Source organism: Sturnira hondurensis, unplaced genomic scaffold (genome assembly GCF_014824575.4).
Source record: "Sturnira hondurensis isolate 20B ecotype Veracruz unplaced genomic scaffold, ASM1482457v3 Scaffold0024152, whole genome shotgun sequence".
NCBI lineage: Eukaryota > Metazoa > Chordata > Mammalia > Chiroptera > Phyllostomidae > Sturnira > Sturnira hondurensis.
In genome coordinates this window covers 1655350-1799528 of record NW_028096783.1, presented here as the reverse complement: position 1 = coordinate 1799528, position 144179 = coordinate 1655350, and the positions used below count along the sequence as shown (strand labels likewise).

Genomic DNA, 144179 nt, shown 5'->3' with positions numbered 1-144179 from the left:
TATTAACTATTAATAAAGTAAAGAAGTTATTCATATTGTGAGTGTGTGTGTCTGTGAAATTTTTGATGTGTGTAGATTTAAGTAACTATCACTTCAATATTTGTTTTTTTAATTAAATTTAAAGATTTCTTTGAAATTTATTTTGTTCCTCATTTCCAGCTATTTTCTTCAACATTTTAATTACAGTTTTTTAAAATTCTTGTTTGATAAGACCAGTTATTTGAATATTGGAATTATATTCCAATACAATCTTGGACTCCCCAGCCTCCAGGAATATGAGAAATAAATTTCTGTTATTTAAAAGCCATCCCACATATGGTAGTCTGTTTTAACAGCACAAATTTCCTAAGATACTTATTGAACAAAAGCTTTTAGTATCCCTATTTTACAGATGAAAACATCTTAATCTTTGGAGCTCCATTGTTCACTCCTCAGCAGTCAGACCTGGCTGGGGAAAATTCAGGTAACTCGATGTCAGGAAAGGGCCACTAAACCTGACCCATAACCACCAGAGATCACACACCTCAGTACAAAGGGCCCCACTAAGCCAAATCAGAAAAGAAAAAAAGGCTTCCAAGACTTTTCCATTACACACATTTAGTGCCCGCTAGGAAGAATAGTCCCTGGAGGCCACTTCGGTAAATGAGGGAGCCATCCGTTCTGAAGCCTGCTCAGCTGCCATAGCTCATGCTTCTCCCTAATTCAGATGGCTGGGGAAGCTGGACCCTGGAAACCAGCTTTCCCCACCACTGCACTTTGCTCAGCTCTCCGCCTTACATTATTTCCAAAGCATTAAGCAGCCTGCAACTTGAGAATCCTGCCACTGGGTGACATCTGTAACATCTGACATCATTTAGAAGACACTGCAAGGGTAAAAGAGCACTTTTTTGAACAGAGACATAAATAATTCTAAGGAAGAAATTAAGTTAAAAGGCTTTTCTTTCCTGAATGAATTGCAGAATTTGGCTTCCCGGCCAGGCTGTTGTGAGGTCTATTTCAGGGAGCTCAAGAGGCAACTGAGCAGTTGACACTGAGGCATGAGGTGTTATACAGAAAAGGAGCAAAAAGAGAACTCCCAGCTGTAAGGGTGCATGTGAACATCCAGAGAACAGGAGATTCAGGGTATAGCATAATTATATTTCTGGGTACCTTTAGTGTCAACAGCAAATGGAAAGGGGACAGATTCTGGGTGTCTGTTCAGGATGGAAAGCCTCTTAATCTCCATAGATGTTTACAAGATCTTGGGAAGCTGCACATAATCATCTCTTGCCAAAACATTCCCAGACATTCTTCTCCTTATCATCCCCACCTGGCAGGATTAGGAGAGACTGAGCTTGTCTTCCCAAAGTCAGCATCCATGCTAGGAAAAGTTAAAAAGAAGTAAGAGTCTCAGCTTTTTCCTAAAAGTTACAGAAACTGCTACCAGACCTTTGGCAATAACAAGAATTCCCATTTCTTCTCAACTCTGGCTCTTAGCACAGAGTGGTGCTGAAAGAAAGCATTCCATGGAAACCTTCCAAGGATTGTCAGGTCTACCATCTGAGGCTGCCCGGATTTGGGGTGTAAGAGGGACTGCATGTGAGCAACAGAACCCAACCTCTTACCTCCCACCACAAGCCAGTCTCAGCCATGTGCATTGAGCAGAGGCCTCAGCCCAGAGTAGGCATTAGGAAGGAACAACAAGACATCCCAACACCCTCCATTCCATAATCTCCACACAAGAAGAGTGTGTAGTAGGCTGAGTTAGAATTCTAAAATGCTGGTACTGAAAGGGCCCTTATGCTTTAAGTATCAACCAAAGATTATTTACTTCACAGATGAGGACGCTGTTTCTTCAGACTGCATAGCTACTTAATAACAGGGATATAAATTCTGTAAAGACATAGAGCAAAAGATTTAATCATCACAGTACCTACAACGCCTAACAAGTACCAGCACAGAGTAGGTGTCTACTATGGTCCAGACCTGTATTAAGTTGCGGGAGGTACACAGAGATGTATACAATACAGGCCCAGCCAATGAGGAACACACTACCTAGTGGGAAACATAGGCACATAACATAAAATTATAAAGCAATGTTTTGTTCATGCTTCCATAAACATGTAAATAAGGTACCCAGTGTGGAATCCAGGGGAAATAAACATTGTTGCTTATAACTTTCCAATAACTAAGCATCTAATATTCCAGAATAGGCATTGAGAATAAAATAATGGTGCATAGTCCCTGCCCTAAAAGAGCTTACTATGTAGTTCACACCAACAGAAGTAATTCCAATACATTGTAGTAAATGGAGACACGAGTAAGTACAGGGCACCTTGGGAACACACAGAAAGAGCATATTCCCAGGCTAAGGGGAGGCAGGAAAAGATTTCTGATGAACATGGTATGTAAGTTGAAATCAACAGTGAGTGGAATTTAGCCAAGTGAGCGTAAGGGAGGATGCAGATGAGCCAAAAGACATCCTAGGAAGTAGTAGGTACATGGTTAAAGCTTGACATATATATGATAAAGCACAAACTTTGAAAGAAAAGAGAAGTACAATATTTTTAAGGAAAAGGGGACTTTGACTGCAAGCCACACTTTATCCATTAGATGTTAAGCAGTTTGTCCAGTCTTGGGCAAAGTTGGAACCTACAGAAATTTTTTTTTTAAGTTAATAAGAAGATTGGGCTTTTGTTTAGATCCTCTAGGCATGGATTAAGGAAGTGCAAATAGGACAACACTGCAGGCAAGACTTCCTATTAAAGGGTTGCTGAAATGATTCAGGTGAAATTTGTGATAATATATATGAACATCATAACAATCACCTGAATTGGTAAGTTGGTAATTCTACAATTAAAAATTTTTCCTGAATAACATTGCTCTGAAATAGTTTTATAGGAATAGAGGTAAAAAAAACAGTAAGGGGTATTAAGTGGATATGGTTGGCAGAACTTAGTAATTAATTAAATGTAGGAATGAGGAATAGAAAGGAGCCAAAGTTGATCCCTGGTTTCTGGGTTGAGCAGCTGAGTCGTGCCATTTACTGTTTCTAAAGAAGAAAAAAGGGAACAAAGTGGGAGGAGTCCTGAGGAGAAATTACCAGAAGACAGCAGTGGGGCTGAGTGTAGAAGTTACATTGTGGTTTTTCAGAAAAAGAAGAAAATAGCTTTAAAACCATGTTTCATATAAGTCTGTTATAATACAATGGCTAAAATATCTTATTCTCCTTTGACACACACTGAAGAAAGTTAAAGAGAAGAGAGAGAGGACAATTAAGTTCATTACTGCAGAAACCACCCTGGGAAATGTCTGGCAACTATTTCTTTAGAATTCAGTTCTCCTTGTTCTACTGAAGACACATTATATGATGGAGGTAGAGAATGTGTTGCGGTTGGACAACAATCATTTAAAAAGGCACACACACACAGAGGACATTCCCACTGTTATAACTGTACTAGGAGGGTCTTTCTGCAGGTGCGTTCCCAGCTGCCTTCAATGTAAAGAAAGAAAGAGAAAAAGGAGAGTTGGAAAATCCAATAAAGATGGATGGAAGGGATTGAGACAAAGGCACCTGCCAGTGTTGTGTCAGCTCCAACTTGCCAGCTCAGAAACAAACTCATTAATTATCTGCCAGCTTGGACTGAAATAACCCCAGCGTAAACACTCCCACACACCCAGCTCCCAGTGAGACAAACAGCCCTAGGGTGCACACTCCAAGGGCTCTTGCAGCCAATGGAATACATGCATAAACATCTCTGCTGTGGCCCAGAACGATTCTCCCCAAAGGACAGGCGGCTGACAGCTCAACTTCATCCAGGACCCTCACCATTTCACATTTTGTGTAGGATGGTCAGACAAAGCAGATCCTCGGCTTCCTTTCAAGCACTGAAACCAGTCTCTGCATTTTCTATCCAAAGTCTTCAAGCAGAACAAAAACATTAACTTTCATTACTTATAGATACAGATATACACACACACACACACACACACACACACACACACTTGGCCCATCTTGTTGATGCTCTGCAATACTTTTAGATTATGAGTTCACACAGGATGTAGGCCAACTTTGCCTACAATCAGAGAGTAAACTCATCATTTTACCCCAATCTAGTCATCTCCCAGTGGACCTGACCTCAGAGCATGGCCCTAATTTCCTTCTGGTTGCTCATAATACATACTCTTACTCATCCTCTGCTCTCACCCACCAGGCCTCAGCTCCCCTGTCCAAACAATCACTATGTCCTCAGTATTCTAGATCTTACCACCTCTGTGATCACATTTCCTCCATCCCTGGCGATCCAGCTCTAGTGCCAGCCCGTGCCAAGTCTCTCCCAGATTTCCACAGCAGGCTTCTCACAGCCAGCCTGCCTGTCTTGGACACATTCTCTACCCTAAAGTCATAAACGTCATTCTAAAATGCAAAGATAAAAACATCAATGTGTTCAGAATTTTTCAGTGTATTCCCATTGACTCTAAGTAGAAATTCTTTAACAGGACCTACACAACCCTTAATACTCTTGTTTTCTTATATTTTCAACTCGATTCACCCTCACACCCACTTTGTGCTACATTCCACTTGGTTCCCCAAATTCACCTGCTCTCTCTTCCTTTGAGGCCTCCATAGATCTTCTTAATTCCCTCATCTGAGCTCATTCTCTCCCCATGAGTTCACCTGGGAACTTTTACACATCCTTCCACTTTGAGTATATGTTTCACTTCTTCCAGGACACTTTCTCTGATAAAATTCTTGAAAGTATCACACTTTCCATGAAGTGCACTTGAATCCTTGCTGTAACAAATTGTTTTTTACTGCCTGCTTCTCTCCTCTATTTCACACCAGAGTGTAAGGCTTTTGAGAGCAGGGATGTTGTCTGCCATGGTCACTGTGTAGAGTTAGTCCTAGTCATTGTACCTGGGACAGAGTTGACCGTTAACAAATATTTACTGGGAAAAACCAATGACCAGGGGATGGTAACTAAGAAGAAATTCAGTGAAGCTAATTTGAGTGCAAGCAAGGAAACCCAAATCTAGCCAATTTAACCATAAGGGAATACTAGGGAAGGATTGTGGGTACTCAGGTGGGAAATGTACAAAAACCGAGGCATCCCTACATGTCAAAAAAGCAAGAAAGTAGTAGTCATGTGACAGAAACATTTGGTCAAATGAATGAGCACAGACATTTTAATCTCTTTTTTAACCCAGCTTAAGATTCAAATGTATGAGAGGGTATAAAGGATAAACCTTTATGTCCTGTGCCTGAACTTGCTTAGAGGATGGCAGAGAACCTGGTTAACAGCTCTTGTGGGCTATTTGTGATGGGGAAGAAGGAAATTGCCATATCGCAAGGAAAGAGGCTGGGGGTTAGAGGCCAATGCTGACAAATGCCCATAAACTGGCAATTCTGACTTCTCATTAATAATATTTTAGAGACCACATTTATTGGTTCTTAAATTCAGGCTTGAAGGTTTGGTGGGGAAGGGAGAGAGAAAAGGCCAATATGATACTAGGAATGATTTATGAGAATGGAGAACTCATTTCTCCCATAAGACGTAATACTGATTCTCTGCACAAAGGTCAAAGAGTTAAGAGGCATCAGTAGGAGTTTAGAAACACCAATAACTGACAATTCACCAAAAGATGGATTATAGAATGATTCGTTAACCATCTAAAAAGTCTTAAGAAGTGACTTAGTAACTCTCTTCATTAAAGATTAATATTACACAGATAATTTTACCTTTTCCTTTTTTTCTAAGATTTAAAGAGTTAGTAGGTCTAAATGAAGTGTGAAGAATTAAGATTTTATCCAGAATGTGTGCATTGAAAATGGGTCTGTGCCGTATGCTTTTAGACACATTCTTGTGTCTTGTGCTGCATGCAGTGCGGAGCAGCAAGCAGAAGCATGCACTTTAGATTCAGAGAAATCAAGGCTTTGCCACACATGACCATGTGACATGGAACATGTAATTGCTCTAAGCCTCCGTTTCTTTTCCTACACCAAGTCTAGTAGTGTTTCATTCTTTTGTTGTTCAGCTTTCACAGGACCCTCTATGTAAAACACTGAGAAGAGTTGCTGATGAGTAGTAAGTTCTCAATGAATGAAAACTAAGATTTAGTAAATATTTCTTAGTTATGATAACAATTTTCTTAATGCAAAAGTTACTAAGCAATAAAATCTTTTTTTCATGAGCATATTCCAGAAACTTGCCTTTTCCTGATATTTAAAAAAGAATAAAAGAAGTCAGCCCTTCCTGGTGTGATTTAATTGAGGTTCCCCTGGAGGACAGGAGCAGGAACTGAAAGGCATCTTGCATTCTTGCCCCTTCTCTCACGGCTACCACCCATCCTCAGGAAACCAGCTGCCTGCCTGCGGCCTGAAGCGTGTCTCATCCTTTTTAGAGGGAAAATCAGTCACCTCAGCACATTCAGAAGCTGCTTCAGATAGCAGGCTTTTGCCAGATCCCACCGTCTTCTGTCTGACCTGCTGTGGTCCCCAAATATAGGCTGGCTGTTTTTCAGGTTCATGTATCTACTGGGAAGAATAAAATAAACATACATGAACTGTGAAAAGAGAAGGAAATTGAAGCAAGAGGTAAGCAAGGAGGCAATGGACAGAGATCAAAATTCCTGAACGTCCCACACTGTCTGACAGAATCCAGCATCTGCTGACTTAGCAAGAGGTTTGTCTGACATTTTAGACTCAATTTTCTCGAAACTCAGAGAGCTTCCAGATAAGCAACTACAGCACTGTTTGCAAACCTGCTCTTCAGCATACTGTGAGCCCCTGAGCACACCCCGCCACATTTTCAAGGAGTGCCTCAAATCTTGACTTTGATTATAACTTTTACCATCATTATCCTCACCCAGAAATTTCACCTTGTCAGTCAGGCTCCCCCATTAGGTCCTTGCCCTCAGCAACCCCCCCTTCATCTTCCTCAATTACTGACATCCTTCAGAGAAGTTAATAACTTTACTGTCTGAAAAAATAATAAGTCAGTGTCAAAGGTGATTTAGGTATTTGTGCAGAGTGAGAAGAGGACGAAGAGAGAGTGAGAGCCAGGTAGATGTTGTCTACAAACACACAAATACAAGGCCCGAGAAACACCGATTAAATGAGTCAAGGAAAAAGATCCTCAGGAGCAAGGAGCTAGAGAGGGGAGGGAACTTCAGGGAGACAAACAAATCATAAACCACTCGGCCAGAGGAAGAGGAGCAACTGATGCTCCTTGGAGAAACAGACAATTTACCACAAATGCCACAAGTGGCATTTTGGGTAAATTATGTCTGAACATGAAAGACAAAGAGATTGATCACACAGGTATTTTGAGAAATATTAGTTTCAGGTTTCTAAAAATATTCACTAACTCCATGAGGAGATATAATCATGTCATTTTATACTAAAATGACTATATAACCAGCTGTTTTATCTACTGCAATGTATTCCATTTTTGGTGAACTTCTCCTCAGTCATCAGGAGCCAGCCTAAATTTTGACTTCTCTGTGAGCCTCTCAAAGAATTTTATAGACAACTGAAAACTACTCACCTTTGTAATTTTTGTTTACACCTCTGAATTACTGTCTCTTCTACTCTACATTACTTGCCCCAGGCTCATCACACCTCCACTAAACTGTGATTTTTTTGAAAACAGATGTAGCTCTTACTTATGGTCAGAGTTCTATCACATACCATATGGTCTATCTCAATAAATGTTTATTGAGTGGAATAATAAATAGAAAGACAGGTCACATTACAACAGTCCTGAATCAAAGTTACTTAAATTGTGTATTTGGGAAAAATACACAAAGTACCAGGAAAGAGTACACCCCACTTCCCTCCCTCAGGGCCAAATGGATTTCCAGCTCTCCCCACAGAAGACACTTCCCACTTTGATGTCCCTTTCTTGAATCAGTTATTTTCTATGTTTAATAATAACACTAGGAAATATAAACTTTGGAGTCAATTCAAATCCTGTACTCCTCTGGGACTTGATGGGCCAGAAACACCACCAAGTTCCTGGTTTTGCATCTACTTTCCTCAAGGGAAAATGTCTTCATTAAGCAACTGTAATTCCAGCAGTAGATTTAAACAAAACATCCAGGAAACCCTATTTTTTAAGGGAAAGTCCACCAGCAATAGAATCAAGGGAGATATTTATAAACAAGAGTTTTGGTTCCCACCCCAGAGTTAACAAGAATCTCTGAGGTAAAGCCCAAGACTCTCTTATCAAGTTTCTCAAGAGGTCCCAGTGAACACCAGCTTTGAGGATCACTGCCGTAAGGAAATGAGACCAAGAAAGGAGGAAAGAAGGCAGGAGAGAAAGGGGTGGGTGGGGGGAATGTAGTGAAAAGGAGAAAAAGGAGGTTTTGTTGTATGCTAGGTACTGCACAAGAAAATGCAAAACATTTAAAATGTATTTTTAAAACATGCTGAAACTTTGAAAATTAAAGTGTGAAAAAGTATATTAACCAAAATATTCATTGGCCAAAATGTAACAAAAAACATTTTGTTAGTATAATAATATAAAAATAGAATTTATGACAAAAAACCATTAAGATTATGAACTTCTTAAGGGCGAGGATTGCTGATTTTCATGAGAGTAACTATACAAGATTCTGAATAAATAAAGAATAGAAGGAAAAAAAGAAGGAGGGAAGAAGATGGCCAAGCCTGAATCAAATCAAACTAAATGTTTTGGCTGCAAAGTCTGTCCTCATTCAACGACTAAACCAAATATCCTCTTCGAATCTAACATTCTATGATGGTCAGTAATCAGAGCAACATGGAACATGAAATCCAAAGACCTAGGTCTAGGTTCTGGCTATACCCGCAAGCTGAATTACCTTAGACAAGTCACTAAAGGCCCTGGACCCCAGATTTCACATGAATCTGTTTAAACTATGAAAGAACCACACAGATATAATCAAGCACTATTTTCACAATTAGTGCCCTTTCTGTGTTCTATTGTGTGAACAAATATGAGCAGAAGCTCTTAATATTACATATGTTTATCTGTTTTACAATGTATGGATGTAAAATATTGTAAGGATAAAACAGCGAATATTTATTGAATGATAATTGTGTTGACTAACTACATAAAATGTTTTAAATGTATATATCTGTCACTGTTACAGCAATCCTACAAGGGAGATTTTTGTCACTATCTTTACTTTATAAACAAAAACCCTGAAGCACAGAAGTATTAAATATATATATTATAATATACACTATATATATACTATATTATATTCTATATATACCCTGTCCCAGGCTCACACAACTCAGTAATGGAACTGGAATTTAAAATAAGGCCATTTGACTCTAGAGCCTATCCTCTCAATCACAACACCACAGGAAATGTATTTCACAATCAGAAACTCTCCTTCATGTATGTATCAGGAAACTGTTTTTAACTAGTGGCAACTTCAGCATTTTTTTCTTGATCCACTTGGAGTAGCTTCTTTCTGAAGCCAATCATCACACTGCTTGACCAGGCAGTGACGCGGGTTTTACTGTCATTCTCTCACCCAAGACTCGATATCACAAAAGTGGGATCTGCACTATGTGATGAGGGAGCAGTTGATTCCCTCAGCCTCCCACGCCATTCTAGCTACCAACTCATCTCTATTCTTGGCTCCATATATCTTCATAGCCATATCCTTATCCCCTAAAGATTACCTGTGGTCTCCACAACTTTCAAATTCAGTGGGTGTTTGTGCAGCATCTGGTACTATTAGGGACTCCATCTCTAAAATTCTATCATAGCCTGACTGTTATCGCCTTATTTCCCACCTTTTTTTCTCAAGTGCCTGGGCCTTAGTATGCTCCTCCTCATCTGCCCATCTATTAAATACCCATGTTCTATAGCATCTCCCCAACTAACGTGATCCTCCTGGAATGTCTCACCTGTTCTTAGCAGATCTCTCTCTGGGCTCCAGATCAATTAAACCAACTGTTTCATGGACATCTTCACTTTGATGGTGCCCAGGCTCCTCAAAAAACAATTTCCCAACTTATGTTCCTCCTGTGTTCACCATCCCAGGACCCTGGAAATCATTCTTTCTCTCCCGTCTAATCTCCTGCATCAATCCCATCCTCTGGTCTTGTCAGTTCTGCTTTCTTAATCCATCTGAAACTGGCCCCCTTTCCCTACTTGCCCAGCTACTGTTTCATCAAACCTAAATGTTCTTGCCATATTCCAATTCATTCTAAATGATTTTTTCTAAAATGTAAATAAATTAAGGTCTCTACTACTTAAAATCTTTTCATGGCACTCAATTTTCTTTGGATAATTTTTAACCTCCTACTTGGTACAGCCTTCTAGGCTAGAAAGTTTGTAATTAGGTCCCTACCTTTCTCTCCCAGCCTAATCTCTCACCACCTCCTTCTGTCACACAGACCACAGCCAATAAAATAAAATTATTTGCAATGCCTTATTCCCTTTCAGAGCCTTTATGCTCACTCAGCTTAAATTGTGCTGACCACCCTCATGTCTCCATTTTTCTCATTTCTGTTTCTTATTTCAATTACTAACTCAAACTTTACCTCTTCCAGTAATTTTTTTCTAAATCCTTTCTTTCTCCACCCCAGAGGAAGTTCTAAGTCCCCTTTTTATCTCATATGTTTTCTTCTCTCTACAATAGTCTGTTTATGACCTTTGTTCCTCACTAGACTGTGAGGTCTGTGAAAGATCAGTTCAGAAATGTTTTCCCTCTATATCCCCAGGAATTAGCATAGTGCCTGGCACATAGAAGATATTTACTATGGATTTACCAAATTAATGAATGAAATAATGAATGAATGAAAGAATGACATAACAAAGAGAAAGATTTGGGTACAGTTCCCAAAGCTGGAAATTGTGTGCCTGGCACCCTGGTTTCTACATCATCTACAGTTGCTAGTATAGCACAAAGCAGAGCTATTTACTTTCTCCTAAAAATATAAACTCTCTCCAAAGCTGTGTTTGTGCAAAGGCTGCAATGAAAGAAGCTCTTGTTTAAATAGAAAGGTCTCTGGCAATTAGCAAACATGGGACAAATCCAAGATCCACTAACTTTCCTGGGGCTTTTATGTTTGCAGTTAGATGTATAGAAAAGCTTGTGCAAAATGAGATTCCTTCTTTGCAGAAAAGAAAACATGTTGTTTAAATAGTAGTGTCTCCAGAAATCAGAATTTGGATTTATCTTAAAAAAATAATCCGAGGGTGCTGGTTCAAGAGTGGGGCAAGTTGGATTTCCATTCATTCTTAAAAGTAAGCATTATTTATTGTTTTGTTTTGTTTTTCCAAAAGGAACAAGAGCCAAACATCCAGGTTTGCAGGAAGCTATTTCAGGATCTAGTTGCTCTTCCTGACATAGCAGAGAGACAAAAAAAAAAAGTAACATGAACAGCGCATGTTGGCTTTGGGGCTGGCATGCCTTCACTCTTGTTTGTGAATGAAGTTGTTTGTATGAAAATGCACACACCTCAGTCTCTTCCCCCTGGGGAGTCTCTTCCCCACTGGCTGAAAGAATGTGGGCTGTGGGTACCCTCACTTCCTGACACCTCACTGCAACATATGGGTCAGGGTGTGTGCCTGCTGCCTGGGCCTCCACTTATCTCTGTAATGCCTGGAGTTAGCTCAAGTCTCTTTCAAGGACTATTTCAGTTCTAACTCTGGGTGACCCTAAAACTTAGTTATTTTAATACTTTATCTTCATGCCAAAGAGTACAAAGGTAAATTATAGGATAGTAGTTACTATAGTGAAAACTTAAAAGCATATCTTTGCAATGAGGGGATTGGATTCAAATCTGATCTTTACTCTTCACTTGCCTAATGATCTTTGGATAATTGCTTAACTTTCCTGAGTTTCCAGTCTTAAAGCAAAGTTAAGCTTACCTGCTTCAAAGATGGTTTTGTGAAGATCAAGTTATGGCCCCAGAGCAGTGTCTTATTCATCCATCTCTATAGTGTCAAAGTGACTGAATGAGTGAATTAAGGAGGTCTTTAAAATCAAACCCATCTTTACTTTGGCTGGGGTAAATAACAGCCAACAGATCGAGATGGAAATGGGCCTACATGGCAATCATGCATCCTTCAGAGTGCTACGTAGAAATCACTTCCATTGCGGTCAACTCTCTGTGGAGGAAATTACCAGCATTGCCATCTGTGTGTCTTTGCATCTGGGACAGTCAGTGGATGTCTCTTTCTGAGGCAAAACCCCTGGACCAGCCCTTGAACCTCCAGGCCTCCTCGGGCAGCAGGGGAGCAGGGAGGTAGAATTTGCAGAAGACAGAGAACACCTGTGAGAGGTGGGCATGGGGAGCCAGGACAGGGAGGAGGTCATCGATTACCTTCCCAGATGGACAGAGCTCCTGTTTGTTCTCATCTACCACCCTCCAAGAGCTAGAAATCTGCCAGGTGCCAGCTTCATTTGTAGGTGAAGGTCATCAATCTGGACTAATAGCACTGCACAGCTCTTGGCTTTGTTTTTGCTTTGTTTTCTTCCTGTAGATGCTGCAGACTTCTTTGTGGCCTGGTCCTATGAGTGGGAAGACACTGTGAACAAGTATCTAATTAGCCAGGAAAACAGAATCTGCCTGGAATCTTGCCCCAGCCAGAAGGCCCTCTTCTTCTAAAGCCCAAAGACCACATTCCATACAATCTGGCTGTTCTTGTTCAGTTCACCCCGCTGGGGGCACTCTTGTTATCCCCTGACCTCCTAACCGTGTAATAACATTCCCTCCTCCCTAGGGATAGATTCTCCCACCCATCCCAAGTTTCTGTAGACATATCAAAAAATACCCAGTGAAGAGGGATACCGAATAGTGAGGATTAAAGGTAATTTATGCAAAACTCCTGGCTTAGTGTCAGGCCCGTGGTAGATATTCTATAAATGTGAGCACATTCCTCAGGAATGGATATGACATGTCTTGTTCTTCTTGCTCTGTGGAGCTGTATTATAAGTTTGGGAGCAAAAATATGGTCAAGAACAACAGCAAAGTCAACATCCTAAGGATTTTCCACAAAAGCAACACCTCAGCAGTCCTGCTGAGCCAGGCACAGACCTTGGAGACTGAAGAAGTCTCTGAGCTTAGTCAGTAGAATCACCCAGTATGCACAGTCAGTTCTTCCCACCCCCAAACCTCTCTCATCCCAGGGGTGGTTATGGTCCTTGTGCCTACCCTTCCTGCCAGGTATTTACAATCAAGGCATTCCTTTCACCGGCTGATGAAGAGAGAAGGCCCAAAGAGCTGGTCTACAACAACCACTCTTAGGCACAGGGGCCCCCACAAGAAAACTTATCCCATTCTGACCATAATACCGGGCTACCATTCAGAAGTGTGGCTTTCATACATGACAGGGGCTTGCAAGAGCTTTTATTGACACTTTTCATAACAAATGGAAGCAGTTATAGACAACTAATCTAAATCCACTGGCATCAGGGGAAGCTTGTCTGCCTGGCTTGCTGTGGTTTAAGTTCATGAAGCTGCAGAGGTTGTTGTCAGACAGATTCTGAGTCTGAATCCATGGGCTAGGGGGATGTCCACCAGGAAGATAACTAAAGGAGGAACAGATTTTTGGAGGGTCCCTTATCAGGACTCTTGGCTCTACAGAGCATCAACCTTCTAAAAAGACAAGCACTTCCTATCACTTTGATGAAGCACAGAAAGCTCTCAGGCATCTGCAGTGGAAAGAGACCTCCACAGGGATCCTAGGACATCAATAATTCAAGTATGTCCTTCTACAACCAACTCTCAATGCCAGTGCATCTGCTGCAACATATGAAAGGGGTTGCCAACCTGTGAAAGCCCATTGTGATTTACTGACAAATCTCTCCGAATGCCTCCAGATTCCTCTCTTGTCTACCACCCCTGCCCTCCTGTCCCCTCCTCACCACCCCCACCAAACTGCAAAAAGACCAAGAATGGTGATTCCAGAGCCAACTGGGAGAAAATCACTTGGAGCAGGTGGCACCACCTGTCCTCATCTAGGTCTAGCCAAAACAATCCAGTCTCCATTATTCTAGACTTTGGAGAGTATTTAACCAGTTCAGCATGATCTGGGCCTCATCCAAGGAAGTGGAGAAGAAGAGGAAAGGCTTTGGCTTCCCCCATGAGCCAGCTGGGAAGGATAGTTGTCAGCAACATGGTTCACCTATCTCCCACCTTTGCCACTGGGATCAGGGGGTCAGGGATCCTCCTAGCAACTTACTGAGTCTCCAAATGCCAGCTGAGTGCCTATGTGCCTACACTGCCTATTGCACAGGTGTCTGGTTACAAGATCTGCCACCTGCCTAACTGCCTCTCATAGCAATGGCTGGAGGAGCAACACACTTGAAATATGCAACTCTATGCTTGACTTCCCAATCCACTTTCTTCCTCAGAAATTACCATTTTCTGTCTTCATTACAATGACCCTAAACTTCTCACCCTGATTTTTAAAAAATCTGAAGCAAGATCTTCCACCCTCCGCACTCCCAAATTAATTTCTTCCTTTATATCATTTGTTCCATAGCTCGCCGAGTCACAGTACTTTCTATGTAATGAGCCTCTAATATTTCAAACTTTCCAGGACACCAATCCGACCACTTATCAGCACTAATTTGCCTCCTGCTCCAGATCCCATTTCTCACTAGTCCCTGTGGAATCTTCTGCACTACAACTAAGGAAGATAAATGCCTTCCTTCTGTAGAAGAAGAAAACTTGAAGTAGTCATGTAAGCTAAATAACTAGAATCATTGTAACTGTATTAAGATGATCCTAAAGCAGCTGAGGTCTATATGGTAAAAGAATTGGTTCAATCTATCTAGCTCTCTATCTATCTGTCTATCTCCTGTAAGTTCAAATACCATGGCTTTCTTCCAAATGCCAATTATGTACTGGCTCCCCTGGGTCCACATATGAGATACATTTGTCCTCTAAAAATTCTGGGCACATGTCCTCATTTTCCAGAAAGGATCAATAACAGCAGTAAGTTGCTTTCATAAGTGCATGCCAATCACATCCCTGAAGTTTGAGCTTGGGGTCTGCGATGTAGGTGTGAGCTTTTAAAAACTGTTAAGCTGCCGAGAAGTCTTGACAGTGTTGTCTGTCACTCAAGTGACAAGAAAGAGTGTCATGAGCTATATTTGGCATAGACATGGCCCTTATTAGAGTTTTGTGCTCAGTGTGGGGATTCTAATTTTCCAAAAGGCACAGAAAAATTAGAAAGGGTACAAGATAGAGCACTGAAAAATGAGTAAAGGGGTGGAGAGAGGAACATGAGAAAAAAGTTAAATGAATGTGGATGATTTATCTAACACAAAGGAAAATGAGGGTGATCAAATATCTTGAATTAAAGGAGACATTATTTTAAGAAAACAAAGGCTATTTTTCCCTGTATGAAGATACATTTAAAAAATGGTCTGTGATGGTGTTTTGAGTATTAGGAGTATTACTGTCTATTCAATGTTTATTAACTTTTGAAATCACTAAAGTCAGATAATAAATAATGAAAAAAATAATAAAATCACTACATCCAAAGCAATTTTTAAAAAATCAGAAAAATGTGGTGTCATGGAAGAGAACAGAGGATTAAGAAAGGATTGAGCAATAGTAGCAATAGCTACAAAGAGATGATACCTTATAAGGTAAGGAGTGAAAAATATTTGTTGGATTTGACAATAAAAAGGTCGTTGGTGATTTTGCTATAGTAATTTCAATAGAGCAGAATACCGTTAGTATTTCAATAGAAAATTAAGATCCTATTGGTAGATAAATACCTACAATGTGAGGAAGTAGAGATATAAAGTTTAGAACATTCCTTTGAAATGTCTAAATAAAAATGAAAAAGAAAAATGCCAAAGTAACTACAGTGAAATTCAGCATCAACAGAAACTTATTTGATGTATTTATTGTTTTTGAATTGGAGAGACTTAAATATATAGAGATAGTAAGGATCTGAGACCATTAGAAAGAAAAGGGAAAAAAACCTGGAAAGAACAGTAAGTAGAAATGTGGGATGTAAAGCCAGATCCAGAAAAACATGGAAGGGAATAAATGGGGTACCACAGGTAGAGAGTCTGACCTTGAATAACAGAAGATGCACTTCCTCCTCTCGAATTGAAAGAAAATAAGTGAGGATGGATGTGGGTATATATGGTTTAGAATGATATGCAAGGCATCGCTTTAACAGTGAAGCAAGATACAAGCTCATCTTCTGAAACTACATATGATTGAGGTTGACCAGGCAATAAGAGCTAAGCCCCTAACAATAACTGCTAAAATTATGGAATACTGATTTATAAATATTAAGTAATTCAGCTCTATGAGAAATATTTATGAGGAAGAAATAGTATTTATTATTATTACTGCCATTTTCAAAAGTGAGGAGTCTCAGGCAAAAAGAAGTTGAATCAAGTAAATTATCCAAGTCAAACAGCTAGTAAGTGAGAGCAGTGTTTACATCCGAGAAGCTATGTCCTTGAGTACTATTGTACTCTACATATACATGTTAAATTCAATCCAGATTTTTGGTTTTGGATGCAGGCTGTAAGCTTGAGCAAAAGCTGTATGAGTTTATAAAAGCAAGCATGGGTGATGAAATAGAGTTGGAGTGCATCGCCAACTATCTCACTGGAGTTGTGCTGTTTCTATTCACCACAGCCTATTGATCTCTGCTGGAGAAGTCACTGAAACCTGGCCCAGCATGCCACCCCTCCATCAGGTAAAATTTATAAGCATGTTGAGAGAGGCTGTGAGACTGATGAACCCAGCCAGCTGGTGGAGCAGGTCTCGTGATTGATTTACTCTCCATTCTCCTGCTCAGCCATTTCACCCTGATCAGGCCACGTTGCCTCACTCGCCATATTCATCCATCACCCAGTAAACACCATCAACACTGTAAACCACAGGCACCGTCTCTTGCATTTTGTTTTCTTTTCACATGCAATCCTTGACATGTGGTATATCACCACCCCTCCCAGCCTTGCCAACTCACCTCAGACATGCCTGGGAAACACCAGTGGATGAGAGACACAGGTGGAATCTTCTATGTAAGTGAAGGGAGGGAAGGATTCAGAATTCAGCCTCAGGTGAGCCTTTCTCATTAGACATGGGTGTCACAGGTGTCATGTATCTGCTAACATCCGCAATGCAGGCAGCACTGCATTTTTAAACTTCTTCCTCTGGGGGAAGAACTTTAGGAAATGTTCTGTGCATGCCCTCAAATACAGTGGCATATCTTTTTGTTTTCCTTGGAACAGGCTTTATGTGTCACTTATACACAGCTACAAAACACACTGGCAAAAAGCCAATGGAGGCCTTGGGGGAGTGAACCTTGCACATTGTCACAGAATTGTACACAAAACTTGCAAAAAGAGTGAAAAGGGAAAGGGTAAAAAAAAAAGAAAGCATGATGTTTCACCCATAAATAATTGTCATATTGGTGTTTCAGTGTTCCTGACTCTTAAAGCCAGAAGTTAATCTCATCCCATGTCATAGTTCACAAACAAAATAATATCTGGTCCAGAGAGAAACTGGATGGGAATCTTACCTGTCCATATTCCTGGCACACAGACCAGACTCTCCACCCCCACCTCTCTGGAGATAAAAGAGGTCCCTCCCCAGAATGTTGCCCACTGTGTCTCCTCCCCTCTTCCCCAGATTTTCACCCCAACAAATGAAGCTGCTTAGCTGAGGAAATGGTATGGAAATGCAAAGACCTGGCTCCTTTGCTTCAATCAGGGAAAAATCTGAAGGGCCATTCCAGCTCCTGGAATGTTCCATGGGATAAGCTGTAGCCATTATTGTGACTAAAGCGCAGGTCAACCTCTCCCATTGCCAAGCCCTAATTCTCTTACTCCCTTACACGTGCTGTGCCCAGGAGCACTCCCACATTCAATGCCTGCTCTCAAATTCCTGCTTCACCAGGAACGGGGCCCCTGACACCTAGGAAATGAAATCTACAGAGTTGAAAGTTGAATGTGTTAGTAAATGTATCAGGACTAATTACAATAATAGAAATAATAGGCTGTTTTCTAAATCCATCTAAGAAAAAAATAAAAAAACTATTTAAAATGAAACAAAAAATGGTTTAAACAAAGAACAATAAATTCTAAATAGAATGTATTAACCATTGCAAGCATGGGCAAAGGTTTGTAAAGTAACCCTCCCTAAGTGTTTGCCATCTGAGAAGGTTTAAAAGAAGGGCCACTGACTCTTGTTCTCCTTATTTTTACCACATCTCACAAGTGGCTCTGGTAACTATCTATGCCTAAACATGCCTATAGAACAAAAACACAAAAGAGAAAGAAGAAAACAAAGGAATAAGAGGATATTTGGGGGAGGAGAACAGGAAAAAAGAAAGAGTAGATGGGCGATAGAGGAAAACATTTGGTGAGCAGAAGGGCATAAAAGACATTCATTTGATGTGAAGTCTCTCAGAAAAACATACAACCCCCTCTTTTCCTTGAAGTTAAGTTGCCTCTACAACTTGGAGGTGCATTTGCTTAGAAGCACATGACCACTGAGATTACAAATTAGCTGTCCTTGAAACAAGTTATGGCTCTCTGCATGTTTTGGAGCCATTTGGTTTTGCCTATAAACACACTGTAAAAGTAATTCAAAATGCACAGATATAAAACACGGTCCTCGTCAGAGCCACTAAGCACTAATCAGTGGAATTTATCTCACTTGTTTAGGTGAAAGCCCTGCTTCTTTAGGCCTGTGCATTTGCCACACCTTTTTGGTTGACATTTGATAGCTCTTTCTAAATACTGAATTTCCTATCTTTTCCAGCAGATGCCATATTGACTCAATTCTTCTGATCGGCTCAACAGTACAAGAAATAGAAGGAAGTGTTAAAAAGCATGTTTAACATAATAACTTTCTCCTGAGAAGGTAGTGCTTTGTTATAAATCAAAGTGGTAAGAATGGAGAAAGTAAAATAAATCAGTTCATGCTCTTAAAAGAATACAAGGAAGCAGAAGGCAACTGGAGATGGCCAAAATTATTGGAATTCTGCTTAGCATATATGCATTTAAGAGCAAATGACTAAGAATTTCTGTGTTCTCTTAGAAAATCTCAATTATCAAGAGTTTGCTCTTCCCAGGTTGGTGTTGATGAAGCCCTTGTGGTAAGCTGCAAAAACAATTCCACCTTTTTCCCTCGTGTTTCCAACAGCTCTTAGGAGCCAATGCTGTCTGGACAAATAAGAAAACTAGTCATCTCCAATCAGCCCTCACACAGGGTTTCAGTTTCTTTGGTGTCTTCCTCCCCAGCTAGGCCCTGCTTTACATTTGAACCAGGGTAAGGTTGCTGGAGGTAGGACTTGGGGTAAGAAATCCTTGCCCCTTCGCTTTAACATGAAATTGACTGCCTGTGCTATGTGTTCTGCAGGCTAAAATTCCTGTCTTCTGCATTGCTTAGTCTTCGATGTTTACAAACTGTGGGGCGACTTTGCCCTCAAGTCCCTGCCTCCGCCACAGATAAAAGTAAACACTGCCAAGACATGATCTACTTGGGGAGGAGAAGTGGCCAATCAATCCCTCAGAAGAAAAGGGCCTTGAGCCCCTTCCTCCAGGGCTTTTTATTAGATTGTAATGCACAGGAATACAGGGCAGCAAGGATCAAACAGTAGATAACATTTCAAAGAAATCTGAGGGCTTAGTTTGAGTCAGTCTGTCAGGAAGGGGGTTTTGCAGAAACTTTAGGGTTTCCTGCTTGGACCCTTAACATATGAATGAACGCACTCTTACCAGAGCAGGTTTCACAGGTTTTTGAGGAATTCTTTGTGATGCCAGATTTTTCCCCAGATCTGCTCTGGCGAGGCAAGGACCTGCACTCCTCCCCATCAGGTATTCAGGCTTAAGTGGATTAGAGCCAGGAAGCACTTCTCCCAGAGGACATGGGGACTTGGCTATGTCACATAGCTGGGGGGGCAAGGGTCCATTGCTCCCTCTTTGTCGCAGGCCCCCGAGTCCTTCTATCATGGCCTCCCAAGTAATCATGTCTGTCTTAAGTTTCTCCTCACTGTGAGGAGACTTATCCATCATCAACACAGACCATGCTTATCCATCATCAACACAGACCATCCTCTCCCTGACCATGTGGGCAGGGAGAGGAAACTGAGGCAGCATTTGCTATTAGAGACAAGCATTGTCTCCTGTGGCTCGCACTCTGGAGGTCACTCACTCATCCTTAGCCACAGAGGGTAGAGTTACAATTTCTGAAACCAGGCAGAGTTGCCCACAACAACAAACATGTTGTGCATAGCGTTCTCCTCCATTAAAAAGAAAGCTTATTGTGTCATTTAAAAGTGAATTCTAACCCCTGACTGGTGTAGCTCAGTGGATTGAGCGCGGGCTGCGAACCAGACAATCGTGGTTCGATTCCCAGTCAGGGCACATGCCTGGGTTGCAGGCCAGTTCCTGGCAGGGGCCAGTTCCCAGCAGGGGATGCACCAAAAGCAACCATACATTGATGTTTCTCTTCCTCTCTCCTTCCCTTCCCCTCTAAAGATAAATAAATATTTAAAAAAAAAAAAAAAAAAAAAGTGAATTCTATTCTATTTCTCAACGTACATGCCTTCTCAATTTAACTTTAAAAATGCACCTGATAGTTGACCTACTATCCAGTAAAGGTGAAGAAGGTGGGATCTAGAATAAATATGCTAAAAAAATCACAAAATTGTGTTTATCATCCCCTTCCCAATCTCTTAGTCTCAGGCACTTCCTCAATCATGGTCATAAAATGCCCAGCAAAGTATTCAGAATTACCTACCAAAAATCAGAGATAAATAATGCAGAATCCACCAAGCCAGCAGAGCTCCCTAGTGAGTTCCTACTTGGAGTTGCATACTGTTTTGCCAGTACTGTACTAGTATGCCTTATTTGTTCACATGCCTTCTAGGTACCTCAGTTTCTCCAAGGGTCAAATGGAGCTAATAAAAAGCAAGTCAATTAAATAATATTGGAATAGTGCCTGAACACTTAAGAGAAAAGGTACAATTGCTGAAAAATGCGATGCTTACTGCTAATTATTATTTCTGAGATTAATATGTTCTTAATATATTACATTAAAATATTGATTCCCTGACCCACCCCAGCTATTTCTTGGGAATTCTTAAAACTTTAATTTTTATATAAATATTGCAGCTGCCTAATACAGGGAAGGAAACAATATGTTTCTGAAAGGAGATTGGACATGACTTTAGCAAGGGGGATACAACACAGCTAAGATGATCGATTGCAGGCAGAAGAGAAAATTTAGGGAACAAAATAAGGTAGGTACACAGTGACATCACAGACCTTGAGGTAACCTGTGGCAACAAAGAAGCAACCAAGACCCTAGCTGTGCACCAGAGGGGCAGGCAGCAGTTCAGGGCCACTGTGCACCAAGAGTACATTAATGCAAGGGAAAGGGGAGAGCAGTAAAGCCAGCTCCTTGCACCTGCAGGTCAGACCTACCTGGCTGGAAGTGGCTTTGCCCCTCCTGACTAGAAACTCTGCTCTCTTGAGAGGCCTTGCCCCTTGGAGTCCTTGCAGGGAGGAGGCCAGGAGCAATACTATCTTGTTGCTGAAATCAAACTGTCTGGGTTACATGGCAGGCATCAGGAAATCTCTTCCAGGCTGCATGACTTCCCTAAGATGGGTGTCAGTGGGGGCACCCAGATTACAACTGAGTTGACTTGGCTGTTCCCCAATCGCCACATCTATTTCAGTGCTCTCACCAGTCTCCCTTCTGATTTCTTTCTTCTGGGCCTTGGTTCTGCTGATGTGTCTGCTAAATGGAACAGTTAATTCAAGAGACCCCACTTCATTATCATTTCTTTCCTCAAATCATTCTGCTGGCTGGGATCTTTATCTATTATGGCTGCATTCCTTTTGTTATTAGAATCACTATTATTAGCATTAATCATACCACTAATAATGCTCTGTCTCGTAGCAGAAAGCATCACTGCTATCAACTCACTGAAAAGCCACCTTATCACAATGTTTCATGTCTCCAGACATCAAATCCTGGCAGGAAACCATTAAAAGAACAGAGAAAGGTTATTGTGTTACTCGTCACCCTCTGGACTTAATTTGTCAGGAAACAGCATTTATTGGGAGACTCTGAGGTACAGAGCAGTGTGACAAGGACAGAGAATATTTAGGACTTGCTCCCAAGATGCTGTCAGACTCCAGCCCGCTCCCATGTGGCTCCAACAGGAAAGTCAAGTTGCTTAGCAGTTGAGCAGCTGCTAAGCAAAGCCAAGGAACTCAGCAAAGCCAAGCTGCCAACAGGTGTTTCTCCACCAAAAAACTGAAAAAGAAAGAGCAAAAAATAAAAAATAAAGATATTCAGCCTATCAAAAGAATGTCATATTTAACTGAATTTCCAGAGCTCTGGAAGAAGTTTAGGGTGGAAATAACTGTCTTGCACCACAGGAGGTTTGTGAAGGATAACAGGTACAAAACTTTCAGAAAGTTCAGGTATGACCAGGAAGTCCAGAGCCACTGGGATTGAAGAGGTTGGAGGACAGTGGGTGGCAGGTGACCAGGGAGCATGGAATCCCTTTTGCAGAAAAAACTAAACATGTGTTGGGATCTGCTACAGTGAGCAGGTAGTGGGGAGGGAGGCTCCATTTAGTAGCTTTAATTGCCACTTGAGTAAGTTCCCCATGTCACCCATCATTCCTTATTCTGTGGGAAGTTGTCAGTTCAAGTCTTCAATGGGCAGGTTTGTTATCAGCAAGTGGTTTACAGCCCCTGGGCTGTGCATTAATTAAACCCGCTTTGTGCAGAGCTGTATTCATTAGCACGCTGCTTCTTTAATCACTGCCTCTTCAGCCACCAGGACAATCTATAAATCTCCTCGAATATGAAATAATGAAGTGGAATGGTTCAATTTAATACAATGTAATAAGTCAGTATAATGTGGGGGTGGACAGGGCAGCACTAAAGCACGTTTCCTGCCCAGAGTATTCCCTCCTCATTACCGGAGACACCCAGGACTGGCCGTAGCAGACAGAACCCGGCTCAGTCACCATGCCACCTAAACACCCCGTGCCCTTTGTGTTTCTCACCCAGACAAGCATGGGCATGGAGGAGGGGCTGGGCAGAGAGGTCCAGACACAGGCCCAAAGGGAGCTGCAGAGCTAAAAGTCCACTCCACGTGGAGATGGAGGAGGGCACCCACACCATTACTTCTTCCAGAGGACCTGTGAAGGACAGGGCAGGGACAACACCACTTCATCCCATGATGTCCTGAGGGGTGGCACATAGAAGTTCCTCACCCCAGGGTATACAGTGAGTGAGAAGGGGTCCCACCCCATCTCTCTGGCACAGAAGCCTCACCCCTGAGTGCACATGAGAATCGCCTGCCAAGTTTCAAAACAGGAGCAGCTGTCCTCCAGCCCCAACCCAGGCGAATTACAGCTGACTCTCAGGGGTGAGGCCTGAGCATCAGCAATCCTTACATGCTCCTGGGTTCATTCTGATGTGCAGCATTGCAGAGAACCACCTGCTCCATCCCAGAGGAACCATGGGAGTGCTGGTCAAAGACAGAATGCCCACATCTGTCCCCAGAGGTCCTGACAGGTTATTTCAGGGGCATGAGGCCCAAGAATCAGTATTTGTATCAAGTTCTTCAAAGGATTCTTACAAAAAGATGTATTTGAAAAACACCAGGCTGCCTCTGAGAAAGTAAGCCCTTTCCACTCCATCCCTCCTCCTAAGTCAACGATTCTCAACTTTTTTCCCCACTATAGTGCATTTGGTCAGTGTCAGTTGTAGACCCGACACACTCCTACCAGGGGAGCCAGAAATTTCTCAAAGTCTGCACTAAGTACAATGAACGATATGATTTTGTGACTTTCTGTATGCTAACTATAAACCCTTCCTTATTTCACTCACTGATTCTTAACGACCCCATGTCTCCATAGCTCTGCCTTATGTGACACTGTGACTTCTGAAGATGGGATTTTTGTGCTGCCCACTGGGATGCCCTGTGACCAGTCATTAGAAGCATAACCCACCTCTTAGTTGAAACCACTGAGATGCTTCAGACTAGAGTCCTGATACTCTAGTCTGAAGTCCTGGTACTCTAGAGTCCAGACTAGAGTACCAGGTAGACTCAGAGGATATTTGTGTATTCATTCTCTTAAGAAGCTCTTCCACAATGTCTAGGAATGAAACCCCTGGTTTTATATTTCCATCCAGATATTGCCCAAAGACGGCACACATGAGAAGAGGAAAGAGCTGATCCACTGCAGTTGCCCAGATGGAGACCTTTGCTGACTGGACTGCTGAGCAGTTTCACTCTGGGGCTCCCGGGCTACCCAACAGCTGGCAGACATCGTGTTCCTGAACCCTGGCTTTCTGCCACCTCCTTTGGAAAGGGAAGGGGCACTTCTGCACTTCCCCATCTAGGTATGGTCTGCACTGCCTCTCCAGTTTAGGCCTGCCCCTTCCTCCTAGAAGAAGAAGGGAGTTTAGCAGAGTCCTCCATGGTGGCGGCATAGATCTCATGGTGGAAAGAGAGCACAGTTCATGAGACTCCTTGGTGACTTTTCCTGACCTGCAGCAACCTCTCAGAGTTGGTGAATGGGGACTGTGTGCTTGGCTATAGTCCTTTGGGATCCAAATGCCACTCCAGTCAGGAAAATGCTGGAAACTCACTCTATAGCATTGCTGCCTGCCAACAAGGACTATTAGCTCACTCCATATACTCTGCCTGTCTCTCCACTCCCTACCCCCACTTTTTTTACTCTATAGCACTTAGTATCTGGTAACCTACTATTACATGTATATATTTACTGTGTTTATTTATTTTTTATTATCTATCTCCTCCTCCTGGTGGATAGTTTTCACAAGGGCAGAGATCAGTTGGATTTGTTTACTGATGTATCCCAATCGCCTGCACTGTACCTGTACTTGGTAGGCACTTGGCAAGCACTTGGTGAGTGAAGGCCAGCACAGGAGAGTCTGAGATGGTGGGAATGTGATTTACCCATCCCCTTTTTGCCCCCTGGGGAGGGAGACACATGAGAGATGGAAAGCATGTACACTTTTCATGACTGCCCATCCTAGATATGCAGGAGGCTTCAGACTGTCTTCGAAATCTACCAACAAACTAAGAAAGCCAAGGTCAGCTGCCATTGATCTCTAGGCTGGCCTCCTTCCACTCTCTGCAGGGGAGGTTCTGTCACTTCCATCTTACATGGATTAAAGACACTGAGAAATCAGATCCTCCAAAGAAATATTGGCTGTTCTTACTTAACCAGGTGACAAATAACATGCTTAATAAATTATAAATGATAAAATGTTGCAAAAAACTAATATCAATTTTAATACTTTAAAATGATTTATTAATCTGCTTTTACACAGTTTTCAGTGTCTTATTTCTCATGTTCCCATGACACACTGGGAATAAGAAGAAGAATTTGACAAGGTGAGTAAGGGAAACAGGAAAAATGGCTTGATGGATGTGATGAGTGAGGTCAGAAAAACTAAATCAATAAAGAATCAAAAGACCGACCACCTCTCTGTGTCACAGAGAATTTATAAATATTAATGAATCTCTTTGCCATCTCCCTTTTCTAGAAGATGCCAGATTATGTATTTTATAAAGGCTTTTCTAACAACTACTTCTTTTTCTTCTTCAAAAAAGAGAATTTGGTTGACCTTTTGTATCAAGTACCTACCTCTAATATAGACACAGAATAGTCAGTTCATTTTGTTGGATGGATGGAGGGGAAAATGGAAGGACAGATGGAGATCTGCAAGAGTAGATGGATGAAGGAAGGAAGGATTTGCTGGTTTTCAGGGCTCTTTCCCTCATTCAGCCACCCTATTTACCTGTGGCCCTGCTCTCTAGCACAGGGACCAGGGCAATGCTCAGAAGGGTGTGAGGCCCAGAACAACGCATCTGAGTGTGGCAGTGGTCAGCCACTTAAAAGGACACCTCACTCTTGGCAGATTTCATTGAAAGACAGGAATGTTGAAATCAAAGCTTAAAGATGTTCAGAAAAGGGTTGTGGGCAGCCATCCAGCCCAAACATGGTGTTGCTAGTTGTTTCTCTATACAGAGGTGAGTGTTTAAAAGACTAAAATCTTGTAGGTGCTTAATACATGTTTGTTGAGTGAATTCACACAGCTGTAGCTACTCTCTCTAGAACTAAGAGAAATGGAGGGGGTAAGGCATAGCCTTTTAGGGGCATAGACTCTGGGAGCAGACAGCCTGGTCCCAAAGCCCCTGCACCCCCACATCTTGACTAGACCACGTGACTCAGGCAAGGTAAAGAACTCCTTGTGCCTCAGTTTCTCCAGCTGTAAAGTGCAGTATAGTGCTGGTCTCTCCTGCACAGGGAGGGTGTGAAGGTTGGATGGTTTCACAGGTGCAGTGTGTTCAGGAGGATGCCAAGCACAGCCAGCCCCTGCCAGCAGCCTCACAGACATTGCCTATGTATGGAGTCAGGGGGTGCTCCGTTCAAGTCCTGTTCAGCCATTTCACCAGCTCTGCCCAAGGCTCAGGCCAGCAAAGTAATCCAGGCTCACTATCTGGGAAATGGGAATAGTTGCATCCATAACTCAAAGCAGCTGAGATTGCAAATGACAGATGTACACAAAATTCTGGTCTTGCATGTTGTTAGTGCTCAAAAATAGTACAAATACTAATTATTATTTATACTAATCATTGAAACAAATCACCATTAATATATCTGGTGGAAAATTCAGTTTTAAAGGCAGGTTGGCTCTTCATATTCCACCCAAACGCCCAGCTGCCACTTCCTCACAGAACAAAAGGTATGCCCAAGACCTGGATTCCTGGGCCAAGCAAAATTCAGTCAGCTGGGTCTTATATTTCTCTTAATTAAACACAAGGGCTCTTTGTTTCTTCCATCTCCTGGTTCCAAAACACAACCAACTAAAGATAACATTTGGGTAAAATTCCTTGGTCAAAGAAAATAATAATAATAATAAGACAATTTAAACATACTGAGAAACAAGGGAAAGAGGCAGAGACAGGTGCAAAGACATGACAGGGATTAGAAAGAGGGAGACAGGAGCAGCAGGCAGGAACGGCACCATGTGCAAGCAGTGCGCTCAGCTTCAGCTTTCCTAGGAGACTGCAGGTTTGAGGGCTTGCTGCCTGAATACAGGTGCAAATGGCATCACCCTGAGCACAAAGCAAGCTGCCTGCTCACAAACCTATTAGGTGGTAAACAGCGATGTTCTGTAATTCCAGCTATTAAAAACAGCTTAAAGAGAAATCAAATCTCATTTAGTATGGATTGTAGGGGTCTTCTTGGACTATTTTAAAGTTTCATATTTATCCAAGGAAACAGGCTCTAATTTATTCTTTAATGTTGGAAGCATTGCCATTTCCAAACTTATTAAACATCCATTTAAAGGGACAAGGAAGGCTTGTGAATGTTCCCCTCCAGACAGCCTTGGGCCTGTGACTGATTCTCCAAGTCAAGGGAAACCACAGGGACAGGTGGCACACCTCCTGCAATTTGCATATGAAACAAGGTTATCACGGCTTTGCTCCCAGTGAAAGGAAGTGATCATAATTAGAGGGAAGGTCTGTACATATCCTCAGTTCATGAGGTCAAGTTTATATGCTGTCACAAAAACAGGAGACCTTGCATTTGCTTGAGCATTTGTGGCAGCATTCTGTGAGAGCATGCATCAGTTGTCTAGACAGTGGCCATGTGCTCTCTCAGGGACCCCCAAAACTCTCCGACCACAGTCACCAGTCTGAGGGCAGGAATGCTGAGTTGTTTTACAAGCTATCAATCATGTTTCCATGGTAAATTTTAGGTATCAGTATTCAAAAAAGCCAGATAACATTTGCTTACTTGATTATTAATATTGTCTGTTCAGCAGCTAAGAGTTATNGTGGCAGCATTCTGTGAGAGCATGCATCAGTTGTCTAGACAGTGGCCATGTGCTCTCTCAGGGACCCCCAAAACTCTCCGACCACAGTCACCAGTCTGAGGGCAGGAATGCTGAGTTGTTTTACAAGCTATCAATCATGTTTCCATGGTAAATTTTAGGTATCAGCATTCAAAAAAGCCAGATAACGTTTGCTTACTTGATTATTAATATTGTCTGTTCAGCAGCTAAGAGTTATATAAGCCTAACAACAAAAAGATGACAATGCACATCAGTCAGCTGGCAGATGAGACTAGGACCAGGTCTCCATGCTCCAGAACTTATGGTCCCACAACCAGATAAAGCTGCTTCCCTTCTTTCCCTTCAAAGTAAAATTATTCATCTCAAAATCCTTTCAGCCTCAGACTTCTCAGGTAAGTCCCCTGCACATGGTAGGCAGGCTGTGGCCTAATAATCTTCTGAAACCAAACTTGTTTTATTAGATTCTTTCATGAATGCTTCTGTTTGATTCCTTCCAAAATTAGAGTGTTTGCATCCATATTCCCAAGCTATTTGAGAAGTGCAGTGCTGATGGGACCCTGGAAAGGCAATGGGTCATTCTCTAGGCATGTGGCAGACTCACTACACCCAAGAAAAAAGTCCCTAATCCCCTTTAATTACCATTCACTTCCTGTATGCCTCCTTTTTCATCACTGCTGATTACAGATATATCCATGTCTGAATAATATCTTTCCACTTTATAATCAGACAACTACCACTTACTCTGATAACCTGAGACACTCTAAGTATGATTTTGCCTGCAGAATACTCAGTCTGCATTTGGACTCTTTTTTTTCTGGAGTAGGAGATAGGAAAATTACCATATGCTCTGAGGCAAAAAGCTGACCAGAACAACTCACTACAAAGACATGGGTTGCTTCAGCCTAATGCCACCTGCCCAAAGTTGAGGCTTAGAGGTTAGGTCTAAATACCCAATGCTCCAAGGTCCCAGCTCCAGATGCTGCTGTGGAGGAGAATGCTGCATACATGGACCTCAAACTCCCAAGTGTCTCACCAAGACTTCCAAGTCCTACCTACTCTAAGAGATCTATTTTCATAGCAGAAATTATTATTTCTTAATTTTATAATCTCTATTACCCTCTGTGACTTAAGTTGCTCTAATTTTATAGTTTCTAATATTCTCTTTAAAAGGTTCTATAGGAGTCCATCTAATTGGCATGTGAGAGACTCAGCTGGATTCATATGGAACCTATGCAAAGAAAGAATATTAGCATATCTAGTCTACATGGGAGGAAAGAGAGACCAGAAGGTACCTCTCTGGCCTGGAAATTGATGCCTGTACTAAGTTGATGCATTACTTGCTCTGGGGTTATATTGAAGAGACAATAGCACAACTGAAGAGTCCTAGTACATGTCAGAGACTCGGATTCTGGCCTTGTTTCCACCACCTTTAAGTCACCATGGGTATAGAATCTAAATTTTTTATGGCTAGTGCAGGGTTCTCAACTTGGCTGCAAATTGGAGTTGTGTGGGGAGCTTTGGAAAAACCGGTCTGAGCCTACCCTCAGTATCCTGATGTAATTGGCCTGGGTAGCAGGAATTCTTACCAGTTTCCCTAGTGATACTCCTCCAAAGCCTCGGTAACTCCACCATAAAAGGAGAGTGATAATCTATAACTCATAAAATTATATTTCTATTAAGAAAATACATGGATAGTCTGTGTTTGAAAATAACTGTGGCTGAAAATAATCTACACATTTGAAGTGCATCCAGAAAAATACAGAAATGTTTCAAAATCAAACTAGGTCACCCCCCCCAAAATGGTTTTCTTCTTTAATAATTTGCCTGCAATGATCTAGGAACCCTGGAAGGGTCTTAGATTCTGACCCAACACCAACCCACAGAGAAACTTTGAATAGAAAACTTTCCTCTAATTTTCCTGGCAGAAAATTTGACATAAAGACCAGTTTCCAGACATTGCTATATGAATGAGACTCTTTCCAGGTTATATGCTTGCTCACTCACACTGTTGACTCAACTCTGTGCTGGGCGTTATGCTAGGTAACAGTGGACAAAAAGATGAGGCCTGCCTTTGCCCTCATGGAGTCCAAAGCCTGCTTACATGATCATCGGCCAATGCTCCCAATAGCCAGTGTGGTTATCAGGCAGTGACTAACAAATCTTCAGGGGAGCTCAAAATGGAGAGATGCTCAATCCCTAAAAAATTATGACTTTATGGTTGAGGGGACATTTTGCCCAAGTCTTGAAGGAAGGGTACAAGTTTGCCGGCGAGAGATAGATTTGTGTGAAAAGGTATAGTGTGTTCAGAGACGAGTCAATCCAGTAGCACATGGAAAGAAAGTTACAGGCACAAGGTGAGGAACTGTGACTTCTCTGCTAAAGCATCTCTCTCAACTTAGTAGGCACATTTTGTCAGTAAGAAAATTGGAGCCCAGAGTATTTAAGTAACACACTCAAGACCAATGGGCAATGGAGAGTCAAGGTTAGATTTTTCCTTAGAAAGCGAATTCAGTGAGCAGTTTAAAGAACGGATTGCCCAGTTGTGCAGGAGCACTGAGAGAGAAGATAAGACTTGCACTACGGTGTTAGCAGCAAGGGTGAAGGAGACGGGTTAATAGAGACATTCCTGACACGTGTATGTGGCTGGTGGTTGTGGGAGAGAGGGGAGCCAGGCTGTCGCATAGGAACAGTCAGAGTCACTTCACTCGAGTCCATCCTCTCTGCAGACCCACTTTCTGCTGGCTGATGGCTTTTCACTTACTTGTTCTGCTTACCTACTACTGCTCCCTAATCTTGAAGATCTACACAAGCTGGTAATTACTTGAAAATTTTCAATTAAATGTAAAAAAGAAAAAAAACAAGTACATCTATTCTCTCTTGTGACTGCTCTATTGATTAAAATGAATGTCTGTGCTGGGTCCGCTGAACCATGAAAAGCAATCTGTCTTAGATGGGTAACAGATCGTTAGGAAATCATTGGGTTGAAGGAAAGAGTCAAGAAAAAAATCTTGCACAGACCCATGTGTGGGAGCGTCGGTGTGTCTATCTGCAGCTACAGAGCTGTGTGTGGATATGTGCCTTTCTATATATAGAGGACATATGCCACATTCTTCAATCAGCAATCACGAGCCAAAGGCATAGGCAGGATTCCTGACAGAGTCACACCAGCCACGACTTAGCAGACTCTAAGCCATGCTGCAGGGTACATGCAGTGGGGACAGGGGAGCAAGGGGCTATTCGTGTAATAAATTCAAATACATTCAGCTCTCAAGCAGACCCTGTCTGACATGCGAGTTTGACAGAACCTACAACATATACTTTAAGACCATTCTCTGGGAAATTTGGAAAAACAAGTGGCATTAATATGTATGCCTCTAATTTCATCAAAATGTTAGTTTATGAGAGCTATTCTACATACAAGAAACCCTTCGCTTAAGAAAATAGAAGAAAAATAAGAAATAACTCTGTCAGCTACCGCTCTCCACCCACATCTGCCCCAATAAGATATTGCCAATTCTGCCTGCTACAAACTAGAGTTTAAAACAAAAACAACCTGTCTTTAGAAGATTCAGAAGCAAAGTGTTTGCCCTTTATAAAACCCCCTTGACCAGGACAAGCACTGGACGAAACTGGGGAGCAAAGTTCTTTCACTAAGACAGACAAGAAAAAGTGAAGAGTCAGTGGCACTCCTCCCCTGCTAAGACAGCTCACTCTGTCACACATTCATTAGCCAAATTATTCCAATTAGCACTGGCATTTCCCCTGTGACTTTTTGTTAATGGCTCCCGACACTTCCCTTTTTAGTGACTTCATCAGTGTTGATCTGTCTGTTCTCCATCCCCACCCTTATTCCTTCCCCAATTCACCCCCTTCCTCTCCCACCAAATATAGACATCCTGGTTTCAGGAGACTCTGTGGTTCATTCATTTGCTGGAGCAATGGATCCTCACTGGAATCTTCAGTGACATCATCTCAGACCACAAGGAGAGAGACCAAGAGTGGGAACAGGCTTGTTTTTCCATAGATAACAGGGTCTTGCCTGAATGGAATACCACTCTACCTCTTGACCTCTTAGACCAGGTCAAGTCTACAGGAATGGCAACTGATTTGAAAACTATTTGAGTCAGGTCTCATGACAGGATTCATGTCTTCTCTCCTTGCTGGCCATGCAGCCTTGAACATGTTACTTAACCTCTCTAGGCTTCAGTTTTCTCATCTGTAAATGGTCATAATAAATGCTGTCGACATTACTTGCAAATTGATTTATCCTTTGATGAAGTTAAAGATTTTCTGAAAATTTGGAAGCAGTTTTTGACTTGTTTAGCATCTGAGAGCTGGGAGCTGGGTGTCTTTCCATCTCCTCAGAGGAATGTGGTAAGGCCAACATGAATAAACCATGGAACATTCTTAGAACAGTGCCTGGCACTGAGTAAACATCACATTCACTCCCTTTATTCTGATGCTGAGAAGCAATAATAAAGTACTACATTTTCTCACAAAGAGTAAGAAATATCATGACAGCACCTATGTTCTTAAATATTGAGTCAAGAACTTGTGACAGAGATATGAGTATTGAGGGGAAAGACCTCCCTAAAAAGTCTTGAGGAGGAAAGTGAACAATGTCCCAACTGGAACTGGAACTGGGGGCCAACTGACCATCTGTAGCTTCCTTTCAACCAGAGGTCCATGTGTGTCCTATTTCTGATTGGAGAAATGAGTTTGGACATAGACCCTGTCATGGACAAGCAGGCCATGAGCGTAACACCAACCTCCGGCCATCCTGGCCTATGACTGGCATTTGCTATTTGACGAGTGAAAGAATAGATCTCAGGATGAATGTATCAATTACAAAATTATAAAAATCACAGGTACAAAACACTGGCATAGAAAACACTTTTAAGAAAAACTCTGCTAATATGAAAGTCCATTCACCTTTTGAGCTCAATTAACCTTTTATTTTAATTCATATAAATAATTATTTAATGCTTGTTAGTATGAGTTCCATAGAGGACACAATAAATATACAGTGTTTCCTAATGCAGGTAGAATATTCTAGATTCCAGAAAGTTTTAATGCATCTCAGACTGGAGAGTGATTTATTCCCTTTCTGGTTTCTGCCTCCTTTTTTGGTCAAGTTTTTTTTCTTTCTTTTTTAATTTTTCTAAATTAGAGTAGACATACAATATTATAGTATTTCAGGTGTACAATGTAGCGATTAGACATTTATGTACCTCATGAAGTGACTGCCCCAATAAGTCTAGTGCCCATCTCCCACCACACACAGTTACTACAACATTATCAACTCTAACCCTGTGCTGAACTTTACATCCTTGTGCCTGTTCCTATATCTGGCAATTTGTACATTATAATCCCTTCCAGGTTAGGGTTTTTTAATAGGTAAAATTTGATTTGAAATCTAGTGACCTCTATTAATTACATTCCTGGAACGTATGATAAAAACCTTAAAAGTCTGTGAAAATAGGTTAAATGATATGTGCACAAAGGGTTAATCTACTGTTTCTTTTAATTTGTTCTTCCTGATCAGCATGTCCCATCCTCCCCCTTAAATAGCTGTCAGTAGCACCTGCAAATTGATTTACTCCTTGATGGAGTTAAAGACTTTCTGAAAATCTGGAAACAGTCTTTGAAACCCTGCTGTTGTTGTTAGCATCTGAGGCATGCGAGTTGTTTTTCCCACTATATTTTATCTTAGTATTCTAGCATCTGCATAAATTTTGGAAACAGCTCACCTTTCCTTAGATATATGAATACAGAAAATGCAACAGAAGTTGCTTATTATGCTCTCAGTTTGGGTGAAGCTTTATCATAATGAAGCTAAGTGAAATTCCCAAATACTGATGGTAGAGGAGAATGTCTTGGATATTCCACTTGCAGAAAAGTGGCTCTATGCCAAAAATAAAGTTGCATCAACCTCAGTGCAAGAGAAATCAAAGTCTATGCTTGCAAAAGCCAGTGAATCTTTAACAGAGGCTTGCTGCTTGTTGCACATAAAGTAGTCTTTTTTAAAAGATTTTATTTATTTATTTTTAGAGAGAGGGGAGGGAGGGAGAGAAAGAGGGAGAGGAACATTAATGTGTGAGAGAAACATCAACGGGTTGCCTCTTGCACACCCCCTACTGGGGATCTGGACCACAACCCAGGATGTGTCCTGACTGGGAATCAAACCAGCAATCTTTCCAGTGGCTGATTCTCAACCCACTGGACCACACCAGCCAGAGCTAAAGCACTTTTGCTGAATGGTCCTTAATGGGGACTTAGTGAGGCTAGTTCCTAAACTTCTTGATTATTAATTCCTAGTTCATGTGTGTGTGTGTTGATCCCAGGTGCCCAGAACTGAGTTAATCATATGCCTTACTTATGTATACACTATACCACTGGGTCATACACAATCCCTTTGTATGTTAATCTTTGCTCCTATTTTTCTCTCTCCCACAGGCAACCATTTGAATATCGTTGAGACATATAGATGATAAACAAAAGGAGAGAGGTTTACACACATATATATATACTCATATATATATGCTATTTACTATTTATACATTTATTTTACTTGACATATGTTGTATAATGCTATAGACCTCATTTGGCTTTTTTTCTACATTGAATACTGTAGTTTTTTTTTAAATATATGTTTAAGGTTTTATTTATTTATTTATTTTTAGCAAGAGGGAAAGGGAGGGAGAAAGAGAGGGAGAGAAACATCAGTGTGTGATCGCCTCCCACGTGGCCCCCACTGGGAACCCGGCCCTCAACCCAGGTATGTGCCCTGACTGGGAATTACCGCAAACCAGTGACCTTTCAGTTGGCAGGAGGACGCTCAATCCACTGAGCCACACCAGCCAGGACTGAGTACTGTAGTGTTAAGATTCAGCCATACTGTACTGGGTAGAGCCTTTCTGTTATGTCTAAATGGGTCACTGTCATTCACAATATGATTCCATAATGCTTTACGCATCTATTCCTGGGGTAACATACACTCAGTTTGCCTCCCTCCTCTACCATGAATGATACTATAATGAGCGCCCTTGTACATGTGCTCAGATTGGCCTGGAAAAACTTTTCTGAGATGTACACCCAGGAGGGAACGGCTTGGCTTCAGGGGATATGTATATTTAATTTAAGCAAGTGCTGCCAGATCGCTGTTCCAAACAGAGCCTCAGCCTGTGCGCCCTCCACGAGCGTTCCTGCACCCCATCCCCACACTCATCCTACTCGGCGCTCTACTGACAGCGACACGAAAAGTTTAGTTTTCACTTCTTCCATTTCACATGATTTACAGCCTCTCTTCGTCTGTTTGTTTGGCCTCACTTTCCTTTCACCCCGTTCGTACCTTACTTTTCTGTTGGAGGTCTGATACTCTCTCAGTGAGGTGCGAGTGTTGCTGGGTATTAACCTCTAGCAGGTTCGCTGGCACGTGTGCGTGCGTCACCTCTCAGTCTGTTGCTGCCAAGTGTGTCTGTCCGCTCCTTTGCTGAACAGAAATCTTTAATCCACTTTTGCCTTTGTGTACTTGTATGTATTTTATATATTTCTGGTGTTTTTAAAAGTACTTCCCAGCCCCGGGTCACAAAGATTTCTCTAATGTTACTTTCTATTGACTTGAGTGCTTTGCCTTTCTCATACAGGCTTTTAGGTAACCTGAAGTCCACTGATAGTTTCGGCTAGGAATCCAGTTTAATGTTTTACATTTTCCCCATTTAGGAGGCCCGTTTTCCCCACCACATTAGTCCAAGAGACAGTCCTTCCTAGCTGCTTTTCAGTACCACCTATAAAACATGTTAAATGAATCTGGGTCTATTTGGGGGATCTTGGTTTTGCCCCATTGCCTTGCCTATTCTCATACAAGTGCCCACATACTTTAATTACATGGCATTATGGCACATGTTACTACATGAGAGACCAATACTTTTCTTTTACAAAGCTGACTTAGCTATACATGTGCTTTTTAAAAATATTTTATATAAATTTTAAAATAAGTTTATTGAGTTTTTTTACAATCCAGCAAACACTGATTGAAAAAAATATTTAATGTATAGATCAATTTGGGAATATTGCCATATTTGTTGAAATAAATTATCATATGGTGATAATTAACAGCATGAAATGATTCACCATATGTTTGGATTATATCTCTCTATCCATGAATAGATTTTTGCATTTCTCCAAAAATATATAGTATATTCTTTGCTAATTACTATGTATTTTACCTTTTTTCTAGTTAGTTACTAAGAGTTTTCATAAATGCATTTGATCTTTTAAAGTTCATCCTGTGTCTGAAAACTTGACTGACCTTTATTTTTAGTTATAATGGTTTAATTCTGTTAGTTTTTCTTCAATTATGATCATATTACCTGCAAATGATAGGTTTGTATTTTGCAGCTATTCTACCTTTGATTTATTATTTGATTTATTATTTGCAGATTCATTTTCTAAAATCATTTTAAAACACCGATTTTAACCTGGATTGCTTTGGGGTCAGTTTAACTCCAAACTGAGTGGTCCCAGAGACTTGCATGGTGTGTTTTCTCTTGGGGACATCTCAACATTCCCATTCACTTTGGAGAATACTGTAGAGTTCCCAGCAATTTGACCAAAACACCTACCCCAGTGTGTGAATGGAGAAATAAAAGCAATTTTAAGAAAATACGGAATGAATACTGAAACTCTGCTTTCTAAATCAAAGGGTAGAAATGAATGTAGATGTACACTTAAAATTATGTCCTGAATGCTGTCAAGACTAGTTGACACAATCAGCACTGTCCAGATGTAGGTAAATAACTACATAGACTCATACTGTTTCTTTAATGTGCCACATCCTCTTCTGACCGTTTGCTGTACATTATCTCACCTAGCAGACCTTTGGGGTGGGTACTGCTATTTCCCCATTTTACTGATGAGAAGACTAAAGCAGGAAGAGGTCAAATACTTTGCCAAAGGTCACACAGCTAGTAAGAACCAGCACCAGGATTCAGACCAAAGCAGTCTGGCCCCAGGTCCCACCCCCAGCCCCAGGCTCTGGCCTCTGAGTCCCAGGGCGTGCAGCCATCCCAGAAGGAGAGGGCTGGGCCGACATCTCTGTCAGCAGCTGGTGGTCGGCTTCACCTCAGCACTTTTATCACGGTGCTATTTTAAAGTCCTTTTGGCACAGCTAAATAAAATAGAAGATGCTCCTTCTTCACTGTCATTACTTTGGTCTCTACCTCTTTTCCTCCCTGCAGCCCAGCTGGCAGGCCCTCGGAACCAAAATAGAAAGAAAGTTCGACCATGAAACAAGGGAGAAAAGAATGGCAAAGCAGGTCTCCGCAGGCTGCAGCTTTCCATCAGATGCAGCCATGATGCTGTCCGTCCACAGAGAGAAGGGCACAGCAGCACAAGGGGGAGATCTGGGCAAGAAAAACAATGTTCTAGTTTCTCCGATCGGGCTTCCTAAGAGAAGCACTGTTCTTTTGTTTTGAGGACTGAAAATACCCAAATTAGACACATCTATACTGAAATGTGAGTACCCCTCCTTTCCAACACTGCCCCCAAATCCAAATACAAAACACAAAAACTAACCTTCTGGTTTAGAGATGATCTCGTTACAGACAAAATTGGTTCTTCCTGTTTAAAGATGGGTAGGTAATAGTCAAGTTGTAATGAGGTATATTTAGTGGGACAAGAATAAGCTGGAAGTTTACAGCCAATTTGGGTTCTGACTTGGATGTGTCGGTGTTAAAGGCCCCTCTAAAGGAAGAGGCTAAATCAGTGCACCTACAGACCTGCTGATGTGAAAACACACTAGTCTCAGACCAGAGTGTGACACGTGCATTTCTTCCAACGCAAAGCACCCTCCTCACTGGTGGGTGGTAGGTGGTCGCTTCCCCAGGGAATCAATGAGTCCAGGCTCCCATGAAGTCCTCAGATGCCAGAGCTTCAGTTTTCAAACTGTACTGCACTCACCTCTGCCGGAAACAAGTCCCCCCAGCAAACTCTAATGGGGGCCATTGTGTGGTGCATAACATTGATTTATGCTTACAATCAAACTCTATTTCCCTGGATAACTTATGCTCAACAATTTAACATAATTATTTGTGTTATAATTTTAACATTTCTGCCTTCCTGACAATCAGCTCAGGAACAGAAACACACACACATACACAAAACAGAAAACACACTATCCTTCAGAGACAGATTTTTTTTTAAAAAATCAATGTTATAGCAGCCTCTTTTATATTTTGTTGTGACAAGACTGCATTTAAATAGTCTAGGAAGTCAAAACAAAGGAGAAATATCGATACATATGAAGTTAATCAAGGGGCTCTGCTCTGCCATCCTTGTCTACACTGGAATTACGCTTCCACAGTAAGTCCACCTCGTTATTGGCATCTTGTAACTTCTGCACAAATATTTGCAGTCTTCAGCAGTCATCCAAAGTGAAGGATGGCTACAGGCTTCCAGACATCTTCTTCGCATCTGTATAAGATTTTGTCACAACTGTTTCAAGACAATCACTCCCCAGGCAAGCTCTGAGTCACTTATTTGAATTCACAATCTTAGAACGCCTTTTATCCAGCAAAGGCTTTTCTGAATGTTCCCCAATGGCATCTCATAGAAACTCCATCCTCTGTTGCTCTGCAAAAATCTCTTTGAAAAGAAAACTTTGTAAAAGATCCATTAACCCAAATAAATGCACAGTGTACTGGCCCCATCAAATCCTGGGTTCGCCACACAAGACTTGGAAACAAGTGTCTGACTAAGGCAGGAGGAGTCAGAACAATGAGACAAGCATACCAAGTGGAAGGAACAAATATACTTGACCTTTTAAATGAACACTCAGTTGCTATTCATTCATGCCAGCATGTTCCATTCTTTCTCTCCAAAAAGGTAATTGGAAGAGACACTCCAGTGGTCTCATTAAGCACACAAAATACTCATTTTATTATATATGAAGATGACTCTGCTGTCTCATGAATACTCGAGGATGTTTCCAGAGCAATGCCAAGTGAGTGTTCAGCCATTCCCACTCTCTCCCATTCCCAGCCCCTGGCTGGGGACCCAGTGCCCTCACCTGCCACAGGTCCCAAGGGGCAGTTCTACTCATGAAAACAAAAAATCTCCAGCCCCACGTCAGCAACACCGATGCTTAAAACAGGCTGCATAATGTGCAGGCCTATATGAGAAATGAACATGTGGGGTCTCTGGTTCACAATCAACAAGGATTTGAGTCAGCAGCAGCCGAGCATCACACCCGCCAGAAGAATCTCCTGAAAGCCAGGCCTCGGGAGATCACACCAGTCTCAGGCCAAGGAAGCCAGGCTGCGGATACTTTACTCTGTTACTTGGAGATCCTCAGACAGAAGGCGACTCTGCCACATTACCAGTGAGGACTCGAATGGGCGACTGTCAGCAGGGAGCCCTCGTGCAGCCCAAGGGGCTGGTTCTGGGGAGGTTCCTCTGCCCTCGCTGGCCTGGAAGGTGGTCCAAACCCCCACCCCTCCTGCTAGGGTGGAAGCGCCCCCACAGGAGCAGGCCTTCCAGAAGGAGATGAATGCCTTTAAATTCCTAAGTGCCTAGACTCCCTAAAATTTCCCCTTTTTTAGAAAAAAACAGCTTAGGGTTCCTGGGAAGACACAGGAATTGACACCTTGTCTTTCTATGTCCTCTCACTGCACTTACTTTCCAGAAGAAAAAAGGCATCCACACTGATTTCTAAAGCAGTCCTGTGAAACTACCCAAACTTATGTAATCTCCACAGAAATACAAATTTTAGAACAGCCAGCTCTTGGCAACGATCACCCTTTACAATGATTCAAAATGAGGAAAGTGTGTTTACATTTGTCTAAATCCCAGAACACACGTGACCCAATCCTATGAGAGTGATTTTTGGCTAAGTATTTTTGCTTTTACCAAATACATGAGAGAACCAAATTGACCTTTGGTCAATTTTCTATTGACTTTCCTATTGACCTTCCCTCCCAACAATTTCAAGTTGCCATACCCAGCATAGGGTATAGACAATGATGTTGTAATGACTGTGTATGATGTCAGCTGGTACTAGACTTACCAGGGGGGACACTTTGTTTAATTATATAAGTGTCTAATTACTGTGTAATACACCTGAAACTAATATAATGTTAAATGTCAACTGTAATTGAAAAATATTTTTAAAAATACAAATAAATTTTAAAATAAAGTTTCCATATCATGGGGTGATAGGGATTCTCATCTTTGTGAAAAATTCAGCTTCATCTTTTCCACGGACTATGCATATCAGAAGTTCACTCTAAAGAACTTGTTATAATTAGGGTAAAAATATTACCTACAGATTGCTATTTAAGTTATTCTATTAACAAAACTCTAAAACTCCACATCAACCAAAGTTTTAAAATATTTCTGTTATTTTGACATATATATATATATATATTCCTTCAAAAATTCTTTTTTTAAAAGGTTTTATTTATTTATTTCTAGAGAGAAGGGAAGGGAAGGAGAAAGAGAGGGAGAGAAACATCAATGTGTGGTTGCCTCTCATGTGCCCCCTACTGGGGATCTGACCTGCACAACCCAGGCATGTGCCCTGACTGGGAATCGAACCAGCAATCTTTTAGTTCCCAGCCCACGCTCAATTCACTGAGCTACACCAGCCAGGGCACTCCTTCAATAATTCTTTATTGAGTTTCTATTGGCCTTAATAGCATTAAATACTTTTGGGTATGTAGGATATAGAAAAGCAAATATTGGACAACCATAATGTACGCTCACGGTACTTACAACCTAATAAAGGAGTGAACATGGAGATAACTGACTACAATATGGGGGTCTTAAAAAAACACAAATGAATGGCATCAGAGGACCATAGAATTGGTGTTGTGGGAGTTTATACAGGAAGATAATACATCCCCATGGAAAGATCTTCAGAGATTTCACATGAAAAAAACTACTAACTAAATTATTTCTTAAACTATAAATAAGAATGTGGAGCAGTTATGGAAGCAGGACTTCTAAAAAAAATGAAACAGTATCAGCTAAACCATAACCATTTGCACAACCTAATGACCCTCCAGGTAATCACCGTCTGGTCTGCCTCTTTCCCTTTTCTGTGCTTTTCCAGGGAAATCTGCACTCACCAAACCCCCTTCTTCCTTTTCCTAACCTTCAGTAATCTAACTTACGTTCCCACCCTCAACTGAATATATTCTCAGAAAAAAAAAATGCCCCTTAGAAGATCCCAAATGTCAAATGTCATGGCATTTTAAAATCTTAATCTGATTGGGTCCCTTTGCTGAGTGTGATGTAACTAATTGCCCCTCCCCTCTTGAGACTTCCATGACATCACGTTCTCTGGATCCCCTTGTACCTTGGATGGTTCCTTCTCCGGCCCCTTCATGGGCTTGTCTTCTTCCATCTGCTCTGCAACGGCTGCCATTTCACAGGGCTCTGTCCTCCACCCACTCTTTTTCTCACTCCACATGCTCCCCGAGTAATGACAGCCACTCTCATGATTTCCATTACCATGTATGTGCAAATGACTAGACTCTGTTTCCAGCCCTGCCTGGTCCCCTGAGCTGCAGACTCACACATCAAAGTTCCACCTCAGTATACTACCGGAAACTAAAACTCAACATGTTGAAAATAAGAATCATTCGTTTTTTTCTAAAATGTTACCTCCTTTTGTATTTCTTTTGCTTCAGTTGAAGTTTACCGATTTTACTATAGATTTCTCAGATCTGTCCCCTCCTTCCTGTCATTCCTACCAAGCTTCTAGCTCAATACCTCATCAACCTTGCCTAGAGCACTTTCAAAGCTTCCAATTCCAGCCTTTTCCCCTAAAATCCTTTCCTAAACATCTGCCAGAAAGAATTTAGCATTGTTACACACACATGTATGCATGCACACACACCCTCACACACACACACCCTTGAAGTCTTTGTCACTAATACATTTCTTGGGAATAAGATCCAAGTTCCTTAAGATGAAATATAAGGGCCTTAATGATCTGTCCACTGTAGAAGAGAGGACAGGTTATGAAACAGCCACTTGACACCTAATGATGAACATATAAAACACTCCTGGGCAGCACAAAAGGCCCAAATGAATGGAAATAACACGGTTTTTACAGAAGCCTTTGCCTGGCTAAATGTGTTCAGCGTTACACAAAGGATAAGTATAGGAGCAGAGAAGGCAGACAGAAGGATTGATTTAGAATTAGTGTGGTGGAATAACAGAGTGTTTAGGATATTATCCAGAGAGCCATTGAAATTTAAAGAAATAGTCCATAGGGTCCAGGTTGATAGAGAGGGAGTAGGAAGGGGGAAGACAAACAGGTTGGCAGGAAAAATATAATAGGAATAAAAGACTGGCAGTTTCAAAGAAATTTAAGAGTAATGGAGTGAAGATCACAGCAAAGGGAAATTATACTTGGGAAGTAGTGTGCTCACAGGTAAATTGTGAAGATGGAACTGCTCTAGGTAAACATGTGATTCTGGCTGGGGGCTGCTCAACTATGTGGCTGATGCGAAGACAAAGTGAGGAACACTGAAATCTGAAGGAGCTGTGGACCTTTCAAGCTAGATTGTAGGGTACAAAATTCATCATTGTATTTATTACTTTGGATTATAAGTATCTGTTTATACATCTGTCCTTACTAGACAAAGAGATACTGGGGGTCTAGAGCATATATTTTTTTCTCAAGTTCATATCTCTAAGGATCTGGCTCAATGCCTGGGATAGAATAATGCTTAGCAAAGTATCTAATGAATGATAAAGTGAAAAATTCTGGGATGTATCCCAGGACCAATATAATTTGGCTGATTCAGATGCACAAAAATAAATAGTGAGGGGTAACACTGGGGCAGATAATGCGTGCCCTGAAATAGCAGGCTCTGATATTGTAGATATTTGGCCTTCATCCTCATTTCTGGCACAGAACTCCTAAAACCCTTGGATTTTGGATTTTGTAAATGAGGTGACTTTTGGAAAGCACCTAGTGATGGGATGGTTGCCAGGGGAACTTTCAGTGTTACCCACTGACATCTGGGGAGGGCAAGGGGCTGCAGGTTGAATCAGTCCAATAGCAAGTGATTAACCAATTATGCTTATAAAATAAACCCTTCATGAAAACTCCAAAGGGATGAGGTTTGGTGTGTCTCTAGGTTGGTGAGCCAGATAATTCCACATACCACCGTGCCAGGCCCAAACTCCAGGAGGACAGGACCTCCTTTGTTCTGGACATCATCTTATGTATTTCATTTGGCTGTTGATTTGCATCCCTAAATAGCCTTTTCTCGAGTTCTGTGAGCCATTCTAGAAAATTATTTGAACCCAAAGAGAGAGTTGTGGGAACCTCTGATTTATAGTCATTTAGTCAGAAGCACAAATAAAACCTAAACTTGGAATTGGCATCTGAAATGGAGGACAGTCTTATGGGACTAAGCTCTTAACCTGCAGGATCTGATGCTCTCTGGGTGGGTAATACTGGAATTGAGTGGAATTGTAAGACATCCAGTTGATGTTGGAGCACTGCTTGGTGCTCTAGGGAAGCCATCCCCTGCATACATATTGGAATGGGGTGCAGAACTGTTAGAGGCCAAGAAAATTTGACTTCCATTTTGTAGCCAGTCACTACAAATCATTATAAGTTTGGGGCTTCTAAGATATGGAATGTTATCAGCACCATATTCATAACTATGATTAATATTTATGACTCTAAAGGATGACACAATGCTACCTTCTGAATTATCAAAGAATTATGTTGGGCTCACCATCACAGTTCTGTCCCGCTAAGTATATTGTTTTCTATTGTCATTCTTGAGAACTAGTAATCTACCCTTTCTATTCAGACGATGGCAAGTCATCAAATGGTTATTGAAGACCATCTATGTACTAAGCCTTAGGCTAGGCACTTTCACAAATGCTATTTTACTCCAGTCAAAAGATCAATTGGATAAACCAGATTTCCAAACTATGTTAAACAATGAATATAATATTTTCATGTCATAGGATCTCTTAGAACCAAAGACCTCAAAGTCACATATAGGATTATGCAGAGTTTATAGTCTTTGTTGTTTTTTTTAAAATGAAATGTTTTCTATTCAAAACCTTGGGATATACAACATGGGGGAACAGGAATTCATCTTCCATAAAATGGAGAAAATGAGACTCAGGAAGATTTAGCAACGTATAAAGTCCACAAAGAAAGAAGATGACAAAGTCAAAGGTGGAACTGGCTGTAGCTCGGGCACGGGGGTTCTACTGGCTCTATGATTTAGATGTAAATGCTACCCGTTCTGGAATGTGATCACTGCACAACAGACAAGTGGAAAATTGGCCACTCAGTGAAACACGGTGGAAGGGAAGCAGGCTGCTCGGTTAGTCCCATCATTTATTACCACGCTGGTCCTAAATTTTCACACCTAATTAATCAAGCTTGCTCTGTAATCACTTTTGTATGTGTGCTGTTGGTGAATTTTACAGCTGCAATTTTAATGAGCTGCTGTTTCTTTTGACATTTGGAAATCTAATCTAGAAAAATGATTCAATGACTTGTAAAGACCTTTCATTTTATATGTTTAGCCATGTACCTTTCCAGGGTCCTTGGAGCAAACAAGGGGCAGCCACACTTCCCATATAGCTGATGTCTGTGCCAGTACATGGCAGGCCAGTTCCTATGGAGTCACTGAACAGATGTGGCTAGCAGCCCAGAGAGCTAATGAAAATTAATAATAGTGATTGAAAAAAACTAGAAAATAAAATGGAAATTTGCAACTTGACTTATGAGAACAAAATATATTTGAAAACCCAAATGCTCATGTAAAATGCTAAAAATTTGGGAAAACAGAAAGTTTTAAAGGTGGCTAGAGAAAATACATTCACTACAAATAGGAACAACTATCAAATTATAGAAATATGTCAGCTACCAAGAGAGAAAAACAGCATGAGAAGCAACATTTCTGCTTACAAGGAATGCTAATTAATATTCTATAGCCTATGTAATTCTGGTAATTACTTCTCTAAAATTGAGGTGTTTAGCTGAGAAAAGAGATCCTAGAGGAAATACATATGTCAAAATACATTCTTCCTGAGTACGTGGCACATATGCACGATGCTAAATTGGCCTTCATATTCCCATCACAACCCCCACAGGAGCCCTGGGATTCAAAATGGGCACCACTTGCTCCATCAAGCTGTTCTCTCTCAAGGATCTGTGATTCTCAAACTGGAGGATGCAACATGGAAAAAGACATCATCTATGAATTTCACCACTCCACCCCAGGATACTGAATGAGGTTAGTAAACACTGTTTCCTTGGAATCTCACAGTATTTGTAAATGGGTTTTGTCATGTGGCTCTCCCCAGCAAGTGTGATGATTTGCTATTTCCTGGATTATACCCCTTCTCCTCTTGTATCTTGAACTGTTTACTCATCAAATTAACTAGTGCCTATTTTCATAGCCACCTTGGCTTGCTTTGTTCTTTGTGGTCTCCCTCAGTTCATCACCAAGTACAAATTTCAGAGCTATAAAACCAATCAGTTTTGATTTCTAGGAGAGATAAACGGAAGCTGAGGACCAAGCTAATACCATTTCAAGCTCTGAGCTCATAAGTATTCCAAGGTGCAAGGCCACTTTACAAATATTCTGAAAACAAACTGAACCAAAGACCAGGCTCTGTGATGGATAGTATTTCAAAATGGCATCAACACACATGCATCCATAGCAAATGCATGAATTGTCTCTGGAAGGGAACACATGGAACTAATAACAGTATCTGCCTCCACGGAGAGGAACAGACTTGGTAGATGAGGGGAAGATTAAGATTTACTTGGCATTCTACATATCCTTTTGTCCCTTTTAAATTTTGTTACATGCACATATATGGCTTGTCAAAAATAAAAACGTATTTTTAAATACCAGTTCTTTCACCAATAGCTAAGCTGTCTAGTTCTCAGTCCCAGGTCTGAGATTGAGGAATGCTTTCCTTTGCTGGCGATGCCCACAATCTATTTTCATTTTTCACACAGTTCATACTCCAGACCATCTCCATTCCTAAGGTTCTCTTTAGGGAAACCTTGGAGAGTATCCAGGCCATGGATCTCAAATATCAGATCAAGAAATGGCTCAGAGAAATACAAATGGTCTTCCTAGGATCTCCTCGATTTCTAAAAACATGCTTAAAATTTAAAATAGCTCTTATGTTAAGACCTAGGGTGTATTTTGCTAAATGAAATAAGTCAGACAAAGACAAACACTCTTATTTCAGTTATTTTTAAGTCTAGAAAACAAAATAGATGATCAAAAAAACAGAAACAAACAGGTACAGAGAACAAACTGNTCCTTTGCTGGCGATGCCCACAATCTATTTTCATTTTTCACACAGTTCATACTCCAGACCATCTCCATTCCTAAGGTTCTCTTTAGGGAAACCTTGGAGAGTATCCAGGCCATGGATCTCAAATATCAGATCAAGAAATGGCTCAGAGAAATACAAATGGTCTTCCTAGGATCTCCTCGATTTCTAAAAACATGGTTAAAATTTAAAATAGCTCTTATGTTAAGACCTAGGGTGTATTTTGCTAAATGAAATAAGTCAGACAAAGACGAACACTCTTATTTCAGTTATTTTTAAATCTAGAAAACAAAATAGGTGATCAAAAAAACAGAAACAAACAGGTACAGAGAACAAACTGATGGTTGCCAGATGAGATAAGGGTTAGGAGCCTGGGTCACAAAGGTGAAGGGATTAAGAAGTACCAACTGTCAGTTATAAAAATAGTCATGGGGCTGTAAGTACAGCACAGGTAAGTATAGTCAATGATATTGTAATGATTATACATGGTGGCAGATGGATACTAGACTTATTGGAGTGATTACCTCAGAAGGTATGTAAATGTCTAATCACTATGTTGTACATCTGAAACAATAAAATATTGCATGTCAACTCCAATTGAAAAATAAATATAAAAAATAGAAATAAATACAAGTATATTTTGTAAGAAGACATCTCATGCATTTCTAAGTTTTCTTACCCAAAATAAGGCAACCACAAAGAGTTGGTCTGAAAACATTTCTTCAAGGGTAGGTCTTCCATATCTGCTAGAAGGGAATTGATCCTTTTTTTTCCTCCAGCCCCCTTCATCCGACTACCACCACCACTGTGCTCCACTAATCATCATACCATTCCCAGGAACTCCCTCCCCAACACAATTAAGGAGAGAAAATCAAACATTCTGTTGGTCTGGGGCTCACCAGGCTCATCTGCCCCAGGAGAAATTAATCTCCCAAGAGGAGCACCATGGAGAACCCAGAGCAGATGTGCCTCATGAAGCTGGTAGCAGCCACCACAGTGTGCAGTGATCCACGGGGATTTTCGAGTCTCCCCAACAGCCCAGAAATTTTATTAACTAACCTCATTGTAACCAAACCATACAATGCAAATTTAAAATTCATCAACAAAGACCTAGTAGAGTCAAATGTAGCTTAACCTAATCTACAGTCTCTCCATTGTCACCTAAGCCATGGGCCTAGAAAGAAAAGCTATCCACCTGGAAAGCACCCATCCCTGGCTCTCAGACCCAGATGTGGGCAGGGAGCATCCAGTCAACAGCCCCATCCATACAACATAAGGGAGGCTTTCTTCCCTGGATCAGAAATAGGGTGGAGAATATAACTATCAGTATAGAATCTGTCCAGGCTTTTCCCTTCTCTAGTCTTGTGATTGCGGAAGCCTCCTAGCTAGTCCTCAAGTCTCTCTTCCCTTCATTCTGATCATATCACTCTCCAGATTTGAGAATCCTGTTCAAAGTTAGCTATCTTCAAGATAAATTCCACACTCCTTCTCATGGTACATCATGTCTTCTATAATCAGGGTGCCTACTGATCAGCTTTGTGAACCCCAAATCCCCACATCCATCAGCCACAGTGGGCTTCAGGCCTTTTCTGTTGGCCCCACAGCCTGGGCTGCCGTGGCTCCACTGCACCCCTGCCTTAACCATCCTGCTGCCCTCAGGGTCCCACTATACCATTGCTTTATCACCACACAACCATGTATCCAACTAAGAGCAATTCATCTCGTAACATTTAAACCAGTATCACCTCCCCAGGAAGTCTTTTATGATTTCAATGCCCATATCCAGTACTTCCTATCTTATATTGGAAGTACTGGTTCTGTGTCTTCTTCCTAAACTATGTATTCTTGGATGGCACAGCCTTATTCTGCCTAGACTTTCAAGAACCCAGCATGGCCCCTGCTAAGTAATTGGCACTAAATAACTATTCACTGAAATTGAGTGTGATGGTTAATAGTTCTAGTCAGATCTCTTAAGTACAATCATCATTTCTTCCACTTACCAAGCACCCTTGGGCAAGTTACTTAACATCTGAGCCTCATTTTCCTCATCTCTAAAACAGTGAAAAGGGGCTTCCAGTCAAGATGATAGTGTAGGTAAACATGGTTCACCTCTTCACACAACCACATCAAAATTACAACTAAAATAGAGAACAGCCATCACTCAGAAATGTCAGAAATAAAGTTGAATTAAAGTCTGACAACTACAGAATTAAAGAAACCACATCCATCAAGACTGGTAGGTAGGGCAGAGATGTGGAACAAGCTGGTCCTTCATACCTGTATGGTGGATAAAAATTTGGGAGTGGTATCTTGGAAGCAAGGGGCCCCAACCCCACACCAGGACCTCCAGCCCAGGATTACAGTGCCAGGAAAATAAGTCCCCATAACTTCCAAAACCAGCGGGGATTGAGTTCGTGGAAGAAAGTTCTAGAGACCCAAGTGGTTCCTCTTAAAAAAAACCCACATACAGACTCACCTACTCAGATTCACTCTTTCTGATCTCCAGCACCAGGATGTCAGCTTGAAGGGCACCGGTGGTAGAGTGGAAGAGGCTGCAGTGTCTGGCATCAGAGGACAAGCAGAGTCCATTGTCCCTTTACTGAGCCCCCCCCCCCACCCCCGGCAGAGCCACAGAGTTAGAAAACTGGTGCCGTATTTGGATTCCGTCAACTTGGACAACACTGTATGGCCTGCCTTGGAGATCCCCAGAGACTCCACCACAATCAGCTTTCAAGCCCAACCAAGCTGCTTTTCATATGAATTACTGGTCTTGGCTCCTGCTTCACAACTTCCTAGATTCTATCAAACAAGCAACAGCTGGTGTCAGTGAGCCCCAGGCCAGGCACTAGGAGCAGCCAGATTAGTCTCACAGCTTGGTTTCACCTGGGAATCTCCAAGCTTAGCACAAGTCGCAGCCTTCTCGGATTGCTTTGTTTTTCAGGATGGTGGCCCAGGCAAAACAAAGAGGCTTACCTTGGCCTGTACTACCAAGGAAATCCTAGGGCCAGGGCACCCACTGGACAACTACAGACCACATCAGAGCACCTCTACCCTGCCCCTGCACAGCTGATCCTCCGTGGAGGGCAAAGGTTTGTGGTAAGTAGTAACAGCCAATCCTTGCAGCTGGCTAGACTGGGTAAATCCCTCCCATTGCTCTTCCAACAGCAACTAAGTCTCAACAACAAGAGCGGAGTGTACTCAGCCCACACAAAGGGCACACCTTAAGTACCCAGCTTTGGTGATAGGGGAGGCTGTGCCTCTGGACCCTATAGGACACCTACTACATTAGGCTACACTACCACGATACAAGGTTGAAGCAGCCCTATCTAATACATAGTAACAACTACAGGGAGCACAAAATGAGGAGACAGAGAAACATGGCCCAAATGAAAGAACAGATCAAAATTCCAGAAAAGGAGTTAAACAAAATGGAGATAAGCAATCCATCAGATGCAGAGTTCAAAATACTGGTTATGAGGATGCTCAAGGAAAGTATCAAGGACATCAGCAGCATGAAAAAGATCTAGTCAGAAACAAAGGATTCACTAAGTGAAATAAAGAAGAATTTACAAAGAAATAACAGTAAAGTAGATGAAGCCAAGAATCAAGTCAATGATTTGGAACCTTAGGAAGCAAAAAACAACCAATCAGAACAAGAAAAAAAGAATCCCCCCCAAAAATGAGGGTTGTGTAAGTAGCATCTGGGACAATTTCAAGAGGAGTCCAACATTCACATCATATAGGGTACCAGAAGGAGAAGAGAAAGAGCAAGAAATTGGAAATCTATTTGAAAAAAATAATGAAAGAAAACTTGTCTAATTTGGTGAAGGAAATAGACATGCTAGTCCAGGAAGCACAGAGAGTCCCAATCAAGTTGGACCCAAAGAGGACCACACCAAGACACATCATAATTAAAATGCCAAGGTTTAAAGATAAAGAGAATCTTACAAGCAGCAAAAGAGTAAGCTACAAAAGAGTTCCCATAAGATTATCAGCTGATTTCTCAAAAGAAACCTTACAGGCAAGAATGGGCTGGCAAGAAGTATTCAAAGTGATGAAAAACAAAGACTTACAACCAAGACTACTCTATCCAGAAAAGCTATCATTTAGAATGGAAGGGCAGGTAAAGTGTTTCCCAGACAAGGTAAAGCTAAAGGAACTCATCATCATCAATCCTCTATTACATGAAATGTTAAAGGGGCTTTTCTTAAGAAAAAAAAAGATCAAAACTATGAACATTAAACTGACAACAAAGTTCCATCTATCAACAACTGAATCTAAAAAAATTAAAACAAAAGCAAAAACAAACTAATCAAACAACCAGAACAGGAACAGGATCATAGGTATGGGGATAATTTGGAGGATTATCATAGGAGGAGGTGGGGAGAAAGGGGAGAATGGTGTAGGGACCAAGAAGCATAATTGGCAGGGACAAAACGGACAGGGGGAGGTTAAGAATAGTATAGTAAAGGAGAAGCCAAAGAACTTATATGTATGACCCATAGACATGAACTAAAGGGAAGAGGATTGCTGGAGGGAAGTGGGGCTTCAGGTGGAGGAGGGGCCAGAGGGAAGAAAATTGGGACAACTGTAATAGCATAATCAGTGAAATGCACTTTAAAATAAAATAAAACAGTGATTATACTACCTATTTCACAGGTTGTTGTAAGGATGAGCTAATATAGGTAACTATATGCTTAGCAGATAGAAACTACTCATCAAATATTATCTACATTACCACGTTCAGCTACACACTGATTGAGAAATCTTGGCCAAGTGTCTTATCCTCTCTAAAACTCAGTTTTCTTATCTCTAAAATAAGGATAGTAATAGCTTTCAACAAATTAGATTATTGTGTGAATCAAATGTCATAATCCTTGAAAAGTACCTAGCAAAGCATCTGCCACATAGTAAGAATTTTTAGTTAACATGTTGAAGAACTCCAAAAGGACCTAGAAGCCTCCACATTCATAGCTTGTTTGTTGAAGCTGATTCATGCCTTACAAAGAAAGAATTAAAGGAATAAATAAGAGCCAAACTGGAAAGGGAATTTCTTTCAGACTGTCATATCAGCTGTGAGGAGCATTTGCTACTTGTACCCACTGCCCCACCACCACCACCACCACCCACACACACAAACCGACCTATTCTCTTCCCCTAGTCAAGGATGTTTAAATTCAGATCAAGTGGCTAGTTGCTTGCAAGAGAAAAGAAATAAAATAGCTGGTAGGCATCACCCAGAAAGTTAGAATGTGAGCAGAGAGGACCTTGGGCCACCACTTTTTATTGGCCATAGCTGTGTTCTGAGTCCAAAACATCTCCTTCATAGTCTTGAATGCACCCATTCCCTCTCTTGGGAGAGGTGAGAAGAGCTTCTCATTAAGCTAATGGGCCACTAATTCATTTCCAGGTAAAGAGATACCCACAGAGCTGCCTCATTTGCCTTGTCTACACAGTCATTAAAATGAAGGGTGGCAGACTCTTTGGACACAGCCAGTTGTGACAGCTTGACAGCTGCCGGCTGGTGGGAGGGTAGGGAGAGTTGGCAGAGGCAGACAGTTTCTAAGAGAGAGAGGGAGAGAGACAGAGACAGAGAGACACAGAAAGATAGAGACCGAGACAGACAGACAGACTGAGAGAGAGAAACTGATGGTGTGGAATTTTCACTTACATGATGCAAATGTTGACCAGACTCGGGCATAGCACACACCAAGAACTTCATGGCAGGAATAGAAAGTGCTCACACTGCAGCCTGCAAATAACCTTGACAGCTACATATTTAAGCAAATGTCCCTCTAGGGAGTCATGAGCAAGATTGGCTTATTTCCAGAATCTTTCAGAGGAGCATCTTTATTACTATTGGTACTTCAATAAGCTCTTCCCTTTCATTCCTCTTACCAGTATTCTTTCTGGAGATTTTCAGGAATGTAATATGCTTACTGCTTTTATTCACATATTATGGTATCATGGGCATTTTTCTGTCACTAATAGTCTCCAGAAATACATTGATAAAACAATATGCCATTATATGTCTGTGTTATGAATGATACCTCACTTCTTACTTGATTTATTCCATTTTTTCACTATTTGTACTTTATGCCATAAACATAAAGTTTGCACAAGCCTTATTTGTTTAGGATACATCCTCAGAAGTAGAATCAAAAATATGTAATTTTAGAAATTTTTAATTCCCATTTTTGCTTTAAAAACTTAAGTGGCCACAGCAATTATAGCATTGCAAACATACCAGCATGCAGAAAACCCAGCCCCTCATTGCATATTGCACCACATGTTCATCCTTAAGCAACTTTATTACCTTCTACACTGTTTAGTTTCCTTCCCTGTAAAATGGGAATATCAAAACTGCCTTGCTGTTTATAGGAAAATTAAACTATAAGAGAAAACACACACAATCACCATCACTACAACATACGCAAAGAAAAAAATTGGCAAGAAACTTGATACCCATTCTTGACTTTTAAAAAAGGAAACCTATTTGAAAATTAGGAATAGAAGAAAAACTTCTTACTCTTGACTCAATAAGATATAATTACCACAAAATGAAAGCCAATTTAGTACTAAATGGTGATACATCAGAAGACTTCTTATGAAAGTAAAGAAACTTTCAACACTTCAGCACTTGCAACATCACTAAACAGTGTTGTAATGGGACCCTGCCCTCCATAGCTCAATTACAGAAAATACTAAAGAAAAGAAAACTTATTACTTGTTAAATATACAATGTCTGCCTAAAAAGTCTACACGGTAAAATTTTTAAATATTTTATTTATTTATTTTTAGAGAGAGGGGAAGGGAAGGAGAAAGAGTGGGAGAGAAACATCAATGTGTGGTTGCCTCTCATGTGTCCCCTACTGGGGAGCTGGCCTGCAACCCAGCATGTGCCCTGACTGGGAATCAAACCAGAGACCCTCTGCTTCGCAGGCCCATGCTCAATCCACTGAACTACACCAGCCAGGGCAGAAAATTTAAACGATTACAATTAATTAATAACAGTTCACCAAGGTGATAAGATCTCATCAAAAGCATTTGAATATCCAACAATATTAAATTAGAGAATTGTATTAATAATAGCCATATTAGTGATAGGAAGAATCTCCTAAACAGTGAAATAGTTAGGACTAACCCTAATATAAAATTATCAGACGTCTATGAACTACACTGTACAGTTTCGTTGGAGAAAACAGAGACCTGGTTAAGCAGAGAGGTCTATCATGTTCCTGGACAGGAAGGTTCATCATCATAAACACGCCTGATAGATTAATCTCTAGACTCAATAAACTCAACCACCTCAGAAATCCCCATGATTTATGAAACTTATAAGCACATTCAAAAATTAATCTGGATGATGAAAGTGTATAAATAGCTGATAAAATACTAAAAATAACAAAAGTTATTAGTAGATTTTTTTAAAAAATTAAATATTTGTATGAGTAGTAAATTTTGTATTTATACAAGTACTTTATAATATTTTATTAGGCTAAACAATATTTTATAAAGCTAGACAATTACTAGAATGGCTGCAGCAGACTAGTAGACTAAACTTACTGGCAAGGCATGTCTTTTGCCATATCCTTACATCCTTGACAACAATCAATATTTTAGTAGTTAAAGTCGTATAAAAATTATATCAAAAAGTCCAAATGAATCAGTGGAACCCATAGCCATGTGAGAATTTAATATTATGACAGAAGTTACATATCAAGATAGTGAAGAAGGCATTTAATTTCTAACTGTTAAAATCATCGACTATTAATAAGAAGGTATGTAAGTTACATATCTAATTGAAAATACATAAAAAAATAAATTCCAGTAGATAAAAAAGCTAAATCTAGAAAGCAAATTACATAAATGTTACAAGTGATTTTAGGATAATATGTTAGTAATTATGTGATAAATAAGACCCCTCTTCCCTTTAGAACCTGAAGGCAGGAAATGATGTTTGCCCAAGTCCCCAGTGATATAGGCTTGTTATCATTGATCTACACAAGATTTCTTCTTGTTAGGTTTTCCCTGCTTTTATGCCTGATCACCATTCCAATCCTTCACTCCTCACCAGCACCCACTCTAGTGAACTTACATTTGTTTACATTAATGGCATAAATGTGCACAGGCAGTACCGAGCTATAAATCTATTTCTGTCTTTCATTCCGCTCTCCACTCTGTGTTGTTGTGTAGAGCTCCTTAACACATGTCACATCTGGTCTATCCACTTATTTAGAGATGAATACTTAGGTTGCCTGTAACTACAGAGAAGGCTGCAATGGGTGCTCCAGAATATGCACTTTTATAGGCTCATGCAGGAGTTTCTCTAGGGTCCACACCAAGGAGTGGGACCACCAAGTCCTAGACAGTTACAAGAATGGCTGCAGCAAACTAGTAGACTAGTTCTAATGGCAATGCGTGAATTTTCCCATTTCCATACCTGCTTGACAACATTAACTTTTTGCTAATCTAATAGGTATACATTTGTGGTGTATTGCTGTTTTCATTTGCATTTCCTAACTCCGATAAGATTGGGCATTTCTTTATTCAGATTGCTAATGATTTGGGTTCCTACTTCTGGGAATATTGCTATTAATATCCTTTGCTCCTTTTTCTATTAGGTTTCTCAATATTTTTTTCTGATTGACTTACAAAAATTTTATTATGTATTAATACTGTTTAATAATATCTCTTTTTAATACTGTTAATTTGCAAATATTTGCTAGCAATCTTTTACCCATCTGTTAAAGTTATCTATACTTTCCTTCATTGATTGGAAATTCCTAATCATTATGGTCAAAGGTCTACTTCTTTATCCTAAATACAAAAAGAAATGGTCAAAGAAGAAAATAATCAATATAGCTGCAAATTTCTGTGCAATTAAAGACATTAACAAAGTTGTAGACAGGAATATACATATATCTAATAAACATGCAAAAAAAGGCAAATTAAATCAAGGAGATGCCATTTTGTGGTCATCTGACTAACAAAAAAAAAGGCAAAATTGTAGGATAATATGCATACTTGTACACTACTGGGTAGAGCTGTTAACTGTTCATTCTTCCTGGAAGGCAGTTAGATGGTATTTATTAAAATTTATGTGACAGCCCTCTGCCCAGACATCTCCCCATGTGTGTGCTAATGTTCACTACAACACTGTTTGTTACAGAGAAAAGTTAGAAACCATTAAAATGATCATGGACAGAGAAAATATAAACAGAGCATGACACATACAAACTATCCACTAGTCAGGAATTAAAATAGGGATTTTCCATGTACTGCTGTGGATTGCTCTCTATGATGTATTTTTTTAAAGTAACAAAAAGCAAGTTGTGGAATATATGTACATGTTACGACATGAGTAAGCAAACAAAAAAGAAAAGCCCCCAAACACAACTATGTGTATAGATGTTTTATAAATATACAACAAATGATTTGGAAGAATTAACACCAAACTCAAAACAGTTTTCTTTGGTGAGAACAACAGATTTTTCTGTGTTTGATTTTCTGAAATCATAAGAATACATCCATGTTCAGCTTACATGAGCAAAATAAATTTTGAGTGATTATTTTAAACATATTTTATTGATTATGTCATTACAGTTGTTCTATTCCCCCCCTTCATTCCCCTCCACCCTACACACCCCCTCCCCCACCATTCCCCCCCTTTAGTTTATGACCATATGTCTCAAGTTCTTTAGATTCTATATTTCCCCTACTATTCTTGCTCTCCCCCCTATCTATTTTCTACCTACCATCTATGCTACTTATTCTCTGTACCTTCTCCCCCCTTCTCCTCCTCCCACTCCCCTGTTGCTAACCTTCCATGTGATCTCCATTTCTATGGTTCCACTCCTAATCTAGCTGTCCTCTTAGTTTGCTTTTGTTTTAGGTGTGGTTGTTAATAACTGTGAGTTTGCTGTCCTTTCACTGTTCATGTTTTTTATCTTCTTTTTCTTAGGTAAGCCCCTTTAACATTTCATATAATAAGGGCTTGGTGATGATGAACTCCTTGAACTTGCCCTTATCTGAGAAGCACTTTATCTGTCCTTCCATTCTAAATGAAAGCTTTGCTGGATAGAGCAATCTGGGATGTAGGTGTTTGGATTTCATGACTTGGAATACTTCTTTCCAACTCCTTCTTGCCTGTAAGGTCTCTTTGGAGAAATCCGCTGATAGTCTGATGGGAACTCCTTTGTAGGTGACTGTCCCCTTATCTCTTGCTGCTTCTAGGATTCTCTCCTTCATTTTAATCTTGGCTACTGTAATTATGACGTGCCTTGGTGTGTTCCTTCTTGGGTCCAACTTCTTTAGGACTCTCTGAGCTTCCTGGATTTCCTGGAAGTCTATTTCCTTTGCCAGACTGGAGAAGTTCTCCTTTATTATTTGTTCAAATAAGTTTTCCACTGGTGGCTGTTCCTCTTCCCCTTCTGGTACCCCTATAATTTGGATGTTGGAACGTTTAAAGATGTCCTGGAGGTTCCTAAGCCTCTCCTCATATTTTTGAATTCTTGTTACTTCATATTTTTCTGTTTGGTCATTTTTTTATTCCTTCTGGTCGACTCCCTTGATTTGAGTCCCAGTTTCCTTTCCATCACTATTGGTTTCCTGTGCATTTCCATTCATTTCAATTAGTTTAGCCTTCATTTGTTCCTCTAATTTGTGACTAAAATCAACCAGTTCTGTGAGCATCCTGATCACCAGTATTTTGAACTGTGCATCTGATAAGTTGGCTATCTCTTGGTTGCTTAGAATTATAGGCTCTGGGGCTTTGAGCTGCTCTTTTTGAGCCATAATGTTTTGGTCTGTTCGCCCCTGTTATGTATGGGGGCGGAGCCTTAGGTGTTCACCATGGAGGGGCTAACCAGTTGCTGGGTTGTGATGCTATATGTAGGGGTGGGGTCAAAGAGGGGCAATGGTGGTCCCCTCTGCGGCTCCCGCCACTGGGGCCTGTGCGGTCTGTCTCACTACTCACTCCTTCACTGGTTTATCTGCGCATGAATGTGTGACTGCGGTCTTATGCCCTGCCGCCTTATGCCCTCACTGGGTGCACCCGTTGCTACCTCACACTTGAGATCTGCCCATGGCTGCCTGCACACCTGGGTCGGGGGATCTTTCCTGCCCAACCTTGCTCTGCTGCTGGCTCTGCCCCTCTTACTGGTCTGGCTGAATGGTTTGTTGTTGTCGGACTTCCATATAGTTCCATTTTCTGTGTTTTGCCTGTGTTTTTGTTCACTAAAACTTTGTTGTCTTTAAACTTGGTTGTGGGAAAAGGCACAGTGTTTCCACCTACATCTCCATCTTGGCGGAAGTCAAATTTTGAGTGATTTTTTAATAAAATTAAATGAGATAATTATGTGTAAGCCCTTTGTGAGATGAAAAATATCACACAATGGCTAGGCATAATTAAGGGAAAATGTAATAAAGAATAAGATTTAATATGGTTACAAGTACCTTCTGACATTAAAATTCAATTATTGCAGTTGCTGCCTAACTTACATCTGAGTTCTATAGTCAAGGCCCAAGTAGAAAACTAAAAAATGATGTTCATTCAGCTTGGATTCTAGGATCCAGTTTCTAGACTACCCAGTTCAGGGCTCAACAAACCACAGTCCACATGCCAAATCATGTTTTGGTCTCTACACACACACACACACACACACACACACACAAAGAGGTTAAGAATGGCTTTTACATTTTTAAAGAATTAAAAAGAAGTCAAAAGATTAAAATAATTTGTGATGTGTGCAAAATATATAAATTTCCAACTTTATTGTTTAAAAAGTTTAACTAGAACACAGCCATATTTACCCATTTACATAATGTCTATGGCTCCTTTCATGCTATAGCAGCAAGTAGTTGTTGTGACACTGTACAGCGAACAAAGCCTAAAATATTTCTTTTCTGTTTCTTTAAAGGAAAACCTTTCTAATCCCCTGCTACATGTCATTTTCTGTTTTAACATCTTACATTTTGGACTATATCAATCTTGGCACAAAAACTTGCCATTCATATTTGTTCCCCATATTGAAGATATCAAACACTCAATAACCATTGATAACTTATAAATATCATAAATATTCCTCAGTGTTCATATTTCTTTCTCACTGTATCCTGGTCAGTTCATCCATTCTCTGTCTCTTAAGAGAGAAAGAAATTATCTGCTGAAGGGAAGCATAGCTTGTTACCATGAGTTGTATTTCTACTCTTCCTCAGGTATTTACACCTTTGGTTGAGTCTCGTGGCTCTGAGTAACTAAACCCAAGGCACCACACTATGCACTGGAGGTGGTAACCAGCCACCTGAAACAAGCCGGCTGGCAGTCAGCCAGCGTTAGCAACAGTCCTTCATTACTGAGTGTCAGGAGATCTCAGAGAACCTGGTAAAAACCTGTAAGAATAAAAGCTGCTCAGAATAATGCAAGTATGTGCATGCAAAATTTGGGCTGACATTTTAGGAAGTTCATCAACACGCTATAGCTCTGCCCGCAGATTTCCAGTTATCTGTATATCTCAGGTTTTAAAAGCCTGATTTACAGGGCCTGCCTACAAAAAGATGGCGATAGTCCCTTTGCCTTTCTCTAACTCCATAAACCTGAGACTCCTGCTTTGAGCCCAAAGGAAAAGGCACACAGGTGACAAGGTGAGAGGAGAGTGAAGATCCTCTCAGTTCCACCTCCTACAGTGCCCTCTCCTGGCTTCTGCCTCGATGGATTGGATAACACTTACTACCTACGTGAAAGAGGAGAGAGAGACAAATCTTGGGACTTGTGATCATTGGGTAAACATAAAACTGTCTAATGACAAACTGATTTAAAAATTGGAAGAGCTATGTTTAAGAAAAATTTTATTAAGAGTGTGTATGCCATAAAACCACAAGACCAAGTAAAGGTTGTGAATCTACAGAAGCACCCAGTGTGTCCAAACCTACATGTGCCTTAGCATTGCGGTTTTTCCTAAAATGCATATTTATGGTCCCATCCCAGACGGACTGAATAAAGAAATCCCTAAGAAAGAAACAGGGTGTGTGTGTGTGTGCATGTGTGTGTACACATACATACATGGGTAGACAGACATTTTAAAACAAGATTTCCAGAGTGATATTCGGACTAGGACAAGCCTGTAGACATGCACAAAGAAACCACTGAATAACAATATGCAGATGTAGACAGCTTAGTTAAAAAAATTATAAACAGAAAGTCAAATACTTTAAGTTCTAACTCTGCCCCTTCCATTAATTTTCTGTGTAACCTGGGATAGATCAATTCACTTCTCTGGCCCACCTTCTTCATCCAAGAAGAAAAAGAAAAAAAGAAGAGAATAGACTAAATAACATTAAAAGGCTTTTTAATTTTCAAAATTTTATGAGCTCTTATCCAGTATAATTTGTAAGTACCACTTAATGGAAAGAGTGAATCAATTACAAGCAAATTCTAGAATAAAATAAGTCACAAAAGCTTTGGATGGATGCTCAGGTACAACCTGACTACACTAAGTCCAAAGAAAGTAAGTTAAGAAAAAGAAGTATAGCATGAGAGACAAACTTACCAGGCCGAAGAAGGGGAGCTTTAAAGTGCAACATAAAACAACACTGTGGTGCACCTAACCAAGAGTCTAAACACGCATGAAACAACAATGGACAGACCTGAAGAGAGAAACAGACAATTCAACAACGAAATTTGGGGCTCTGATAACTTCATTTTGAATAATTTATAGAACAACTCGGCAAAAATCAATGAAGAAATACAGGATTTGAGCAACACTATAAACCAACAAGGACACCAGACATCTATAAATGATTTCACCCAACAACAGCAGAATGTATATTTTTGTTCAGTACACAAGGAGCATTCTCCAGGATAGACAATATGTTAGGTCATTAAGCAACAAATGTTAACTAGAATTGACATTGTGCAAAGTAGGTTCTCAGATCACAATGGAATGAAATTAGAAATAAATATCCAAAGGCAATTTGGGAGGTCTATAAATATGTTTAAATTAAACAATACAATCTTAAATAACCAGTGACCCAAAGAATAAATCACAGAGAAATTGAAAAATACTTTGAGGTGAATGAAAATGAGGCCACAACATCCCCAAACTTAAAGAATATGGCAAAAGCAGGGCTTAGAGAGACAATTATGGTTGCAAATGTGTTTATTTGAAGAGAGCTCTCAAATCAATTACCAAATCTTATACCATAAAAAAAAACAAACAGAAAAAAAGAGCAAATGAATAGGGAAAAAAGAGCAAAGCAAGGAAAAGGGAGGAAATAATGAAGACCAAAGTAGAAATAAATGAAATAATTTTTAAAAAAAAAACAACAAAAGAAAAAAATTAATTCTTTGAAAAGAGCAACAGAATTGACCACTTTGAGCAAAAATGACAAATAAAATAGAGATAAGTTTAAATTATTAAAATCAGGAATGAAAGAAAGGACATCATTATCAAATTTACAAAAATAAAAAGGACTCTATGAGCAGAGACCCAAAGACCCCAGAATTCATTTATAAAAAAATTGTGTATTTATTCTTAACATGTTTAAACTTTAGTCACCTTCAAAGTACTCTTCATTTTATGCAACACACCTATCAAGACATTTTTTTCCACTGTTCAAAACAGTTTTTGAACTTGTCAATTTTGATGCCTTTTACTGCTTCTTCCATTGTTAGTTTCACCTCTTCCACATGAACAAAATATTTCCCTTTGAGGACTTTTTTTTTCATCCAGGAAAACAAACAAAAAATGTTGCTCAGGGTGGCATCGGGTGAACAGGGAAGGTGGGCATGGAGGTCATGCTGTTTTTGATCAAAAACTGCTGAACACCTACCACAGTGTGGGCAGGTGTGCTAATAAATCACCCATCATAAAATGGGCAAACACGTTGAAAGAGTCTCCATAAAATTTCACTGAAGCATCTCACAACAATGCCAGCTGGTACACTGATACAGACGTGTTCCTAAAAGTCTTACCTAGCAGGGGAAGCCCCTCATAAGTAGGATTTTATAAGTAATTGAACATCAGCAATAAGATAAACTACATGACATGGATGAATTCCTAGAAGTGCTCAAACTACCAATAATGACTCAAGAAGAAATACATAATCTGATACTCTGAATAGACTTATAACATGTANAAGACTACAAACTAGTATCTTTACAGAGATGTAAAAATCCTCAACAAAGTTCTAGCAAACTAAATACAGTAACATATAAAAAGAAGTATACATCAAGATTAAGTGAGATTCATCTCAAGAATACAAGGTTGGTTTAATATATTAAAATAAAGTTTAAAAACAATGTATTAAAATAAATGCAGAAAGAACATTTGGAAAAATTTAATGACTTTTAATGATGACAACATATAACAAAACATGGATAGAAGGTAATTTTCTGAACCCAATAAAGTAGTGTATGAAAATCCCACAGCTAATATCATACTTAATTGCTAAAAACAGTGTTTTCCCCCTAAGATGAGAAACATGACAAGGATGTCTCTCTATTACTTATTCTCAAAACTGTCCTGGAGTCTCCAGCCAGGGTAATTAGGCAAGAAAAAGAAATAAAAGACATCCAGATTGGAAGAAAAAAGTGCAACAATCTACATCACAGATAACATAATCTTGTATACAAAATAAAGTTCTAATTAATCTACTGAAAAACTATTACAACTAAAACACGAGTTCAACAAAGTTGCAGGATATGAGATCAATACACAAAAAACATTGTATTTTTATACACTAGAAATAAATAATCCAATAATCCAATGGTGAGATAAAAACTTCCATTTATAATAACATTAGCAAAAATTAAATATTTAGGAATAAATTCAACAAAATAAATGCAAGATTTGTAAACTATAACGTTTAAAACATTTTAGAAAGACCTAAATAAATGGAAACACATTCCATTCTTATGGACAGAAACTCTTATGAGTTGAAATGACAATACTTCCCAAATTGTTTTACAGATTCATTGTAATCCCATCAAAATCTCAGCTGCCTTTTTTGCAAAATTAACACACTGCCCCTAAATTTATATGAAAATTCAAGTCACCCAAAGTAGCCAAAACAATTTTGAAAAGGAATAATAAAGTTGGAGGGCTCGCATTTTTTGTTCATGAAATTTACTAAAAAAGCCATGGTAATAAGGACTGTATAGTACTGGCATAAAGATAGATGTGTAGCTCAATGGGATAGAATTGAGAATCCAGAAATAAACCTGCATTTTTTATAGGAACACCAACACAGTTCATTTGGGGGGGGGATATTGTTTTCATCAAAATGTGCTGGGGCAACTGAATATCCACATGCAAAGGAATGAAATTGAATCTTACTTCACATTATATATAAAAATTAATTCAAGGTGGATCAAAGTCCTGAATGTCAGAGCTGAAATTATAAAACTCTTAGGAGAAAACATAGTGACCTTAGATTGCCTAATGGTTTCTTAAACATGACACCAAAAGCATAAGCAAAAAAAGAAAATATAAATCAAAGTTAACCAAAATTTTAAATTGTTGTACTTCAAATGATCCCATTAAGAAAGTTAAAAGAAAGTCCATAAATGGGATATTTTCAATTACCTGTGACATGGGACATATATAAATACACAGAATATATAGAGAACTGTTACATAAAAAGACAAATAACTCAAATTTTAAAATAGGAAAACTTTTGAAGATATTTCTCTGAAGAAGATATAAAAATGGCTAATAAGCCCATTAAAATATATATAACACTATTGGTCATTACAAAAATCCAGTCCAAACTTAACACCCAACTAGGATAGTTATAATCAAAAAGTCAGATAATAGCAAGAGCTGATGAGGATATGAAGAAATGGGAAACCTCATACACTGTATACAGCAATGTACACTGGTGTAGCCAGTTGACTGTGGAAAATAAGTCACCAGTTTTTCAAAAAGATAAACATACAGCTCCCAAGTGACCCAGCAATTCCCCTTCTGTGTGTCTGCCCAAGAGAAACAACAGCACATATCCACACAAGGATCTGCATACAAGTGTCCTTAGCAGCATTATTCGTAATAGCACAATGTAGAAATGACACAAATGTCCCCCGATTGATAAGCAAATAAACAAAACACAGTGTATTCATACGTGGAATATTATTAAGCCATACAAAGAAATGAGACTCTGATAAATACTGAAACATGGTTGAGCATTGGTTACATTCTCCTACGTGGAGAAGCCAGACACAAAGTCCACATACTATACAACTCCGTACACATGAAATATCTGTGATGCACAAATCTACAAAGATAGAGATCAGACAAGAGGTTTCAGGGATCTGGGAGAAGGACAGGGTATGACTGCTAATGAGTATGGAGGGGCTTTTTAAGGGTGATGGAATCGTTCTTTAATAGTGGTGATGGTTGCACAATAGGCTGTGAATAAACTAAGAAAAATGAAATATATACCTTAAAAGGGTACATTTTATGCTGTGTGAATCATACCTCAGTAGAATTGTGATAAACACACAGACCAGTGTACACGGCACACATGCACACATGCACACATGTGCACACACACTGCAGTGGTGATGCCTGCCTGGCAGCTGCAAAGGAGATGGCGGTGACTGTGCCAGCTTGTACAGTAAATCAGGATCATACTGGCTCTCTGTGCTTAGGGCCAATGGAGATGAGATGAGAAAGTTCCCCAAAGGCAAAGTCTGTGAACACAACAGAAGTTTTAAAAATGGAACACCTGAAGGAACTAGTTCCACACATTACACTCTTTGGGCTTCCCTTCACGCAGGCAGCAGCTTTCCTCTGAAGGGTCACATTAAATATGTATCTGTTGATATACACATATAAGACTTACCTTCGACCCACATCCTACAGTTTACAGAGTATTTTTCATTCATTAACTTACTGATTTTTAAAACATCTAACATCATTATTCTTGTTCCAAATCCATGGAAGCATGTGTGCTCACTTCGGCAGTACATACACTCAAATTGGAATGAGGCAGGAAAGATTAGCATGGCCCCTGCGCAAGGAGGACACCCAAATTTGTGGAGCCTGAGGCCGTAGAGAACAAAGAGACTTGCCTGAAGTAGCTCGCTACAGGCTATGACACCAACTCCCACACCAAAACTGTTAAGAACAGACAATGAGTGGCAGGAAATAGCCACGCTCTGTTATGAGTCCAACAATTTTGTAAATTAAACCACTTTTCTCCACTGGCTTACTAAGAAAAATTCGGGCCTTTTTCCAGCTGTTGTCTCAGTCTCCTATTGCTTCTGCTGCCACCCTCCTGGAAAGCTGTAAATACAGAATAACTGCTCCAGCAAGAGCATGCTGCCTGACGGCCTCGTGTCACGGTCTGGCCTGGCCTCTCCTGGGTTTCCCTGAGTCAGGACACAGAATGTCACACAACACACTCAAGTCACTGAGGCAGTGGCCCTGGGCCCTCTGTGCATCTGCTAGTTAGGAAAGATCAGATCGTTTGTGGTTAGTGGCCCTGTGGCCTCTACAAAGGGGTAACTGCCACATTCCATCCACTGCCGCCACCTCTGCTATAGTTCATGGCTTTGTATAAAGGGCTAGGAGCAGTGCACATGGGCAGTTGAGTGGCAGGTGGTCAAGCGGGCAGAGAAGAGGCAAAGGCAGCAAGCCAGAGGAGCAGAGCTGGCCCCACTGCTCACAGGGATGCCTGTGACTTACTTTAGTAAGTGGGGGGTCTTACAAAAGGCAGTGATTCAACATTTTCATAACGGTAATCAATGAGATTTATTGACATTAAATCATTGTAATTCCCACCTTAGGAAGGTAATGACTCTATTATCCCCATTTTAGATAAGAGAAATTGTGACATGGAGACTGAGAGGCTTGAACAGAGCCACAGGGGAAGCTGTGGAACTGGCACTTGAGTTCATGAAGTGGGTGGGATTCAGGATAAGACTCTGCCTGGGTGGACCCAGATGTCTCCATCCTCTCATCTCTGAAGTAGTAGCAGCCTCAGGGTGTATCAGGTCTATTTCAGGAGGTGGTCATGAGCCCCAAATGTGACAGTACTGTGAGCACCTTTTGCACAGTGTAGATGGCTGCCAAAATGTTAGTCATTCTTCCTGACTCTGCACCTAGGGATCCGTTCCCTCGGGACTTCCCTTCTGCCGGGAGAAACAAAGCTACATGCATCAAGAGAAAATTATATGCCAGACACTGGGTGAACCTTTCACGTACATTATCTCATTAAATCATTTTACAATTGTACCCAGAAAGGTGTTATTATCCACATTTTGCAAGAAGGGGCACCTGAAGCCTGGATCACTTACTGATCAGGTACAAAAGGAATTCAAGTCTCCACCTCGAAGGCCACATACTCTCCTTTAACGTGGTCACAGCTGCCTGTGTGGAATGCAACCCAACCTCTCAATCATGTTGTCTAGGGCCCAGCTCTAGGGCACAGACTCTTGCAACACACTCTTTGTGACCTCAAATGTTTCCATCTCTGTGGCCTGCGACACTGAAAAGAATAGGCTTGGGTACCTGCCGGCCTGGGTTCAAGAATCAGCGTCCTCACTTAACAGTGTGCCCAAGCCCAGAGGAGAGTCACTGAACTGTACATGAGCCTCAGTCCCCTCATCTGTAAACTGAGGCCATCATTGTACAATTCATAGCATTGTTGTGAAACTTAAGGTCCTATACATGAATCTCTCACCTATACATGGCAGTCCATCCAGGCTCAGTCCATGGCAGCAAGGGTTGGAAGTGCCACACGCTGCCTCTGTCCCTACTTTCTTCCCCACTGTTTCTGCTCTTCCCAGGTTTATAGATTATGGATGACCTTAGGAAGTCATTGGGTTGCTTCTTCCTTCTGATAGCTGTTGCCTGACCAGCCCCAGACATTCCTCTCATTGCCTCTTCCTGTGGAGCACAGCAATTCCCATGGCTCAGCATTAGGTCTGGTGGAGAGTCACAGTCAACCTTCCTCTGAGGCTAATGGTCTAAAGGGCATTTGGGCAGGGACTAGAACCAGTGGCTTGGGGGAAGGAGGGGGATAGAAGGGGAAGGAAGGGGAAGTGGAGTTCAGAGGAAGAGGGGCATGGCTACTGTCCCAGGACCAGAGGATGAGACCCCAGTTTTCAGCTTGGGAATTTTTTTCTTAAAGAATGTCCTGAGGCTTGAATAGGCTAAGGAAGCTTGGCCACCATCTATTTCTGACTGTCTCGGGCCTTGAAAGACTGTGTTTCAAATACCTCTTTCAAATAGAACTACCCTCCTTTGAAAGTAGCTGTGCTCTTTCAAAAGAAGCTGTGCTCTTTCAAAGGCAGCATTAAGAGGTTTTAAATCAGACTTCTAGTTCCATTCCTGCAAAGATTCTTTGAGTGATTAAAAATAGGATCAGCCTCCCTGGTTCTGAGGACTGCTGCCATCAGCACCCGAGGCCAGGAGCATGGCTGGGGTACCATTACAGAGGTGGCTCACTCCAGCCTCCCCTTCAAGAAGAGGCAGATGGGGGACCTTGTCCATGAGAAGGCACAGGCCTTGATCTTCAGCAGGGTTGCAGAGGGCCACAGCCTTGGGTTCACCAGAACACCAGCTGGGAGGTGTGTGCACATAAGGTTAGAACAACATGCTGCAGTCCCAACTCATGGTCCTCATCTTGACCTCTCGCTACTCAGCATCTCTCATTCCTGGGGCAGTCACTATTGCTCTCTAGCTCTCCATGAGCCCTCAGAGTCTTTTTGTCACTGCTGGAAACTGACCTTTACTCAAAATCTGTACCAGGTGCCAGGCCAGGTCCTCAGCTAGGAATGTGTGTCCCCAGGTTTGCCAGCTCCAAAGTTCCAGAATGCTTTAGTCTCCTCCATCCTGCCTTTTCCATATATAGTCCCACCTGGTGATGCCTAGTATCACTTCTCCCACCAGGACAAGTAAGTGTGTTAGGGGGCAATATGGGGTCTGTGCTTTCTGTTCTTAATAGGCCTGGGCTTTATAAGCTGTGGGGCAGTATCTGCTTTGAATTGAAAGAACTAAGGGAGGATGGAGCCCTGAGGGGAGGGAGAAGAAAAAGGTAACGTGTACTTTATGTAATACTCTGAGGTAAGACTTATACCTGCAGAAATGCAAAACAACACCTTCAAAGAGTTCAAGAGAAACACACAAGGAAAACTGCAAAAGCCCTAATACACCTAATCTAAAGCTTTACTTACTTGTTATCCAAGCAAATGGAACCAAAAATATTCAACCTCTAGTTATCCAGATTTCTTAGTACAAGTGGACATTAAGAATAGTGAGATTTAACTGCACTCCTGGTCCCAAATTCAGTTTTGTCTGTCCATAATACATTCTGTTGGTTTACATGTAAGGACCTAACAAGCAAAATTAGATGGTCACAGTATGAAAAAGGGATGGATCTCCAAAGTTACTAAACATTGACATCATTGGGTAGACTGGACATACAGTTCATGAAAACAAAGGATTAATAAGATAGGAAACAACCCCAAAGCAAGAACCATAATAAAGCAAACTGAAAAAAACTCAAATAGGGCCCTGGGTGACCCTATTCTCCCCCAGGACTGGCCAGGGGCTGTCAGTCCCCTTCTCTGCCAAGAGACCAGAGGTTTCACAGACTTTGGGCTTAATAAAGGGGCATGAAGAAATATTTCTTGCAGTGGTATAAGGCCTATGCTTTTCGTTTTCAGAAAGCTTTTATGAACATTAACTAATTAGTTTTGTTCCACATAACTTGACACAACACCAGAACTACACTTGTAGGAAGAGATATGTCAAATTGTCAGAGAGTATTTATGGAGCCAGGAAATTAACAGAGAACACAATGTACAGAGCAGGTGAGAGAGAAAGCATAAGTAGAGCAAGTTAAAAAGATTACTATAATGGTGAGCTTTTCTGAAATTCATGAGGACTAGAATTTTCTCCTCAGACCTCTGCTCTCCTTAAGTGCAACTACCAGGGAAGTATGATATTTGAGTCCTGGGTCTGGTCCTGACTCTGCCACATATGTAAAAGACATGTTGCCTTAGACAAGTCCCTGTGTGACTGTAGGCCTCACTTTCCTCACTGTAATGCCTCTGATGTTCTGTGAGTCTAGCTCTTATACAGAAGCTGTCTAGTCCAGGCCTCTGGACATACCAGGGTGTTGAGAACACTGGGAGAAAAGGATGACATTGGTAAGTGTACATGACCTGTGGCCAAAGCAGCATCTATCAGCAACTGACATTAAAACTGCTATGAAAATTGCCCTGGCTGGTGTGGTTCATTTTGTTGGAGAGTCATCCCAGAACTAAAAGTTTGCAGGTTTGATTCCTGGTCAGGGCAGATACCTGGCTTACAGGTTTGATCCTGGATCCAGATGCATGTGATTCCAGGTCTGGGCACCTAGAGGAGACAACCAATTGATGCTTTTCTCTCACACTGATGTTTTCCTCTCTCCCCTTTCCTCTGTCCCTCCCTTTCTTTCTAAAAGCAATGAAAAAAATGTCCTTGGGTGAGGATTTAAAATATATAACTTCTGTGATAATTAATTCTCTATGTTTTAGATGAAATTAATGTTTGAATCATACTGGCCTTCCCTCCTTCAGAAGGGTGGGCCTGATTCAGTCAATTGAAGGTCTGAGTAGAACAAAAAGGCTGAGTAAGAGAGAAGACAATTCCTCCTGCCTGACTGTGGAACTAGGACATTGGTCCTTTCTGACTTTAAGACATAGATTGAAACTATGACTAGTTTCAGGTCTCCAGCTCACTGACTGCAGACCTTGGGAATTTGCAGCCCCCACAATTGTGTGAGCAAACTCCTTATAATAAATCATGTACAGGTTCAAGTTAAGATGGCAGAGTAGGTAAACACTGTGCTCATTTCCTCCCACAACCACGTCAAAATTACAACTAAACTACAGAAACCCATTAGTGAGAACTGCCTGAAAGTTAGATGAACAGAAGTCCTGTAAGTAAGGACCTACATAAGAAGCCTCGTTATGACTGGAAAGCAGAGGATCAAGTTGGAGACTTGAAAAATAAGGTACAGAAAAGGCCCAATCAGAACAGCAAAAAGAATCCAAAAGAAATGTTTTTGAGTTTCAGGGCCTCTGGGACAACATCAAGCATATTAACATTTGTACCATACCAAAAGGAGAAGAGAAAAAAATTGAAAATCTATTTGAAGAAATAATAATAAAAAATTTTTCCTAACCTGGACAAGGAAATAGACATACAAGTTCAGAAAGTGCAGAGAGTCCCAAACAAGAAAAAACAAAAGAGGCCCAAACCAAGATACACAATTAAAATGCCAAATGTTAAAGACAAAGAATGAATATTAAAAACAGCCAGAGAAAAACAGCTAGTGACCTGCACAGGAGCTTCATAAGACTGCCAGCTGCTTTTTCAACATAAATTTTTCAGGCCAGAAGAAATTGGCACAAAATATTCAAAGTGATGAAAAGCAAAAACCTACAGCCAAGATTACTCTACCGAGCAAAGTTATCATTTACAACTGAAGGACAGGTAAAGAACCTCCCACATAAAAAAAAGCTAAAGGAGTTCATCACCACTGGACCAGTATTGAAAAAGAAGTTAAAAGGACTTCTTTAAGAAGAACAAAAAAAGAAAAAAATGAGTAATAAAATCAAAGTCAATATTCAAAAATAGCAATAAGTATATATCTATCAATAATTACTTGAAACGTAAATGGATTAAATGTTCCAATCAAAAGGCATAGGGTGGCTAAATAGATTTTTTAAAGTAAGATCCTTACATAGGCTACCTATAAAAGACTCATTTCAGATCAAAAGGTATACATTGACTGAAATAAAGGAATAATAAAAGATATTTCATAAAAAGGGAGAATTTCAGGAGACAGTGGAGGAATGAACAGAAGTCACACTAACCTCCTCCCAGGACCAATCTGAAATTACAACTAAATTGTGGAGAAATCACCCAGAAAAAACAATGGAATGATAGTGAGAGAGAGAAGCCTTATAACCTCGGACAGACAGAAGAACCAGCTTCAGCACAACCTTACTGCATCTGCACAACAGTATACAAGATGTGGTGGGCAGAGTGACCATCAGTCAACCAGCTAGAGGGAAGGACCCACCAAAGGAAAACCTAATAACAATCAAAACCCCACTATATCCAGAGGGCCCACATAAATGATATAAAGGGCATCCCAAGAGCATCACCTTCAGGAGAATCTCACAGGCCTCCTACCATTGAAGTTCACACAACAAAGACAGGGAATCAAAACAGATTAACTTAAGAAGCAGAAGCAGAATCTCTCCACAAAATAGGAAGACAAAGAAACAACCCCCAAATGAAAGGAAAGAAGAGATCTCCTGAAAGAGTACTAAATGAAATAGAAACAAGTAAACTACCAGATATTCAGTTCAAAACAATAGTTATAAGGAAGCCCAATGAGCTCAGTGAGAATTACCAAAAACTACAGGGAAGCTACAAGGAATTTACTGTGAACTACATCAGCATGAAAAAGGACACAGAAACTATCAACAAGAGTCAAGAGGAAATGAAGAATACAATTTCTGAATTGAAGAACACAGTAGAAAGAATCGAAAGCAGTCTAGATGAAGCAGAGGATTGAATCAGCGAGCTAAAGGACAAGGTAGAAAAAAATCCCAGAAAGAGGAAGAAAAGGAAAAAAGACTCAAAAAAAATGAAGGGTGGTTAAGAGAAATGCAGGACAACATGAAGTGTAATAATATCCATATAATAGGGATACCAGAAGGAGAAGAAGAGGAGCAAGGGATAGAAAACTTGTTTGAAAAAGTAATGATGGAAACCTTCCCTAATTTGATGAGAGGAAAAAGCCACACAAGTTCAGGAAGCACAGAGGGTCCCAATCAAGATGAATCCAAAGAGTCCCACTCCAAACACATCATAATTAAAATGTCAAAATTTAAGACAAAGAGAGAATCTTAAAGGCAGCAAGGGAGAGATGGGAAGTAGCACACAAGGGAGCCCCAATAAGGCTAGCAACTGACTTCTCACTGGTAACTCTCCAAGCCAGAATAGAATGGCAAGAAATGTTCCAAGTGAAAACCAAAGGCCTGCAACCAGCAAGACTCTCAATTAAAATAGGAGGTGAAATAAGAAGTTTCCCAGACAAAAGAAGGCTCAAAGAATACACTTACTCCAAACCAGCTCTTCAAGAGATACAAAGGGTCTGCTTTAAGAAGATGAGGAAAAAGAGTGAGAGGGAGAAGAGCACAGACATGAAATGGGAAAATCAATAAGTACCTTTCAATAATAACCTTAAATAGATTAAATGCTCCAGTCAAAAGATATAGGGTGAATAGCTGAGAAAGCATGACCCACACATATGCTACCTACAAGAGACCCACCTCAGAACAAAAGACCTACATAGACTGAAAGTGGAGGGTTGAAAAACAATATTCCAAGCAAATGGACTGGGAAAAATAAAACAGGGTAGCAATAACTAATCTGACAAAACAGACTTCAAAACAAAATCTATAAAAAGACACACTTCATAATATTCAAGGGAATAATCCATTCAAGAAGATATAAACATTGTAAACATATATGCACCCAACATAGGACCACCCAAATATATAAGAAAAATCTTGGAGGACTTCAAGAAAGATATAGACAGCAACACACTTATACCAGGGGACTTTAACACCTAGCTGTCAAAAATGGATAGATCTGCCAAAAAAATATATCACCAAGGGTATTGTGGAACTGAATGATGCATTAGATCAAATTTACTTAACTGATATATATATAGAACCTTTCATCCCAAAGAAGCAGAATACATATTCTTTTGAAATGCACATGGACCATTTTCAAAGATAGACCAGATGGTAGGACACAAAACAAGCCCTGAAAAAATCAAGAAAATTGAAATCACATCAAGCATTTTCTCAGACTGCAAGGTGATGAAACTAGAAACCAAGCTTAAGGGAAAAACTCAAAAACATTCAAACTCATTGAGACTGAATATCATGCTATTAAACAATGAATGAGTCAATAATAAGATCAAGGAGGGAATCAAAAAGTTTCTGGAAACAAATGAAAAGGAACACACAACAGTCCAAAACTTTTGGGACATGGTGAAGGCAGTCCTGAGAGGGAAGTTCATAGCCATAGAGGCCTACCTAAAAAAATAGAAACATTTCAAATAAAGAATCTAACCCTACATCTACAGAACTGGAGGAACAAAAACAAACAAAGCCCAGGTCAAAGGAAATAACAAAGATCAGAGCACAAATTTAATGACACAGAGACTGAAAGAACAATTCAAAGGATCAATAAATTCAGGAACTGGTTCTTTGAAAAGATAAACGAAATCAACAAGCCTTTAACCAAACTCATCAAGAAAAAAAGAGAGAGGACCCAAATAAATAAAACTACAAATGAAAGAGGAGAAATTACAACTGATACCACAGAAATACGAAGAACTGTAAAAAATTACCATGAACAATGATCTGCCAAGAAATTTGAAAACATGGGTGAAATGGACAAGTGTCTAGAAATATGTAATCTTCCAAAAGTAAATCAAGAAGAAGGAGAAAGCCGATAACAGCTGGTGAAATTGAAGCAGTTATCAAAAAAACTTCCAGCACACAAAAGCCCTGGACTGGATGGTCTCACAGGATAATTTTACAAAACATTTAAGGAAGAGCTACCCCCTATTCTTCTGTAACTATTCCAAAAAATTCAAGAAAAGAAAAGATTTCCAAACTCTTTTTATGAGGCCAGCATTACCCTAATCCCAAAATCAGACAAAGACACAACAAAGAAAGAAAACTACCGGCCAGTATCATTGATGAACATAGACGCTAAAATCCTCAACAAAACATTGGCAAACTGCATCCAGCAATACATTAAAAAGATTATACACCATGATCAAGTGAGGTTCACTCAGGGATGCAAGGATGTTACAATATTTGAAAATCAATAAACGTAATACATCACATAAACAACAAGAAAGACCAAAATCACATGATCATATCAAGAGATGCAGAAAAAGCATTTTATAAGGTACAGCACCTATCTATGATCAAAACAAGTAGCAAAGTGGGAGTACACAGAGCATACCTCAACATAATAAATGCTATATATGAGAAACCTACAGCCAACATCATAGTCAACAGGCAAAACCTAAAAGGTTTCCCACTAAGATCAGTAACAAGACAAGAATGTCTGCTTTCACCACTCTTATTCAACATAGCATTCAAACTTGTAGCCATAGTCATCAAACAAGAAAAAGAATTAAAAGGCATCCAAATTGGAAAGGAGAAAACAAAACTCATTGTTTGCAGATGACATAATAGTATACACAGAAAACTCTACAGACTCCATCATAAGACTACTGGACCTAACAAGTGAATTTGGCAAAACAAAAAATACAAAGTCAATATTCAGAAATCATAGGTATTTTTGTACACCAACAATGAAATATCAGCAACAGAAGTCAGGGGGAAATCACATTTGCTGTAGCAACAAGAAAAATAAGTACCTAGGAATAAATTTAACCAAGGATGTAAAAGACTTATACTCAGAAAATGATACAACACTGAAGAAAGAAATTAAGGTAGACACAAACGAATGGAAGCATATATCATGTTCATGGATTGGAAGAATTAACATCATGAAAATGGCCATACTACCCAAAGCAATTTATAGATTCAACACAACCCCTATTCAAATACCAATGTTATATTTCACAGATATAAAACAAACATTTCAAAAATTTATATGGAACTGTAAATGACCCCAAATAGCCTCAGAAAATTTGAGAAAAAATAACAAAGTAGGAGGGATCACAATACCTCATATCAAACTGTATTACAAGGCCACTGTAATCAAATCAGTCTGGTACTGGCCTAAAAACAGACACATAGACCAAAGGAACAGAATAGAGAGCCCAGAAATAAACCCATGTCTCTATGGTCAATTGATATTTGACAAAGGGGTAGAAACATAAAATGGAGTTAAAAATAGCCTTTTCAACAAATGGTTTTGGGACATCTAAGCAGCTACATGCAAAAAAATGAAACTCAACCACCAACTTACATCATACACAAAAATAAACTCAAGATAGATGAAAGACTTAAATGTAAGTCATGACACCATATAAGTCCTAAAGGTGAACATAGGCAAGAAAATTTGAGATATTCCATGCAGCAATATTTTCACAGGTACATCCTCTAGAGAAAGAGACATAAAGGAAACAACAAACAAATGGGACTTCATCAAATTAAAAAGCTTCTGCATGGCTAAAGAAAACATCAGCAAAATGAAAAGGGAAAAAACTGTATGGGAAAATATATTTGCCTCAGACAAGGGTTTGGTCTCCAAAGTATAGAAAGATCTCATATGACTCCACACCAGGAAAAAAAAATCCAATTAAAGAATGGGCAAAGGATCTGAGCAGACATTTCTCCAAGGAGGACATACAGAGGGCCCAGAGACACATGACAGGATGCTCAGCATCACTAGCCAACAGAGAGATGCAAATTAGAACCACCATGAGATACCATTTCACACTGGTCAGAATGGCTGTCATAAGCAAATCAATAAACAACAAGTGCTGGTGAGGTTGTAGAGAAAGGGAAATGTACTGTAGTGCATTGTTGGTGGGAATGCAGACTGGTACAGCTACTGTGGAAAACAGTATGGCATTTCCTCAAAAAACTAAAAAAGGAACTTCGTTTTGATGCAGCAATTCCACTGCTGGGATTATAGACTAAGGAATCCTGAAACACCAATTCAGAAGAACCTATGCACCCCAGTGTTCATAGCAACACAACTTACAATAGTGAAGCACTAGAGACAGTGTAAGTACTGATCAGTAAATGAGTAGATCAGAAAACTGTGGTACACTTACACAATGGAATATTACTCATCAGAGAGAAAGAACTCCTACCCTTCACATCAGCATGGATGGACTTGGAGAGCATTATGCTAAGTGAAATAAATCAGGTGGTAAAAGACATGTACCATATGATTTCATCTGTAAGTGGAACCTAATCAACAAAACAAACAAGTGAGCAAAATAGAACCAGAGACATGCAAATAAAGAACAGACAGAACCAGAGGAAATGGGGAGAGGGATAATGAAGGAAAGAGGGGAAGGGTTGTCAAGGAACATGTATGAAGGACCCATGGACAAAGACAATGGCAGTCGGGGAAGGGTTGCATGTGGGAGGTGGGAATCAGTAGGGACGGGAGAGTAATGGGAGAAAAATGGGCATAAGTGTAATTGAACAATACAAAAAAGCAAAATGAAAGGGGAGAAAAGCTGGGGTAGCAATACTTACAGCAGACAGAATAGGCATTCAAACAAAGGCTATAAAATAAAGATGAACCCAGCAATTCCACTTCTGCATATTTATCTAAAAAAACCCAAAACACTAAATCAAAAAAACATATGCATCTATGTGTTCATAGCAGTGTTGTTTACAATAACAAAGATATGGAAGCAACTTAAGTGTCCAGTGATAGATGAATGGATGAAAAAGAAGTGGTGCATATGCACAATGAAATAAGACTCAAGCATAAAAAAGCATGAAATCTGCCATCTGCGACATGGATAGAAGTAGAGGGTATCATGCTAAGTGAAATAAGGCAGGCAGAGAAAGACAAATACTGTTATTTTACTTACATGTGAAATCTAAAAAACAAAATACTTAAAAAACCAACAGAAACAAATTCATAGATACAAAGACTATTTTGATGATTGCCAAATGGGAGAGGGGTTGAGGGGCTGAGTAAAAAAACTGAAGGGATTAAGAAGTATGAATTGATATAACAAAATAATCATGGGGATATAAAACACAGCATTGGGAATATAGTCAATAATATTGTAGTAACTATGTATGGTGCCACATGGTACTAGACTTATTGGGGTGATCACTTCACAAGATATAGAAATGTCTAATCACTATGTTGTACATCTGAAACTAATATAATATTGTATGCCAGCTGTAATTAAACATTTTTAAATATTCTAAAAATTAAAAAATACATCATGTATATAGTTTTAGGTAGATAAATATTCTATCATACAGATGTATCACAATTAGCAGGATACTTACATCCTGTTGGTTCTCTCGGCGAAGAACCCTTGCTCACAGCACTTCCCAGAGCATCTTTGATGTAGATGGCTCAGAGAAGATGGCTAAAAACCTCTTCTAGGAAACAGTTGCTGCCACATGCTTATAGACATTGAAATAAGAATCAGCTCATGTGGTTCAACACACAAATATGTGAAAATGACATTGTGGAACACAACTTTGGTCAGACCTTTAGTGAAGCCATATGTCACATATGAATGAGTATAACCTAAGCCTGGGACTGAAAAGGTTAGGATAAAAACCATAAATATAGCAACATAGTGAAAAGAAGGCCCTTGGAGGACAGACAGTGAGTGAGTTTGTCAGAAGAAGACATACAGTTAGACAGTTAATACATAAGAAGGACTGTGGTGTGCAGCACATTTCCACCATGGGATCACAGCCCGGAAGGCCTGGTTTAAAATATAGAAGATGGAAGATGAAAGGCAATTTATTCACAGCAAGAAAATTCTGATGCATGAATTATAGGAGAAAAGTAGTGTAAACATTACTCAAGGTCTCGTCTCACGACCCAACATTTTGGCACATCCTTCCAACGCTTTTTCTAGGACCAGTGTCTCTAGCTCACTCTCTTTCTCTCTCTCTCTCCCTCCCTCTCAACTTACCTTCCTTCAACTTACCTATTTGTTTCCCTTACAATAATTTTATAACTTTGTGAACATTTTTCTAAATAATCAACTACTTCTCTACACAATAATTTTTCAGTAGATGAACAGTTTTTTTATCATGTAAGTGTATCACAATTTATTTAACTGATTTCCCATTTGTGGGCATTTACATTCCTTCTAATTTTCATTCTTTTGAAGCATACTAGGATGAATATTCTTATACTTGAATTACATTTTTATATTTCCTGGCTGTTTCTTTAGAATAAATTTTTAGATGTGGAATTGCATGGTCAAAAGTTGTGACCTGCATAAGGATTTTGATACCTAGTTGAACCCCCTCTATAAGCAGACCACTTACATTGTCTCTAACAACGAAGAAGAGTACCCATCTCTCTATGTTCTTGCCAACATTGGGTATAATTTTTTGTTGTTTTATTTATGTGTGGAGTGATTCTGTGAAAGAAAATATCAATGAGAACTTTTTGTAAATGAAGTGGCATTAGGGCTGGCCCTTGAGTGTGTGGTAAGATTTCAATAAGCAGAGTAGCTGGGGAAGGGCATTTTAAAGCCAGAGATGAAACATAGCAGCTTAGACATGGGTGCTCTTTGGATAACTAGATAGTCCAGATGGACTGACATGCAGGGGTTCTGGGTAACTCTGGAGGATTAGACTAAAAAGGCAGGCTAGCATGTGATCACAGGGGTCCTTGAATAACATCTTAAGGAGCTTACATATTATTTCACAGCAATTGGAAGCCATTAGCAGTTTCTGAGCAGGGGATGTGTTTTTGCACACTATTCTAAGGGTGCCAAGGGCCTGCCAAGAAGGTTGTTAAGTGGCAGGATCGGTTTTCATAGTTTTGACAGTAACCAGGAAACATGTCTATTTTTCCCACTCTGGCATGACATTGGGGTTGGAGCACTTCACTCATGTTCCAACATGCTTTCTATTAAGAGGACAAAACCCCACCTGAACAAATCAAGAAGGGCAAGAGAAGAAAAAATGTATGCAGACCCAGCAAACAGAATGCAGGAGGGCCTGCAAGTAGCACTTGATAATTCATCTCAGTCCTTATTTCTCTCATCAATATTTTATGACACCAGGAAACTCCAGCTTCATTTTCTGGTAATGAATTTATCATGAGACCAAGAGCAAGTTACTGAAGCAGATGCCTGGGGAGGCTGGGCAGAAGGGCAGCTCCACGCCTCAGCCTGCTGGCTCTGCCACCCTGCAGGGCACAGGTGCTGCCTGGTCAACCAAGAGAGCCTGGGCCCCAGGGATGGGGTTTCCCTTCTTGTGGATCGCTGATTCCCCAAATAAGCTTTCTTTAGAAAATGCCTTCCCTCCCTGGGAGGCTGAGTAGTATTGGGAAAGTTAGTCAACAACTGTGATTAATCACCCACTGGGCAGAGAACCCTATAATAGAACTGGGGAAAAATAAACATATTCAAGTAGCAGCCATTGTTCTCAGAGAATTTGCAATCTTTGTCCGTGGTCCAGAATCTGCAGACCACTTGGAGCATAGTAGGCACTCAGAAATGCCTTCAACATGTGTGAGTAACTGCTGATAGCTGCCCTGAAGGGTCCTGCTGTCTCCTTTCAGCTCTAAATCTGACTCTCTCTGTAACTGAGGGAAGTCACTTTATATAGCCTGGTTTCAGAAATTTTACTTTACAAAGTGGGGAAAAAATACTCACAGCAGCAGACACTTGAATAGCATTTGCTATGTGCTTCCAAAGGTATATGTATTCAATTAATTTTCATAACAATCCCAAGACAGATGCTGTTATTACTTGTATTTTACAGATGAGGGCATCTATGCCTAGATAGATTAAGGTCCTTGCTCAAGGTCACAGAGCTAGTTTTGAATTCAGAATCTGCAGTCTTAATCACCTCATTATACCATCTTATATCACCTATACCAGTAAGGTAGAACTCATTTTTGTGCAAATAACAAAAATGTATTAAATCCTACTTCAGCTAGCTTAAGCAAATTTATTGGCCCACAGAAAATTCAAGGTGTATTATTGGTATTGAGTATGGTTTCATGCAGGGCCTTAAATTATGCCACCAGGACTAGGTTTCTCCCTCTGTCAGCTGTGCTACCCATCCAAGGTCCCACTCTCAGATAGGCCCCCTGATAGATTTATGGTGGCTGCCATCATTGCATATCCTAAACTCGAAGAGCACTTAATTAGTAAGAAGAAACAAATGTCTTTCCCGATATTCCTAGCAAAGGTTCCATTGTATGTCTTTGGCTCAGATAAGTCCATGTGATCTAATGGCCAAGGGAATGCAATGTGCTAATTAGCAGAGACCTAGGTCAAACACTCCACCTGTCAGTGGGAGTGACGGGGGATCCCCATCTGAACACATGGCTAGTGTGTAGATGAGGTAGCTGCACAGAGGGAAAGCAGGAAACAGTCATCAAAGAACAGGAGATAGATGTTAAGTAGCAAAAGCAACATGTCCACTCCATACTGTTTCTTCTTGCTACACCTAGAAAAATATTGAAATGCTGATGGAAAGACATCAATTGATGTAACTATCAAAAAGAAGATAAAATATCTTCTAGCTCAACTTCTCCACAAAAGAAATAGAGACCATCAGCCAGCCTGGGAGCTAAGACATCATCTAGCATTCTCCTCATCACTCACTCACTCCTCTCCAAACCCTCAGAACCATTTTCTGCTTTTCAGACACACCTTGGAGCCCCTTGTCCCAGGCTTTTGTAGTGCCACTTCCCTCTGTCTACAATACGGTTTCCCTAGTAATCCATGTATCTGCCTCCTTCATTTCATTCAGATCTCCCTCCAGGGGCCACCCTCACCAAAAAGACTTCTCCAACCTTCCTTTCACTCTCAGTACTTTAATTTTTCTAAAGCCATCATCACTGGTTTAAAATCTACATATTGTGTGTTCTCTATCTCTTCACTAGAAAGAAGGAATAGAAGCTTTGTTTTGTTCCGTGCCGCTTCCCTATACATAACAGGGATGTACCTGACACATAATAGATACTCTGATTGATAATGAGTGAATGAGGCATTAGGAAGCTTCTCTGACTGTGGTTAGCATGATCCAGGCTGTTGCAGAGAATCTGGGAAGGAAGGAGGTACAGGAGAGAAGGCTTGAGAATACTTGCAGACACCAGGCCTGGGAGGGGGGGCACCCCTGCAGCCCTGTGTGCTGCCACCACCAGCACAGCACAGCGCGGCCAAAGGCATGACTAAAAGGCTGAAAGCATACAGTCGGAAGACAGAGAGTGAGTGGAGGTTTATCGAGGAGGCTAGCAAAACTCAGAAGAAACAGAGAAAGAAGCAGAATTGGAAACATGCCACTATCAGTCTCCCCACAGTGGTATCAGTGCCATGGTCACTTGTCTGGTCAAGCCAGGAGTGTAGGGATGGTCCTTTGACCCCTCATTGCACTATTATAGAATTGCATCTGAAAATGCACATAAAGCCCTGACTGGTGTGGCTCAATTGCTTGGGCACCATCCCACAAAGTGAAAGGTTGCCAGTTCAATTTCCTGTCAGAGCACATGCCTGGGTTGCAAGTTTGGTCCCTGGTCAGAGTGCATACGAGGGGCAACCGATCAACATTTTCCTCTCACATCAGTGTTTCTTACCCAATCTTTCTGCCTCCCTTCCCCTCTCTCTAAAAATAAATAAATAAAATATTTTTTAAAAAATGAACATGAAAAACACCCTGAGAAATTGCAATCATGTTGTCGCACTGAGCATTGTAAATCTATTTTCATGGAGAAAACTAAAATAACACTCATATTCAAATATGACATTTACAACACAGATTGATGACCTCCTAAATGGACCTGAGTTAGAAAAGTAAAATAATTTCAGAGAATCATAATATAAACACCCACAATTTTAGGGAAATACACATAAAATTTATCATACAAGTCATATGGTATAATAATGGTTTATTTTTTCCCCTTTTAAAATTGGTTTAGTCTTTCCCATTTCCCCACAGGGTAACCTCTGATCTACTGAATATGCAAAGTTCATTTATTGGAAGGTAACATTATTGCTGGTATTATATCTTTTGAAGGCCATAAATATCATGCAAAAATCTCACTTCAGTCTATGAGGCAGAAATTATGTTATCTACTTTTTATTAAATTTCTGATGAACTAATAAATAATCGAGAAGTTCTTTGAAAAGATGGGATGCTCACTACTATGGCCAGTCTGTACATGGGCATGAAAGCTAAATGTTCAGGATTGCAGTCTTGGGCGACCCACAAGTCCAGTGACAGGGAAGGCAGGCAGAGCATGCCTGCCACTGGGCTCTCCTGCTGTAGAGCCGTCTTTTCAAGACTGTTCAAACTCACATTTCCTCCATAAGCCCTGTGGCCAGCACACCAGAAGTTTAACCTTCTCTCTGTAGAAAAGAAAAACTGTAGAAAAAAGAAGTCTTTCACTCCAGCCACACTTGCTACTTCTGCTCATGAATGCACAGCCACCTACTTCACTGTTGTTCATTCCTGAATCTCCTTTTCCTCTTCTTTTCACCTTCAAGACCCAGATGCAAAGCCTTTTCTTGTCACTAACAGTGAGTGTGTACTGAATGCACTTGTGATTGTGCTAAGGGTTCTTCTATACACATTATTTCACTTCACCCTCACAATAACCATGAGAACATGTAGGAATGGGGGCTGGGGGCAGAAAATATTGTTCCACTTTACAGGCGAGAAGACAGAGAGGTCTGAAGAGGTTAAGAAACTTGCCCTGGGTCTCCAAGGACTGGCAATGCTGGTATAGGAGCCCAGGGCCTCCCAGGGCCTGTCCTCTCCATACTAGAGACATCAGCCACTGGCACTTCCGTCAACCTTAACTGATAAGCTCTGGGGTGACCCTCTTGACTTACTGGGGGAAAAAGGTATAAATGCTATTGTTTTATGTTTCTATTGTGATAAAAATATGTAACGTAAGATTAACCATTTTAAACATTTTTCAGTGTACAATTTAGTGGCATTAGTACATTCTTATTGTTGTGCAACCGCCACCACTGTCATCTCCAGAATCTTTTCATTATTTTATGCTGGAATTCTGTACCCATTAAACACTGACTCTTCATTCCTCCCTACTCTTAGCCTCTATTCTATTTCCTGTCTCTATGCATTTGACTGTTTTCAGGTACCTCATATAAAACTGTATGGAATCATACAATACTTGTCTTTTTGTGAGCTTATTTTCACTTAATGTTTGCAAGTTCTATCCATGTTATAGCATGGATCAACACTTCATTCCCTTTCAAGGTTGAATATTCCACTGTATATATATGCCATACATTTTTATACATGCATCTGTCAATAAACACTTGGGTTGTTTCTATTTTTTTTGCTATTGTGAATAATGCTGCTATGAAGATTGGTGTGCAAATATATGTTCAAGTCCCTGCTTTCAATTTTTATGGGGACATACCTAAAAGCAGGATTGTTAGATCGTATGGTAACTCTGTGTTTTATTTGCTGAGGAACCACCAAACTGTTTTGCACATCAGTTGCACCATTTGACATTACCAACAGAAATGCACAGGGTTTCAATTCTTCACATCTTGGCCAACATTTGTTTTTCTGTTATTTTGATAAGAGCCATTCTTTTTAAAAAAATAAAGTTAGACTCTTTTTTAAAAGAGTTTTATTTATTTATTTTTTAGAGAGGGGAGCGGGGGGAGAAAGAGAGAGAGAGAAACATCAATGTGTGATTGCCTCTCATGTGGCCCCCACTGGGGACCTGGCCCCCAACCCAGGCATGTGCCCTGACTGGGAATCGAACCTGTGATCCTTTGGTTTGCAGCCCACGCTCAATCCACTGAGCTACGCCAGCCCAGGCAGAGCCATTCTTAAGGGCATAAAGTAATGTCTCATTGTGATTTTAATTTGCATTTTCCTAATGACTAGTGATGTTGAGCATGGTTTATCACATTTATTGGCCATTCGTATGCCTTCTTTGAAGAAATGCCTGTTTAATTCCTTATATTTTATTGTTGCTGTTGTGTTTTGTTGTTGTTGAGTTGTAGGAGTTCTTTACATATCCTGGATATTAATTGCTTATCACATATATAATTAGGAAATATTTTCTTCCATTTGGTGGATTGCCTTTTCACTCTGTTGATAGTGTCATGAATAAGTTTTTTTAAGATTTTGATGAAATACAATTTATCTATTTGTTGTGGTGGTGGTGGTTGCTATGTATGCTCATTGTCAAATCCAATGTCATAAAGGTTTCCCCTATGTTTTCTTCTAAGTGTTTTATTATTTTACCGTTTCCATTTAGGTCTTTGATCCATTTTGAGTTAACTTTTGTATATGATGTAAGGCAGATAAGGGTCCACTTTTCCAACACCATTTTTTAAAAAAGATTGTCCTGTTCCCATTCAACGTCTTGACACTCTGACCAATAAGGAAAACTCATAAGTACATTTTAAAAAAAAAGAAAATCAATTGACGGTATACAGAAAGACTTATTTCTGGTTTCTCTATTCTATTGTCTTATACATTTATCTTTATGCCAGTACCATATTGGTTGTGATTAGCATAGCTCTGTAGTAAGTTTTGAAATCCAGAAATGAGTCCTGCAAGTGTGTGGGGTTTTTTTCAAGATTGTTTTGGCTTTTTAGCACCCTCTAAGATTTCACATGAATTTAGCATAAGTCTTTCTATTTCTGGGAATAAGTTGGGATTTTCATAGGGATGTCATTGAATCTACATATCACTTTGGATAGTGTTGTTATCTTAATATTAAGTCTTTCAATCAATGAACATGGAATGGGCTTCCATTTATGTATGTTAATTTATTATTAATTTATTAATTTATTTATTCATTAATTTATTTCAGAATGGTTTTGTAGTCTTTAGTGTAGAAATATCTCACCTCCTTGATTAAATTTATTCCTAAGTTTTTTAATTTTTTCTGATGCTAATATAAATTGAGTTATTTTATCAATTTCCTTTTTCCATTTTTCATTGTTAGAGTAGGCATGTGAGTAATTTATGTGTGATGATTTTGTATCCTGCAAGTATACTGAATTTTATTATTAGTTCTAACAGTGTTTTGGGAAATCTGTAGGGTTTTCTACATATAAGATCATGCCATCTGTGAACAAAAATAATTTTACTTCTTCCTTCCCATTCAAATGCCTTTTTTTTTCCTTGTCTGATTGTCCTGGCTAAAACTTCAAATACAATGTTGAATACAAGTGGTAAAATCAGTATCATTGTCTTGTTCCTGATCATAAAGGAAAATTGTTCAGTATTTCACCACTGAGTATGGTGTTAACTGTGAGGTTTTCATATATATGTACTTTATCATGTTGAGGATCTACATGCATTTTTAAAACTTAGTAGAATGCCCAAAAAACAAGTGTTTTTACCTTTTGATAAATGTGTGTCAAGTCTTCTTGAGAACAAATTGATTGGCAAGCATATATGTGTATTTGTAAATACTGAATACTTAATTATATTTGCATCATCAGAAAAATTATTTCAAAACTTGTGGCTCAGTGGCAATTGGTGGTAGGAGAGAGGGGTCAATGTAAGAGGTTATTTATAGGAAAATGATAAAAATTACTAGAATATGATATCATTTAACACATAATGAGAGTCAATAATTTTCTTCTTTTATACAAGGTCAGGTCACAACAATTTTTGTTGTTTCAACATGATAAAAGAAGTTACTAGGGTACATAATGAAATTCTATAAAATCATGAAAAAATGATAAAAGCAAAAACAGACCAGGTCATAAAAATGTTAAATATGTTTATATCTTTAGGCATGAAAAAGTCATTTTTGAGCAAATTAAAAGTAATTTATGCTAGAAGGTTTGTTCAGGCCAAATATAATCAAGTTCTAGAAGAATATGGATGACACTATGAGGCAAATATGCAATCAGCTAGTAAATTTAGAAATAATAATAGTGAATATTTTGAGAGAGCTTACTATGAACCAAGAATTTTCTAAGTACTTTATGTATAATAATATATTTGACCCTCACAACTACCCTAAAAGTTAGATACTATATTTTCCCCATTTTACAAATGAGGAAACTAAGATACAGAGAGATAAAAAATCTTGTCCCAGGTCACACAGTTACTAAATACTGAAGATACAATTCTTCTAGGCAGCCTTCAGTCCTAGTCAGCTGAATAATGTCCTCCCAAACACATTGTCTTTAATCCTAGGAATTTATAGATGTTTGTTATTTGCAAAAAAGAATCTGTTGATATAAATAATTAAGGATTTTGAAATGAGGAAAATACCCTGGATTATCTGGGTGAGCCCTAAATGCCATTACATATGTCCTTATGAAAGACAACAGCGAGTTTACACAGACACAAGAATAAGAACACATGGAAGAGACAGCTGCATAAAGATGGAGGCAGACAATGCAGCTGAGGAAGCCAGAAGCAGTAAGCAGCTGATTCTCCCCTGACATCCCCAGAGAGAGCACAGTCCTGCTAGATTTTGGACTTCTGGCCTCCATACTGGGAGAGAATAAAGTTCTATTGTTTTAAGCCACCCAGTTTATGGTTATTTGTTATTTGTAGCCACGGGAAACTATTTTCACTTGATCAGGAGGCTGGGCTACCTCCTGTGGGGAGATTTCACCCCCAGCTGCATCAGGTGAAACCATAGCAGCTCCCACAACTGCTCACGAAGACCTGGTGAAGAGGACATGCAGAGCCAGTTTGACCACTGGTTAAACAAGTAGTTCAAGAGCACCAAACACTTTTCAAAGTGCTGTCCCATTGATCATATTATTTGACCATCTGACCTCCACCTAATTGTCATTGTACACAAGAGGTGAAAAGGACCACTTATTCAGTTTATGCATATAAGAGCCAAGACACTAACTCCAGCCTCCTACTTCAGAGCATTTCCAACTGTACCACACTCCAACTCCGAAAGAAGAGAAAAGAAATAACAAGGGAGAGAGGGGAAACCAGAATATTTGTGAATAGCACTTTGGAGTTTACAAGGCACATGCATCTGTGCTATTTAATTCTCATAACAGTAAGAGGTTACTCTTATTATCCCTGTTCTACAGATAAAAAACAAAAGCAAAAACAAAAACTGGGAGAAATAGAGAGACTTTTACCAAGACACACAAGGACCAAAAATGGTTTGACCTTCAATCCAAGGCCAATTTTTCCACAGCAGATACTCAAGTATTTTGCATGCATACAGGCCCAGGCCAAAAATGCACAAATACCATACCCAAGTGCACATGTTGGGGGTTTCTCCTTTAAAAATAAAAATAGTCTTGATGTAAAGTTAAAAACAGAAGGGTGATTTGCATAAGACCCTGAGCTCTCAATTACACCAATTACTTTATAATTATAGGCAATGCCATCCTGGTTTTTCAAAACTTACATCTATTCTTAAAGAATCTGTCAGAAAGGAGGCTTCCTCTCAGGGAGAGGTTCCAATTAGTATGCACGTTGCATGCAGAGGGAGAGAAAACCTGCTGGAGCTCCAAGGAGGAAAAAAGAGACTGGAGCTTTTAAATGTCCCAGCTTAGCAAGTGGGCATGCTGGGAAACTTCCAGCTCTCAGCTCTGGAGGAGGGTTATGTCAGGGCACACTCAGCCTGAACCCTCTCACCCCTATCTTTCTTCCTCCCACCTGTCTGTTGCCCCAGCAGCAGCCTCTAAACTTTGAGGTGCATGGAGGGAAGTTTAGCCTGCCAAACTTGGATTTCTCATAGCTGCAGGGAGAAATCAGTGGAATAAGTCTACCTAAATTCCTCTCACTGAAATCACCATCTTCTGTTTTTCTTGTTTAGTGCCTTGGAACAGGGAAGTATCGTCATCTTCCCTATCCTAGTGCATGTTCACTCAGAAAACTTTCTGAGAACGGGTGTGGAAGAGTGAGCAGGCACTTGCAAGCAGTGAACTCAGCATTTTTTTTATCAGAAGTGCCCTTCTGTGGGTCTGGTTAATTCCATGCCCCAACTGCCCTGCCACCAGATCAGTAATTAGGGTCTTCAGTTACTGTTGCTCAAAAACAGAGTTTTCTGCAGAGTCCTGATTTACCTACTCTGGAAGAGGAAGGAGAACTCAGCAAGTTGTAATATGCAGAAAACTTGGGGATCCCAGAGGCCAACTCTTCATACTATATGGAGGATGGCACTTTGACTATTCCATTTGGGGGCAAGATCCGCTTGAATGCCACTGGTCCAAATGGTAGTGTCAATATGTAAAGTCACCACTGCACAAAGCACATATTCCTCCTGACCTGTATACCCTGTAAAAGGAGACGAGCAGCCCCACGACAAAGGTAATTTGTTCTGCTTTGACAGATGGACCTTACCTGTCCTCTGACTACCAGTGCAAGCAGGCAGTGTGATACATCTGCGACCACTGTGAATTTGGCACTCCATACTAAAACTCAATACTAGTACCTCTGTCTGCCTGTCTTCCTGTCTCTCTATAAGGAGCTGCTGCCTTTGGTAACCATCTATCCCTAGGTTTGCACTGACTCTTCCAAGGTCCCTATGTGAAAATCCACATTTCTTTGAACATCAGTGTCACTCCACCACACTGAATTTCTTTAGCACCTCCAGTTACAGTTTGCTACACACCTTCATTCATGTTACCTCCGTCTCCCAGGCATATTGCTGCCGAGGTGGCACTTCCCATTGCTTCTCCAAGCTGGGCACGCTCCACAGCCACTCTTTAGAAGACTGACAAAAGAAAAATCACAGGAAGAAAGACTAAAGAAAGGGGGCAGACATGGGTTTGAGGAAATGAGGGTTCTCAGTAGGGTTACGCCTTGATCTTCAGGCCAACTCGTGCCACCCGTCTGCCCCTTCCCGCTGAATCCTAACCAGACACTGTATGAAAGGAAAGCCTTTCCCTGCTTGACTAACTGGGAATTATAATCCTTTTTGCTTCCATAATATTTTGTGTCTCGATTAAAATCATGTTTCTTATCTTGCCTCCTATCATAGCCATGTGCCTATGTCTCACCTTTCCTACTAATTGTCTTGAATCCCTCACTATAGGGGCCAGTACAGATTAACTAATTCTGGGATTATCACTCAGAAAGTCTAACCAATCTTGCCAAGACCATGTACGTAACTGGCAAGGGCAGGACACACACTAACCTTAGTGCACAGGTCGTGGTGCACAGTGTGGTTTCTGTACCCTCTCTGCTCATGTTCAAGTCCCACTCAACAGGCTGTGGGACCTTGGGGATGGTTTTAATCTCTCTATACTTGTTTCTTCATTGATAAAATGAAGAAAATAATAGTGTCTACTTCCTAAACTTGTGAGGATTAAAGGAGTTAATGGATGCAGAGATTAGAAAAAAGTCTGGTACAAAAATACACTCACTAAATCTTAGATATTATTTTTCACACTTTAAATGTGCAGTGCTTTATTTTTTCTTTTAAAGAAAGATCAAGAGAGAAAGAGAGAGCATGAAAGGTCCTTCCCGATCTCCATTATTCTCGAATGCAAGGTTAGAATACACAGATGTTGAAACAAACCAACAAACACAGCTTACTGCTTTCACACACAATAAGTCACCCCCGCGTCCTTTATCATATCTCTAATGGTGTTCCTCTTCATTCTCATTACCTGGCTTAAGCCCTCCTTCTCCAATGTTAGGTTTCAACCAAGCCCTACCCTCAGTTCAAAATGTGGGTGCCACCAGAAAAATCTTGCTAAAGAACACTTCCAACTATCTGACTCCTATTATCCTGAGCCATCATTGGAAAATCTACATATCTACACAGATCTTAGGTATTTTTATTCATCTTTTTTCTTGTTCATGTTCAGTCACCATAAGAAGCCTTCACCCCTGACTCTGACACTCATAGGCTCTGTACTTTGCCTTTTCTGACCTTATACCCCTCCCTGTCCTTTCCAAAAACTGTGCCACTTGCCCCCTGGAATTGCCCCCTTACTTGCCAATCCCCTTACTCTCATGTCTTCCCTTACTCTCATGTCTTCACCTCCTTCTGTAAACACTCCTCCACCTGTGTCTCTAACTACAACCTGCTCTACCCTGGAGACATGGCTCTTGAGTCTTCTCAAAGGGTCCTCTGGCCTCCGGGCCTTCCTGTGTTGCATCTGCTCTGCTCCCTAGGGTTGTCTCCTTCTCTTCCCCATGGTCCCTATACCTTGCTTGGAATTTCATGTCACCTGACTAAACCACCCATCCCCCATCATTGCTACAGTTATCTAGTGCCCCTTATATCTTGAAGACTTTAGCTCCTGATGATCCCTCTATACAACACTATTCACTTCCTCATTTTGTTGATTTAATATACAAATAATCTTGCTGCAAACATTCTGACCTTTACTCCTCCATGGAGCTTTTCCTCTTTTCTAACTCACTCATTCACCTGAATACTCATCCCCTAGATTTTGTCATTGCCAAGCACTCCAGTCTTCTTGTAAGCATAATTTCAAATGTCTCATATATTGACCACTACCTCCTACGTTTCAAATCCACTTACTCAAGTAGCCTAGCTCCAGCAATTGTTCTGCCTCTCCCCCAGAATTTTTGGTACATTGATTCTACAACCCATCCCTGTCCCTTACTTCCCCACAACCTCAGCTTAGATCCCATGTCAATCATTAGGCTGCAGCCCTCACTTTCACCTTCAAATGTTCTTTCCCTCATTCTCTCTACCGCCACTTACTTCCTTTCACTCAGGTAAAGCACAGTTATGTTTTGTCTAGTCAGATTGGGCCACACTTGTACAATAAGTTCAGAAAAAACACACAATCATGCTGGCTTACTTTAATTCATGATCAATAAACTCAAGGGGCCCTGTGATTCTGTCCAGCATTCGTAACTACAGTGCACTCACACCTCTCCTCCTCTGCTAGATGGCTTCGAATGCAATCTCATATCTTTAATGTTAGATACCTCCTCACCAGTCCTCACCCTCAAGTGCCAGCCTTGTTGCATTTGATTAAGAAAACTGAAATAATATGGAAAGAATATCCATGAGCTCCCACCTCACACCCATCCACATTCCAGCATTTACATGGTCCAGGCAGCATTCTCTCCTACCACTGTGAGTGACTGTGCTCCTGACTGGAGCAGCCGTCACCTGTCCATTTGATCCCATTTCTCCTCACTTATTCAAGGACAATGCTCTACCAATTTTCCCTCGTTCTCCTGCAGCATCGATTTTTCTCATTGTCCTGAGTCTTTTTCATCAACACACAAACATACTGTTATTTTTCCTGTTTTAAAAAAAATCTCTCAACCATGATTTCTCCTCTAGCTGTCCCTTGTTTCTCTCTTTCCCTAAAGAAAAATTCCTTGAAAACTTTGTCTACGCCTGTTGTCACGAGGACATCTCCTCCCATTCTGTCTTGAAATCATTTGATTCCAGGTTTCACTCCCACCTTTCACCAATACTGTTCTTAAGAGGCCACCAGTGTCATCCACACTGCTAACATCAATATCAATTTTTAGTCCTCATTTTCTCAATTATCATCAGAATTTTACTCTGTTGATCACTTTTTTTGTCTTAAACACTCTTTGAGCATGGCTCCCTGGTATCACACACCTGTCTGGTTTTTTTAAAAAAAACATTTTACGTCCCTTCTCCAATACCCCGTGGTTCCATCTCACTGATCTCTAAACTCTACAGTGTCCCAGGTCTCAGATTTTAGACCTCTTCTCTGTCTACTTCCACTGCCTAGGTTTGGTCACCCAGTCTCTGGTTTTCAATACCATCTATGTGCTAATGTCTCCCAGATGTATATCTCTAGGTGAGACCTTTCTCCAGACTTAACTCGTGTAACATACTTCCTGGTAAACCTTCGCGTATGAATGCCTAATGGACATCTGAAACCTAATACACTTACAATTGTGTTCTTGATATACACAAACGTGTTCTTCTCACTTTGTTCTCAATACCAGTGAAGGCAACTTCACTCTTTTGACTGTGAGGTTAAAAACATTGGCATAATCTTTGACATCTCCTATCTGTCATCCCATATCCAATACATTTGCAGAAGCAAGCACCATTCCTTTACACATACAGAGCATTTGACCTCTTCTCTGCTCCATTGCCATCGCTCAAGTGCAAGCCTCCATGCTCCATCTGCACTAGAATAATGGCAAAGTTCTGGTACTGCCTTTTGCTCTGCCTTTTCCTTTGTCTTCTGTGTGGCTATCACAGGCATGTTACATAGGCCAGCTCATTTCAGTTCCCTGCTGAAACCTTCCAGTGAGTTCTCAGTTCAGTCCAGGAGACACTACGGGGCCTTCAGACCTGCCAAGCCCACACTGCCTGCCTTCCCCATGAATCTGTGACTCCCCTACTCTAGGCCCCATTCTCTCTGCTCCAGTCACATTAGTGACCTCACGGCACCTGGACCATCACAGGCATCCTCCTTCCTTCAGACCAAGCACCCACTGTTTCCCCTCTTATACTGTCCTCCAAAATCTACTCAGCTCCTTTAAGCCTTTGCCCAAATTTCACCGTCAATGAGGACTTCTCTGAACATCTGATCTAGAACTTCAACCCTCTTTACATTTCCCTTCTCTGATTATCTTCTTCCAGGAACTGCTTCCTTTCTAATCACTATACATTTTATTTATTCATCTTTCTTGTTGTCTTCTAGACTCTGTTCCATGAGGGAAAGTAGTTTTGTCTGCTTTGTTTCCTGCTATATCCCCAGTGCCTAAAACAATGCATGACACATAATAGGTGCACAATAGCTAACCGCTGATAATCAGTATTCTGTTTGTCATCAAAATACATAAACTAGAGCTCTTGATTTACATCAACCCCACCTACACACACACACACACACACACACACACACACGATTGATTTATTGCCCAGTATTCATTCATCAAAGCTAGGATCCTGGGAATCATCCTTGACTCTTCCATTCCCCATGTTCCCCAGACCCAATATCAATAGACTTGGCTACTTGACCTTCAACACACACCCCAGCTTCAGCTCCAGAGTCCACTCTTTCTTCTCCTCACCCCACACCTTCTGTTACTGCCTCTTGGGTGGAAATCTCCCTATGGACAGTATTTAGCTGCCTAATCCTCAGGTCTAATCCCCTCAGGAAACCTTCCCTGAACAGTGTGACCACTCTTTTTAAAGTAGCTCCCACCCACCCATTCACCCCTCCCCTTCACTATTTCCAGCACCAAGATTATTTCCCTCTAAGCATATATCAAACAGCATCACCTCACTTATTTTATACACATGTTTCTTTTTTCTGTATACATTGAAACTATAATGTCTTTAAAATCAGGGACAGAGTAAAAAATAAGTAAATAGTCAGTCCCCAAATGCATAAACGGGTGAATAAATGCTATTTTAGAATCACTGCAGTCTCTGGAGCCATCCAGTGCCTCTCCCTGCCCCTAGGAACAGGTGTTGTACAGAAGCAGCAATGAAAACCAAGCTAGAACACCCTAAACATCTGGCCACCAAGCTGAGGGAGCTTGCAGCCTGATCTGAGCCCATCGCTCTGAGTTTTGTGGTTATGAGGGGTGTCCTCTTCATTAAGCAGCACTATCCCAGACAATGTTATTTGAAAGGGCTAAAGAAGCAACAAATAACTCATCCCAAAATAACCCTTACTTGGCTTCCAGCTGCTCTGAACAGCTGGGCGCTTTTTCTGAACCAGAGAGCTTCTGTCTCCACACTAATAAGACAAGAAGAAAATCAAACACATTGAGATATGCTAAAAGGGATCGCTGTCTGTTTTATTGAATTCATTGGTGTGATATTGATTAATAAAATTGTGTAGGTTTCAGGTGTATAATTCTATAACATATCATCTGTATATTGTATTGTGCTCACCACCCCAAGTCAAGTCTCCTTCCATCACATTGTATCCCCCTTTACTCTCTTCTACCTCCCCATCCCCTTTCCCTCTAGTAATAACCATACTGTTGCCTTTCTATGAGTTGTTGAATTTTTTTGCTTAATCTCTTCACCTTTTTCACCCAGTTCTCCAACCCTCCCTTCTGACAGCTGTCAGTCTCTTCTCTGTATCAATGAGTTTGTTTCTATTTTGGTTGTTAGTTTATTTTGTTCAATAGATCCCACATACAAGTGAAATCATATGATATTTATCTTTCTCTGACTGGCCTATTTCACTCAGCATAATACTCTCCAGGTCCATCTATGCTGTTGCTATAGGCAAGATTTCTCTTCTTTTTCACAGCTGAGTAGTATTCCAATTATGTAAATGTACAATCAACTCCCTTTATCATTATGTAATATCCTTCTTTGTCTTTACTATATAACCTTTGTTTTAAAGTCTATTTTGTCAGATGTAAGTATTGCTGACATAGACTTTTTTCATTTTTATTTGCACAAAATATCTTTTATATCTCTTTATTTTTAATCTGTGTATGTCTTTTGTTCTGAGGTGGGTCTCTTGTAGACAGCATATAAATAGGTCTTGATTTTTTTATCCATTCAGCTACCCACTGTCTTTTGATGGGCACATTTAAGCCTAAAATGTTTCTGTTGAGAAATCAGCTGACAATCTTATGGGAGCTATCTTGTAAGTAATTGTCTTTCTCTTGCTGCTTTTAAGATCCTCTCTTTGTCTTTAACCCTTTCCATTTTAATTATGATGTATCTTGGTGTGGGCCTCTTTGAAGTCATCTTCTTTGGGACTCTACACATTCTGAATCTGTGTGCTGTTTTCCTGCACCAGGTTAGGAAAGTTTTTGGTCATAATTTTTCAAATAGGTTCTCAATCCCTTGCTCACTCTTTTCTGCTTGCTGCTCTGATTAGGTATGTTCTGCCACCTTGTTTTCCAAACAGCTGATTTGATCCTCTGTATCGTCCAACCTACTGTTTATTCCTTCTAGTGTATATTTTATTTCAGATATTGTATTATTCATTTCTGACGGGCTCTTTTTCTATGGTTTCTATATTCATTTTCATGCTACTATAATTCTCACCAAGTTCCTTGTAGTTCTCACAAGTTCCTTGACCATCCTTATAACAATTCTTTTGAACTCTATGTCTAGTAAACTGCTTGCCTTCATTTCAATTAGCTCTTTTTCTGGGGATTTCTACTCTCCTTTTACTTGGGACATGTTTCTTGATCACCCCATTTTTGCTGCCTCTTCCTGTTTGTTTCCGTGCATTAGGTGGATCTGCTGCAACTCCCAGTCTTGGCAGAGCGGTCTTATATAATAGGTATCCTGTGGGACCCACTGACACAGTCTCCTTGATGTCCTGAGCTTGTTGGTCCAGGAATGTTCCTTGTGTGGGTAATGTGGGACTTCCTGCTGTAACTGAGTCTTGATTGCTATTGGCCCACTCATGCATGGTATCAACCTTCAGGATGGTTTACTATAAAGATTAACCCTGACTACAGTGTATAAGCTGCTATTCGGGAGTGGACCACGTGGAGCAGAATTAGCCTCAGCAGGGTCTAGTGCCTGCCAACATCTCCCTTTGAATATACTATTTGTGAAATTAATTGAATCCTGTTCTGATGTTTTCTGAAGCTGGCCAGTTGGTATATTGGTTCTAGGGTCTTTTTGGAGGACTCTGGTGCAAGCCAATGTCATACTCTGTCTGTGACTGCCCTAGGCAACCTATTTGGAGTTACAAAGCAATCCACTGTTTGTGCCTGCCTCTGCTGGGCCTAGGTATGCATGGGAAGGATCAAATTGTGCACCAAGACTAATTTGTAGCAGCACCAGTTCACAGGCAGGTCATCAAAAGTCCCAAGAAACCTTGGATTCCACCTCCACCTGCCTCCACCTGCTGGCTGCCTGTTAGTCTCAGTCACTGAAAGATCCTCTGGTGGTATGGAAGTTGCATGAGGTATGCTCTCAGTGAGTCACCAGGTAGGGGTGAGTAGTATTCACTAGATCTGTACAGACTTAAACTCGGTGCCAATGCTAGGTCTGAGGCCATTCTGCAAATACCTGATGGGTACACTAAAGCTACCTGATACCTGCTGGGTACTCACACACCTTTGTGGTAGAAAGGGTCTTAAGGAGTCATCAGGTTGAGGCCAGCAGTTTATCAGACTAAAACAGACCAAGGTTTGGCCATTTGAGGGGAGGGCTGTGCACAGGCCGGGCACGTAAGGGACATATTTCCCCTGTCCTTGAGCCACACTACTTAGTGTGTCCTGGATTCTGCCAGGAGCCCCATCTTAACAGGGTCGGGCTGCAGGAAGTCAAAAGAGGAAGTGCCTGTTAGGCTTGAGAAAGGGTGAAGAAAGCAGTCCTGGTCCCAGAGTCACACAACTCAGTCTGTCCTGGATTCTGCCCAAACCTTGACAGGGTGGATCCACCAGGAGTCAGAAGGGTGGGGCCACTGGGAGCCTGAAGAGTGGGGATAACAGATATCCCACGAGGGGGATATGCCAATCAGGTTCAAGAAAAGTAGAGAGAATGGCCTTCACTCAAAAGCCACATAACTCAGTCACTGACACTCCCTGAGTCTGCCCGGCCCTCTACAACCAGGCTGAGGCAACTAACTGCTCAGCAGGGTACAAGCTCTGCAGGCTGGGGCCAGAGGGAGGTCAAAGGCTGGAGCTATTGCATTTCTCCCAGGCTGCTGCCATATGGAGGGAAGCACTCCCCTGAAGAAAGATGGTGTCTGCAGTACGGGAGAGGGATTCAGCACAAAAGGCCTGGTGGCTGTCCCCTCAGCTCTCTCCTCAAAATCACAAACCCTGTCTCACTGCACATAACTCTAGTGCATTCCACCCTCTCTCCACCAGACTCCAGAATGAGTGGTTGTAAATAAGATGTTATGCACTGGCCCTTTGAGGCTGTGCCTGTGTGTCTAGCAGACTCCTATTTCCCCCTGGCAAACAGAATCCTCACTGATTTTCACAGCCAGATCTTATGTGGGCACTTCTTCCCAGCTCTGGTACTCTGGGCTGGACAGCCTGGCTTGGGGTTGAGATTCCATGCTTCTCAGAAGAAATTGTTGCAACTAAGATAATTTCCCAGAATCTCAGCCACTATCTATGGGAGCAGGCCAGAATTTTCCCGTCTCCATCCTTTCTACCAGTCTCAAGGTGGCTTCTTTTGTAAATCCCTGGTTGTAAGACTTATCTTCAACTAGTTTTCAGGTGGTCGTTCAGGTTTATTCCTCTAAATTTTAGTTGTAGTTCCAGTTTGGTCCCAGGAGGAAGTGAGTGTACCTCTACCCTATCCACCATGCTCTTGGATACCCCAGGACATTGTCTTTCATTCACTTATAAAGATAAATGCCCCTGGCTTTTTTCCATGCAGATCTTCAGTGAAAAGTTGTAAATACTGCACTTAAGCCATGGTCCATGTAGCTCAGTGGATTGAGCATGGGCCTGGGAACCAAACAACCGTGGTTCAATTCCCAGTCAGGGCACACGCCTGGGTTGCAGGCCAGTTCCCGGCAGGGGGTGCACAAGAGGCAACCATACATTGATATTTCTCTCCCTCTCTCCTTCTCCAAAAGAACCTATGCACCCCGATGTTCATAGCAGCACAATTCACGATAGCCAAGAGTTGGAAGCAACCTAGATGCCCATCAGTAAATGACTGGATCAAAAAACTATGGTACATTTACACAATGGAATTCTATGCTGCAGAAAGGAAGAAGGAACTACTACCCTTTGTAACATCATGGATGGAACTAGAAGCAATATGCTGAGCGAAATAAGCCAGGAGGTGAAAGACAAATACCATATGATATCACCGTTAACAGGAATCTAAACAACAAAACAAACAAGCAAGCAAAATATGACCAATGACACTCAAATATGGACCAGGCTGACAGGGTCCAGAGGGGAGAGGGGAGAGAATCATAGGGGAAAAGGAGATGGACTCACATGAACAAGTATAAAGGACACATGGACAATAACTAAGGGTGGGGGGTGGAAATGGGAGGGAGGTGGGGAGCACTAGGCAGGGGGCAGGCAGGGCTGGGAATATAAGACATAAAACTGTACTTGAACAAGAATTAAATTTTAAAAATTAAAATAAAAAAATAAGTAAAATCTTGAAAATAAAATTCTGCACTTAGCATTTGTCTGCGTACAAAGAGTCATCAAATTACCCCATTATGAAATTTACAAACTAGACGTTCTGAGAAAAATGATACATGTTAAACAATCAGCAAACAATATGATGAAACAGAACTAAGCACTAAGTAGTGCCATTCAGGTGCAGAGGAGATTGAGGACTAGAGTAATGGGAAAAGACTCCTTGGAGGAGTTTCAAAGCACATGTTGAACAGCATGCAAAGTTGAAGGAAAAAAAGGTGGTGCAAAAGAAGGGAAACATTTGCAAAGACTCGGAATAAGAATGAACTTGAAGTGATATGACTGGCCTGATCAAATTTTGGAGGGGAGGATTTAGAACCTAGATATGTGGCTGTGAATTTCAAATTCACTACTTATACAGTGAGTGTTGGAACAAAAGTTACTTGACCTCTCTGAGCCTTTGCTTTACCTGCTAAATAAAAGTATTACCAGCAATACCCCTTTTCCCACCTCGGAGAACCCTGGTGGGATCAGAGGAGGGGCTGGGTGTGGAAGGTCTGTGCATAGGAAGCACAGAAGGGAATGTGAGGCAGCTGGCTAGGACTGGGGCAGCCTGCAGGAGACTTGAAAGCCAGGCTGAGAGTTTTAGAACATCTTGCCTTGGGAAACTATTGAGGGCTCCTCAGCTTAGATGTAACAGAATGCAGACTTGGTGAAAAAAAAATTGTCGTACTGAATACAAGATGGCTGGAAAGCCAAGGCCATGTGCAAGGGAGCAACAGCTGCTTCTTAGTCGACAAGTAAAGTATGTCACAAAGTGCATCATCCCAGGATTTTCAAAAGTGCTCTTTAAGAAAAGCCATTATGCCTTAAAAAGTTATACCTTTTTTTTGACAGATCCTGCCTCAGATTTATTTATACAAATAGTGCAGGAGGACACCAGCCCCATGCAGACAGCTGCTCAGGGGTCACACTAGTCCTTCCATCCTCACTTCGGCAGAGAGAAGCCTCTACTGTGGAGACTTCGTGGAAGCCTGAGCATCTTTGGGAGCCTGAGCCTCAGCTGCAGCTACAGCTGCATCCTGGGTCTTGGTTTAGGCCTTGACTTTGGACTTTGTCCAGCAGAACCTGAGACCCTTGGTGATGTGGGCACAAGCACATTGTCTAAGCTTGGGGTGGGTGATGTAGACAAGTCGACTAAGCTTGCAGCTGCCACCCTTTGGGACCTTGGGCTTGATCTTTTGGGGCTTTAGGAGGGCCTGATAGCCTCAGCACACACACTCAGGATCTTGGCATTCTCAGCCTGCATTTTCTGGAGGCTCTTCTTGTTGTGCTTTCTTGGCAAAGTGCATGTTCCTTGGGAATTTAAGGACCCCATCGTTAAGAAACTCATATCTTTTTGATCAAGAATTCTTTGTGCCATTTCTGTGCCATTTTCAGGATTGGTTGTGCATGGTAGGTAATACAGACCAAGGTTTGGCCATTTGAGGGGAGGGCTCTGCACAGGCTAGGCGTGTAAGGGACATATTTCCCCTGTCCTTGAGCCACACTACTTAGTGTGTCCTGGATTCTGCCAGGAGTGCATTGGTTGTTCCTAGACTTAGCCATATCTGCAGCAGAGCCTGTGATTCCCAAGGCTCCCAGAACCAAAAGAGAAAGAGCCACAGCTTTCTTGCAGTATTGTCTCACAAACAAGAGTTCAGCAACTTTCTATGGTAAGGCTTTGTTCCTTCCTAAATCACACCACCTATATTTAGAGTAAGAGAAACCCACCAGTTCGATGGGCATTTTGCTAGCCTCCAACTAGGAAAACATGACCTCTCAGGAATGAGCCAGCAGAACAATAGAAATTTTTTAACACCTCAACTCTCCCTGCCTTCCTGATTATGCTTCACGAATCCTAAAGAAGACTTTGCCCTAACACAGAGCACTACGTATGGGGAGGTCCCTGCAGCATGTTTCTCAGCCTGTCCACCCTGACCCCATGTGAAATATGATATGCAACCTCCTTTGTGAGAACAGTGCTGAATTTGGAACAAGTGCATCTGAGCTCAGGGCCTGGTGCTGTCCCTTTCTAGATCATTGTATTCAACTAGTCATATACTCTCCCATCTTAAGCTGCCTTCTGTATAAAGGGAGAGATTAGTCTACTTCATAATATCACAAATTTATGTAATTACCAGGATCCCCTGGGGTGAGTATTTAAATATAGGATCCCAGGTAGTATGGGAAATTCTCATTCACTCAGTCTCAGGTACAGGCCTGGTGATCCCTATTTTTAACATGGACCCAAGATAAATCACAACATTTGGGACCCATTGAGTCTCTGAGACCCCCTCCAATACCAATATTTGTGCGTCCTCTGACTGGTTTGGTACAGCAGTCTTCACAAGATAAAAAAGGGAACATCCCTGTTTTTGTTGCAAAGACCTTCCCGAGCTCTTTCCTACCACTGTCTGCCTTTGAGCACATGGCTGGTGTTGCAGTCAGTTGCCTACTCATCTCCCTCTTATAGTCTGTGAGCAACGCAGGGACAGAGGACATGTCTTATTCATGTCTCTGACTGCAGCTCCTAGCACACACCTGGCATAGAGTAGGCCGATGACTAAATTTAGATCAATAGTGCCTTAAGTTCTGTAGGTTTCTGTTATTTCTGTCCCTCTCACCTCCGCCTGTGGCCCAGCAGACACTTGAATTAAGATCATAACTGACAAGCCAGATGTCTGCAATTTCAACTTGGACATCTGTCTGAGTCTCAGGGAACCCTTGTATCACTAAGCGCAGCATGGCCCAGAGAGACATAGCTGCCTTTTCCCCTCCCCCATCAAGCCCGGCCAGCTGAGACCATCAGTGATGAGGGCAAGTTGAGAAAAGCAGGGGAGCTCCCAGTTTGTGGGGTTACCACTCAGCCCAACATTCTGAGGCACATTCTGGCTAGAAAACTGGCCTCCTCCCAGCGGAGAGCTGGGCTGCAGCCCTTGGCCTGGGCCTCACACTGTGGCCCTGCTCCCAGTTTCCAGCTCAGCCTCACCCTCCTCCCCAGGCAGCGCTCCTTGTGAGAAAGAAGTGCATTTAACATTCCCAGCACGGCACAGGGCATAAGAGGCGATTCTAAGCATCTTGCTGCAGAGCGAACTAATCCTACCAGGTTAATTCCCCCCTCAGTTTATTCCATCTTATTAGAGCCGGCAGGCACCCTGCAATGCTTCATTACCTGTGCCACTCCAAGTCAAGTCTCTCTTAATGAGCTGAGCAATGTGGGGAGCTCCCTGCTAAGCACCCCAGATGAATGTGATTGTCCTAGAAAGGGAAAAGCCCTGAGTTCCCCAGACCTGTCCACAGGACAAAGCTATAATGAAGGAGAATGCAGTTGCTGAAGGGCTGACAGTGCTCTTGTGCCTGATGTGGGTCAAAAGGGGACAGAAGGGACCCCCCTTTCCCTCTTCACCTGCCCCCAGTCTCTCTCCCTTCACTCAACTTGACAGCTTACGGGAACCTTACTTCATGTCAAAGACCCCAGGCTGAAAAGATCCCTTGCTCTGCCAACTTAATCCAACTGCCACCTCAATCATCACACCCTGTTTTCCAACAGAGACGGTGTCATTTCCTCTAAAGGTCTCATTTCAAGGGCCTTTGAAATTACCCCAGGAAAGAAGAAAAGAGACCAAGTTTTGCATTGGCAAGTGGGGAAAGGGGGTGCATGAGTACGTGGGCTGAGCGAGCAGGTGAGGGTGAGGTGGGGGCCAGGAAGGGGGAGGCAGTGCTGCCAGCATGGCAGTCTTCATCCTTCCCCACTGAGCCCTCTGTGTGTGAAAGAGATCTCACTAATGAATCAAGTCCTCTCCACCTCAGTGAGTGAGAGCTCCTGCCAGAAGATAAAATACTGCAGCCGCCAGCGGAGGGTGGCCGACTTGGCACTGTGGGCCAGGGTGAGGCGGCGGATTCATCAGGGGGCACAATTATTTCACCAGCATGCTATGCCTCTATTCTCAGAAACCTCAGCTGCCCAGGGCACTCTTGCTCACTCCCTCTCTCTCTTGCTTTGTCTGATCTGCATTTTGTCCCCACCCCCCACACCCCCACACCCCCTGCCATCTCTCCAAGCTCAGGCCCCCTGCTCTCCCTGGGTGGCATGTAATTTGTAACATTCTGTGTGCTCCTTTCATGAGCTTGTGTCTGTGCACATTTCTGCCTTTTACTACATTTCTCAACTTCTAGGGTCCAAAAGGAGGAGGAAAGAGAACATGAGTAAAGGGAGAATGCCTGTGTTGGGGGGGAGGTGCTGCCACACATCAAAGGGTCTTTGCATGAAGGAAAAAAACCCAGAGAGGGAGTGGACAGGAAAAGGAAAATTGCTCACTGAGCACACTGTAGTTTCTAGCATAAAAGGAGACAGACAGCATGGCCCCTGTGAGGCTTTGCTCATGGGGGAAGCAGGGGAAACAAGTCACTTTGCAGAAGGAAACCAAACTAATATACTCCTGAAAACACAAAAGCAAATGGGCTGTCGGTATCAGCGGTTGATCAAAAGATTATGGAGATTCTAAGGGTTTTTTTTTTTTTACTGTAACAGCTAGACCCTGCTCATCTACCTGGCTTCCATATGGGTCCTCATCCTTCTCTCCTTGCCCCTTGACTACAGATGAAGATGAATGACTTGCTTACCAGAAGAGGACCAGTTTTCAGCCCAGTGGTGAAATTCCTCAGTGTCTCAGTTTCTCTTTCTATTAAAGGGGTACTCTGATAACATCCTCATCTATGTCAAGGGAATGGAGAAGATCATGTTTAGATGTGAATATACTTTGAACTTATGGAATGGGGAGCACTATTCCAACAAGGAAGTGGAGCAGGTTTGCCTCCTTTAGAAAGATCAAGGGCAGAGTCCTGGTCAAGATGACCAAGTAGGTGAACACTATGCTCTCCACCCACCATGACCACATCAGAACTACAACTAAATTACAGAATAAGCAACCATCTGAAAACTAGCTAAACAGAAGTCCTATAACTGAGAATATAAAGAAGACACTTGTGGAGACTGGTAGGAGGGGCAGACAAACAAAAGGGCTGACCTCACATTCACATGTGGCAGTTGAGAATCTGGAGAAGTATCTCAGTTGCATAGGTCCCCCACAAGGAGCAAGGGGGCCCAGCCCCACACCAGGCTACCTAGCCCTAAGCACCAGTGTCAGGAAGAGGAGCCCCATAACAGCTGGCAGTGAAAAGCCAAAGGTATTCTGTCCATGAGGGTAAGATGGAAGGCTGCTGGAAATCCAGACAACTACTTAAAGGGCCTGCACACTAATTCACTGTCTGGTGGGCACTCATCCCAGGGTGCTGCAGAGGGGTAGTGGCTCAAGAGGCACCCAAGACACGCAGCTACAAAGTCAGTTCTTCAAAACAAGGGCTAGAGGGACAGTAGGCAATGTCTCTGTGTTAAGCCCTCTGCCCACACAGCAGGCAGGTAGGTACCATCTTTCCTGTTAATCCCCCCTGCCCACATGGCCAGATCCGAATCTGAGTTAGCATGCTGAACTTCAGTTTCTCCATCCTGCTGACTCCCTGAGACCCTGACCAGCATAACTCATGCACCAGAGGCCATTTCAGTGACAGGCAGCTGGCCTAAGCCTGTGCTGCAGTCTTTTTAAAAAACTCTCCCCTGGCCAATGTGGCTCAGTGGATTGACTGCCAGCCTGTGAATCAACCGGTCACCAATTCATTTCCTAGTCAGGTCACATGCCTGGGTTTCAGGCCAGGTCCCCAGGGTGTGGGGGCGCATGAGAGGCAACTATACATTGATATTTCTCTCCCTCTCTTTCTCCTTCCCTTCCCGTCTCTCTAAAAATAAATAAATAAAATCTTTTTTTAAAGGAAAGAAAGAAAAAGAAAAATAGTGTTAAAAAAAACTCTCAAAGTTCTTTAGGCCCCAGATAAGCAGCTGACCACACAGCGCCCTGTGCTTTTTGTTGAGTGTCTCATGGCTCAACGCTGGTGTCAGATCTGAATCTGTATTAACCTAGTAAACGTCACTTTCCCAACCCCAGTGAATCCTGAAACCTCACCTCAAACAACTCACATAATGCCTAAGGCTCTTTTAGAAGCTGAGCCTTATGGGCAAACAGAAGGCAGCAGCAGGTCTTGTGAGTACCCTGCAACATTTGCTAAGCTGTCCCAAGCCTGGCCCAGGGGCAGTTGACCTCAGTTTACAATGCAGTCTCTCCCACATGCCTCCAGGCAAAATGAAGGCAGCTACTAACTGCAGATCACTGTGTAGTTCCTACTGGGTGGCTCTGGGCTGGTCACAAGCAGAAGCTGACCTTGGCCTGCACAAGAGCCCCTCCCAAGAAGCCCCAGAACCAACAACATAGTGGCCAACTTCAGATCACAATAGCACACAACCCAATTAGTTCCACAAATGGCACATCAGAAGAGTAGTTTAGGCACTGAGCCAATGGGGCAGATTCCTGTCCATGGGGTCAGCCTAATCACAGAAGTATATGGGCTGTAGTACTGGTCAGTCCTCACAGACAGTCAGCCTAAGGATCAATCCCACTGACAGGCCAACAGCAACAAAGGCTCAACTATAATAGGAGGGCACACACAATCCACCAAGGAACAATCTTAGAATACTTGGCTGAGGTGCCCAGTATGACTGTGCCTCTAAGCTCAACAAAAAAGCCACTAAATAAGCTACTCCTGCCAAAGCTAGGAGAGGTCTATCTGATATATAAAACAAACACAGACAGGCAGACCAACTGTGAAGCCAAAAGATATATACATCCTAAATAAAAGACAGGAAGGAATTGCCAGGCAAAGAACTAAATAAAATAGAAGCAAACAATCTGCCTGGTACAAAGTTCAAAACACTGTTTACAAGGATGTTCAAGTAAAAATTTCAGTAAAAAGCAGTTAGCATGGAAAGAGAAATATAAAACATAAAAAGAAACCAGTTAGAAATGACAAATACAATAACTGAAATGAAGAATATACTAGAAGATATCAACAGCAGATTAGATAAAGCAGAAACCAAATCAGTGATTTGGAAGACAAAGTAGCAGAACACACAAACAGAAGTGGAAAAAAATTATTCACAAATGTGGATAGTTTAAGAGAGCTTTGGTACAACATAAAGCCTAACAATACCTGCATCATAGGGGTACCAAACCAGACAGAGAAGAGAGTGAGCAAAGGATTGAGAAATTACTTGAAGATATAATGACTGAAAACTTGCCTAACTTAGCAGAGGGAACAGACATAAAGTGCAGGAAGCATACAGAGTCCCAAACAAGATGATCCCAAACAAGCCCACACCAGACACATCATAATTAAAATGGAAAAATTAAAGACAACAAGAGATTTTTAAAAAGCAGCAACAGAAAGGCAATTACTTACCTAAAAGTGAGCTCCCATAAAACTGTAGGCTGATTTCTCAACAGAAACATTTCAGGTCAGAACGGATTGGCACAAAATGATGAAGAGCAAAGACCTATAACCAAAACTATTTTACCCAGCAAGGCTATCACTTAAAATTGAAAGAGAAATAAAGAGCTTCCCAGACTTCTGGCTAAGATGGAGGTGTAAGTGGAAACACTGCCCCCTCCCATAACTAAATTTAAAGACAACGATGTTTTAGAAACAAAAGCACAGCCAAAACACAGAAGTGTTTCTGTACAAAAATCGAACTGTACAGAAGTCCGACCACAACGAACCACTCAGCCAGACCGATAAGAGGGGTGGAGTCAGCAGCAGAGTGGGGTCGGACTGGAAAGATCATTTGGTCCAATTGACCCAAGAGTGGAAGTGAAGGCGGTTGGTGGATCCCAGGCATGGGGTGGCGACAGGTGACCCTGTGAGGACGCAGGGCGGGCTGACTGCAGTCACACATTCATACACAGATAAACCAAATGAAGGAGCGAACAGTGAGACAGACTGCCCAGGCTAGGGCCTCAGTTTTGGGAATTAGAGCCTGAAAGAACCAACTGGAAAGACTTTCTCGGGGTCAAGAGGCCGGGAGAGACTCCCAGGGTCACAGAGAGTTCTTTGGAGAAACCCACAGGGTCCTGGAGAGTACACAGGCCCACACACCTGGGAACCAGCACCAGAGGGGTCCAATTTGCTTGTGGGAAGCCTCAGAGGGGACAGAAATCTGACAGAGAGCAGAGCAGAGCAAAGCGCAATATTTTCCCCTCTCTGACCCCGCCCCCACATACAGTGTCACAACCCAGCAACTGGGTTGCCCGGCCCTGCTGAACACCTAAGGCTCTGCCCCTCAAACATAAAAGGTGCAAACAAACCAAACATTATGACTCAAGAACAGCTCAAAGCCCCAGAGCCTATAATTCTAAGTGACCAAGCCAGGCTTTCAGATGCACAGTTCAAAATACTGGTGATCAGAATGCTCACAGAATTGGTTGGTTTTAGCCACAAATTAGAAGAACGTATGGAGGCTAAACTGATTGAAATGAAGGGAAATACACAGGAAACCAATAGTGATGGAAAGGAAACTGGGACTCAAATCAAGGGAGTGGACCAGAAGGAAGGAGGAAATGACCAAACAGAAAAATGTGAAGTAACAAGAATTCAAAAAAATGAGGAGAGGCTTAGGAACCTCCAGGACATCTTTAAATGTTCCAACATCCGAATTATAGGGGTACCAGAAGGGGGAAAGAAACAGCCACGAGTGGAAAACTTATTTGAACAAATAATAAAGGAGAACTTCCCCAGTCTGGCAAAGGAAATAGACTTCCAGGAAATCCAGGAAGCTCACAGAGTCCCAAAGAAGTTGGACCCAAGAAGGAACACACCAAGGCACATCAGAATTACATTAGCCAAGATTAAAATGAAGGAGAGAATTCTAGAAGCAGCAAGAGATAAGGAGACAGTCACCTACAAAGGAGTTCCCATCAGACTGTCAGCAGATTTCTCAAAAGAGACCTTCCAGGCAAGAAGGGGCTGGAAAGAAGTATTCCAAGTCATGAAATCCAAAGACCTACAGCCAAGATTGCTCTATCCAGCAATTTAGAATGGAAGGGCTGATAAAGTGCTTCTCAGATAAGGTCAAACTCAAGGAGTTCATCATCACCAAGTCCTTATTATATGATTTGTTAAAGGGACTTATCTAATAAAAAGAAGATAAAAATATGAACAGTGAAAGGACAGCAAACTCACAGTTATTACCAACCACACCTAAAACAAAAGCAAACTAAGAGGACAGCTAGATCAGGAGTGGAAACATAGAAATGGAGATCACATGGAGGGTTAGCAACAGGGGGGTGGGAGGAGGAGAAGGGGGGAGAAGGTACAGAGAATAAGTAGCATAGATGGTAGGTAGAAAATAGACAGGGGGGAGAGTAGGAATACTATGGAAAATACAAAATCTAAAGAACTTGTGCCACATGGACATGAATGAAAGGGAGGGAATGGTGGGGGAAGGGTGTGCAGGGTGGAGAGGAGTGAAGGTGGGGAATGGGACAACTGTAAAGGTATAATCAATAAAATGTATTTTTAAAAAAACAGAGCTTCCCAGACAAGAAAAAGCTAAAGTAATTTATAACCACCAAACATGTATTACAAAAAAAAGTTAAAGGGACTTCATTACAAATTAAAAGAGAAAAACTATAAATATGAGTAATAAAATGATAATAACTATAAACATTTATCACTTTAAATGTAAATGGAGTAAATGCCCCAATCAAAGCCATAGGGTAGTGATGGCTGTTCCTCTTCCCCTTCTGGTACCCCTATACTTCAGATGTTGGAAATCTAAAGATGTCCTGGAGGTTCCTAAGCCTCTCCTCATTTTTTTGAATTCTTGTTTCTTCCTTCTTTTCTGAATAAATAAGAAGACAAGACCCATAAATATGCTGTCTACATACATGATAACCACTTCAGATCAAAAGACACATGCAGACTGACAGTAAATGAATGGAAAAGTATATATACTATGTAAATGGAAACAAAGAAAACCTGGGGTAGCAATACTTATAGTCAATAAAATAGACTTTAAAATGAGGCTATAAGAAGGACAGAGACAAAGAAGGACAGCCTGTAATGATTGAACAGATCAATCCTACAAGTGAATATAACCCTTGAAAACATTTAAGTGCCCAACATAGGAGCACCTAAACATATCAAGAAAATACTTGCAGACACAAAGGGGGAGGTCGACAGTAACACAGTCATAGTAGGAGACGTTACCCCATCAATTGATAGATTCCCCAGAAAGAAAATCATTGAGGACACAGTGGCCTTAAATGACAAATTAAGTCAGATGGATTTAACTGATATTTTTAGAACATCTCATTGCAAGGCAGCATGTGTTCATTTCGAGGGCACATGGAACATTTTCCAGGATAGATCACATGCCAGGACACAAAACAACTCTCATTATATATAAGAAAACTGAAATTATATCAAGCATCTTCTTTGACAACAGTTTATGTAACTAGAAGTCAATCGAAAGAAAATAACTAAGAAACACACAAACACATGGAGGCTAATGAACATACTGCTAAACAATGGGTGGGCAACAATGAAGTCAAGGAGGAAATCAAAAGATGCCTTGAGACCAATGAAAATCAAAGAACAACAACCCAAAATTTATGAGACACAGCAAAAACAGTCCTAATATGAAAATTAATAGCAATGCAGACCTACCACAAGAAATAAGAAAAATATCAAGTGAACAATCTAACACGATACCTAAAGAAATGAAAAAAACAACAAAGCTCAAAGTGAGTAAAGAAATAATGAAGAACAAATTGGAAAGGAAAAAGTAAAACTGTCATTAGTTGCAGATAACATGAGACTATACACTGAAACCCTAGAGTTCATTAAAAAGTTGTTAGAGCTAATATATAAATTAAGTAAAGTAGCAAAATACCAAATTAATATTCTGAAATCAATTGCATTCTTATACACTAATAACAACCTATGTGAAAAAGAAATTAAAAATAATCTCATTCATAATTGCATCAAAAAATAAAATAAAATACCTAGGAATAAATTTAATGAAGAAAATTAAATTCCTGTAGTTAGAAAATTATAAGACATTGAAAAAAATTGAAAATGTTATAAAATATGAAAGCATATGCTATGTTGATTATGAGTAATTAATATTGTTAAATGTTGATATTACCCAAAACAATCTATAGATTCAATGAAATCCCTGTCAAAATACCAATGGCATTTTCTACATAACTAGAACAAGTAATCCTAAAATGTACAGGGAACCACCAAAGACCTCAAATAGCCATAGTAATATTGAGAAAGAAGAAAAAAGTTGGAGGTATCACACTACCTTGTATCAAACTATAATACAAGGCTATAGAAATCAAAACAGCATGGTACTGGCCAAAAAAAAAAAAACCCCAGACAGGTCAATGCAACAGAATAGAAAGCCCAGGAATAAACTCATGCTTACATAGTCAATTAATATATGACAACAAAAATGGAAGAATATGAAATGAGGTAAAGACAACCTCTCCAATAAATGGTGTTAGGAAAACTGGAGAGATACATGAAAAAAATGAAATGAGACCACCTTCTTTCACCATATACAAGAATAGACTCAAAACAGATTAAGAAAAATGTAATCATAAAAAACTTAGAAGAAAACATAAGCAGAAAACTCTTTGACATTGCTCTGAGTGATATTTTTTCTGAACTATATCCTTGGGCAAGGGAAACAAAAGAAAAAATAGACAAAACTACACAAACTAAAATATTTTTGCACAACAAAGGAAAATATCAATAAAATGAAAAGACAACCTACTGAATGGTAGAACATATTTGCCAATCATATATTTGATGAGGGTTCAATACCCAAAATTTATGAAGAAGTCACACAACTTAACCCCCTCCCAAAAAGACAAACCATCTAATTAAAAATGGGCAAGAGTACTTGAATAGACATTTCTCCAAAGAGAACATATAGATGGCCAATAAGCATATGAAAAGATGCTCAGTGTCACTAATCATCAGAGAAATTCTAATTAAAACACAATTAGGTATCACCTCACACTTGTCAGAATAGTGTCATCAACATATCAACAAGTGTTAGTAAGAATGTGGAGAAAAGGTGACCCTTGTGTACTGTTGGTGGGGACACAGACTGGTGCAGCCAGTATGGAAAGTAGTATGGATCTTCCTCAGAAAATTAAAAATAGAACTACCTTATGAACAGCAATTCCACTACATGGTGTTTATCTGAAGAAATTTAAAGCACTAATTTGAAAATACATTTACATCATTACAAATGTGTTCTTTGCAGTATTATTTATAATAGCCAAGATACAGAAACAACCTAAGCACCCATCAATAGATTGGATAAAGCCCTGGCTGGTGTAGCTCAGTGGATTGAGCACAGGCCTGTGAAGCAAAGGGTTCCCGGTTTGATTCCCAGTCAGGGCACATGCCTGGGTTGCAGGCCAGGTCCCCAGTAGGGGATACATGAGAGGCAACCACACATTAATGTTTCTCTCCCACTTTCTCCTTCCCTTCCCCTCTCTCTAAAAATAAATAAATAAAATATTTTAAAAAATAGATTGGATAAAGAAGAGGTGGTACATATATACAATGGAATATTACACAGCCATAAAAAGAATAAAATTTTATTGTTTCAACAGCATAGATGGACCTTGTGGGCATTATGCCAAGTGAAATAATTCAAAGAAAGACAAATACCATATAGTTTTACTTTTAAGTGAGATCTAAAGAACAAAATTAATGAACAAAACAGAAATGGACTCATAGATACAGAAAACAGGTTGCCAAGTGGGAAGGGGGTTGGGGGACTGAGTGGAAAAGGTAAAGGAATTAAGAAGTAAAAAGTAGTTGTTACAAAATGGTCATGAGGATGTAAAGTACAGCATAAAGAATATAGTCGATGATATTATAGACTCTGTATGCTGCCAGGTGGGTTCCAGACTCACTGGGTAGATCACTCCATGAATTTTATAAATGTCTAACCATTGTGCTGCATACCTGAAACTATTATAAAATAATATTGAATGTCAACTCTGATTGAAATATAAACATAAAAATAAGTAAAAAATTAAAAAGAAAGAACGAGGGAACAAACAGTTTGAGAAAAGTTGTTGGTGGAGAAAACTATTTGGAATCATAGGCTTTGAGCCTGCACAGCTTCCACCCAAAGGAGAACATTGAAATCTCCATGTAGTCCATCATCTGCTCTCAATTCTCATCCTCAGTCCTCTCCATCCACCCACGCTCAGCTTTGCCCACGCTGCTCACAGCAACCCCCTTCTCCAGGCTTCAGACAGTAATACTTGATTCTTGAGTCATTAGAGTCTCCTCACCCCTCTTCTCTGTCACGTCTAGATCACTGCTTCAGGCTTCTGTGTTGGAAGGGCTGATTAAAGTAAAGGTCTTGTGTGCAATGCATTACTAGATTAAATTCTGCAAAGAGCAGCCCCTTCAAGGTTGCAGAATCCTGATCAGCATCTGTGTCACTCCCCGCTGGGCCCCTGCCGGGTTTCTGCCGGCATGAGAGATGGCTCGGGCAAGAGGGCAAGGAGCCGTTCTTCCAGTCATCGAATCACAGAAGACTTGGGCTGGACCAGATTTCGGAGACCATCGGGTTCATTTCCCAGACTGACTCAAATCCCCATACAACATAACAGAGAAAGGTCATCCAAACTTCTTGTGGTCTCCTCTAGCAGAGTGTTCTTCTCCACGGTTGCAATTTGTTACAAAAATAAGATCAAGCCTGCCTCACTCGAACTGCTCTCACCACCAATTCCATCTATTCATTCATTCATTCATTCATTTGTTTGAATGAAATACGTACAGATCACCCACATGTTCCAGGCACTTGTCTATGATTTCAGAGATGCCACAGTGAACTGGCTGTGCCAGCTCCTGTCTTCACAGAATACTTAGTCCCATAAAGGTGCAAAAGAGCAAACAGGCACTCACAGACTAGTGCTGCAGTAGATGTGCAGGGACCTCTGGGGGCACATAGGAGCTTAGATATTTTCACACGTTATGCCCTAATATGGGGCTGTGGATCAGTAAAGGCTTTCTGGAGGAGCAACACCTAAGCTGAAGCCTAATCTAAGAATTAACAATCAAAGGAAGAGGGGGGGTGGGAGTGAGGTAGGGAGAATCAGGACAGGATTCAGGCCAGGGAACCTGTAAGCAAGCTGTAGAGATTGACCAGAAGGTAAACAATGGGGTTGACGGGGAAAGGAGAGAAAGAACATGCTCTTGAGATTTCATGAGCTGATCATCCCATATGACCAGCTCCCACATTTAGTTCCTGCCCTGGCTCCTAAGCCCGTTTCCTCTTCCACCTCCATCTCAGACTCCTAATACACCCATGGCCTCCTCACTTGCCTCAGCTCTGACCCAGGGCCTTGTGCCCGATCCTGCGGCTGCTCCCCAGTTTTAGCTCAATAGTGTCTTGGTGCCATTTGCTCTCTTCTGTCAGCTCACCATTTTCCATGTCTTTAGTGGCCCTTAAACACCCTTCGCAGAGTCAGCCTAGGAATGGGCCAGCATGGTGTTCTCCAGCCCATCAGAAGTGCATAAAAGTTATCTCCCTTTGGTCCTGGTCTCTTTGGTGTGAGGCACAGAGTAAAGCTAGCTCTTCCACGAGAGCTTCTGAGATATTTTAAAGCCATTGTCATGATTTCCCCCAAGCCTCCTTTTCTCCAAGTTCAGCATTCCTGTTCCCTAGTTACAAATCTGCCCTTCTTTGTTATGATTACTAGTCTCTGGATGAGATTTCAAAATTATAGCAACAATTTTTACACGCAAAATGTTGTATAGCCACAAGGTGAAAAATTATTCAGCCATAAAAGGAATGAAGCACTGATTCATACTGTAATATGGATGGACCTTGAAAACATTATACTAAGTGAAAGAAGCCAGACACAAAAGGCCACGTATTATATTATTCCATTTATATGGAATATCCAGAATTAGCAAATCCATAGAGACAGAAGGTAGATTGGTGGTTGCCAAGGACTGGGGTGGGGGAGGGGATCAAAAAATAGGGAGTGGCTACTAACCGATATGCATTTTAGTTTGGAGTGATGCAAAAGTTCCAGAACTAGACTGTGGTGATGGTTGAATAACATTATAAATACACTTAGTGCCATTAAATTGAACACCTTATTATGGTAAAATGGTAAATTTTATGTTATGTGTATTTTAATACAATTTTTTTAAACCCTACCATTTCTATAATATTGTGTGGGCCAAAAGTTTATATGATTCTTCTGTAAAATAAAAGACACACTTTTTTAAAAGATCTTATTTATTTATTTTTAGAGAGAGGGGGAGGGAAGGAAAAAGAGAGGGAGGGAAACATCAATGTGTGGTTGCCTCTCATGCTCCCCCTACTGGGGACCTGGCCTATAACCCAGGCATGTGCCCTGACTGGGAACTGAACCAGTGACACTTTGGTTCACAGGCCCATGCTCAGTCCACTCAGCTACACCAGCCAGGAAAAGACCCACTTTTTGTTTTCACCAATAGCTTTATTGGTTAGGATATTTTGAGTATGTCATCTATCTCCCACATGATAGAGCATTGATTGTTCCCAATTAATGTCTTGAACTGAGGATAAGGCCCAGTCTTCCCATCCGGAGCCCACATTCTCACCTCCACATGTCCATCCTGAAGACAGGACCCAGCCTGCCTGACCAGCACATGAGAAACAGAGCTCCTGACACAGTTCCCTGGAAAACAAAGGCCCAAACAAGGTGAACAGTGTGGCATGCTGGTGAAGAATTGTATTTTGCACACTTCACAATGGCAGTGTACAAGTGTGACATTTAGAATGGAAAAGGAAACATCCTTATTTGAAGAACAACAATAAACCCACAATGTCACATTCTCCCTAGACTGACGTCCCAGGCCTGGAGCCCATGGAGGGGATGGTGTAGAGGAGTGTGAAACCTTTCACCTGTCTCTCTCCCACAGTCGGGCACATCCCACTAGGGAGGACATGCACCGAAGATCATGTGCTTGAGGAAGGGGAAGGAGATGATGCCCTGGGATTCTGCTAAGGACCCTTGGAAGAGATTGGGAGGGAATCGGAGGCTGTGGAAGAGCATGAGGAAGCACAGAACAGGAGGGGGAGGAGGGGAAGAAGCACCAGTCATGGAAAAGGTGAACTGAATGGCACTAAACCTTTCACGAGATGGACCAACTGGTAAAGAATGTGGCCTGGTCACAGATTTCTCTTTTCCTGAAGTCCCCTGGAATGGAGGGAGGGAGCCACCTTGTATGGAACTGTGAACTCACTCTCATGAGGGTCTGTTATTATCTGGCAGGATAGCTCTCAGGATCAGCCAGAAGAGACACAAGTGAGGGGACAGGGAGAGAATAAGTGAAGAATGACAGTGAGGACAGGACTGACAGCTTGGAGAGGGAGCTGGAGCCCTGGAGAGCTGGGGTGGAGCCCAGCTGCACAGAAGCAGACCCACACAGAGGCCTGGAGGGGCCACCTGTCAGTGCCCCTCAAAGACATGCAGGGTGGGTTCCCCTGGGCCTCTTGGTGGGGGGGGGGGGGGTAAAAATGACATGGAGGCCTCAGGTCCTCATGAATCACACCGTCAGTCTCTGAGTAATATGACAAAACAATCAGCTAAGGACTTGCAAATGTACCTGCTTTATCCTTTATAAGAACAGATCAGAAAACAGATTTAGAATAGGAAGGGATGTGCTCATCAGCACATAGTTTTGAACTAGGGTCGGCCGTATCATGATCCCTGCCCTGTAGCTGTGGTTTGAGTTCAGGTCTTTGGGTGAAAGGCCAGGAGGGCAGAGGTGAGCTACAAGGCAGCTTATATTCACTGGAATACTGAACAGAGGACCTTAAGGCACAGGACTGGGAGGTGGGAGAGTCAAGGAGAGTGTTTTTCTACCACTTCTAGGAATGAGTGGTGGGTGCACCACCCTCTGGCCACCTGTGTGTTGTGGTGGTGGGCACAGTCTACTAACACATCTGCTGCTGCTAACTCACCAAGTCCCAGGTTCCTGGGCCCAATGCCACTACCTGCACCACATTTTGAGAACGAAATTGTGAGAGAAGCAACCCAACAAGAACTACTCATGTCTCTACTGCAAGTGTAGGGATCATGTCGCTTTTCAACCAGAAGCTGAGCCAAGTTAGACTGTGATAGAGGGCAAAAGGCCAACTGTCCAGAGGTTGCGCCCTGTAAAACCTCCCCAGGACACTGGAGGTGTCTGACTCAGGCCTGTCCTTGTCAGCTGCCCTGCTCTGAGTCCTAGAACACCTCCCTCTCTCTAGGTGTATCAGGAAGGCACTCAACCAGTCTACGCCTCGCTGCTCGCATCTGTAAGAGAACCAGGCATTCCTCTCTCAGACTCTGCTCTGCCATTTTCAGGTGGATGACCTTGGTCAGAGCACTCCCTCACAGAAACTGGTTCCCCATCCATAGGATGTATACTGGTTTTCGTTACTTCTGTGACTGTCCAGCATCCACCCTCCCCTACACTAGAAACATCATGTTCACTTTCTCTGGTTTCTGATGGGTCGACTCCTTCCAGAAGGGGAAAGGCTTATCTTGTGATCCAGGTCTAACCAATCAACATATTTCAACCCTCTAGCCACAGCGAGTAGCTCAGGGGTAGGCCCCGAAAGCAGAGCTCATTTCAGGATGTTTGTTGGAAGTGCTGAGGACAAGTCCCCCTTCTGGGATTATCTGCTCTGCAATAAGGATGACATGAGGCTAGGGTTGCCTGGGGCCACACTGAGGAAAGAGCTCATCTGAAAATAAAGCAGAATCATGATAGGAAGGGAGAGGGATAGAGGAGAGGAGAGAAGGGGACACAGACCAAGTCCCAGCAACAGTGCTTGAGTCCCTGGAACCAGCTGGGCTTGGAGCCAGTCTCAACTCCTCCGCTTTCCATTTATGTGAACTCATCGAATTGGGTTTTTGACACTAAAATAGAAGTGGTACCTGTGTAATAGTTTTGCTGTGAGGCTCAGTTGAGATGATATAAGCAAAGCACTTAGCCCAGTGCGTGGCACATAGTAAGCCCTCAATAAGTAATGATGGCTGTTATGGAGAATAAATGAGATGATGAATGTAAAAGCACTCAGAAAGGCATAAAGTGTTATATAAAAGTAAGGTACCTATTATATACTTTCCTGTTCTCCAGTGATCTATACCTCCCATTGCGGCTTTATTGCCTACTTTCTCATTCTCTAAATATTTCATGTGCCCAATTAGACTGTGAGAACCTATAGTAGGGACTGAGGTTCATATTGTGTTTTAGCCATCATAGAGTACAATGTGGTTGCAAAGCAAACCACAGCCCTGCAGGGTGGTTAACATCACAGGCTTTAGTGCCTGGACACATGGCTTCAAATGCTGCCTCTGCCCCTTACTTGCTGGGTAACCACAGGGAGCTGATTTCAGCCTTCTTGATCCACTCTTCTGCTATGTACATGGGCCAAAGCTGGTACAAACGTTATTTAGTTGTCATGAAGAGTAAAATTATTAATAGTTGTCAGGCATGTAAAACAGTGCCACTCACATAGTGATCCCTAAGAAAGTATCTGTTAAGTAATATCTTCCCAATTCTTTTATTATTGTAATTCAAAAGCATTTACTGAATACTTAAAGAATGTTCATCCCTTTCTTTAACATTGTGATGAAGAAGACAAGTTCCCACCTTTATAAGAAGAACAGCTATCACTTTTAGGGGCGTTCTCTCTGCTTTCATCTATTCTTCATGCTCTAATCATGCACTTGAAAGCTAGAAGGAACCAAAAGAGGTTTCTCACTTTGCAGATGAGAAAAGAGAGACCCAGAAGGGCTACCTGACTTATCCCAGTTGGCACAGCTTGCGAGAAACAGGGTAAGAAAGAGAATCTGGGTGCCCTGCCTGCGGCCCCGTCATGTTCACTTCGCCACACCACACTGACTAAGGAGATGGTGCTCAGCATATGGCCAAAATGCATAAACACGAACAGCTGCAGCTGCACATGCACTCCTTCCTTCCTTGAACAAATATTTATTTAGCGCCGGAATATGTGCAACTGCCAAGAAATTAGGAAAATGGACGAGAGTGAGCAGAACAAATCCCCACCCCGATTTTCTCCTAAAACAGGTAGTACAGTTACCTTTGTCATTTATTTGGCAAGTATTTAAGCACTTACAATTTTCCAAACACTGGGAATAGATACAGAATCAACATAAAGAATGGAGTCTTTGCCCCCACAGAGCTTAAAACACCGTAAGTTTGACTATTCCATAAGTGCTCAAGAACATTTATTGAATCAATGAATGAATCATGAATCAATGGATGGATAGATGGGCTTTGCCAGGGACACGTCTTTGAGCTTTGTGAAGAGGGTATTGCATAATCATCTTCCCTTAATTATTTTTCCCCAGAGGATTTGACACATAGCATGAGAAATTGAATCTGGTAATTTAGGAGGTGGAAGGTAACTCAGAAATCAGAAAACCCGGCTCCCTAACTTTATACATGAGAGTGGCACATGGAGAATTGAAGGTCACATATTTATCCAATTCTGTGAGACCACACTTAGCCAGAACTGTTAATCAGGCCTTTGTGCCATCAGGAGAAAGTGAATCCTAGATAAAGAATCAAAGATCATCAGATGGACCTTAGAGCACCAGTTGGTAAGGCTGCCAGTAAAGTCCATCTGCTTGCAACAGGAGTCTGTCTCTCTCTGTGATGGCTGCTTAATAATTCTTCTTGAGGGAGAACATCTGTTGTTCCAGTCCCATTGCTGGTTGTCTTCTCCTATTTGTCTTCCCCCTAATGCTGGTCTGATTATGGCTGGGGTAGTGTTCTGTGGCTAATCGATACGTAACTCTGGTTGCCTCATTGTTACTGATTGCGCTCTGTGCCTTTGCCACTCCTATCCTTCTCTGGCCCAGCTGTGTTCTGTGTTGCTTCTTGCCCAGTTAGTATCTGGATTCAAGAAGCATCTACTGTAACTCAAAGCAATGAGCCTTCTCACCTCATCTCCCAGGATGTCTCAAAACCTCAGTACCTGTGGGTCATGCCTGGGCCTACTACTAAAGCATACCTTCACTGCTCTGGGAAACAATATTAGTCCTTTTGACTTTGCATGAGATTACCTCAGGACCAAAATAATTCCAAACTGAGACTTAGAAGTTAACCATAATAGCTACCACCAAATAGGAGGAGACAGAGCATCTACACCAGGAGTGTCAACCTCATTTTCACCAGGGGCCACATCAGCCTTCACGGTTGCCTTCAAAGGGCCGAATGTAATTTTAGGACTGTATAAATGTAACTACTCCTTAACAGTTAAGCAAGAGTTTGACACTGCCGCCAGTTAGAAACAAGGTGCCAGGCCGGATTCAGCCTGTGGGCCTTGTGTTTGCCACCTGTGATCTACACCATGAAACTTCATGCAAACCACAAAGGCTAGTGTAGGGTTCCTGAATGCAAGCTACCTGCCAGAAAGCAATGAAACCCCTCACACTGTCCCTGTGGGAGCAAAACCTCAAATGGCACAGGTAAAGAAGGGCAAGCCTAGCCAGATGCTGTGCTCTTCAAACATTTCTAACAATTTTTCTGATGCTCCAAACTGATTTAACCCAAAGCGCATTTGGCGCCTAAACATCTATCTCTTTGATGTTTAAACTGGGTCAGACTGGGGCACACTTTAATCACAGAGGCCTGACTCTGGGGTACTTTCTTGTACAAGGCTAGAAGCCACAAACCTCAGAATCTAGAGAAACTTTTTTCCTTCAAACAAACAATGATGGTTTATTCCTGTCTAATGGATGTGACCCAAGTCAGGAAGGAAATGAGCAGTACTTCAAAGTCCTAAAGACAGAAAGAAACCATGTTGAACCTGGAGAAACCAGGTACGTGGTGTGGAAGAATTTGACTGCCAAACAGAAAATGGGTCCTAGTCTAAACCCCTAGTCTTGCCTTCTACAAAATACCCCTGCCTGCTGGCAGTGGGTAGCCTTAGGGACACTGAGAACAGTAGCAAGACCTGGAGATTACTGAGGAAGACAAAAAAATAGCCCATCCTTTTGAATGTCTTTTAATATCTGAACCAAAAGATACGCCACCATAACGTGATTTGAGGCGTGCTACATCTCATGAGGCAGGACCCCAAAATAATCATCCTTCTAAGAGCAAGGTGGACAGAGGCCAGGCAGGGAAGCACACCTCAAAATGAAAGGAAGCAAATACTGAAAAAGGAAGGGGCCGCCGACTGGAATTTGTAGTGTTCATCCTCTTGCGTGATCATCATTCTCCTAATGCCATTTATTTGTACTGAGGAGCCAGCGTTACTCGTTCTCAAAGAGCTTCCACACTGCCACATTCAGAACCATTTGTAGAGCCTGTGTCCTTAAATGTTCACAGTATTTTTATCGAACATTAGGAAAGCCCTTGGTAATTTGCAGCAATTTAGTATGCTTGCTTTGCTTTTAGAAAATCCACAGCAATTCAATAAACACCCATCACTGTGGCTGTTACCACGCACACAGTGTCTCTCCACAGCTGCCTGCCAGCTGTCACTCCAAAGAAGTGAGCCATCCACACCTCCCCACAGCCTCTCCTTCCTCTGTGACCCTCGCCTTAGCCTCCTTTCCATCCCAGAAGATGATCAGCCCCTGAAGTCTTGTGTTCCCCGCCCTGGGGTCCCTGGGAAGCCCAGGGCACAGGGACAAGTGGGACAGGCCCATTGTGTACCCCAGCTTGGCCTCATTTGGCTATTAGGGGCCATCTGTTGCATTGTCAAGGTTGAGCAGGACCCAAGAAGAAGGACCTCCTCTCCATCTGCTCCCTTTGGCACAGGCTGGTTAGGACCTGCTCTGCCCGGTCCCCGACGCACACTCATGAAGGCCGTCATCAGGACTTGGCCACCACAGCACACTCTCCTGCTAGTGCCTGAGTTTAATTACCACTCTTTAGATTCCAAATAGCCTCTCCTTACCTACGTTTCCCACTGGCTCTGAAGTTCTGGAGATAACCTCAGAGATTCTCCCTGAACAAATGTTCTACTCTTTACTCTTTACCAAAGAATGTACTTGTGCAAACTACCCAGGAAGGCCCACAAGTACAGTACAGTCCATGAGGTCACAGCTCTGGTAGAGACCAGCTGCTTTTAAAGGCCAAGGCCACATTTTTCAGGCCTTATTATCATTTCAATAACATAAGGCCTGATATAATATATGCTTAACAAATGTGCATTGACTTTAAGAAATGAAATTATTCATTATGGAGGCCGTTGTCTAATCACTTAATGGAGTCTAAAAAGGCTCAGTGAACTTGCATCTTGTCCCTCAGTGAATCCAAACCAAACACCTTCCTAGCACTCTCTGTCAGCAGCCTTTCATACCTCTGAATCCAGTTAAACTCAGTAGTGTCTCCCAATAAGACTAAAAAATCTTTACATCCTCTAAGCTGATGGGACATGTCTGTTTTACACCATGTGTCCCACTGGGCAATGGACAGTTCTCACCTGACACTTGTTACTCACTCACAGGTAGCAGGTGACTAGGAGCAGGCTTCCAGCGGGTCAGCCTCCTTGCAGCCTCCACCCCCTCCCTCCTCTCACAAGCTCACTATAACTAAGGCCTATGCATGCCTGGCCATGCCCCCACTATCACCACCCTCTCAGAACCCCGAGGCAGTTGCTGGTCCCCATACACAGTGCAGACCTGTCACTGCTTTCACAACTGATGTCCTCTAGCACCAAAGGTTGAGTAACACCCTCTAATGGGGCTGCCACCTCCTGTGGGGACTGATAGGAACCGGAAAGGCTGGGGGCTGATAATCCTCACAGCCACAAAGCCCGCTGCAAGAAACAGCTACTTGTCTGAGCCATACAGCGTTCTGGGTTGGATGTGCTGCCTCCCAGCTGCAGACACACTCTGTGGCTGCCACCTGTGAGGTGCTCAGTGTTCTGGAGAGCCCACCCCCACTTTGGTCCTCCCCAACCACAGCCCCCCCGAGGGCTGCGTGTTATCTTGGCCCCAGTGAGCCCTGTGCCAAGAAAGGGATAAGACAAGAATTTTAAATGGTGCTTCCTGCATCCATGGCCTACATCAGAAGTCTCTAAAAAGGCATGTTGGATACATTCATCCAAAACTCGCAGACAACCAGGAGCAAGGCGATGGGAACAAATCCTTCATACACATATGGATTTATTAAATATTTAAAGTTACTACACAGACCTAAGGCACCAGGTTATTTATTTTTGCAAGGTGATCAATCATTTGTTTCCTGAAAGAATGCCAGACTTTTAACTACTCATCTGATTAGGTCTGCAGTAACCACATTGCTGCTACCCCAGCACTGACCGGGTATTTTATCCCCTCGGCTCCTGGGCAGGCCCGTGCCCGGTGGCTGCGTGAGCCTGATCCTCCACTGGACACGGCCATTTTGCTCACCGCCAATGCACTCTAGTCCCCCATCCCAAAATTAAAAGGAATTTCTCTTAGAGGAGAAAAGTGCTTCTTTCTTTCCTTCTCATTTCAAACAGGGGATTTACTTTCAAAACCCCATTAAGAGTTTGATGTGTTTGCTAAGGAACTGCTGCCGAGTTTAAAAGCACCCACAAATGACACTGGCCCGCAGCTCCCATAGCTGTGAGGTGTCAAGATGAGGCTGAGTTCCCGTCACGTCACGGCTGCAGTGGTGTGGTTCCCAGCCCAGGCAGCAATTCCCTTGTTGCGTGTTGAATGGCAGGAGGGGTTCCATTGTTTGTCAGTCTCCGTGATAACAAAAAACAGGTGTTAAGTACCTGCAGGTAACCTAGACCTGGCACTACATACAGCAACGAGGACACTGCCCTCAAGTTGCTCAGCCTGGAGAGACACGGGAATGCAACTGTCACTGATTTGGACTCCAGCCTCATCAGATGTGGCTTCCACTTGGCAGCCGGTTACTTTCTACAATGTCACAGCAAAACCTCACTTGCTATTACTGCTTATTTGGTCTAGACTAAAGCCTACCTTTCCATTTATCTGGGGAAGCAAATTGATGGAGAGAGGTGTTTAGGGCAAATAAATGTTAGAAATTAGTTATGAAAAAGTCTTGTACTACCACGGGAGAACCAGGCTGTATGTAGATACCAAGCCCAGGCCCCAGGAGCAGCACAGCAATGCCCTAACTCCATGGGTCGAGGAGAATTATTAGCATGTCCAAGTGCAAAAGCCAGGATCTTTGTTCACATTCGAGCTGGAAGCTGCATTTCAGATCTAATTCAGCCACTTTACAGGTAAAGAAATGTAGGCCCAGTGAGGAAAAAGGCTTTTCCAGAATGCCTCAGTGTTTCCATGGTGCTCATTACCATTGCTTAGTGTCCCAATCACAGGAACAAAGGAAACTGAGTCATGGAAGCCAGTTTAAGATGGGGCTGGCACACACAGACACACACTTATTCCCACACCAACCACACTTTTTCCTGGACCTATCATTTAAGAAAGCATTTCCAGCAATGAGCATGATTTTGCCATAGACACCCTCACAATCTAATGAAGATCATCTGTTTTAGCAAAAAAAATTACAGAATGGAAATTCATTAGGCTACCTGTTAAAGTATATAGTGTGGATTCTAAGTGACTCGGTATGAAATAAGGAGTGGAGGTCTAGTGCAGGTGACCAATAACTGTGATGGTGTGGAGACATCCCAGCTGGCCTAGATTTGAACAGAACCCTTGACCCTGACCACACCACCTTAACCTCACCCCTGGACAGCAGGGATTGTCCTAAACTGGCCTTTTACCCTCCCCTGCTAATTCAGTCTCAGAAAAGGAGTCAGAGAACCTTTAAAATGTAAATCAGATCACAGCTCTCTCCTACTTAAAACTTTCCAGGGAGCTTGCCCTTGTGCTTGGAATAGCTCCTTACATGGCCCCTAAGGCTCTTCATGATCAGGCCCTGGGAGTGCCATTAAGATCACCAGCCCTCTTGCTTATCTGCTCTTCTGGTTCCATCCCCTCTCTTCTCTGTATGCACCCCAGGGTGGTTTGTGTCACAGGGCTGTGGCAATGGCTGTGTCTTCTGCACAGAACAGTCTTTTATAAGAACTATCTCTGACCACCCTCCATCATACTACCCTGTCCCATTTTCCTGGACATGACATATTGCTTAAAATCATCTGATTTACTTACATGTTTATTTTTCTTCCCCTGTAAAGTGCTTCTGATGGCCATGGATTGGCAGGGTGGGGACACACATGCATACTCAAGTCAGGTGAAGTTCCAAACTCCATCTTCTCAGAACAGAACTGGCCACCCAGAAGTGCAACTTTCAGCGCAGTATTCCACTCTGGGCGCGTACCCCCTTCCGCCCCAACACCAGCTGGAGCTCAGTGCTCGCTACTGCCCCGATCCCTTATACTCAGAGCCTCTCACCATTCAAGAGGCACCTGCAACTCAAGGGACAGTCTACAAAACCAAGTTTTTCCGACCCTTCAGACAGGCTCATTCTGGGGCAGAACCACTTCCTCACTGGGGTAGAGAGAATGGACTCAGTATCCAAGAGTTTCTATCTCAACTCCCGGCTCAGTTCCCTCACCTCCTCCACCTGAAAGGCAGGAGGACTTTCTAGGTCATTATTCTCAGTACCCCCAGAAGATCCTCCACAAACCAAGGACATGCACTAAATATGTGTGCAGGCAATTCTCACAAAATGAATTGGAAGTTGATAAAGTTATTTGTGAATGAAATCTTCTAAACAAATGATTTGTTCTGTCCTTCCCTTTGGTTAGGTTAATTTAGTAAGATTTATAATAAGTAGCTTTTTATATCCTCTGAGTAAACCCCATAATTTCTAACTCATTGATTTACTTTGTGCCTCATCACCACAGATTTGCAGGAACCTTCAAATTATTGAGGAATTGGTGGTGAAGAGAAATGATAGATGAGGAAATAATAAAGTTCAGAGAAGATTAATTAGTTCATAGAAATGTAATGTAAAATGAGTTCTGGCCAAGATGGAGGTGTAAGTAGAGATCCTTTGCTTCCTCTCCCAACCAAAAGTAGGATAACAACCAATCTAAAATCGATAAACAACCAAAAGCACCAGAAAATCAAACTGTGTGGAACTCCACCAACCAAGAAATTAAAGAAAAAATCAACCAGAATGACCACACCAGTAAGGTGGTGGACCAAGCAGGCCAACTCAAAAAGACCGTGGAGTTGCGACAGACCAGGGGACAGAGCTGGCTGCCAAGCTTGGCAGGCTATGCAGGAGGGGCTGACTTAAGAGGACTCAGAGGTGGCCGTGGGCTATGGCAGTTGTGGCAATAGGAGAAGCTCCCAGTCTCCCACGAGAGTCCATTGGATAATTCACTAGAGAGGAGCAGCCCAGCTGCACTGTTCCCTCTCTGGCTCCTCCCCCACAGGCAGCACTGCAGTGCAGCAAAGAGGGTTGCCCTGCCCAGGTGAATACCTAAGGCTCTGCCCCCTTACAACCTATCAGCTTCACCAAGACAAAGAACTATGGCCCAGATGAAAGGACAGAGCAAAGCTTCGGAAAGAGATCTAAGTGATGAGGAGATAGCCAACCTATCTGATGGAGAATTTAAAGCCCTGATAATCAAAATGCTCACAGATCTGATTGAGCTTGGTCAAAAACTATAAAAACAAATGAAGGATACCAAAGTGAAATAAAGCAGAATGTTCATGGAACCAACAGTGACAGGGAGGAAACCAGGACTCAAAGCAAAGATTTGGAACAAAAGGAAGAAATAAACATTCATCGAAATAAAGAAACATGAATTTGAAAAGTGAAGAGACTCTTACAAACCTCTGGGGTAACCTGAAACATTCCAATATCTGAATTATAGGGGTGCCAAAAGGAGAAGAACAACAGCAAGAAATTGAAAACTTACCTGAAAAAATAATGAAGGAAAACTTCCCCAATCCGACAAAAGAAATAGACTTCCAGGAAGTCCAGGAAGCCCAGAGAGTCCCAAAGAAGTTGGACCCAAAGAGGAACACACCAAGACACATCATCATTAAGCTACCCAAGATTAAAAATAAAGAGAGAATACTAAAAGAAGCAAGAGGAAAGGAGAGAATTACCTACAAAGGAGTTTCCGTTAGACTGTCAGCTGATTTCTCAAAAGAAATCTCTCAGGCAAGAAGAGGCTGCAAAGAAGTATTTGAAGTCATGAAAGGCAAGGACCTACATCCAAGATTACTCTATCCAGCAAAGCTTTCATTTAGAATGGAAGGGCAGATAAATCGCTTCCCAGATAACATCAAGTTAAAGGAGTTCATCATCACCAAGCCATTATTATATGAAATATTAAAGGGACTCATCTAAGAAAAAGAAGATAAAAAAATATGAACAGTAAAATGACAGCAAACACAGCTATCAACAAATGAACCTCAAAGAAAAGAAAAACAATCAAAACAAAAACTAAGCAATCAGAATAGGAACAAAATCAAAGAAATGAACATCACACAGAGGGATGTTAGTGGGGAGGAGGAAGGGAGAAATACAGGGGAAAAGGTACAGGGAATAAACATGGTTAGTTGGCATAAAACTAAACAGGGAGAGATAAAAAACTGTATGGGAAACAGAGGACTCAAAGAACTTACATGTACAACCCATGGAAATGAACTAAGAAGAGGAATGCTGGAGGGTTGGGGAGGCAGGGAGGAGGGGAGATAGAGGGGGAAAGTTGGAAAAACTGGAATAACATCATCAAAAAAATTATTTAAAAAAAAGAAATACATGTAAAATGGACCCACTCAGGGGCTGGAGGTCAGCTGCAAACTTGACCCCAAGTTTCCTATTTGCAGGAGCAAATACTATGCATCCACAAAACACCAGCTGCCTCTGCATTTGCAGAGGGCCCCAGGATTACCAAGGACTACCCTGCCCTACATATTAGTAGGTATCACCAATTGTATTTTTCTTAGCCAGCCATTGTGACACACTTTTTTAAAACAGCAGTGTGGGGGAGGGGCGGGGGGAGTGGGAGTAGTGGCTATAATTTTTTTTATTTTATCATTTCTCTTCACCCTAAATTGCTCAAAGTCGAACCTGCTGCCTTTCATGTATATTTGGAAGCTCCAGCAAGTCTTTAGCAACATGCAGCACAGGGGGAACAGTCAATGATTTCTCTTCTTGTTCATTTTGTCTTTTTTTTTATAGCAACACTACCTTTATTACCAAAGATTATAGCTTAACCTTCTCTCCTGCACTCTTTAACAGGAATTCTTTTTTAATGAATTGGTCCACTCATTTATCCTTCAGTCATTGATTCTCCATGATCTGTTGAGCACTCACGTGGTTGGTGGTTTTCCTTGGACCTGTTCTTAGGGGGACATACAAGTGGACAACTCTGGGCAAACTGGAGCTGCAGGGTTGCAGAGCGGCAGCAGGCCCTCCTGCTGTAGCAGCAGGGGTATTAAATAAGGACTGTGAGTCCCAGCCTAATAGCGGAGAGATGGCTCTGCTCTGTAGGCCCAGGGTCTGAAACAGGACTCAGTGTAATCTTGAAATCATGTAATTTTTCGCCTCAGTGAGCATGCAAATGTATTAGGGAGAGAAAGGAAAAAAAGGCTGTTGATTCAAAGACTTCTGAAAATGACAAGAGGGATGAATGATAAAGAGGTTTAGATTACAGACACAATGAGGGGTGCCCATCCCCCCTTCCCTTGCTTACTTAGCACTGTGAAGACAGAACAGTGCGAGCCTGGCCTAGGGATACCTAGGGATCCTGGACGTGCTGGGGAGTAGCCTACCAAAGGCACTCATCACCCTTCTCCTGCATGAGGCGCAGCTCTGGGACGGACTGGGGCCAGTAGAAAGGCAATGAGGAAATGGGAGGGCAACAGGAGAACAAAGACCAGCCCCCTGCTCTGAAAGAGGCACAACAGAGAGGGAGGAGGAGCACTTGGAGTGGAGCCCATGTGGGCGTGCATAGCCGCTGTCTCGGAAAATCAGTAGGCTGCATCTTCACCTGGGAACCTCCCAAAGCTTTGGGCACTCACCAGGCGAGTCAGACGTCTCCTAACCTTACCTAGACTAGGCAGTGGTCTAAACCCCAAAGGGAAACATATTTAAAGAATTTGCTGACAATGTTACAGGAGTCAGCAAAGTAATTCTCTGATTTTCTAGAACATGTTATTTGGATCAGTGGAAGAATGGGGAACTGCCCTGGTTCCCCAGCAGCATCTGCCCCAATCTTTGCACTCCTGATGAGCCAGAAATTGCCTTCTTTCCGTATGTGGGCCACCCACTGAAAAAGCAACACGCTCAGTTTAGGGATGAAGTCAAGAGGCTTCTGGCCTGGCCCTTGCATACGGAGGTATCCCCAGTACTTGTTTCCTGAATTCCAGAAAACCAGTTCATGAATATCTCCAGGAATTGGAAATGGCAATCTCTGAAGCTCCTCCATAATGTCACTAAAGCGAATTAACATTCTCAGGAATAATGAGTCTTAAAATGACAACTGCACAATGTGCATCCTCCAAAATTCTGTGGAAAGTAGAACCCAGGTTTTCAACCTGATAAAACTAGGCAAGGAAGCATGTTGTCAAATGTGCAGAGGAAGCGTGTTGTCAAATGTGGTGAGGATATCTCTGCACTCTGGCATGGAAAATCGTAGCACACTATTCTACAGGAGTTAAGACTTTGGTGAAAACATGCTCATCAAAAAATCAGATTATAGGAAGGGGGAATAAAGCAATATATCCCCAAGAAAGAGCATGCGTCTTTTCCTTTCTATATTCTTTAATTCCAAAGTAATCCCATTTTAATTACATTTATAAATTTAAAGTGGTTATGTGCTATGTTAGACACTTACACCCACCTTAAAACTGCACTTTAATTTCCAACTCAATTGCACATATAAATTTAAAAACTGAATACTGGGCAGATGAGAACAGTTTTACAGCCTCCCTCACATGAGCCGCTTTGAAAACCACAGATGCACTTTAATTCCTTCAATTGCATGTATAAATTTTTAAAAAACTTAATGCCGCACTGAAAAGAAGTGCTTTAATTGAGTGTTAACGAGCTGCCAGATCAGCTTCTAGCTAGCCCCATTCCACAGCGGGGAGCCTCAGAGGGGTCCCCAAGATACAGAACTAGAAGCATCTAAATCAGCCACAGACGCCAGCTACCTTCCCATGCAACCCAAGCACCCTTAAACCTCCTCTTTCCTCTGAAAAGAGACTTAGGCAGATACACACAAGAGTATATTCACCTGGCAGAGGAGGGCCACTCCCAGTGGATCCAAGGCCATTCTGTTTCAGGTGACTGTGACGTCTGTCTCCTTTAGAATTCTAGAATGTAAAGGCCAGAGAAAACCTAAAATGCCATCCAATAACTAAGGATATAAAGAAGAAACTACACTGAGACTGCTAAGAAGGGCAGAGATGCCAAACAGGCTTGTCCCACACCCACACATGGCAGTTAAAGACAGGGAGGGGTATCTTAGCTTAAGAGGTCACCCCCTGAGGAGCCAGGGGTCCTAGCCCTACACCTGTCCTGGGTGCTAAAAGCCCTGTTCATGTCATTAGCTAATTAGGGTCTGGGCAACTTAAACCCTTTTGTAGACCAAGTTTAGGTATAAATACACAAGTGGATAGTAAGTGTAAATACTTCATGATGCTGAACAATTCGATAATCTCACTGAGCCTCTGGTTTTATTTTGAAGAACTTTTACAGTGAAAAAAATCAGCTTGACTTCATTAGAATTTATTCTTTTAAAACTACTGACTTGTGTTATCTATCGGTACCTATTTATCTACCAACATATTTATTTGTTGATGAACTTGAGTTCTTTGAGGGCTGAAACTGTGTCCTATCCCTACACCTGGCAGTCCCAGCCCTCCCCACCAGTGCCAGGAAGAGGAGCCCCCACAACATCTGGCTGTGAAAATCAGAAGGGACTCAGTCTGGGTGGGACAAAGGGCTGCTGTAGACCTAGGAATCCTAGTAAAGGGCTCATGAAGGGCTCATAGACCCACTTTATCACAAACACACTACCCAAGCTCCAGTGAAGAGACAGCAGCTGGAAAAGCAAAAAGTGCCAGGGTGTTGCAGGGAAGAACTGAATTGTCTGGTTTTAGGGTGAGAGCGGGAGGGGAGCTCTGTCCAGGAGGCACCATTGTTTCTCTGTCGAGCCCTCCCCTCATACAGCATGGAAACCATGATCAAAAATATTGTAATAACTGTATGTGATGTCTGGTAGATGAAAGACTTGTCAGAGGAATCACTTTGTAAATTATATTGGACTGACCTAAAAGCCCGTTTAGTTTTTTCCATAAAAAAAAGACATATTTTTCACTTTTACCAATAACTTTATTGATTTGGATATTTTGAGTATGTCTGCTATCTCCATATGGTATAATGTTGATTATTCTCAACTAATGACTTGATTTGATCGCTATCAACTTCAACTGGTCTACCCGACCATGGAGCATCATCCAATGAGAAATCCCCAGTAGAAAACTTTGCAAACCAGTTTTGACACATTCGATCAGCCACTGTACCTTCTTCCTACACTGCTCAAATTTTGTATGTGTGTGTTTCAGTTGTGTTTTTACCTTTCTTCAAATAATAAAGCATAATATGCTGAAAATGTTGCATATTTCTTCCATCTTCAATATTAAAATGGCTACCAAAAATTCACCAATTTGGATACGTTTTTTTAAATGTACACTGACATGACAGCTGTCACAATACGATCTAACAAAACCTTTTCTGAATGAAGTGAAAGACACCTATGTGCTACTAGAGCCATCCCATGAAAAAAAATTTTTGACTAACCTAATATAATATCTAATCCCTATGTAGTATACCTGCAATACTGAATGTCAACTGTAATTAATTCTTTTATTTTTTTAAAAAAAAATTCGATTAGAGGTAAAATAAATAATATAAATTTTTAAAAGATAAAAAGGACCATGACATAAATATGCAAATCTCTGNAGTGAAAGACACCTATGTGCTACTAGAGCCATCCCATGAAAAAAAATTTTTGACTAACCTAATATAATATCTAATCCCTATGTAGTATACCTGCAATACTGAATGTCAACTGTACTTAATTCTTTTATTTTTTAAAAAAAAATTCGATTAGAGGTAAAATAAATAATATACATTTTTAAAAGATAAAAAGGACCATGACATAAATATGCAAATCTCTGCCCCCCCCCCACGCCTCCTCTCCTCCCCAGAAACTGCCCCTCTACATGCTGGAGGCCTCCCTCCTGTGCTCCAGGGGGACTGCTTGCTTCCCAGGATACAGAGCTGTGCTCCCACTTCCTTAACAGGAACATGTTTCATTTCCATCCATCAGTTCTCTGGTCTTTCTCTTTGGATAAGATTCTAGCTTCCAATATGCAATTGACAGATCTGCATCGTACTGGCCCTTAACAATTAGTTTGTCATCCTGTCCACTACAATTGCCCCTTTTCCCAGGAAGATTTTCGGGGCTTGTTCTTATCACCAGCACTCTGAACATTGACAAGGACAGGCTTTGGAGGAGAAGTTTCTGCTTGCATTATATTGGAACCCATTTAGCCCACCTATTATCTATGGACAGGAAGCAAAATGAAAAGCCTGTTTGATTCCAAAGGAAGAAATATTCCAAAACATACATCTCAAATGAGGCAAAGGAAAATAATAAAAGAGAAAGAATATTGAAAAGGGTAAAGCAAGAAACCACAGAAAATAGTGGGCAAGGGAATGAGTGCAGGAAGAGGAATCAAGGCATAGTCAAGGAACATTCTTCTCTCCCAGTCCAGGGGACCCTACACATGACTGTCCAGTGGTATTCGCCACATCTACTGTGTGGCTCCCTCCCTCGCCTTCCTGAATAAGAGTGTTTATTGCAGTTGATCTGTCCCATTCCATAAGTGTATTTTCAGAGGGTAGAGGGGACGTAGATAACATTTTTTTTATTATTTGGCTTTTGGTGTGTATGTCTAATTCCTGGATTGCCAGATTGCTAGGAACCACTTCTGGACCTAAAATAGACTCCCGAGCATTATCCTTTGAGGAGATTGGCAGCGTGCACCACTGTTCTAGAAGTCCAGTTAGATGACATTATTAGATGAGACAATAGAGCAATCAACAAGAAGAAGAAACAAGTATACTTGGCTTGTGGGAAGAACACACAGATGTTGGGGGCCAGATGGGAAGACTGCTATCCAAGTTGTTCACACATATTCTAGTTTTTCTCCTCCCAGGTACATGGTAAAGTTTTACTTTCTTACCAACTTTAAAGTTAGACATCACCATATGACTTACTGTGGCCAATGAAAAGTGTGTGGAAATGATACATGTCACTTCCAGGGCGAACTGTAGAAATTGGTGTGAAATCTTCACTCAGTTTCCTTCTGCCAAGGTGATGGCCAAGTGCCTGATAACAGATGTCCCACTGAGTCACAGGATGAAGACAACACGGACCAGAATCCCTCACCAACCCATGACGGACATATAACTCAAGTGGGCTTGACTTTGATCGGGCTATGCTCAACACCTGAAAATATATTATTCAAGGCCAGTCAGTTTTCCCAAATAGGAGTTATCCCATTTTCTCTGTGAGGACTGAAGTTTTGGTTTGGGCAGAAGATGAGAGAAGAAGCTAGAAGTCTTATGTTGAGTAAGCAGATTTTCACTTAGTTCTGCTTTATTTTACAATAACGTCTCACCTCTTCCTCCTCTGTGCAAGCTGGGGGTTTCTGCTGGGGGAGGGGCCGAGCAGTCACAGAGCTGCACAGGCTGGGGGAGATCATCTGGGGCCTTTGCAGTGACAAAGCCTCCTCCTTCTAGCCACAGATGTAACTCGTGCATCCAAAGCTAAGGCTCAAGGCTTTCAAGTTTGCTTTCTGTTTGCTTCATAATATATACACACATGTGCAAAAACTTAAGTTTCAGTGTGCCTTTTCAGCTCCTAATATTGATGGTCAACTATGCTGTTGTGTCTTAATCTTTGTCTATTTATTGATGTGTTTTTAAATTCTTTACTGCCATTTTAGTGGACTTTGGGGGAGGAGTCAAGTTCACACCACCAAGTTTAACCAAAAAATCCACTATCAGTTGCTAATTCCACTTAAAATTTAAAACATTCCTTGCTACCATGAGGAAATTAGGCTTAATTTGTCACTCGATTTATAATTATTTATTGAGAAATTCACATACCATATGTAAGATTCTGTCATAAGAACAAGAAAAAAGCAGAAGCCAATTTCTCTTATTGAGGAGTGTCTTAGTTCTACCTCTGTCTCCTCCTGTCTTCTTCCCTCTGTCTCCCGAGGTTCTAGGGTGTAGAAATCATGTGTCATTCAACTTGTTAGTTCCAAAACCATCTCAATGGTGATTACTTAATAATCAAAAATGTGTAATATCTTTGACACAGTTTCAGCCTTCAAAAAACTCAAGTTCATCAAAAAATAGGCCCTGGCTAGTGTAGTTCAGGGGATTGAGTGCAGGCCTGTGAACCAAAGGATCGCAGTTCAATTCCCAGTCAGGGCACATGCCTGGGTTGCAGGCCAGTTCCCAGCAGGGGACCCATGAGAGGCAATCATACATTGATATTTCTCCCCCTCTCTCCTTCCCTTCCCTTCTAAAGATAAATAAATACAAATCTTTAAAAAATAAAAAATAGATATGTTTATAGATAACAGACAGATAAATAGGTACAGATAGATAACACAAGTTAGTAGCTCTTAAAGGATAAATTCTAATGAAGTCAGGCTAATTTTTTTTCACAGTAAAAGTTCTTCAAAACAAAACCAGAGGCTCAGCAAGATTAAACAAATTGTTCAGCATCATAAAGTATCACACTTACTACCCACTTGTATATTTATACCCAAGCTTGATCTACAAAAAGTTTAAATTGGCTGGACCCCAACTAGCTAATGACATGAACAGGGCTTTTAGCACACTGGACAGGATCTTTACTACTGCACAGCACTTCACAGAGCCTCAAACTGGTCTTGGCCAGGGAGCTCTGTGAAAACTTCAGAAAAAAAGTGGGGCTTCAGAGAAACCTAATTGGCCAGGAGACCACATCATTACTCCCAATGAAACCAAAGGAAAGGTCACAATATTAAGTAATTTCAGGAGAGTGTTAGAAAGATTATGGCCCTAGTAATTCTGTGAAAGTCATTCTTCCCACCAACCGATGTAGCCCTTCCTCCTAAATTCCCCAAAAGTGAAGATAAAAGTGAAGTCCTCAAGAGAGTGGGAAAATCTGGAGCATTTTATTTGAAGCGGGTGTGCCATTTATTGAGTACTCTCTCTCTAGGCTACCATTCCCACACATTTTGACTTATAAAGTCCAAGCCTTCTGGCAACTCAGCTTAACGGATGAAGAGCCTGGGACTTGCCCAAGATCAGGCATCTCAAATTCCAACCCAGACACTCAATTCTCTGTCCACTCTTTCTCTCACTAGTTTGTGTTGCCTCGGTGTACTTTATTTTAAATTATGGTACCTGCTTCCTCTGGCATCATTTTCTTTTTTATTGTCCCCCTCCACTCACCCTACCAGGGGCAAGCACCAAGGAGCAATGAGGTAGCCCAAAGGCCAACAGAAAAGGGTCAGAATCAACATGGGTCCTGAATGGCTGAGACGTGCTTAACCTTAAAGCCCAGCGGAGCCCTGTGAACAAAGTCGAAACAACTGATCAGATTCAAGAGATGCTCTGACTTTCCCATAGCTGACCCCTCAGGTGACACCAGGAAGATGGCACAGGACCCCCTGAAGGTGCTTCTTGTGTGAGGTGAAATGGAAGAATTTGTGAGGCATGGCAGAGCCCCACAGGGAAGCTTGTAGAGAAGAGGGTAGGAAAGAGGACAGATGATGGACAGACAGAGGGGAAGCACAACAGCTACTCTGCTCTGCAGAAGAGAAACGGCTACATTGGAGAGCATCCGAGGGTCTGCACAGCAGCTGGCCTGTGAACTCCCACTTGGGTGGCTCCAGCGCCTGAGGAAAGGAAGCAGCCTTTAAGTGTGCCTGATCCCACAGATGGGAGTGGGAGGGTTAAGTTAGACAGGCTGGCAAGGGGCCGCGGTGCACTGAAATCTTAGTCTTTAAATCTGGTTGAAAATCTTGAGTCCAGCAGTCTGATTACCACGACTTTGAGGGCCATCTACTAGTTTTTAAAGTTGCAAGAGTTTTAAGCTTCCACCTCCAATCCTGGTTGGACTTAGCCATCAAAGCAGATGTGTGAATCAGTCAGGGATACCGACCTAAACTTGTCAAAAGGAGAAGTCAAGGAACTAGAAGGTAAGGATTCCATCGCCCTATCCTCTCTCCATTGTTACTCAGAAGATCTTGAGGTTTCATGTTTTTAAAGTCTCTAATTAAATGGCCAATTTTTTTCTTACAGAGTCTTGAATACCCTGATTCTTCTAAAGCAATGAGTGAGGTCAGATAGCTTCAGCTAATGCACAGATGAGAAGAGAGCCTGTGCAGGAAGATCATCAAATAGCGACCAAATACTTCCTCCACTCCAGACATGTAAGATGCTTTATAAGCATCAACCTATTTGATTCGCATGAGAAAACTCTGAAGAAGTTATTTACAGATGAGAAAACTGAGGCTCAGAGTAGTTCAGTGGCTAAGCAAGAAAACAGTTTTAGCAAAACTGGCATTTGAGCCCAATTTTCTCTGATTCCAAAGCTTATATCATCTCCCTTATACTGTGTGGGAAGGAAAGCACCACATTCTAAAACTCCAACCACATCCATGATCAGCAAGCTACTTCTTCACTGTCTCTGGTGATAAGAGTTTAAAATGAAGGAAGTCGGAGATAGTCCCCCAGGATAATATTCTGTCAATTCATTTTGCTATTTCATAGTAGTTATAAATAAGAACAGGCAAAACAATCAGGGAAGATGGACTCTCTCTCTCTCTCTCTCTCATAGGTCAAGGCATTCAGTTTTGGCCAACTCATTTCCCCCACCCCATGGCCAGCTCTGACAGCCTCTCTTGCTTCTGATCTTCAGCAATGTATTCATGTATTCATTTAAAACTTCTTTCTGTACTGAAGTTGCTGCTGCTTGTAATTGCTGGCGGCCAAAAACTATTCTGTTTTTTCTGGCTGAGCGTACCAGGCAATCATCAGCTGTAATTATTTCGAGTCTTGTTACAGATGGAACTTCGAGGTTTTCAGTCTTAAACAGAATTCATTATTCAAATGCCTCCAGAGTCGACAGGAAGGGGCAGGGGCGAGCCTCCTAGTGAACTCAGGAAGCAACAGAAGGTTCAAGAGGAAAAGGCAGCCAGGTCACCGGAAACCATGGTGGCTGAATGTGTCTTTTAGCCCCAAATCTGCAAGCCTAAGCCCCAGTGTGCTCACACACCACCTCACACTTGGGACTTCAGTTCCATGCTGTTAACTCTTCAGTCTCCTCCCCTCCACCTTTCCCAGGACACAAGTGTGCATCACAATCGTCTCCCTCCTTGCCCAGAAGAAGAGCGCGTGGGGGGTGTCTTTAGCTCCCCGAAGTGCAAGCACAGATCTCTCTTCCTCACAGCCTTCCTTGGATGAATAGTGAGTTTCTCAGAAATAGAGCACTTTTGAGAAACGGGGTGATTTCAAAGCTCTGAGGGAGAGAAGCAGTTCTCATGGCATGGTACCAGGCTCCAGTCCAGCTTTAGAAATGTACATAGTAGGCTCCTGGTTGTGGTAGCTTCATGAGCAGGGAGGTGAGGGGCTGCTCCAGCTGTCCACCTAGCTGTCCCATCCCTAGAGGACAGAGAATGGCAGGTAGAGAGACTAAGTTTCCATGTCTTGGGACTCCTCTGGAGACAAGATTTGCATAAAGAGAAATGTTAGGGCCAGACTTTAGAGGACAATTTAGGCCCACAGTTATCACGAGACTGGGCCTTTTGTCATAAAACACCCCTTGGACAAGACTCCATCAGTGAATACATGACATGCCTCCACTTCCACTCCAAAATGACAGGAACCTGTACACAGTCTCTCTCCAGCTCTGATCCCAGGGGGTAGTGAAAAGAGCCCAATGTCAGTCCAAAGGATAAGAAGCCCTGTGCTCCTGGAGAGGATAACATCTCTGATTCAAGAGATAACATCTTCGAAGACACTCCTCCCACTGCTCCTGGCAATTTCAAACTGATCTGCAGTCAGCTATTCAGCTCCTGCTGCACCCTGGTTACAGTCTCCTGCTCCTTGGTCCTGTGACTCCAATAGCAGGATTCAGATATTTGCTCATACAATTAAAATTCTCTTTCTCATCTTTTCTATCCCCTTTCTTCTCACCCAGCTCCCCCATCTGACCCCATTTTCCTTAAGTTTCCCCTTTCTTTCTTCTTTCTTGTCCTCTCTGCCTCATTTCCTTTCTATCTCCTGTTTCCTTACTCTCACGCTACTTATCTCTCTTACACACACATATACAACCCTCTATCTGGCCACTTCCCCAGTCAGGGTCACCTAGGATCCCACGGATGGCACTCTGTGGACCAAGGCCTCTGGAATGGAGCTGAGAGCTGAGTGCCAGGCAGCACAGGACTACAGCAAAGAGGAAGAAACAGCAGGGAGATGCAAAACAGATGGCAAGTAGCTCTGGCTGCATAGAAGCAGAGGCATCCCCCACCCCTGAAGTTACCTCCCTCTGGGTGATATCTGTGCCAGCCATCACAATCCACTCCTTCAATCTGCCACAACAAGCCTCCATCTAGTCAACCTGGCAAGTGTTCATGAGGAGCCTTCAATGCACTTAGTGCTGTCCCCAGGAGCAAGGGGGCAAAAAAAGTAATGAAAAGGTCAAAAGCTCATCCAGGTGGTTGATCCCTGGCCTACATGGGAAATCTACAATTATAAAGACTGCTCCCTGGCAGGTTTTATGTTCTTTGTGGTTTACCCACGGCTTAAGGCCGACAGAAGCCCATCATCTCAGTTCTAAGTAACATTAGAAGCCTAGAACTTGTGGTTTCTCTGTTCTCTTGTTTTATTATGTGATCCTGTGTATGCAGTTAGTAGGAAACATCTGGCAATGGAAGCCACCTATATGAATAGCTCTGTTGTCATCAGAGGGGAGGAGAGCTAATATATTTTAGCAACTTATGGTTCAAGCACCATGTGATCTATTTAATCTTTATAAAAACCCCATTATACAAATATCCCTATTTAATCCATGAAGAAACTGAGTCTGAGAGTTGCTGCATAACTTGCTGGTGAGTAGTAGAATAGAACTTGACCTTAGGTCTTACTGAGGTCAAAATCTAGACCACTGAGTGAATCAGACTGCTAGATGAATCTAGACTACTGAATAGGTCTATGCTCACTCCTCTCTGTACCCAACACCTAACATACTGTCTGGCCACAGGGAGAACTTATTAAATGGTGTTGAAAGGCTGTTGTACAAAATTACTTGGTATCTGCTTATTAGAGGTGCACAGTTGTGTCCAAATGATAGAAAACACATGAAAGAACTCAGCACTTGTGCATGAGCATATATGATTAAATCCCAAAAGGAATAGAGATCATAGAGATCTCTGACAGCTGCCATAGAGATCAGAGAATTCTGTGGCCTAGAAAGGTTGACAAGGCTTTGTGGGTGAGAAAGGACATTGGCTGAGCCCTGCATATGGGTAGATGAAAGGGAAGACATGGAATAACCTTGCCAGGGAGGAGACATAAGCCAATGTTGATTGAGAATAGCACGGTGTACTTGGCAGAAAGTACACCACATCACTAGAAGAGATGAGCCCACACATCACTAGAAGAGATGGGCTACACATTAGGAGAAGTGGAAGGCACACTGCCACAAATGTCAGGGACAGCCCAGTTCTGGACTACCAGACCAGTGACAGAGACTGGATTTATTTATAAACCACAAGGGACTGTTTCTAAGTAGAGCACTAAACTTCTTGTCAGAAAGATTAAATGGGTAATGGGTAGAAAGAATAGCAAAAAAGAGAATTTTAAAGAGACAATTTTAATAATCCAGATATTAAGTGATGAGAGTCAGAACTAAAATGGTAAAAGCAGAAAAAAAATTTAAATGTAGTGAATACAAAACACTCTTTAAAAAACTGAAGGACTTGAGAACTTTAAGCAATGCAGGAGCAAGAGGAAAGAGTCAGGAAAATATGACTTTGGGCAGTAAGGCAAGTAAGGGGAGTTGCTAGTGGAGCAAGGTGTCTGTCAGTGAGAACAAAGCTGATAGGCAAAAGGAAAGTGGGGAACTCAGACATCTATTTGCCAAGCATTTGTGGAACACCTCACTTGACACAAAGAACTGTATTTAGCATTGAGTTGGGGAGATAAAATATATACATATGAAAACAACCAGGCCACAGACTGCATATGGAACAGATGAACAAATGGAAAATGCTGTAGTCTAACCTCTATACACAAATAAAAGAATTGCGTTTGTAAAGGGAGAGAAGTGAGGTTCGGTAACTTTTCATGCATGTAAGAATAAAAAGAATGAATTGAAAAAAATTGAGCAATGTTCTTTTCTTCTCTCATGTTTGTCTTGATCCCTGTCTCCTTCTCCCCCACCCCACCTCCACCCCAGTGCTTTTGCTCTCTTGGCCTTTGCCTTATGAATTTTTATGTTCTTCACATCTGCTGTCAGGAAATCAGACAGCAGACCTTGATGACTTTTGTGGGCTCTACTTCTTTCTGTGGCTACCACACCCAATTTCGCAGCTTTTTGTTTTGTTTTGTTTAGTGGAGTAGCAGTCCTGAATTGGGGGCTGCAGATGTATGTTTCTCCTTTTTGAGCCTCGGGAGGAATAAAAGCAGGAAGGCTAGATGGGGAAAAGGGGAGGCATACATAACAGCTACCATCACTAGAGCAAACTCGGGTCAGGGAGCTTTTCTAGTATCTTCCCAGAGATTCTTGACAAGTCAAAGCCCCACTGAGAGCTGGGCAGGTGGGAGGCCCTGGGGCCTGACACTGGGTCTGCCCCCAGGGAAGGAGCCAGTACCTAAACAGATACCCAAAGGGACAGGCAATATCAGGCCAAGGTCAAGTAAGCTGTCATAGGGAAGAGCATGGTGGGGGAATTGGAATATGAGTGAAAGTCAGTAACTGGATATCAAAGGCCCAGAGAAGCTGGATATAGGGCTAGGGTTAGGGTTACTAAAAGTTTGTTCAGTAAGAGCAATACCCTACTGCCACATTGGGCCCGGAAGGGCACTCCATCTTCAGAGAGAAGAATGGCAAGAAGATAGAGAGCTACCCTCCCAAGAAGGCCCAAGGGAGTAGTAAATAATAATTACTTCTGCAGTTTGTTATGCACCCCTCCATGACAATTCCAGACTCTTTACTATATCAATTAAGCCTAAATATCAAAAATAATAATACCACTTTGAAGTAGTAATATTATCCTCACTTTGCAAAGGAAGAAGTTAAGACTCAGAGGGACTATTGTTCTTCCGAGTCACACATAGCAAGGAGCAAAGTTGAGACTCCAATCCTGTTTTTTGTTATCCTAACAACAGGAGTATTAGGGGAAAAACACAAAGGCTGGAGAAAAATGTCAGGAACCAGAGAGCCGTCTTGGTCCTAGACATGGAGGTAATCCACAAAGTCCCACCCAGAATCCAGCTGGATCCAGGGAAGACCATGTGTGTTTGAATAGCAAGGCCTGAGATCACTCCCACCTGAGAGCAGGGTTAGAGTTGGACTCTGGAGATTCACCTGGGCCTGCATGCAGGGACAGCACTGGCCTCTCTGGGGAGTGAAGGGAGCACCCCGGGGATGCTAGAGCCCGGCTGGGCTTGCTGTGTTTGCTCAGGAGCTTGGAGCTATTTCAAAGACCCTCCTACAGCCACAGTTTTCCATCCTGCCTACATTATTTCCTTAAAGGGTTCATTAGCTTAGGTGATTTGTTAACCAGTTTGGACCTCCAGTGAAATAAGAAGGTTAAACACAGCTCTCTGGAGTCTCTTCTGGCGATATGGTTTCATGACCCAGTGGTCCATCATTTGACTCAAAGTACAAGATAAGACACCTTGGAATCTGTGGGTGGGTGGCTCTGGAGAGAAAAAGAAAAAGAGGAGCTTCTAATTCAGAGAGGCATCTTGAGGAAAACTCACCCACCACTGCTGAGTGCTACTGGAGCTGGTCTTCTCACCACTGAGGCCCCCAGGTAACTGCTGTAGAAGAAAGGAAGCCGGACCTCCTGGGAGAGCACAGGTACCTGACAGTGTGTACACTTTCCAGTCGGCAGGTATAGTCAAATTCTCTGCACCCTTTTTATCACTGGTGTTCTGTGACCCATGAAATCTGTAACAGGATGCTGCTAGTAAGTTTGCAAATAATTTCCATTTAAACTCCCTACTGTGTGCCATGGACTCTGCTAGTGAGTCAGTAGGCAAGTGGGTGACAGAGTACTAAAGAATAGCATTGGAGATGTGACTATCTTCTCTCAACAGTTCTCTGAGCACCGGGCCTGTACCCATTGATGCTCTGTAACTCAAAGATGTAAGCAAACCACATTCCCACCTTTCTTTCTTCATGAAGTTCAAGAAATACTACTGGGTGTGGCAAAATTTTTGCCACTTTGTAACACTGACTTTGTCTTGTATGTTTATTTTTTTTAATGTTAAGCCCTGAGGAAACACCATTAAAATAGTGTAATTATTTGTGTTGGAGCATTTGCTTTTACCAGCCCCTATTAAAATATGTAAATTTGGAGACTTTTTAGCATCCTAGCAAGCTTTCTGCCTCCTACCAGGTCCAACACATTTGCTTTATGAAAATGTGTTGTTTGGGTTCCTTTAAAAATTATTGTTCTTTGGTTTTAAAGGGTCCCCCCCTCCCCTATCAAACTGAAAAATAATTAATTAGTTGCAGAAGGTTTTTGTCTTTGTGTGTTTTTCCTTCCTTTTTAGCTCAGATTGGCAAATCAATAGGGAAGAATGTGACAATAAAAAATGCAAAGAAGCATCATTCTCATATGAATCACTATCAGATATTTTGAGATCCCCGGGGCTAGCTAAAGGGGGTAAGCCCAGCTTTTCATACTCTCTTGGATTAATTTTTAATTGGTTTCCCTAAGTCATCAAAGCACATCAGAATATTTTATTTACTCTAAAAATACCGCTGGAAGACAGCCAGAGAGCTGGGACTATAAACAGGAAGCTAAGGTTCAGAACAGTGAAGCATGTCATTTAGGCCTCACTGCCCACCCAATGCCTACCTGGAGACCTTGACAGGCACCCAAAAGCTGCTGTCCCATCTCAGCAACCAAAATGAAAATGGTCCTATTCTGCCAGAGGCGTTCTCTTTACATCACTGGGACATCTTCTTGCCTGATAACCTCCTATGGTTAAAACATTAATAAGTTTTAAAGAAAAAGTAGTATTTATTGGAAGGATGCTAGCATCACTCACTCAGCTGAGCCTTGGGAAGTCCAGGAAGCCTCACAATGACTTGTTGATTTCTCTGGTGTGTCCCCAAGATGGCTCCGCTCTGACCATCTTTGTCCCCCTCCATCTAAAACAGATGATCTGTTGTAGGCTGACCTGGCCTGGGTTATGAGTTTATTCCTACACTCTGCCAACCTGATTGGGCACTCTGATTGGCAGTCCCACCAAAAGCATATGGATGGAGAATGGGCAGTTCCCCAAATGAGGGGTTAGTGAGTATTGTTACCACAGGGACAAGGAAATACTGGTCAGATAATCACTGTGCTGAGTTTACCACAGGTGAGGATGCACACATGGTGAGGTGTCACCTGAGATCACAACTGCTACAGAGAAACCCAGGTCTCCCCTCTCCTATCCCATCACTCCTCTTCACTTGACCCTTGCCAGAACGAACCCTGTGAGTCAGATTGAGAAGTCATATTCCCAGACACAATACTCTTTGGGACTCTCTCATTGTTTTTCATGTATTCAGATATTCTATTCCCAAATATCACCTCATTTCTGTCAGTTGCTAGTTCTGCAAGGTCTTTATTATTTTGAATTGTCCACATTGTTTTATATTTCTTGCCAGGAACTGATTTGCCAAATGCATTCAGAGTCCCAGGCAGTGGAGTCAGCATGAATTTTCTCCTCTCATTTATTAGTGGGTCAATTTTTCTCTCTTGAATCTCTTTCTTCCCTTAATACAATTTCAACTACAAAAAGACTGCCAGAGTCTCCTCAGGCAGTTTTTCTAGTTCTGCAAAGTGAGGCCTTTCTTCTATTGTGGTCTTGATCTTGATCTTTTCTCCCCCTGCCCTGCCCCCACTCATGGCTTTGACTGAAGGGGAACACTCTGTGTCCCTGCTGCCCTGCACATTTCCAAGAAAGACATGCTCCTTGACTTGAAGAGCTCACCCTACCTCACCTTCTGTGAGGTAAGGCTGAAGGGATCGGATGCCTGAATTCTTCTTCAAAAGGAATGGTCATCTTCTGCACATGAGAGACAAACAAAAAGTTCCTCAGAAAACCTCAACTTTGCCCCCACAGACAAAATTTCACTTTTCCTGATTCTCTCAATAGTTTTTCACCATTCCTAAAGGATTGTTTTAGGAATTCAACCCCCCGGGTGTCACGTGGTAACTGGGTTTTTATGGCATGGAGCAGGGTCCAGGCCTCTCTCCTGGTCTTCCCAACAGTTTTTATTTAGAGCTTGCTAAAGTCACACTTCAGTGTGGTTATTAAATTTGTAAATGACTCACAGGTGAGAAGCATGGAAGACACACTGGGTAAGAGAATTGATAACTCACTGGCTGACATTATGAGCTGAACTTAATCATATAAACTATAATAGGTTTTAAAAAGGCAAAATGCCTCACATGGTCAAAAAAAGAGAAGAGTAAAATAATGCACTATGTGGGATAAGAGACACATATCTTTGAAGCAGCTCATGGGAGGAAGACTTAGACACAGTGCATGACGAACCCTGAGTAAGTGGTATCATTCGGTTATTTATTGCTGTGTAACAAATCTCCCTCAGTTTCAGCAATGTGTCTTTGTAGAAATTTATAAGCAGATTATAACATTTATATGAAAATGTAAAACATCTAAAAGATCTAAAACAATATTTTTTAAAAACTAAGCCAGAGTAGTCACACTTCCAGACTTCAAAACTTACTATAAAGCTACAGTTATCAAGACAGCATTACTTCCGGTCAAAATAGTGGCATAGGCAGACATAGTTCGCCTCTTCACACAACCACATCAAAACTGCAACTAAAATATAGAACAACCATCTCAGGAACACCAGAAATCAAGTTGAATGGAAGTCTGACAGCTATAGAATTGAAGAAACCACATCCATCCAGACTAGCAGGAGAGGTGCAGAGGAGGATTAGGCTGGCCCCACACCCACATGGGTAAAAATTCACTAGGGATACATTGGAGCAAGGAGTCCCAACCCCACACCAGGCTCCCCAGCTCAGGATTTCAATGCCAAGAAGATAAGTCCCCACAACAAGTGAGGATTGAGTTGGTGGAGGACGATGCTGGAGCCTTAAGCAGTTCCTCTTGGGGAATCCACATAAGGACTCACCTACTCAGACTCACTCCCTTTGGGCTCCAGCACTAGGATGGCAGCTTGAATGGCACTAGCGGTATACAAAGAAAGGCTGAAATATTTGGCATCGTGCTAGCCTCTGCTAGCCCAGACCACTGTCCCTTTGCTGACCAGCATCAGAGCCGGTAGGCTGGTGCCATATCTGAGACTCCATTAACCTGACTAACACTGTATGACCCGTGTTGGAGATCCACAGATGCTCCATCAAACTGTTACTGTGTGGCCCACCTTGGAGATCCATAGAGGTTCTATCTCGCCCAACATATGGGCCCACCCAAGCTACTTTTCCATAAAAATGGCTGGTCTTGGATCCTAAATCCTTTCAAACAAGCAATGGCTGGTTTCAGTGAGCCCTAGCAGCAGCCAGATTCGAGTCACAGCTTGGCTTGACCTAGAAATCTCTAAGCCCAGCACAAATAGCAGCCACCTCAGATTGCTTCATAGCTCAGGCAGGGTACCCTAGGGCAAAACACAAGTTGGGGCTGAACTTGTACTGCACCACCTTGGAAACCCCAGGGCCAATCCACCCAGTAAACAGCTACAGACCACATGAAAGCACCTCCACCCTGCCCCTGCATAGCTGATCCTCCATGGATGGTGGAGGTTGGTGGTCAGTGGTCATAGTCAGTTTTTGCAGCTGACTGGCCTGGGTAAATCCCTCCCACTGATCTTCCAACAGCAACCAAGTCTCAACAACAAGAGGAGAGTGTACTCAGCCCACCTCAAGGGCACACCTTGAATACCCAGCTTTGGTGATAGGGGAGGTTGTGCCACTGGACCCTATAGACACCTACTACATTAGGCTACACTACCAAGACACGGAGTCAAAGCAGTCCACCTAATACATAAAAACCAACACAGGAAAGCTGCCAAAATAAGGAGACAAAAAAGCATGGCCCAAATGAAAGAACTGATCAAAACTCTAGAAAATGAGCTAAATGAAATGAAGATAAGGAATCTATCAGATACAAAGTTCAAAACACTGATTATAAGGATGCTCAAGAGCTTAGTAAGGACCTCAGCAGCATAAAAAAGACCCAGTCAGAAATGAAGGATACACTGATTGAAATAAAGAACAATTTACAGGGAAATAATAGTAGAATGGATGAAGTCAAGAATCAAATTAATGTTTTGGAACATAAGGAAGAAAAAGACAACCAATCAGAACAAGAAGAAAAAAAATCTGAAAACAAATGAGGATAGTATAAGCAGCCTCTGGGTCAAGTTCAAGCAGTCCAACATTCATATCATAAGGGTACCAGAAGGAGAAGAGAAAGAGCAAGAAACTGGAAATCTATTTGAAAGAATAGTGAAGGAAAACTTCCCTAATTTGGTGAAAGAAATAGACATGCAAGTCTGGGAAGCGCAGAGAGTCCCAATTATGATGGATGCAAAGAGACCCACTCTAAAACACATCATTATTAAAAGGCCAAACGTTAAAAATAAAGAGAGACTCTTAAAAGCAAGAGAAAAGAAGTTAGTTACTGGAAGGTTGCCAGATGGGAGGGGAGAGGGGGAGAATTGATGAGGAGGTGAGGGGATTAAGAAGTACAAATAGGTAGTTACAGAATAGCCATGGAGATGTAAAATACAATATAGGAAACAAAGTAGCCAAAGAAGTTATACACATGACCCATGGACGTGAACAACAGTGGAGGGATTGCCTGAGAGACTGGGGGGTGCTGGGTGGAAGGAGGTAAAGGAGAAAAAAAATCAGGAGAACTGTAATAGCATACTGAGCAGAATATAATTTTTTTAGAAGACAGCTTGGTAATGGCATGAAGATGGAAATATAGAGCAATGGAACAGAATCCAGAGTTCAAAAATAAGTGCATGTTTATA

The 144179-nt window shown here is 41.6% G+C and overlaps 1 non-coding gene across 1 annotated transcript; it reads left to right on the top strand.

Moving 5' to 3' along the window:
* Positions 1-64141: 64141 nt before the first annotated feature.
* On the top strand, positions 64142-64248 carry LOC118981524 (U6 spliceosomal RNA). The gene has a single exon (XR_005065357.1). It is a non-coding gene; the product is annotated as a U6 spliceosomal RNA (small nuclear RNA).
* The last annotated feature ends 79931 nt before the right edge of the window (positions 64249-144179 follow it).